Source organism: Tachyglossus aculeatus, chromosome 17 (assembly GCF_015852505.1).
Source record: "Tachyglossus aculeatus isolate mTacAcu1 chromosome 17, mTacAcu1.pri, whole genome shotgun sequence".
Classification (NCBI taxonomy): Eukaryota; Metazoa; Chordata; class Mammalia; order Monotremata; family Tachyglossidae; genus Tachyglossus; species Tachyglossus aculeatus.
The window spans coordinates 49245464-49360242 of record NC_052082.1 but is presented as its reverse complement, the minus strand read 5'-3'; the positions used below and the strand labels follow the sequence as shown (position 1 = coordinate 49360242).

Genomic DNA, 114779 nt, shown 5'->3' with positions numbered 1-114779 from the left:
CTGTCTCCCCCTTTTAGACTGTGAGCCCACTGTTGGGTAGGGACTGTCTCTATATGTTGCCAACTTGTACTTCCCAAGCGCTTAGTCCAGTGCTCTGCACACAGTAAGCGCTCAATAAATACGATTGATGATGATGATGATGATTGGCCGGTCCCCACCCCCCTCGCCCATAGCCCTGGCCCGGGGCCCCGCCCCTCCTTCGCTGCCCGGGGCTAGTTGGCGAGCCCGCCTCTCCGAAGCAATTAGCACGAGGAGTCCAGCCGGCTCGACGCTAATGCGCTTTCATTAAGTGGGAGCGATCTTAATGATAATAAAATGGCACATTTAACATTCAAACATTGAGCGGGCTTCTGAGCGAGAGTGTCTCTCCCCGGGATAACAGCTCCATCTTCATAAGGACCTGACAATGCACCTTAATGAGGCCCGGACCCAGCCCTCGGCCTTTGGCATCAGGTAACGTGAGGTTGGGGGAGTGATGGGGAGACCAGAGGGAAGGAGTTGGAGGATCTGAGCTGAAAAGAACCAAAGCCAGAACACTTGACGGAAATTGAAGACATTGGCCGATTCCCCTTCAAAGAGGGAGACTCTGAGCCCACTGTTGAGTAGGGACTGTCTCTATATGTTGCCAACTTGTACTTCCCAAGCACTTAGTACAGTGCTCTGCACACAGTAAGCACTCAATAAATACGATTGATTGATGGATTGATTGATTGATTTGACTACAAAAAAATAGAACCCCAGAGGTTGTCAACCATCTCCCTGCCTCTAAGTTGGCTTCCTGGAACTGGGTCCAAGCACACTAAAGACTCTTTCCTTTCTTAAAGATACCCAAATGAGGAATTTTTGTATGGTATTTGTTAAGCACTTCCTATGTGCCAGGCACTGTACTAAGCCCTGAGGTAGATACAAGTTAATCAGGTTGGACACAGTCCCTATCCCTCATAGGGCTCACAGACTTACTCCCCATTTTACAGATGAGGTAACTGAGGCACAAAGAAGTTAAGTGACTTGCCCAAAGTCACACAGCAGACAAGTAGCAGAGTCGGGATTAGAACCTAGGTCCTTTTAACTCCCAGTTCCATGTTCTATCCACTAGGCCATGCTCCTTCTACTAGATCCCACAACTTCCCTCAGTTTCATTCCTAGGTTTCCCTCACCTGACATCTGGGAAGTTCTTTCTATAGTCTAACTTTTGGTCTGGGGTCCCCTGGGTCCTTTGATCTCTCTCTCTCAGAAGGGGGAAGAGAATTAGAACAGGGAAAAGTGGTGGTTTGGGGACTCTCCCAGGACAACAAACTGGGTGGCATGCCTTGAGGCAGGCAATGTTGAAACCACCTGCCAAGGAGAAGCTGCCCAGAGGGGTCCTGGGCCGGCTCTGCCCAGGGCAGTCACAGGCTGGCCTTGCCCAGGCCGCAGAAACGGGAGATCCGAAATGGTGCCAGATCGTGGGATGGATCCCTGCCCAGGCTGAGCTCACACAGGAACTTCCCGACCAGTGGGGACAGCTTGAAGCCATGCCCTAGTAAGAGGGAAAGCTGGCATCAGTCCCCAGCTCTACCCCATGCTGTCCCAGATGCCACCCGCCAACCTCACCATCCGCTGCTTCTTTTAATCCCCAGGCCCTTTGGGCTCCCTCTGAACTCTTTCAACACCAGCTTCAGGCCCACCCTCCCACCTGATTGTAGGGGATTGCCCTCCTCTACCCCTCTCGGCCCTCCATTCCCTCCTTGCTCCCACCTGACGACCCCTCTTGGCCTCCCGACCACCCGGCCTCTCTCTGCCCTCACCGGAGAATCCCGCTCCAATGATGATGTTGGGATGAGTTGGGTGGCGATCCAGGATGAAGTGTCCATCTGGAGTGTTCTGTGGGGGAGAAAATAAGTTATGGAGGAGGTTTGTGGGGACATGGAGGGAGAGTCTCAGGGGTGCTGGGTGGGGGGGGAACGATGCAAGGTGGGGATTGGGACGCAAGCTCTGCAAAGGGTTCAGGAGACTGGGTGACTGCCCAGAAAGGGGGCAAAATTAGGTCATGCTGGCAAACAGGTCATGCTGCCCCCAGGTGCCGCTATGTCAAGGGTCCCAATCGTAGTTCTGGGAAGTGGAGGCTCAAAGAGGCTAGTGACTTATGTGAGGTCACACAGCATTTAGGGGTCCAGAAAAAGAAGCTGGGTCCCCAGCCCTCAGTCGGAGGCTCAGGCACCCCCAGGCTTTGCCTCTGAAAGCCCAGGCCTGACTCTAGACTCGCCTGATCCCCGGCCCCCAGCCGAGGCCCCTCACCGTGTACATGCAGCGGTCTACCACCGCAGGCTCGGGCTGCAGGCCGGGCAAGTAGTCCCTCACAAAGTCACTGAGGATCTGGATGTCAGAGGTCACCGATGGACAGTCAGGCTCCTCGGGGTCCTCCTCATTGCCATGGTGATAGCAGACCTGGCACCCAGTCAAAGCAACGAGAGTCTGGTCCTTGCTCTTCTGTTGCCCACTACCCTCCTCACTCCCTGGGGCTGATGGTTGGGCAGGAAAGGATTAGGGGATGATATATCCCCTCCACATATGGATGCCTGAGGGCATGGGTCAGCAGGAACTAACTGCCACCCCCTTGGCCGCTGCCCCCTGCCCCTGGCCAGAGCACCAAACCCAGAGAGGGTGCTCATTGTCCATGCCCAGCCCAGGTTAGCGAGGGCAGAGCATGGCAAGGGCATCCAGAGAGCAGCTGGGGACCCTTGTGGTGTTCCCAACCCCTGGCCCCTCCCACTCACCTTCACCAGCCCCGGGTACTCCCCTGCGGGCAGCCCGTAGATGTGGTGGGGAGCTGGGCCCAGGTTCACCCCTATGAAGCAGGGAAAGCCACTGGCTGCCCCATAGGTGCCAGGTTCCTTCTCCCGCCAGTAGCACACATTGATGCGAAGAGTCTGTGGGCAGAGGAGGTGGATGGACCGGGAATGGGGAGGGAGGGAGGGATGCTTGAGGCCCCCCGCCCTCTGGGGAGCGGAGCGTCTGAGGGATTAGGCAGGGGAGAACTGGTCACCCAGATTGAAGTGGGACAATCCCCAGCTTTCAGGATCTGTTGTTCTAATAACGGCGTTGTGTGTTTTGTTGCTCGTGCAAAGCTGAGGATAGGTCGGCAGAGGGTGTCTGGCAGAGGGATTCCGTAGTGCTGTCAGCCGCCACCCTTCCTGGCCCTGCTGGGCATGATGACTGTTTGGATCCCACTGGGCTCTGCCCAGTCTCCACTGCCACTTAATCGCCTCATCCCTCGTTGCCCTTGTGGGCCATGAATGCAGACAGAATGGGGATTGAGGGTGGCAGGCCTGGGGTGATTTTTGCCCCAACACCAGTCTGCCCCCTGCTGGACCAAACTGGTTACCTGAAGAGGCAATTGGAGTCCCAGGGGAAGGAGAAGGCGATTGGTCCAGGGTCCTGCAGTAATCACCAGGTTCTTGGCGTGATATGTCCCGGAGCTTGTTGTCACGGTAACCGGGAACCCCGGCTCTATCTCCAGCACCTTCTCCCCGTCACGCACCACGCCTCCCAGCTGTCGGACGGCATCCTGGAAGGGGCAGGGGGAGGAGAGATGTGCCCACCGTCTGTGGGTCTGGAGATCCATGCCAGGTCCGTTGAATGGGCAGAAGAGAGTACCCCAAACCTGTCATTTGCTTCCCAGGCTCATTGGAGCAGGGGAATGGCGGGGAGGGGTTTGTCAGTCCAGGGCAGGAGCAGTCGGGGGTGGGGCGGTGTCAACATTGGCACCTGGTGGGTGGGAAGGCCAGGCAAGCTGGGGCTGGTGGGCCCCCTTGGCGGAGCCTGAAGGGAATAGTTTTCTCTTGCCAGGATTGCGGTGTCCAGGGACTTGATCAGGTCCCTGCTGCCCTTGCCCCTCCAGCTCAGAGCCTAGAGGGGCCCAGCCCTCCCCAGGCCACCGGGCATCACCTGCAGGGCCCTAAGGGCTTTGTCTGCAAACAGCACACCCCCGCTCTGCTCCAAAATCCCTTCTTCGCCCCCTGGCACCCTGATCCCAGGAAAGCGCCGCTGCAGCTCCTCAGGGGGCAGGGCCTGGTGGGTAATCCCGTGCTGGGCCAGGGAGTCCCGCAAGGCCTGGAACTCGGGGTTCTCCGCTCTTCCCAGCACCAGCAGCCCCGTCTGCCTGGGAGAAAAGAAGTTGGGAAAGGGCACTGGGGTCACAAGCTTAGGGAGACTTGACCTCTGACCCCGAGGCTCCCTGCAGGCTCCAGAGCATCGGGACCCAACTTTCAGGGCACTGGACACTCAGAGGAGGCCTGATTTGGATGTGGACATCCAAGCTCCCACAAACATTCCTAACCCGTTCGGGGATCTGACACCTTTCTCCCCCTAAAGTGTCCTCCTGCTCTCCTATCTCCCCCTCCCCTATATCTCTCTCTCCCTATTCTCTTTCCCTTTTCTCTATCCCTTTTTCTCTCTATCCCTTTTATCTCTGTCCCTTTCCTCTCTCTCCCTGTCTCTCTTTCTTTTCCTTTCTCCCTCTCTTCCTTTCTCTCTCCCTCTCCCCCTTTCCTTTCTTTCACTCCCTCTCTCTCTCTCCCTTTCTCTCCCCGCACTTCCCCTCTCTGACATCTGTTTAACAGTTGCTCTTTCTAGCTCTCTGCTTCAATCTCCATCTCTTTCTCCATAGGTCTCTTCCTCTACCTGTCTCTCTCTAGCTCTCCCCCTGCCTCCTCCACTCTGTTTCCTCTCCTCCCCCACCCTCGTATCTCATCCCCCTTCCCTCCTCCTCTCTCTTTCCCAGCCTGGTTTCAAACAGGCGCCGAGCCCAATGACACAGAAGCCAAACCCTGTTCTGGTCCCACCCCTTGGTGCCCAGTGACTGCCAAACACCCCCCGGGCACCACAAGTAACGTGGTAATAGCCTGTAATGGCATAGCACGGATATTACACGCTCCCGAATCCCACATTATCCGGTCGAGGGATTAAAGGGAAGAAGGGCGATGAGGGGGAGGGAGGGAGGGACACAGAGGGCCCAGGGGCTGGTGTCAGTACACAGAGCTGCGCAGCGAGCACAATCCATTAGCCATGGCCCCTGCCCACCCTTGCCCTCAGCGGGTAGCTCCCTCTGCGCCTTCCAAGCTCAGCAGGGGAAAGAGGCTGCGGAGATGGAACCAACAAACATCTCCAGGGTTGGCAGATGCCTTGTTTAAGTGGATGCCTGGATCAAGAGAAGTGCCCGGGCATTTCCTTGAGCAGAGGTCATGAGAGAGGGAGAACCGGCTGCACATGGATCCAATAGAGTGCCCACTCCGGCGGGCACTGCGTAGGGGCTCCTTGCCCTGTGGACAGGCAGGGTAGGGGCCCCCGGGGTGCTGGGAAGAGAATGAGCCCATTGCTGTATGCCCTTGGCACTGCCAGCCTATGCAGTGAAATTTAGGAGGAATTGAGGATTGGGAAGGAGCAGCAACATGGCCTAGTGGAAAGAGCACTAGCCCGGGAGACAGGGGGTTTGGTCTCTAATCCTGCCTCCACCCCTTGCCTACTCTGTGACCTTGGGCAAGTCACTTCATTTCTTTGTGCCTCAGTTTCTTCATCTGAAAATGGGGATTCAATATCCATTCTCCCACCTTCATAGACGATGGGTCCCTGTGGGTCAGGGACTACATCCAAGCTGCTTATCTCATACCTCGCACTTGGCATGTGCCAACGCTTCATGAATACCACAATTATTAGTTGATTAGAAAGGGATGAGCCTAAATTGAGATGGAGGTGATGGAGGGGGGCCCTCGCCACTGCTACAGAAATGGCTGATGCCCCAGGGACAGGAAGTGCTCATAGCCCAGCCTCCCCTCAGGAAGGGCTCTGGTTCCAGACAGATTTCCCTCCTGCATCTCCCCTTTCCTCTACCAGTTTCCCGCTCCAGACCTGCCCACACTAAAGCGGGTCAGGATGATCCAGCCCTTTCATCTGCTAAATTAATCCATGCCAACTGCAGGAGATTAAATCCTCCGGAGAGAGGGAGACTGCTTCCTGCTAGTTGGCACATGCCAGGCAGGTTGCCTTGCCAGTTCTATTGGCTTCGGCCCAGACCCCACCGGGATCAGGTAGCTTTCTCTGACCTCTCCCATCAACCCCACTTCAAGCCCTGATACTCTCTAGGGATCCCTAATCAATCAATCAATCAATCAATCAGTCGTATTTATTGAGCACTTACTGTGTGCAGAGCACTATACTAAGCGCTTGGGAAGTACAAGTTGGCAACATATAGAGACAGCCCCTACCCAACAGTGGGTTCACAGTCTAATCCTGCTCTCCACTCCTGGGTGACAGCTAGCGAGGCAGGAAGTAAAGTGACAGGGTGTCCGTGGAGTGGGTAGTTGTCAGTCATATTTACTGAGCACTTACTGTGTGCAGAGCACTGTACTTAGCACTTGGGAGAGTACAATATAACAATAGACACATTCCCTGACCACAACAAGCTGCTGGGCAGTGCAGAGGGTGGGAGGAGCAGGATTTTTGGTTTTTTAAAAATAGTATTTGAGCGATTCCTATGTGCCAGGCACTGGGGTCTTGTCTTATGCCATCGAGTCATCTATGACCCATAACGATGCCAAGGACACATCTCTCCCAGAATGCCCCACTTTCATCTGCAATTGTTCTGGTAAACACTGGGGTAGATACAAGATAATCAGGTTGGAACCAGTCCATACCCCACATGGGGCTCATGCTTTTAATCCCCATTTTACAGATGAGGGAACTGAGGCCCAGAGAAGTGAAGTGACTTGCTCAAGGTTACACAGAGGGCAAATGGCGGAGCCGGATTAGAACTCCGGTCCTTCTGACTCCCAGACCGATGGTCTATCCACTAGACCATCCTGTTAGGGTTATGGGCCCATGAGCTACCTGCCCTAGATAAGCCCGGGACAACTGGGGAAGGGTTGAGGGTGGTCCAAAAGGGCCTGGCTGGGCTCCTGCAAGGTTTTCTATCCCTGACCTCTCTTCATTCTTCACCCCAAAATCTTGGCAGCCCAGTACTCCAGAGGCCTGGAACTTCCATGGAGGGAGGCAGCGTGGCCTGGTGGAAAGAGAATGGGCCTGAGAGTTGGGAGATCCAGATTCTAATCCCACCTGTGCCTCTGGCCTGCTCTCAGACCTTGAGCGAGTCTCTTCCTCAGTTTCTTCATCTGTAAAATGGACATCGAATATCTGTAATTATCATTATTGTATTTGTTACTATGTGTCAAGCACTGTTCTTAGCACTGGAGTAGATATCCATTAATCATTCATTCACTTATTTGTATTTATTGAACACTTACTGTGTGTGAAGCACTGTACTAAGTGCTTGGAAAGTACAATTCAGAAATGAAGAGAGAAAATCCCTGCCCACACTGGGCTTACAGTCTAGAAGTGGGGCGTAGTCCCTGTCCCACACGGGGCTCACAGTCTAAGTAAGAGGGCGACTGATATAGAATCCCCATTTTACAGCTGAGGTAACTGAGGCACAGAGAAGTTAAGTGATTTACCCAGGGTCACCCAGCAGGCAATTGCCAGAGTCAAGATTAGCATGCAGGTCCTCTAACTCCCAGACCTCATGATTTTTCCTCTAGGCCACTCTGCTTCTCCCACCCTTTTAAATGGGAAGTCCCACTTGGGACCTGGCCTCTGCTATATAATAATAATAATAATAATAATAATAATAATGGCATTTATTAAGTGCTTACTATGTGCAAAGCACTGTTCTAAGCGCTGATTATATCTGATTAGTGCTGAGCCCAGAATAAATGCCTAATGAAACACTGTTACTATCTGTGCTGGAACAGAACCACCCAGACCCAGCAGGGAGAGGGGTAGCCCACCCAGGCCTACCGGCGGAATTGGAGATCAATCACTGGCCCAGCTTCCCCTCAGCAGGATGGAGATGGAAGTATTGACAATTACTTAAATGCTCATTTCCTTAATGGTTCTCCCTCTCTCCCAGTCTACAGGCCACCCATTCTGCTTCCATGGCCCGCTTGGCTGGACTGAGGAAGGAGAGGTGAGAAGGGGTGGGGGCCGGGGCCCAGGCTCTGTTCTGGGGGAGAAGGGAGCGACTGACTCATGTGAGTGGGGGAGCAGGGAGGAGGCTGGCCTCCCTCAATCAATCAATCAATCAATCAATCGTATTTATTGAGCACTTACTGTGTGCAGAACACTGTACTAAGCACTTGGGAAGTACAAGTTGGCAACATATAGAGACAGTCCCTACCAAACAGTGGGCTCACAGTCTAAAAGGGGGAGACAGAGAACAAAACCAAACAAACTAACAAAATAAAATAAATCGAATGGAGGTAGGCCCCATGTCACTCCCACAGGTGCAGGAGGGACCGGGGAGGGATGGGAAGTAGCGGGCAGGGGAGCTGCGGCCTGGAAGAGGTTCAGGAGCTTCGTCATTTGGGGCCCCGGGTGAACAGGAGCCACCCTGGACATTGGGAGTGGGCCGGGCAAGCACCCGTGAAGTCCCCTTCTGCCTCTGAGACCTTTACTTGTGTCCGGGTGGAGATTAAACCCAAATGATTCATTCATTCATTCAATAGTATTTATTGAGCGCTTACTGTGTGCAGAGCACTGTACTTAGCGCTTGGGAAGTACAAGTTGGCAACATATAGAGACGGTCCCTACCCAACAGCGGGCTCACAGTCTAGAAGGGGGAGACAGACAACAAAACAAAGCATATACAACAAAACAAAACATTGCCTCAAAAGCCCTCTACCCAAGTCTCAGCACCCTATAGAATAATGGGAATTTTCTGCCCCATCCTGCACCCTACAAATAATTTATTATTATTATTATTAATGGTATTTGTTAAGCACTTACTGTGAGTCAACCACTGTATTAAGCGCTGGAGCAGATACAAGATAATCAGGTTAAACATAGTCCCTGTCCATATGGGGCTCATCATCAAAGGGGAAGAAGAAGAAGAAATATTGAATCCTCGTTTTACGGTTGAGGTAATTGAGATCCAGAGAAGTTAAGCGATTTGCCCAGGGTCACCCAGCAGAGGAGTGGAGGAATTGGTATTAGAAGCCAGGTCTCCTTATTCATTCAATTGTATTTATTGAGTGCTTACTGTGTGCAGAGCACTGTACTAAGCGCTTAGGAAGTACAAGTCGGCAACATATAGAGGCGGTCCCTACCCTACAACGGGCTCACAGCGTAGAAGGGGGAGACAGACAACAAAACAAAACATGTAGACAGGTGCCAAAATCGTCGGAACAAATAGAATTAAAGCCATATGCACATCATTAACAAACTAAATAGAATAGTAAATATATACTCTTTCCGCTAGGCTGTGCTGCTTCATTTATTTATTTAGAGAAGCAGCGTGGCTCAGTGGAAAGAGCCCGGGCTTTGGAGTCAGAGGTCATGGGTTCAAATCCCTGCTCCGCCACTTGTCAGCTGTGTGACTTTGGGCAAGTCACTTAGCTTCTCTGGGCCTCAGTTCCCTCATCTGTAAAATGGGGATGAAGACTGTGAGCCCCACGTGGGACAACCTGATCACCTTGTAACCTCCCCAGCGCTTAGAACAGTGCTTTGCTCATAGTAAGCGCTTAATAAATGCCATCATTATTATTATTATTCGAATGGCAGATGTTTCTCCGCCCGCGGCCCCTTTTCTTCTTCCTTCCCTGAGCTCCAAGCCCTCGCTTCCTCTCTTTTCCTTTATCAACGCTTCATCCCCCTCCCTCCAAATCCCCTCCTATTTCTTCCCCCCTCTCCCTCCACCCGACTAGGTGCTTCTGACCCACTGCCAAATCCAAGCCCTGTCCTCCTTGTCTCCCACCCGGCCCCAAAGCAGCAAAGAGAGAGAGACAGAGAGAGAGAGAGAGAGTGAGAGTGAGTTTCGACCACTGTCCATCCTAACAAGCTGTGCTTATTTACTTTAGCGTAGGGCGAGCTGGCTGCCTTGGGTTGGGATAAATCTGCAATTAGCTGCCCCGGTTGTATTTGCATAATGGCTTTCGCATTGTTCTTAAGCTAATGGTGTTTCTGCAACACAACGGCAACCTCTGGGCTTCCCGGCCATTAAAGTTACTGCCGCCGCCCCGTGGGGCCACGGAATCAATTTGCGGAGCTCGGAGAGGGCCCAGGGGAGGGATACGGGATGCGGTGATGGGGGGCTCGCCTTGCACTGAGGAATTTGCGTTTAGATTCCCCCTCTCGGCCCTCCTTTCTCAAGAAAGCAGGCTTGAGAAAATGCAATTTAGGGCTTCGGCTCCTTGGGAAGCCGGCCTTGGGCTGGTAAAGTGTTTGCAAGGGTGTCTGCAGGGGGAAGGGGCGAGTGGAGATCCCCTGGGGACCTGTGGTTTCCACTGAGGTCAACGCCTATGGACAAAATCCTAACTAATAATAATAATGGCATTAATTAAGCGTTTACTATGTACAAAGCACTGTTCTTATCCCTGGGGAGGATACAAGGTGATCAGGTTGTCCCACGAGGGGTTTACAGTTTTAATCCCCATTTTACAGATGAGGTAACTGAGGCACAGAGTGCCAGCGCTTAGAACAGTGCTTTGCACATAGTAAGCGCTTAATAAATACCATCATTATTATTATTAAGTGACCTGCCCAGAGTCACACAGCTGACAAGTGGCGGAGCAGGGATTTGAACCCATGACCTCTGACTCCCAAGCCCGTGCTCTTTCCAGTTGGTATTTGTTAAGCGCTTACTATGTGCCAAGCACTGTTCTAAGCACTGGGATGGATACAAGGTTATTAGGTTGTCCCACTTGGGGCTCGCAGTCATGATCCCCATTTTACAGACAAGGGAACTGAGGCACAGAGAAGTTGCCCAACACAGCTGACAAGTGGCAAGTGACAAGCTGACAACTAATAACACCTGGAGTTTGGCAAGTGACAAGCTAAGTGATAAGCTGACAACTAATAACACCTGGAGTTTGCACCCTGTTTTTCTCTTTCCAAAGGTCCACTCCCCATCCTGGGAGCAGATGACCAGCTGGGAAGAGGCGTTGGAGGACTGGACAGAGGTGGGAAGGATGTTTCCATTCCAGTCCCAAGAGCTAACACTATGGCTCTTTTTTATTTTAAAAAATGGTATTAAGCACTTATTAGATGCCAGTCACTGTACTAAGTACTGGGTTAGATATAAGATATTTAGGTTGGACACAGACCAAGCCCCAAGTGGGGTTCGCAGTCTTAATCCTCATTTTACAAATGAGGTAACTGAGGCACAGAGAGGTTAGGTGACTTGCCCAAGGTCACACAGCAGACCCAGGGCAGAGCTGGGATTAAAACACGGGGCCTTCTAATTCCCAGGCCTGTGCTCTATCCATCAGGCTATACCGCTCTTGCTCATAACTCCTCTAGACTGTAAACTCATGGTGGGCAGGGAACGTGTCTACCACACTGTACTCTCCTAAGCACTTAGTACAGTGCTCTGCACATAGAAAATGCTCGGTAAATACAATTTATTGGTTAGTTTGGGGAGCAGCAGCCCAGGGTTGGCCCACTTGGTCTGGCTGGGCCTCCTAAAGCCTGGTGTCCCCCCACCCTAGGCCTCTGCACCCCACGTTAAGAGCCCCATTCAGCGAGACTCACCGTCCCACCTCCCAGTGGCTTACCTGCACAGCTGGATGCCCGCCTCACGTTCCAGCTGTGCCCATAGCTGGTAGCACTGGCCCATCATCCGTGTGTAGAAGTCCTCGGGATACACTTTCCGGATGATGCGGGTCTGCCCATGTGAGCTGCCTCGCGAGTGAGGGAGGGGGAACTGGGGGCAGAGAGGTGGACTGTTAGCCCTGCCACCCCACCTCCCTCCTGGCCTCCGTCCCACATGCTTCAGTGTGTGAGAAGCAGCGTGGCTCTGTGGAAAGAGCCCGGGCTTGGAAGTCAAAAGTCATGGGTTCAAATCCCAGCTCCACCAATTGTCATTCATTCATTCATTCAATCGTATTTATTGAGCACTTACTGTGTGCAGAGCACTGTACTAAGCGCTTGGGAAGTACAAGTTGGCAACATATAGAGACGGTCCCTACCCAACAGTGGGCTCGCAGTCTAGAAGGGGGAGAAAGCACTGTTCTAAGCGAAGGGGAGATTACAAGGTGATCAGGTTGTCCCACGGAGGGCCCACAGTCCTGATCCCCATTTTCCAGATGAGGGAACTGAGGCCCAGAGCAATGACTTGCCCAAAGTCACCCAGCTGACAATTGGCGGAGCCAGGATTTGAACCTCTGACTCCAAAGCCCGGGTTCTTTCCACTGAGCCACGCTGCTTCCCCATCTCCCCCCACTCCCCCTTGCCGCCTGCCCCCAATGTGACTTTGGGCAAGTCATTTAACTTCTCTGTGCCTCAGTTACCTCATCTGTAAAATGGAGATTAAAAAACTGTGAGCCCCACATGGGACAACCTGATCACCTTGTATCCTCCCCAGCGCTTAGAACAGTGCTTTGCACATAGTAAGCGCTTAGCAAATGCCATCATCATTATTATTATTATTATTATTCAGTGCCTCCTTTTACTCTGGGTGGCACCAGGCCAGGGCACAGGAGCTCTGGCCCTTTGGGAGGACCTCAGCGTAGGGGAGTCCCCTGGCCCAGTGCTGTCACTCCTTCTTCTCCCTTCCCATGAGCTGGTCGTCCGCCCGAGCCCTGGTGGTGGCCCTTTCCAGCCACCGAACATCATCATCATCAATCGTATTTATTGAGCGCTTACTGTGTGCAGAGCACTGGACTAAGCGCTTGGGAAGTACAAGTTGGCAACATATAGAGACAGTCCCTACCCAACAGAGGGCTCACAGTCTAAAAGGGGGAGACAGAGAACAAAACCAAACATACTAACAAAATAAAATAAATAGAATAGATATGCACAAGTAAAATAAATAGAGTAATAAATATGTACAAACATATATACATATATACAGGTGCTGTATACAGGTGTTATATACATATAACATGGTGCTGGGCGGGTCCGGCCGGATGGATCCAGACTCCGGCCTTCACGGCGGGAGAAGCTAAGCAAAAACCCAGGCAACCACAGTTGAGGCTGATGGTTCTATTTCTCGTATCCTCCTCATGCCATCAGTCTGAGGGGCCCAGGGGGCTTGGAGCCAGGAATGTCTGGGGGGAACCAAAGGATGGGGTGATCCAGCCCCAGTGTGGGAGGAACTAAAGGCCAGGAAGGGTCGGGCCTTGTTTGCCCCTAATCCTGTAGGATGGGGGTGGGGAGGGCTTGTCTCCTTTGTCAGAAAACTCATCTTTGTGTCTAACCTAATTCCTTCCTGTTGCGATTTAAATCCATCCTTCTTGGCTAATTACCTAAATTCAGGAAGTTCCTCCTGTAATCCACCCTCCAGGTAATCTGCTGGAGATTCAGCCCCAGGGGAGGCAGCCTGGAAGAGTACCCAGAGTGGGCACGGGTAAAAGAATAAGCCCACCGGGTGCCCAACCCGGCTTAAAAGACTTCAAAGTAGAAAGCGTATTTTTCTTGCAGCTCCATGGGGGCACTGGGCAGCATGGACTAGTGAATAGAGCATGGGCCCGGGAGTCAGAAGGACCTGTGTTCTAATCCTGACTCTGCCGTTTGTCTGCTGTGAGACCTTGGACAAGTCACTTCACCGTGCCTCAGTTACCTCATCTGTAAAATGGGGATTAAGATAGTGAGCCCCATTAGGAACAGGGACTGTGTCCAACCAAATTTACTTGTTTCCACCCCAGTGCTTAGTACAGCGCATGACACATAGCAAGTGCTTAAAAAAAAAACCACCACTGGGATCACAGGTGCACGGTGCCCAGGAATGGACATGGCCCACAGGTGCCAGTGCACCCCACCCCACCATGCCAGGACCAACCAGTTTTTACTTCAGCTCTTCTCAGCCTTCCAATTCAAGACCAATTGCAGGGCCAGGTTGGGGAGTGGTTAGTGCATGGGTGAAGCCCAGGAGTGGGGGCTCTGGGAATCTGCACGCACAAGGGAACAGCTCTGGAGTCAGACAAGCTGCAGGAAGGGGCCACGGATGCCCCGCGAAATGTCCACTTTCAAAATCAAAATCTCCCTTTGAAGACCCTGTCAAATCCAGGCCCTTGCACCCCCTCAAAAACACACACACACACACGCACGCACACACACATACACTCCCCCCTTCCAGCATACCTGCCCCCTGCCCTTCCCAGACCTCCTCTACCCAAGTACCCTGGCTTTCCTCTGAACCCGGCAGAGGCACCATGCCAGGGCCCAGAGTGGCAGAACGCCCCCTCACCGCCCCTCCCCTCCCCTGTGCTCAGCAAAGCCCCCTGGGCTGGAGAAGACTGCTGGGTAATGGAAAAGGTTTTTCTAATCACTAAAGCTCATTACCAAGGAGAGTAAATCACTAACGAGTGCAGAAGTGTTGGAAACAGAACGGAAAGGGACAGTGGGGACACGGTGTCAGGAGGCTGCGGGCTCTCCTTGGGGGTGGTGGCATATGTGTGTGTGTCCACCCGGCAGCCCCCGTCCCTGATCTCTGACCCTGAGAAGGGGGCTAAACTTTGGAGCGCTCCGGCTAAGAGCTCCTTTCCATTCCCCAAGTAACGGGAATGAGGGGAGAGTCACGAACTCTGCACTGTGAGCTCCTTGTGGTCAGGGAATGACACTGTTTATTGTTGCATTGCACTTTCCCAAGCGCTTAGTACAGTGCTCTGCACACAGTAAGCACTTAATAAATACAATTGAATGAATGAATGGTGTTGGTGCACTGAAGGGATGGGGGAGTGGGTTTTGGGAACCGTGGGGTAGAGGGGCAGGAGTGGGGGGCCGTCAGGGTCACCCCAGACAAATGAACAGCATGACCTCGTGGATAGAGCACAGGCCTGGCACTCAGAGGTCCTGGGTTCTAATTCCAACTCCATCACCTGTCTGTTTTGTGACCTTGGGCAAGTCGCTTCACGTCTCTGTGCCTCAATTCCCTCATCTGTACCACGGTGCTTTAAGACTGTGAGCCCCCACGTGGGACACGGATTGCGCGCAACCTGATTAGTTTGTATCTACCTCAGTGGATAGAACAGAGCCCCGGCACATAATAAGCACTTAAGGAAACCCATTTAAAAACAACAAAAGAAAAACCTCCAGTTACCAGCAGCTCAGACTCGTCCTAGGTCTAGGCTGCAGCTTGTGCTGTGGCTTTGTCCTCTGTCTCTGAGCTGTGGGTGGAGATTGAATAAATGAATCTAGGCTAAGGGGGGAGGGGAAGGAAAAGGCCGGGGTAGGGGGGGGCGAGTTCCTAGGCCTGTTGGAGAGGTGGGGAGAAAAAGAGGAGGCCTTACCTGTTCCAACAAGAGAACTTCTTTCTCCCGCTTGGCTAGGTGGTAAGCAGTGAAGGAACCCTGGATCCCCGCCCCTACCACGATGGCATCGTAGAGAGCCCTGCCAGGGGCACTGGACACTGCCATGGTCTTGTTCTTCCAGCACTGCAGTGGAGGATCGCAGTCAAAGTCCAGTTTTCACCCTGGCCAAAGTCTGTTGTTCTCAAAATGCCCTGGGGCCGCACATCCCCCATCACCCGCCTGCAGCTCCCTGCCCGCGTTCCCCAGCAAAGCAGGTCACGGGGTCGGATTCCGGACCCGGGGACACGGAGACGGGGCCTGGCTCGGTTCCCAGCCTCACCCCTGCCTCCCTCCCTCTTTCTATTCTCAGCTCCATCATTGTCATGCAAATGATCCCTTCTTGTGCCACCTTCCTGCCTCATTATGATCTTTGTCTCGGACCGCCGGCCTTGGAATTTCAATACCTTCTAGGCTCAGGGCCTTCTGGCTCAGCCCTTGGTCCTTCTCAGTCTAATTTCGGAGGAACTGGGACAGCTAACACCCGCCGCACCCCCTGCATCTCCCCTCTGGTTCTTCGGTCCCCTCGGTTCATCAGCGTTCACTCTGCCCCGGGCCCTGGGGGAGCTGGCTGGCCTGGCAGCACTGTGAGGGGGATGAGGAGGAAATCAGGTGGGTCACTGTGGAGGAAGGGAGGAGTGGAAGGGAAAATCTATCTTCATCTGCAGCCCCAGGGAGAGAGATGGCTGGTCAGTCAAGCAACTGCTTTTGTCTACTGTGCCCACCTGCTCTGCCACCTGCTCAAAAGTTCCTCTGCTGGAAAGGTGCAGGAAACCAAAATTCCTCTGCTCTAAGGGTTCAGAGGTCAGGGCACTCTTCTGACCTCCCTCATTTTCCCCGCACCTTCCCAGAGCCCTCAGATGGGCACGGTGAGCAGCCAGATCTAGGCGGATGAGCCCGGGCTGGGAGTCAGAGGACTCGGGTCCTAATCCAACTCCACCACTTATCTGCTGTGTGACTTTGGGAAAGTCACTTAACTTCTCTGGAACTCAGTTTCCTCATCAGTAAAGATGGGAATAAGATACTTTTCTTCCCTTTAGATTGCGAGCCCCCTCTGGGACAGGGACGGTGTCTGATCTGATTGGATTGTGTCTGCCCCAGCACTTAGCACGGTGCTTGGCACATAGAAGGGCTTAACAAATATTATTACTATTATTATTACAGATGGGCCTCTCAGCTCTGTCTGTGTTGATCTGCCCAGCTTCAGCCTGTCAACCCCTTTTCTGAACTATTGCCTGGACAAATGGATGGTGCTACTGGTCTCACTCACCCAGATCTCCCCTGGTCTAGTTGCAAGCCCTCCTACTGCAGGGAAATTCTCATTTAATAATAATAATAATAATAGCATCATAATAATAATGCATCATCGCCTCAGTCCCCTCTCCACTCACACCCCGGAACACGGGATGAAATGGAGATGTCAGAGGATCTGAGGAGGGGGGATGGGGGAAGGAGGGCTTTAGCGGATTTAGAATTCCTCAGAAGCTGTCTGACCCATGGCAAATGACAAACTAAATTAGGGAGAGTGCGGGGAGATTAACTCCGGAAAATCCTCCTCCTTGGATTTCTTTACATTTCGAATGGACAGAGAAATTTATCTCTCCCCTTACTGGGGGCCTTGGGGATAAAATATTGACAATTTAATTGGTTTGAGTCAAAGAGAATGCGGGTCTCGGGGTGGCCCTTCGCCTTCCCCTTCTCACGTCTCCTCTCTTCCTTTCCCCCATTCCCTCCCTCCCCCCTTTTCCCCTGCTTCCAACTTGTCCCCCTTTTCTCTCCCCCCTCCACCCCCCAGCTCCCTCCTCTCTCTCCACCTCTCCCCTCCCCATTTGCGGGAGGAGGATTCAGCACCTAGCCACCCCCCAGCCTTCCTCCTCAGGACCCCCGGGGATTATACAAATCTGTCTTTACTTTTCAGCTCTGGCACCCAGCCGGTCAGGACAGGGGCTCCGGCCCCATCCCTTCCCTCCACATTAGGACAGCTTGGGGAGGGGGCTGAGGCGACCCCAGGGGAGGGGCTTCTTCGTCCTCAGGGGACCGGGCCGGTCAACTTGGAGGGAGGCTCTATAGCAGCTGGGAGGTGGGAAAGAGGAGAGAGAATGAGGACAGGGAGAAGGGGAGGGAAAGAAGACAAGAAGGAGGAGAGGAGGGAAGAAAAAGGAGCAGGGAAGGTGCTGGAGGAGAAGGGGAGGAGAGAGAGAAAAGGGAAATCTAGGATGGGGCTAGGTGGAAAATGCCATATAAGCTTGAATATTACACCTTGTGAGTACCGTATATACCGTATATATGCCACAAAGATAGTTTGCGTGTGAGGTACTGAGTGCCTGTATCTGCGGTAGGCCTCAATCAATCTATCAATCATATTAATTGAATGCTTACTGTTTGCAGAGCATTGTACCAAGCGCGTGGGAGAGTACAATATAACAGACTTGGTAGACACATTTCCTCTTTTAGTACAGATATTCAAGATGAGCCTTAGACCACCAGGTCTCCCAGCCCTTTCAGGGATCGCTATAACACCCAAAAGGCATTGCAGGACCATGAGAAGATGGAAGCAGGAAGACTGAAGGTTAGACATAAGGAGGAATTTATTGACTCTGGAGGGTCCCAGACTGAGCCCCCTTTTTCCTCTCCTCCTCCCCATCCCCCCCGCCCTACCTCCTTCCCCTCCCCACAGCACCTGTATATGTGTTTGTACAGATTTATTACTCTATTTTACTTGTACGTATTTACTATTCTATTTATTTTGTTAATGATGTGCATCTTGCTTTACTTCTATTTATTCTGATGACTTGACGCCTGTCCACATGTTTCGTTTTGTTGTCTGTCTCCCCCTTCTAGACTGTGAGCCCATTGTTGGGTAGGGACCATCTCTATATGTTGTCAACTTGTACTTCCCAAGCGCTCAGTACAGTGCTGTGCACACAGTAAGCGCTCAATAAATACGATTGAATGAATGAATGAATGGCAGATCTTGGAATGGGAGAAGGAGGAAGAAAAAAAGGTCCTGGATCCTCCTCCCTTAGAGTTGCTTAAGTATGGTGGCATATATTAAAACTTCACTCTGTTTTAAGTGTTGGGGTAGAACATGACCTAGTGGAAAGAGTATGGCCTTGGGAATCCGAAGACCAGGGTTCTAATATCAGCTCCACTGCTTACCTGCCATGTGGCTTTGGGCAAGTCACTTAACTTCTCTGTGCCTCAGTTCCCTCTTCTACAAAATCCAGACTAAGCACCCCTTTTCCTCAGCTCCTCCTCCCCGCCGTGTCACCACGACTCTCTTCCTTTGCTCTACCCCTCTCCCCACCCCCCAGCACTTTTGTATATATCTTTAATTCTATTTATATTGATGCCTGTTAACTTGATGAGTATATATCTATAATTCTATTTATATTAATACCTGTTTACTTATTTTGATGTCTGTCTCCCCCCCTTTTACACCGTAAGCCTGGTATGGGCAGGGATCGTCTCTCTTTATTGTTGAATCGTATTTCCTAAGTGCTTAGTACAGTGTTCTGCACATAAATACGATTGAATGAATGAATTGAATGAATGAATGAGGGGATTTAGAGAAGCAGCGTGGCTCAGCGGAAAGAGCCCGGGCTTGGGAGTCAGAGGTCATGGGTTCTAATCCTGGCTCCACCATCTGTCAGCTGTGTGACTTTGGGCGAGTCACTTCACTTTTCTGTGCCTCAGTTACCTCATCTGTAAAATGGGGATTAAGGCTGTGAGCCCCACGTGGGACAATCTGATAACCTTGTATCTATCCCAGCACTTAGAACAGTGATTTGCACAAAGTAAGCGCTTAACAAATGCCATCATTATTATTATTATTATTCAATATCTGTTCTCTCTCCTAAGCAGACTGTGATCCCATGTGGGAGCTGATTATCTTGCAACTACCCTAGAACTTAGATCAGTGCTTGGAACATAAAAAGTGCTTGAAAAACATCATTAACATGATTATTAGTAGTAGTAGTAGTGCTAGTAACAGCAGTGATAATAATAACTGTGGTATTTGTTAAAGCACTTACTATGTGCTAGGACACAGGCCCTGTCCCCTTTGGGGCTCACAGTCTTAATCCCCATTTTACAGATGAGGGAATTGAGGCACAGAGAAGTGAAGTGGCAGAAGTAGTAGTAGTAACAGTAATAATAATAATAATAATAATGATAAACCAGCTGGGACCCAGTCCCTGTCCCACATGGGGCATACAGTCTAAGAGGGGTTAAGAGATTTTCCTGAAGCCACACAGCAGGCAGGCAGGTGATGGAGCTGGGACTAGAACCCAAGTCTCCTGGCTCCCAGTCCTGTACATTTTCCATTAGGCCATTCTGCTTCCAAGTACACGCAGATTCTCCATCTGGGGAAAGTGGGAGGCAGCCTGCCTGGAGGCCAGGGTTTGGCCAAGATGACCTCTTGAGAGCCTTCTTAAATGAAGAGTCCAGGCTAGCCTCCAAGCGACCCCGCAAATCCTGTCTTTCCTCTTGTCTTCAGGGTGGATTTCTGAAGTCTATGCACTTGGACTATCTTTGAACACTTGTTATTCATCCCACTCTCAGCCTTGAAGCCCTTATATGCATATCCATAATTTATTACTTATTACATTAATGTCTGACTCCCCCCTCTAGAATGTAAGCTTACTGTGGGCAGGGAATGTGTCTACCAACTCTGATGCATTGTAGTCTCCCAAACGTTTAGTACAGTGCTGTGCACACACTAAGCTCTCAATAAATACCATTGATTGATTGATTCATTCATTCAGTCGTATTTATTGAGCACTTACTGTATGCAGAGCACTGTACTAAGCACTTGGGAAGTACAAGTTGGCAACATATAGAGACGGTCCCTACCCAACAATGGGCTCACAGTCTAGAAAGGGGAGAATGACTGATGCCCCCAGATCAACTGCAGTGCATCCTCAGTTTCCAGTTCCCAAATTTAGGCTTAAGCTCCGCGGTGGGAGGTCCTTCCAATTGATCCATCAATCAATGGCATTGACTGAGCGCCCCCAGAATGCTAAGCCCTGCTAGACTGTCCACAGTCTACCCTCCATCCGTTTTGCTCTGCCTCTTCACCTCAATGGTCAGAACACTCTGGCATAGAGATGGGGAACTTATGCTTGTCTGGGCTTGAGTCAGCAAGCTTTCCCATCGCCAGGCCTAAAGTCGAGGATGGAGATGAATGGAGGCTCCGCTCAGAGGGTCTGGGCTCGGGTCAGCAGGTGCTCCCACCCCAGGGCCTGAGGTCAAGGACAGAGACGGACAGAGGCTCTGCCCACCAGGACTGGGCCGGTGCAGTAGCTCTGCTTAATCCTCCTGGCCACGCAGGCTCAGTGATTTGCTTTTATTAGAAAATTTAATGAAAAAAAACTATACGAAGCCCTTGCCAGAAAAAAAAAGCAGCTAATAAGATTTCACACCAAGTGTGGCGAGAAAAGAAAGGGGGAAAAAAGCCCATTAGGAGTCAGATAATGAGATAAATGAAAGACCGCAGGGAAGATCATTTTTGCAGACTTGCTGGGTGGTTGTAAAAATTTTAATTTGCTGAATTCTCTCTTTTCTCTCAGTCTCTCTAACCGTCTCTTCCCCTTCATCTCTCTCCAACTCTATCTCTGCCTATCTGTTTCTGTCTCACTTTATCTCTTTCTGTCTCTGTGTCTTCTTCCTGCCTCTCTAAATGCCATTCTGTTTCTGTCTTTCTCTTCCTCCCTCTCTTTCCCTCTCCCTCTCTCTTTCTCCTTTCTTCCCGAGTCTGGGTTCAGGTCCTCCTTCTCTGAATGCCTTTCTGACTCTCTAGCTCTGTCTCTGTCTATCTGTCTTTCTCTCTCTCTCCTTCCTTCCCCCATTTCTCTTCCTTTCCTCCCATGTCTGAGTTCGGATCCAGCCTCTCTCTGACTTGGCTTTGAGGGTGAGAACGCAGGGACGCAGGGTCCGAATAAAAGCGTGAAAGAAGAGCTAAAGAGCTGCCAGCCAGCCAGCCGGGACTGAGGAGAGGGAAGGGGCAGGGAGCCGGGAATATCCAAAATGAGAGGTGAGGAGGGGCCAGAAGGGGGAAAACCCCAAATGAAGAAGAATGAGGGATCCCCCCGGTGCTCCCACAAACAAATTATCTGAGGCTCCTGCCAAGCCAGGTCCATGTCTCCGCTGCAAAGCCGAGTGCCACTTCTGTGGGAGGTCAGACTGGAACAGAAGGGCTGAGGGCACGTGGAAGGTACACGGCACCTGTGCCATCCTGCCTGCAGGAGAAGCCAGCTGGCTATCATCCCAGAACGGGGTCAAAGTTCAGGAATCTCCACCTAACTTTTCCTGTGCCTTTCATTGAGAAGCAGCGTGGCTCAGTGGCAAGAGCCCGGCCTTTGGAGTCGGAGGTCATGGGTTCAAATTCCGGCTCCGCCAATGATCAGCTGTGTGACTTTGGGCAAGTCACTTCTCTGTGCCTCAGTTACCTCATCTGGAAAATTGGGATGAAGACTGGGAGCCCCCCATGGGACAACCAGACCACCTTGTAACCTCCCCAGTGCTTAGAACAGTGCTTTGCATATAGTAAGTGCTTAATAAATGTCATTATTATTATTATTATTATTGGGCAGGATATGCTAACCCCTCTCATCCCTGCCCCAAATGCCCTGACCTCTCCTCTTCTAGGGGGAAGGATTCACCCTATCATCTAGCTCCCCTCCCTCCCTGGAAAGTTTGTTTGAAAGTCTAACCACCATCCCCCCCACTGTGGTGGCAACCCCATTCCTCTGGTTTAGTCACAAAGGGAGATGGCCTCTCAAAAGCTGAAGCAGGCAGGAGGATTGCAGCATGGCCTAGTGGATAGAGACCAGGCTTGGGTGTCAGAAGGATCTGGGTTCTAATACTGGCTCTGTCACTTGTCTGCTGTGTGACCTTGGGCAAGTCACTTCATTTCCCTCCCTCTGGGCCATCCCTCTCCCTCCCTTTGCTGCTTCTTTTGCCTCAGTTACCTCATCTTTAAAGTGGGGATTAAGTCTGTGAGCCCCATGTGAGCCTGGACTATGTCCAATCTGATTAGCTTGTATCTACCCCAGCGTTTAATATAGTGCCTGGCACATAGTAAGCACTTAAGTGCCATGAAAAAGGGGGATTGGACAGGCCTATGACAAAAGAACTGAGGACAAGTTGCAGCCAGAGCTGGGAGGGCAGGATGCCTGGCTCTGCCTCAGTTCTCCCTGGGACTCCTAAAGGGCAAACATAAGGAGATGAGATTCTAAGGGGTCTGTGGAGGAAGGGACTTTCACCCTCTCACTGAGCATGGGGCTGGGAGTCAGAGGGCCTGGGTTCTAATTCTGGCTTTGCCATTTGTTTGCTATGCAACCTTGGGCAAATCACTTCACTTCTCCGTGTCTCAGTTTCCTCAACTATAAGATGGGGATTCAATAACTGTTCTCCTTCCTACTTAAACTGTGGCATAGGGACTCTCTCTAATCTATCTTGAATCTACCCCAGCACTTAGAACAGGACTTGACCCATAACAAGCACTTATCGAATACTACTATTATTATATGAGAAGCAAAATATGGACTTTGGATTTAACTCCGCAGACTGTCAAGATGGGAGGGGCTATGTTCAGGCATGCCTGAAGGCAGAGGGATAGATGAAATGACCTGAAATGGATAACCTTCCATGACTAGGAATTTGTCTTTTTTTTCCTGTTTTCTCTGATTCCCCAAAGGCTCATATTTCTTCAGGTTCTCTCACTGCTCACCCAACTCTCAGCCACGCCCCACCCCCTACACACACTGGGATTACATGTTTTCTGGCTCTCACTGATGTTCTCCCTCTCTGCTTCTCTCTCTCTCTCTCCCTCCTCCTCCTTCCCTCCAGGGTGCCGCTGTCTCCCCAAAGGGATGAACGTGCAGGAACGAAGCTGACAAGACTCACCTTGCCAGTCTCCCCCTCAACAGCCCTTGGGGTGTAGGATCCTGAGGGGGGGACCCTGAGGGTCTTCAGGTCTATCACAGGGACTTGGGGATACCCCTCCCCTTGACCCCACCCAGCCAGAGACCTTTGGGATCCGGGTGGAGGTGGTCTGGTTAATGCCCAACACTTGGGAGCCCCTTCTAGTCCCCTTTCACCCCAGAGCAGGAGCCTCTGCTCAGTTCACAGGGCTTAACCCGCAGCAGGACGGATGGAGTGATGGAGGAGCGGCACCAGGCTGGCACCGGCCTGGTACAGAGCTGGCACTGGGTAAGACACCAGCTTGGGCCTGAGGTGATTACCATTACTGTGGGAGCCAGGGGAGACAAGACTCTAACCTGGCGGGCTTTCAGAGCCCGAGCATCCTTCAGCCACCCCAGCCGGAGTGGCCAATTAGAGTGAGTGACTGTGATCAATGCTCTGGCAAACCATTCTCAGCCTCTCCTCCCCTCCCTTTCTCCCTTCCTGTTTCCCTCCCTCCCTCCCTGCTTCTCACTGTCTCTTCTGCTGGCTCCTGCCTGGACTTGTGACCAGGCTCCTGTCCTGGCTCCTATCCTGGTTCCTGCCTGGCTCTTGTCCAAAGCTCAAGCCCTGGTTCCTGCCTTCATCCTATCCAGACATCAGCAGCGTGGCTTAGTGGAAAGAGCCCGGGCTTGGGAGTCCGAGGACGTGGGTACTAATCCCGGCTCTGCCACGTGTCTGCTGTGTGACTTTGGGCAAGTCACTTCACTTCTCTATGCCTCAGTTACCTCATCTGCAAAGTGCGGATTAAGACTGTGAGCCCCATGTGGAACAGGGACTGTGTCCAACCTGATTAGCTTGTATCTACCCCAGTGCTTAGAACAGTGTTTGACACATTGTAAATGCTTACATATACCATCATCCTGCTTTGGCTTCTGCCCAGGTTTCTGCCCAGGTTCTGGTTTGAGCTTCTGCCCAGGCTTCTGCTCCGGCATCTGCCCTGGTGAAGAGCTGCCCATTGCCCAGGGTGGTGCACTGGGCTGCCAGCAGGTGTGGCGGTTGGTATGGAGAGAAGCAAAGGTGTCCTGGGGCAATTCATTCTGCCGGGCATGAGATGGCCCAGGTGCCCAGGGCCTAATGGAAATCAGGCAGCGGGCCCAGTGGAAAGAGGGAGGGGACTAAATCAGACCCAGGCAATGGGCCAAATTGAAACCGGGCAGACGACCTGATGGAAACCAGGCAACCAACCAAATTGATATTAGGCAGAGGGCCTAAAGGAAATCGGGCGGTGGGTCAATTCTTTGTTCAGTTGCTCCTTTCTACTCCCTTTGGACTTCATTCCCATGGACCTCTGAGCCTCAGGAGAGCGTTGGCTTTCTCTGAACCTCCGGGCTGAGTGGGGATGGCGAGGGGAGAGGAGAAGAAGCTACAGACATGCAGGGAGAGTGCTGGGTTGGTTTACTGATTTTGTTCTACAAGGCACCTGCCAAATGTGGTCCCACAGACCATCTTCTCGGGGCAGGCTAAAAGGGCCCAAAGGACATTCAGGGGCCCCCTCCCTCCTACTGGGCTGACCCCTGTGCTAGGCTGCCCCCTTCCTCTGGGCCATCCCCCTCCCTCCCACTGGGCTGCCCCTTATACTGGTTTGCCACCATCCCTCCCACTAGCCTATCTCCCTCCTCTTCTGCTGGACTGCCTCTGGCCTGGAATACCCTCCCTCCTCAAATCCTACTACCAGTTGCTCTCCCCATTCTTCAAAGCCTTATTGAAGGCACATCTCCCCCAGGAGGCCTCCCCTTCCCTCTTCTCCCACGCCCTGTGTTGCCCTGACTGGCTCCTGTCGTTCTTCCCCTGTCTCAGCCCCACAGCACTTATGTACATATCTGTAATTAATTTTTTTATATTAATGCTGTCTCCCCCTCACTAGGCTGTAAGTTTGTTGTGGGCAGGGAATGTGTCGGTTTATTGTTGTACTGTACTTTTGCAAGTGATTAATACAGTGCTCTGCACACAGTTGATTGCCCCCCTTCTTTCCTGCTGAGCTGCCACCCCCATTGGGTTGTCCTTCTCTCCCACTGGTCTGTCCCCCTTCCCACCCTCCCCCCAGGCTGCCCCACCGTCCCATCAGGCTGCCTCCTTCCCCTCCTTCTGAGCTGTGGGGGTCTCTGGGGACTGGGAACCAGGGGCAGAGGTTGAAAAAGGGGGGGGGCAGCCCTCAGAGGACCTGCAGAGTCCTGAGGCTGGGAGGGGTCTACAGAAGGGAGGATCTGGTTCAGAGAGAGAGGAAAGGGAGCCATTATATTAAACTCTGTCTCCTCCTCTAGACAGTAAATTCACTGTAGAAAGAGAACATGCCTGCCAACTCCTAGGTAGTGTACTCTCCCAAGCGCTTAGTACAGTTCTGTGCACATAGTAAACACTTATTACTAATGATGATGATGATGATGATGCTGTGATGTGCTCTGGGAGAACACAAACGCCCTCCCAGCTCACACACACGAACAGACAAAGGCACACACACAAAGAGATCCGTGCGTACAAAAAGATTTGCACATGCACACAAACACACACACTCACACACAAAGGGATACACAGACACACACACACAAAAGCAGTACATGACCAGGCCCACACCACATATACAAACACGCTGCGATCCCCCTGCCCACCAGAGAAGGCTCTAAATTAGGCAGAAAGAAAAATGTTGACAGTTCTCCGTCTCCCTCGCTGGGGATGAAAAGAGCTTGGGATCTGCGGGAGCTTTATCCGGATCAAACACAGTTTGTGAAATGCCTCAAATGTATTATTCATCTCACCAATGAGCTGAATCTTGCCGGCACCCTCCTCTTCCCACCAAGAGGAGACCTGCAAAATTCCTTCCCTCCCCGGTTCCAGTTCCTTCTCCCTTTTCCGCCTCCAGCCCCTCCACTGCCCTACCCCCAGGCCCCGCAGGCCCAGGCAGGAATGGTGACTAGCAAGACTAAACAGAGATTGGATTGTGTATCTTGGGTTCGTCCTTGAGAGTCAGATTTTTTTACAGCATTCGTTAAGAGCATACTATGTACCAGGCACTGTACTATGCCCTGGGGGAGATACAAGATAGTCAAGTTGGACACAGTCCATGTCCCGCACGGGGCTCACAGTTTGCATCCCCATTTGACAGATGAGGGAAGTGAGGCACAGAGAAGCCAAGTGACTTGCCCAAGGTCACACAGCAGACAAGTAGCGGAGCCAGGATTAGAACCCAGGTACTTCTAGCTCCCAGGACTGTGTTCTATCCATTAGACCACACTGTTTATCACTAGACCAAGCTCTTTCTCCCAGGATTCCCCCAAGCTTAATTTGGTATTCCTTCAGGAGTTCCGCCCGATTGACTGGGATAGGGGAAGATCTGCTGAGAAGTAGGAGACTGGATAAATAGACCCTTGGGTTAGGCTTTGAATGCTCCCAAAGTTGAGAGGGATTTTGAGAGTTCTTCCCATCCATTCTACTGCCTCAGAGCCCCACAGACTTAGCAAAACCAGGGACTGAGACCTCCTCTTGACTTTGTTAAAGGACCCCAAGTAGACATCTTTTTGTTTTTGTTCTGGCACCTCCCAGCCATTCTGGGTGGAAGATTCTTCTTCATGTCTAACTCAATCCCTCCCACTGCAGCGGCAGGACAGGGCTCTGAGGACATTCGGTGGGACATCCGAACACGCGGGAGAATTTCAACCAAAGGAACCAGGGCCCAACGGCCCAAGAGAAAAGAGCCAGGACCTGAAAGAAATCTTTGTTCAGGAAACCCGTTTTAGGGGTGGAGCCAGGCTCTGGGTTACGATCAATCAATCGTATTTATTGAGTACTTACTGTGTGCAGTGCACTGCATGAAGCACACGGGAGAGTTCATTATAACAGAGTTGGTAGACACATTCTCTGCCCACATTTCATTCATTTGATCATATTTATTGAGCGCTTACTGTGTGCAGAGCAACAACTAAGAGCTTGGGAGGGTACAACATTGAACAGTCACATTCCTTGCGTACAATGGGCTTACAGTTTAGTTTAGAGGGGGGTAGTTGGGCTGATAGTTGGCAGGAACTAATTGGCAAGGCTACCGTCCCAAGAGTCTGGGAATGGGGAGACGAAGGTCTTGGATCCATACCAGGCTCCGTGGAAGCAGGGAACCGGCTGAGCCTGTCCTCCGAGTGGACCCACCTACCAGCTGAACCCTCCCACTAAGATGCAGCTTTCCCCCTTCCCCAGGCCTCCTCCTCTTCCTCCTCAATTCATCAGGCCCCTTCAGAGCCAGGAAAATAAATAATGATATTTAACATTTCGTAATAACAACAATTAACCAGTAAATAATGTCCTTTAAACTGCAAACGCCAGAGTAAATTAATTCTTCTAATGAGCTGTCAGGCGCGAGGGGGGGGAAAAAAAACAATCCCCGTTTCCTTTTGGAGCCGAGCGATGGCTGGCGTATGAGCAGTCTCACCTCCGGGCCCCGCAATCTCATTAAAGGGAGAGCTGCTAGGAACGTGTTTCATGTTTAATCGGCCCCTCGGGGCTGGGCTCCCCGGCTGTGGCATACCATGTACATGCATGTACACACGTGAGTCCCCTCTGATGAGTCGCGTCCCCTCCCCCCTCACATTTCTTAGATCACTGGAACGTTATTCATTCATTCAATCATATTTATGGAGCGCTTACTGTGTGCAAAGCACAACACTAAGTGCTTGGAACTCCCCTCCAGGTGCAGTTGGCCAGCTAGTATGGTGGTGCATCAGGAGCTGGGGTGGGGGGTGGGGGTCTCACTCTCCCCTAGCCCCACCTACCCAGTGCATTCCATTTTTGGAGGGGCAGCTGGGAATGGGGGCAGAGGGATAGCAGAATGTGGAAGTTTGAGCCCTTGCTGGGTGACATTTTGGGGTTAGCTCACCCTCTCTGGGCTGCTGTGGCTCAAAGAACCATTGGTTTCCAGTCCAGGTGTTGGGAGAGATGGCAGAGGAAGAGATAACCTGCAGAAAAGACTGGCAGAGACCAGGCTGTCTGCTCTGCCCCCTCCCAGGGGCTCTGAGCCTCTATCAGATAGAGAAAGATGAAATCACCTTGTCACCTAGTCCCATCCTTCCCCCTACCCCAGCCTCTGCCCAGGCCCGTGCTTTATCCACTGTGCCCTTCTGGCTCTGGAGCTTAATGGGTCAAAGCATCTGGCCCCACAGTGAAATGACCTCCCTTCTCTTCCATCTCCTCTCCCCACTCTCCCCCAGGCAAGTGTAGGCACCCTGTGGTCTGACAGGCGGGTGGATGGAGGGGACCGCCTGGGAGAGAGCAGAGCGGGAAAAGCCCAGCCGGGTGGTTTTTGCGGAGAACAGCGGAAAATCTGAGCTGAAGCCAGCAAAACCAAGATCCCTGAGTCAGCTCCCTGGGAAGCACAACAGGGACCCTGGGGGCTAAATTATGGACCCCTGCCTCACCTAGCTTCTGCCCTTCACCTAGTCCCCCCCGCCACCCCACCCCGGGTTGTGAGGATCCTCGCCCCCTCCTCCCGGCTGGTCAGCATGCCGCTCAGCTATGGGGCGACAACTCGGGCTCCGAGGAAGCCGGGCTGCCGGCCTCTCGGAAATTAAACCAGCTCGCTGGGTCCGGAGTCCCTGCCATCTCTCTGAATCAGATTGATTCCGCGGGCTTGTTGTGACGGCAGTGGGGAAATTGATTCGTCTGGATGGCGAGAGGGTTATCTACCGGGCTTGTCTGTCATTGATCCAGAAAACCTTGAAAGTCAGCCCTAAATCCAACAGGGCCAGAGCCCACCTCAGCCCAATCCCATCCACCCGTGGGACAACTTGATCACCTTGTATCCCCCCCAGCGCCTAGAACAGTGCTCTGCACATAGTAAGCGCTTAACAAATACCATTATTATTATTATTATTATATCCACCCCTGCCCACCTCAGCCCAGCCCCATCCAGCCCTGCCCAGCCCCATCCAGCCCAGCCCAGCCCTATCCACCCCTTCCCAGTCCTGCCCGGCCCAGCCCACCACAGCCCGGCTGAGGGAGGATGGGATTTCAAGGGTTTGCAGTGGTAAGCAGTGGGGTTAGACTTCTGAAATTCCTACCCTCCAAATTAGATTAGGCAGTGGTGGAACTTAGTCATCAATCGTTTTTATTGAGTGCGTACTGTGAACAGAGTACTGAAACTTGAAGATAAGGGAGCCGGGGGAGGGTCCTTGTCTGGAGACTTGTAAGCTTAGGGAGGCAGTGAGATCCTTGACCCCACTGAGCAGCTGGGGTCAAGGGGGAGGCCCAAGATGGCCTTTACAGGCCCCCTTATAGCTGAAAACCTGCAGGGCTGTGAGACAATCTCAGACAACAGAGGCACAAGTTTGTGTCCCAATCAATCTATCCATCAATACTATTTACTGAGCATTTACTGTGTGCAGAGCACTGTACTGAGCCCTTGAGAGAAGCCAATAGAATAAGTAGATATAGTTCCTGCCCTCAAGGATACTTACAATCTAAAGGAAAAATATTCGTGGGATTTGTTAGCACTTATTACGTGTCAGGTGCTAGGGTGGATACAATACAAACACAGTTCCCGACACACAGGGGGCTCATGGACTAAGGGGGAGCACAGGAAAGAGGAAGAAGTACAAGAGAGAGAGCATACTTAGATGTTGGTAGGTCACATAAAACCTAAGAGAAAGCAGGGAAGTTTGAGGGCATTTAAGACCGGAGAATCTAATCCTGGCTCAGTCACTTGTCTGCCGTATGACTTTGAGCAAGTCACTTAACTTCTCTGCGCCTCAGTTGCCGCACCTGTAAAATGGAGATTTAGACTTTGAGCCCCATGTGGGACAGGGACTGCGTCCAACCCTATTGGCTCGTATCTACCCCAGTGCTTAGCTCAGTGCGTGCTGCATGATTAATATTTAACAATTACAATCAAAAAAATAAGAGAGAAGTCTGTGGGATGTCACAATAATCAACCCGCTGTTCATCCGTGTGCTCGATTGTCAGTGAAGAAACAGGCCACTCTGCAAGCAAGATTGACTGAGGTGAGACCCAAGGAGGGACTTTCCTGGAGGCATTGGGGTAGCATGGGGATCTGGAATCTGCAGATTCCAGGTGTTTCAGAGCTATTGGAGTTATGGGAGAAGCAGCGTGGCTCAGTGGAAAGAGCAGGACTTTGGAGTGAGAGGTCATTGGTTTGAATCCCAGCTCTGCCATATGTCTGCTGTGTGACCTTGGGCAAGACACTTAACTTCTCTGAGCCTCAGTTCCCTCATCTGTAAAATGGGGATTACGACTGTGAGCCCCACGTGGGACAACCTGATCACCTTGTTATCCCCCCCAGCACTTAGAATAGTGCTTTGCACATAGTAAGCGCTTAACAAATGCCATTATTATTATTATTATTATTATTATTATTATTATTATTATTAGACAGACAGCACCCAGCCACCTGAGCTGAAGAGGTGTTGTGTGGCTTTCTGCCAGACCCCCACTGTCTCCCTGCCCAAGTTCCCTGTCTGGCCCCCCTCCCCCCTGCCCCCAGAGATACATCCGAGGATGTTATTAATGAGACATGGGGTGAAGCTAATTGATTTCTTTCTTCCGCCCGTTCCCTCCTGGGCACAGCATCGTCCTCGCCACTTTTCCGAGCTGGAGATTATGTCATAAATAAAGAGATTTGCTCCCTCTTTCCGTGTGCTTATCTTTAATAAGTTAAGAACTCAATGAGCTTTAGGAGGACTTGAAATAAGCAAAGGAGGGAACATCAGCAGCAGCAGCAGCTGCTGCCAGAGCTGGGGTAGTATCATCTCTTTGAAGAGCCGACAGTGGATCCGGGGAGGACCTGAAGGCTTGGGATTAACCAATCTATCAATCGCTTGGATTTATTGAGTGCTTACCGTGTGCAGAGCACTGTACTAAGCATGTGGAAGAGTTGGGAGGCATGTTCCCTGCCCACAAGAAGCTTACAGTCCAGAGGAGGTGAGAGGCATTCATATAACTCAATTAGCTATGGATAGAGACATCAGGGCTGAAGGTGAGGTTCATTCATTCATTCAATCGTATTTATTGAGCGCTTACTGAGTGCAGAGTACTGTACTAAGCGCTTGGGAAGTACAAGATGGCAACATATAGAGATGGTCCCTACCCAACAACAGGCTCACAGTCTAGAAGGGGGAGTGAGGTGAATAATGGGTGTAAATATAAGCGTAAGGGTGATGCAGAAAAGAGTGCGAGAAGAGGAAATGAGGGCTTTGTCAGCTCAGGGGTGCTGCTCTAGAGGGGATAATAATAATAATAATTGTGGTATTTCTTAAGCACTTACTATGTGCCAGACACTTTACTAAGCACTGGATTAGGTACAAGCAGATAGGGCTGGACACAGTCTCTGTTCCACGTAACACTCCCAGTTTCAATCCCCATTTTACAGAGGAGAGAACTGAGGCCCAGAGAAGTGAAATAACTTGCCCCGAGTCACATAGCGGACAAGCGGCAGAGCTAGGATTAGAACCCATGAGCTTCAGATTCCCAGGCCCATGCTGTAGCCACTACGCCATGCAGGGGCTCCCCATTGGCTCCCCCAGTCCTCCCAAAAGTGTCAGTCCAGACCACTACTGGTAAGACCACTGTTTGATCCAACCCAGTCCTAGGTCTCCGGCAGAGGCAGGAGGTTGTTGAGAAGAAGCCTGTAAGCTTCCCCCTCTAGTCTGTAAATTCCTCTGAGAGCAGGGATCATGTCTACTTACTCTAGCTATTGCACTCTACCAAGTGCTTAGTATAGTGCTCTGCATACAGTAAGTGCTCAAAAAATACCACTGATTGATTCAGACGCCTCTGAACCCTGGTCCACATCCTACCTCTGGCCTGGAATGCCCTCCCTCCTCAAATCCGCCAAACAGTTACTCTCCTCCCCGTTCAAAGCCTTACTGAAGGCACATCTTCTCCAAGAGGCCTTGCCAGACTAAGCCCCACTTTTCCTCTCTTCCACTCCCTTCTGCATTGCCCTGATTTGCTCCCTTTGCTCTCCCCCCCCCGCCCCCCCAACCCGGCTCCATGGCACTTATATATATATCTGTAATTTTATTTATTTATATTGATGTCTGTCTCCCCCCTAAACCATGAGCTCGTTGTGGGCAGGGACTGTCTGTCTTTATTGATGTATTGTACTTTCCCAAGCGCTTAGAACAGTGCTCTGCATACCATAAGTGCTCAATACATACGATTGAATGAGCGAACGAACGGTCCTTTGCCAGGTGCTATGGGAATCCACTCTGTCACACTCAGTCAGTCGTATTTATTGAGCGCTTACTCTGTCAGAGAACTGTACTAAGCGCTTGGGGGAGTAAATATAACAATATTGTGACTGGTGAGTGGTATAATATCCACTGTGGACTGCCAGGGACAGAGAGTCTGGGTGCTGATGGTACCTAAGGCAGTGCTAGGGAGTCAAGCTTAAACACCCTGTCCCCATCCCTCTCTCGCCCCCACCCACTCCCTGATCAGGTGGTTCTAAGACCAAGCTTTCCTTGCCATTTCTCTCCCTCTCTGCATCCGGGCTGCTGTTCCTTTAAGGGCTCGTGACCTCACAGTCAGTTGCCAAGGAGACCATTGTGATGTCACAAGCAGAGGACAAAGAGTTCAAGGAGGAGTTGTTGGGAGGGAGAGAGGGGGAATGGAAAAGAGAGACTGGCCTATTTTCATGCAAATGGAGCCCAGGCCGGGGACTGGAGGAGGAAGAGGAAGCAAAGATGAGACCCTGGTAGAACAGATGAAAGGGGCAGAGGGTTACCTTTCCTGGGGAGTGGGAGGAAGAGGGAAAGAGAATAGCCGAGAGGGAGAGCACGTGGATCCGTTTCCAGGCTTGTCATCCGTTTAGGAAACATCAGGGCTCAGTCAAAGGTCAAATTGAGCAAGCCCGGCAGAAACAACGCAGTCACAGCCACACCAGAGGAAATGGATGGTGCTTGCAGTGGGAAAGATTGAGGTTAGACTTCAGAAAAGCTTCCAGACTGGCAGAGTAGGAGGGACTGGGAGAATTTCCTCTCCCTTTCCCCTCCTCGCTCTCCTCCTCCACTCTTGCTTCAAAGCAAGGCCCTGGGATCTGGGGAAGAGCGGCGCACCCTCCTCCCCTGCCCCCAGAGCCATTGGGCACCTGTAGTCCCGCAGGCTCGCCTAGGCATGGGAAGGGATGGGGTGGGTGGCTGAAATGCCCACATCAACCAGGCAGCTGATCCCCTTGGGGTAGCACCTCGCATGTGGGTCTCAGGCCACGGTGGGGCTGGAGGTGACCAGGTGCAGCCCAACCTGTCAAAGTCCAATCTGGGCCCCGAGGAGGGGAAGCCCTGTTGGAAAGAGAGACTTATCGGGGACTGTGGGAAGAGACGGGATTGCTGGGAGGGACAGAATGAGGGCCATCCATTGGGAAAATGGAACGGAGGTTTATAGGATGTAGTACATAGCATGCGAGCCTGGCTGTCAGAAGGTCATGGGTTCAATCCCAGCTCCTCTACTTGTCGGCTGTGTGACCTTGGGTAAGTCACTTCACTTCTCTGAGCCTCAGTTACCTCATTTGTAAAATGGGGATTGAGATGAGAGCCCCACATGGAACAGGGACTGTGTCCAGTCCGATTTGCTTGTATCCATCCCAGAGCTTAGTACAGTGCCTGCACACAGTAAAGCGCTTAATAAGTACAATTTAACAATTATTATTAGGTATCTGCTTAAACGAAACGTAAATCCACCTGGTCATCCTGCTTGAAGGATGGGGCATGGGTGAGATGAGCCCTTGAGGGTCTTTCCCCACAAAGTTAAGGATTCTTAGTACAGTGCTTAGTACACTGCTTAGTACAGTGCTCTGCACACAGTAAGCACTCAATAAATACGAATGAATGAATGATTCTTGGAATTGCAGCTGATTCCTGGTTTTCAGACAAGAGATTCTCAGTCAACCGGGTTCCTGCAGCTGCCCACATTCCCAGATCCACCCCTTTCCTCCCCCAACGCCTGTCAATCCATCCATGGTGCTTATTGAGCACTTACTGAATGTGGATCGCTGTACTAACCGCTTGGGAGGGACAAGAAATTTGCTTAGGTAGAAACAATCCCTGCCCACAAGGATCTACCAGATTAGAGAAGCAGCGTGGCTCAGTGGAAGGAGTGAAGGCTTGGGAGTCAGAGGTCATGGGTTCGTATCCCAGCTCCGCCGCTTGTCAGCTGTGTGACCTTGGGCAAGCCACTTAACTTCTCTGTGCCTCAGTGACCTCATCTCTAAAATGGGGATTAAGACTATGAGCCCCCCGTGGGACAACCTGATCCCCTTGTAACCTCTCCAGCGCTTAGAACAGTGCTTGGCACATAGTAAGTGCTTAATAAATCCATTATTATTATTATTATTATCCAGTACCACCCGCCTGATGTCAGTGTGAGCTCGTGGTGGGCAGGAATGTATCCGTTTGTTGTTATATTGTACTCTTTCAAGTGCTTAGAACAGTGCACACAGTAAGCGCTCAATAAATACAACTGAATGAATCAACTTGTACTTCCCAAGCGCTTAGTACAGTGCTCTGCACACAGTAAGCGCTCAATAAATACGATTGATGATGATGATGATGATGATTGAACCATTCCTGGGGCAGCCCCTTCCCCTCCCAGGCCACCGTTCCCAGTCTATTCAGGAAGCCACCAGCAGGGGGCACCCACTGTCACACACCAACTCATAAAGACACGGAGTAGCTCTTGCAGCAGGAGGGATTTAGGTTAGGCTGAAAGACCCAATTGACTGAAGGAAGCCAAGGAAACCCCACCCCAGAGATCTCTAAGCGACCCTAGCCCCTCCCCTGACCACCCTCTTCCCCCACCACGTCTGTGCTTCCTCCTGTCGCAGCCCAGAGGCTCCCGGAGAAGGTTACTTGCTGTCATGTTTGTTGAGCTGTATTTCCATTTGTCTGTCATTTCTCCTCGTTTGTCTTCAATCAAGCTGGGAAGAGCACTGCCAATGGAGTGTTTGTTTTATTTTAAACCCCTCCGTCTGTTGTTAAAAGAGTCTTCTTCATTAGGAGTCGGAGCCCGTGCCCAGGGACCCACCAGCCCCCAAGAAAGTAATTAGAATATCATCTTCAACCCAAGTTCCAGTCTTGTCTTCCCATCCCAGCACCTCCCCTGTTCGGGCCCAGCTCCACGGCATTAAACATTTATGGAGCTGCGGAGGATCTAAGTCCCGTTCTTACCTCACCACGGTGGGCGGGTGGGTAGGCGGGTGGAGGAGTAGCCCAGAAAGCTGGAGTTTGGACTTGGAAGGCAACGCAGACCCAATCCATGCCGACGACCACGTGGCTTGGCAAGAAGACCTGTTCTGTCTTCTGCTCCTTCCCCAGAGGTGACAGGTCTCTGTCCCCCATCGTCACCTCAGATCATCCTAGTCTCCTCCGCTCCTGCACCCCCTGAATGCCCCGGGCCCTCTGACACTCCCCCACCCCTGCCCCAGCGAGTATTGAACATTAGTGCTGCGGCTAGACCTGTGGTTATTTGTTTTAAGATGATTTAGAGCACAGGCCTGAGAGTCAGAAGGACCTGGGTTCTGCTTGTCTGCTGTGTGACCTTGGGCAAGTCACTTCATGTAGCATGGCTCATTGGAAAGAGCCCGAGCTTTGGAGTCAGAGGTCATGGGTTCAAATCCCGGCTCCGCCAGTCGTCAGCCGTGTGACTTTGGGCAAGTCACTTCACTTCTCTGGGCCTCAGTTCCCTTCATCTGTCAAATGGGGATGAAGACTGTGAACCCCCGTGGGACAACCTGATCACCTTGTAACTTCCCCAGCGCTTAGAAGAGTGCTTTGCACATAGTAAATACTTAATAAATACTATTATTATTATTATTATCTCTTTGCCTCAGTTACCTCACTTGCAAAATAAGGATTAAAACTGTTAGTCCCATGTGCTACGTGGACTGTGTCCAACCTGATTAGATTACCCCGGTACTTAGAACAGTGTTTGACACAGAGTAAGTGCTTCAAAAATACCATTGTTATTATTACTATTATTATTGAGGCCTTGGTCTTTGCTGGGTATTTCTGCCCTTCACACTTATTGTCCGCCTTTCTTCCCTCCTCCCCTCCTTCCCTGGTCTGCCCTCTGTAACTGTACTTCCCAAGCGCTTAGTACAGTGCTCTGCATGCAGTAAGCACTCAATAAATACAATTGAATGAATGAATGGGTGAGAAGGCCAGCCCTACTACTGGCTTGCTGGTGACCTTGGGCAAGCACTTAACCTCTCTGAGCCTCAGTTTGCACATCAGTAAAATGTGGCTAAGAAAGCCTGAGAGCCCCCATGTGGAACAGGAATTGGGTCTGATCCCATAAGCTTTCTTCTTCTTCAACCCTTAGCACATAATAATAATAATAATAATAATGACATTTATTAAGCGCTTACTATGTGCAAAGCACTGTTCTAAGCACTGGGGAGGTTACAAGGTGATCAGGTTGTCCCACGGGGGGCTCACAGTCTTAATCCCCATTTTACAAATGAGTTCACTGAGGCCCAGAGAAGTGACTTGCCCAAAGTCACACAGCTGACAAGCGACAGAGCTGGGATTTGAACCCATGACTGTTTAACAGAACAGCTCTCTCCCTCTCTCCATGGAATCCTCCAGGAAGCCCAACCCCAGGCTTTTCTCCGCCGCTCCCTTCTTCAAACGCATCCATTTACAGACTCGCTTGGTGACCGATTTTAAAATCCCAGTTCAAAATTAGACACGGTTTCCGAATGTGAGGAGAGGAGAGTGATTGTTTATCAGAAGGAATCCTCCGTGACCTCTGACTCCAAAGCCCGGGCTCTTTCCACTGAGCCACGCTGCTTCTCTGTAAGCGCTTCCCAATAGCATAATTATTATGGAATGCTTAGCAACCAATCAATCACCACTGATTGTGCAGAGCACTGCAGTAAGCTCTTGAGAGTACAATATAACAGAGTTGGTAGACAAGGTCCCTGCCCACCACTAGCTTACAGTCTAGAGGGAAGCCTACAGTCTATTTACCAACCTGAGTGGGGAAAGTGCTTTATCATTCTACTTAAAACCATCTTTTTATTCAAGAAATCTCAGGGCCGAAGTGTACCGGTGCCCTGGGGCTGCTGCACGTGCTCAAAATTGAGGGTCAGGACAGAGTGGGGTGGAGGTTATGCTTGGAGAAGTGGAGGTCAAGAAGCCCACAACTGCACACTGAGCTGGTGTGTCCTGTGGGTGTGGAGGGGTACAGCTCAGCTCCTGACCAGTCCTAGCTTACAAGAGCAGAGAGATGGTGCTCTCTCGCCTCCATCACCCTCCATTGCCTGTACCCTCCAACCTTGTGAAGCTGTGATTCCGTGGAGAGAGGGAGAGAGCTGTTCTGATAAACCGTCACTCTCCCCTCCTCACGTTTGGAAACCGTGTCTCATTTTGAACTGGGATTTTAAAATCGGTCGCCAAGCGTATCTGTAAATGGACGTGTTCGAAGAAGGGAGCGGCGAGGAGAAAAGCCTGGCGTTGGGCTTCCTGGGGAGTTGGAGGGGGGTGACGGGGGGTGGTCCCAGATGCTGTCTAAGACCCCCAACCCATCTGTTAAGTGCTTAATACAGGGCTGCACACATAATAAGCTCTCAATAAATACCATTGATTGATCTATTTGTTCTAAGACTCGGTCCCATCGGATCCTTTCCTTTCAAAAAACTGTGGTATTTGTTATACACTTACTCTGTCCTCAGCCCTGGGGGGCACTTATCAGCACAAGATAATCAGGTCAAGTATAGTCCCTGTCTAACATGGGGCTCACCACCTAAAGGGGAGGGTGAACAGGTTTTGAATCTCCATTTTGCAGATGAGGAAACCGAGACACAGAGAAGCGACTTGTCCGAGGTCACACAGCAGACGTGTGGAAGAGCCTGGATTAGAACCCAGGTCCTCTGACCTCCAAGCTCATGCTCTTTCCACTAGGCCACGCTGCTTCTGGAGACTCCTCCCTTTGTCTCCCAGACGTCCTCTAGGCATTCCTCTTGTCTTCTTGGCTTCGGGGGGTAGAAGCTGGAACTGGGGTGGTCAACTTCCCCAGGACAGAATTGCACTTGGACGGACGGACTACAAGCCCCATCATGCAGTGCAACGTGGGTCATTCAGCCCAAGATGGAGTGTCGCACGCTGGAGCTTGCGGCCTCCTCCTCCAGTATTCCCTCGATGCCCTGAATGAGAGGGACTGGGGGAGGGTTGGGTAGCAGGATGCAGGGGACTCTCTGATACACCTGGCTCTCACCTACCAGGCATGACCATTGGTGTGCAACACCCCCCCCCTCCCCCCCACACGTCCTGCTCCCCCAGACAACAGTCCCCCAGACAAACCTGCTCTGGCCGAGCCGCTGGAGGAGAAAAAAAACTTAAGAATCTCATCCTATAGTCTTCCAAACTTACTCCGCTCCTGCAATCTTTTTCAGTCTCTGCCTCTCGCCCTCTCTATTTCTGTTTTCCTGCATCTTTACTTCCTCTCTCCCTTGTGCTCTGTCTCACTAATCTCAATTTGTCGCTTCTCTCTCTCACTTTCCCCTTTTCTAAGTGACTGTCCAGAAAATCTGTTCCCAGTGTCTCCCTTGGCTAATTCCACACGCCACCTGCCTGCTGCTTGGAATTCTTTATGGCTGCTGAACCAGCTCCCCTGAGCCCCAACGGGAGGGGATGAGGGTATGGAGAGAGGAATGAAGCTGTGTGGGGTGGGGACACGCACTGGTTCCCAGTTTCTCAAGGGCATTCAGAGCCATGTGTGTATAGTATCTCCTAAGCTCTTACTTATGTTCCAGGCACTGTACCAAGTGCTGGAGTAGATACAAACTAATCAGGTTGGACACAGTCCACTCCTCATGTGGGGTTCGCAGTCTTGATGCCCATTTTACAGATGAGGTAACTGAGGCACAGAGAAGTGAAGTGACTTGTCCAAGGTCACGCAGCAAAGGAGGGGTGGAACTGGAATTAGAACCCAGGGGTTTCCTATTTGGGCGTGTGTGTGTGTTGCGGTGGGGGTGAGGGGTGGCTGGGCTCAGAGCTGCCTATTCCCAGGACAGAATCAGCTAGAAATGCCCTTTCTGCTTCTGCTTCCTCTATGCCGGTCCTCAACCTTCTAACAAATGGGACTTGAATCCAGCCATGGAGAAAGGGGAGGACCAGAGCCTCACGACCTTTCAGAGATGACCCAACTGCCCTGCCCTGGCACTTCTTTCATTCCCCATTGGATGAGGTGATGCTGACACTAATGGCTTTGTGGCCTGTGGCCTATTTGTAGCTGGGCAGGCTGATAATAATAATAAAAATGATGGTATTTGTTAAGTGCTTGCTATGTGCCAGGCACCGTACAAAACAAGCTAGTCAGGTTGGACGCCATCCCTGTCCCGTGCAGGGCTCACAGTCTCAATCCCCATTTTCCAGATGAGGTAACTGAGGCACAGAGAAGCAAAGTGACTTGCCCAAGGTCACACAGCAGACATGTGGCAGTCTGACTCCCAGGCGCGTGTTCTATCCACGATGCCATGATAAGCTGTTGGGTGCCCCGTCCAGCGGGAATCTGATATGCCTGTCCTTGGGACCGGTGTTCTGCCCACCCTGCTATCTGTTGGCCTCCATCTCCTCACCTTTCCGGTGGTGGTCAATAGCTCAGTTGTCTAGTTGTCGGGGAATCTTTTTTCACTTGCCTTGTGTTGTCCGTCCCTGCGTCTGCCGCCCAACCCAGGGCCTCTGTAAGGGCCCTGTATGGGATGGGGAGAATGCTCTTGGACTCTCTCATCCCGGGCAGGGTAGGGTCTCGGGAGCCAGGGGTGCCAAGGAGAGGGGCACCGAAGGCCCAAGCAGGCGAAGGAATGGATTCCCACCCGCTCCGGCAGAGGGATGGAAGAGGCCTTCCGGACGCACCCGGAGCCGGGCTGGGAATCCGGGGTCCCTCCCTCCCAGCCCCCCAGAAACCTTGGCCTCAGCCAGGTCGCCGCCTGCCAAGGGCTGAGTGAAGAATGGGTCTCCGTGGTGCCGGCGCCACTGGCTTTTAACTATAATATAAGGATAATTAAGCTTTTCTGTGAGCACAGTTTGCCGCTGATGCTGCTGCCTGGAGCCTTGGCATTTATTGAGCAAAGTAATAATTTATCGTCCTTTGTACGCTCAAAAGCCATCTTCATTACCACACTGGCACCGGGGGGCCTTCACCACCTGTTTCTGCCCATCGCGCCCAGGGTGGGGCCCATCCGCGTGGCCCCTCCTCTCTCCCAAATCCCTCGGACGAGGAGGGTCCGGGTGGGAGCTCGGGAAGGGGCAATCAATCAATCAATCAATCAATCGTATTTATTGAGCGCTTACTATGTGCAGAGCACTGTACTAAGCGCTTGGGAAGTACAAATTGGCATCACATAGAGACAGTCCCTACCCAACAGTGGGCTCACAGTCTAAAAGGGGGAGACAGAGAACAGAACCAAACATACCAACAAAATAAAATAAGTAGGATAGAAATGTACAAGTAAAATAAATAAATAAATAGAGTAATAAATATGTACAACCATAATAAATATGTACAACCATAAGGGGCAGCGAAAGAGCTGAGCTGCCGCGGCCTGGGGGACCTCAGCAGATTACGGCCTCGTCGTCGTCCTCCCCAACTGGACGCCCCCCGGCTGTTGGGGGGTGGGGGCGTGGCGAAGGGGGGAGGGAAGGGGAGGGGGATTTGTCTTCCCCGGACTGAGGGGGTGGGGAGAGGGTCTGCTGCGCCGCTCCTGGAGATATTACGGTGGGGTTTGGCTGGGCTCCCCCCGCCCATCTTCGCCTGCCTCCCTCGCTGCCGGCGGGCGCTCCTTGGCACCGACGCCAAGCGCTGGCCGCGGTGCTGGATCCTCCGGGCTGCCCGTGCCCCCGACCGGCCCCCCCCCTCGCCCCCCGAGAGCCGCCCTCGCCCCGGCCACCGATCCCCCGCCCGCCCTGGGGGCCCGGGGCAAGCGGGCGGCCGCGGTTGGCACCATGCGCTGCCCGGGCATCCTCCTCCTGCTCCCGTTCCTGGCACTCCCGGCTCACGGTAAGGGACCCAAGCGTCCGGGAGCACCGGGGGATGCTCGGGAAAGCGGGAATATGGAGGGAGGGGCTGCCCTTTTCGTCCCACCCGGCCCTATAGATCGCCACCTTTGAGCCACTGGGCACGATGAGGAGGATGGGCCGGCGGGTGTGTGCGCGTTTGGGGAGGGGGCGGTGGGAGATGGTTGCCAACTTGTACTTGCCAAGCGCTTAGTCCAGCGCTCTGCACACAGTAAGCGCTCAATCAATACGATTGGATGAATGAACGAATCTAAAATGGGGGAAGGGACATGGGGGGAGCCAGAGCGTCCTGTTGGGTAGGGACTGGCCCTAGATGTTGCCAACTTGTACTTCCCAAGCGCTTAGTCCAGTGCTCTGCACACAGTAAGCGCTCAATCAATACGATTGGATGAATGAACGAATCTAAAATGGGGGAAGGGAGATGGGGGAGCAAGAGCGTCCTGTTGGGTAGGGACCGGCTCTGTATGTTGCCAACTTGTACTTCCCAAGCGCTTAGTCCAGTGCTCTGCGCACAGTAAGCGCTCAATAAATACGATTGATTGGTTGGTTGATTCTGCGATCTGATGCGATTGTCCGGGTGCAATATGGACTTTCCCCTCCAGAAATGCGCTCAAGAAATACGATTGAATGAATGCATTTATGTCGACCCCTTCCCCCTCCCCGCCTCCGCTGCTTTCTCAGGGGCAGGTGGAAGTGGAGGGGTGTTGGGGGGTGCGGGGGGCGTCCCGGGTGGCGATGTACATATTTATTACTCTATTTATTTATTTATTTATTTATCTTACTTGTACATTTCTATCCTATTTATTTTATTTTGTTGGTATGTTTGGTTCTGTTCTCTGTCTCCCCCTTTTAGACTGTGAGCCCACTGTTGGGTAGGGACTGTCTCTATGTGTTGCCAATTTGTACTTCCCAAGCGCTTAGTACAGTGCTCTGCACATAGTAAGCGCTCAATAAATACTATTGATTGATTGATTGATTGATGTGGGGGCGCGGGTCTCTGGCAGCACCAGGCGTCCCCGGCCCCCCCCCCGACCCCCCGCCAAACTTCGGCTCCCACTTTTCCCATCCCACTCCGGGTCCGCTCCCGTCTATACCGCGGGCGCAGGTTGCCATGAGGGAGGAGGAAGGGGCTCCAGGGGAGTCCTCTGGCTGCCGGGGTCGCCTCCTGGACCCTCGATTTAGCCGGGGGGGGCGAACCTCGGGACCCCTCCTCCCCTGCCGCATTCAGATTAGGAGCTGTGCCCCCTCCCCTCCCTCTCCGGAGCTGGCATGCTGGCATGCGGGGGGCAGGAAGGCCCTGCACCTCTGGGCAGCCCGCCTTCGGCTCTTGCCAACAATCAATCAATCGTATTTATTGAGCGCTTACTATGTGCAGAGCACTGTACTAAGCGCTTGCACTGTTGGCTTGTACTAAGCCAACAGTGCCCTCTTCCTCAGCTCCACCCTATAATGCCCGCCTTCGCCGGAGACCCTGGGGGCGTTGGGGGAGTGGGTTTGCTCCGGGCGCATAGAGGGGAAGGGAAGGGCCTGACTCCGTTTCCCAATAAACGGGGAAGGGTCTTGTCCCCAGTTACTCGCCCCCTCCGACCCCCGAGACCCCCCGGAGCAGGGCAGAGGAGGACCCGGGAGTGCGGTGGCCGGTGGCTCGGGGGACAATGGTTGTCAGCGCTTGGCAGGGTCGTGGCACCCTTCTCGGGGGGCAGAGGGGTTTCACCTCGAGGACAAAGGCCGCCCAGACCCCCTTCCCCCGTGGGAAGGCGGAGGCGGAGAGAGCGCGCGCAGGATAATAATAATTATTATTAAGCGCTTACTACGTGCCGAGCACTGTTCTAAGCGCTGGGAAGATACAAGGTCATCAGGTTGTCCCACGTGGGGCTCACAGTCTTCATCCCCATTTTCCAGGTGAGGGAACTGCGGCTCAGAGGCGTGAAGTGACTTGCCCAAGGTCACCCAGCAGACATGTGGATTAGAACCCACGACCTCTGACTCCCAAGCCCGGGTTCTTTCCACCGAGCCACGCTGCTTCCCACGCCTTCCCGCGCCCCCACCTCCCCCCGCCTAACCAGGCTGGCTGGCCCGGTCCCGGGGGTCGCGGGGGGTCCCTGCTCTTCGAGGGCGGCCGGGGGAAGTTCCGCCTTCGCTTTCCCTGCAGGAGTAGAAGGCAGCCGGGGCTGAGAGGTCGGACTCCTGGGTTCTGGCTCCGGTCCTGGACTGTGACCTTGGGGATTACTGTTTTTACTCCCTCTCTGGGCCTCCTCTTCTGGCTAACGGGAAAAATGGCCCTCCTCCTCCCCCCCAAGCACTCCCCCACCTCGCCAGCCCCTTCCCCTCCCGATCCCTGTGGGACTTGGAGATAACAATAATAATGATGGTATTTGTTAAGCGCTTACTATGTGCAAAGCACTGTTTTAAGCACTGGGAAGATTACAAGGTGATCAGGTTGTCCCACGGGGGACTCACCGTTTGAATCCCCATTTTACAGATGAGGTAACTGAGACACAGAGAAGTTAAGTGACTTGCCCAAAGTCACGCAGCTGACAGTTGGCAGAGCCGGGATTTGAACCCAGGACCTCTGACTCCAAAGCCCGGGCTCTTTCCACTGAGCCACGCTGCTTGGGGCGACTCATTGAGCTTTCTCTTTTCGTCCCTGGAAAGCGCCTGGGCCTCATTCATTCATTCCATCCTATTTATTGAGCGCTTACTGTGTGCAGAGCACTCTACTAAGCGCTTGGGAAATACAAATCGGCAACATATATCGACGGTCCCTACCCAACAACGGGCTCCCAATCTAGAAGGGGGGGGGGAGCAGACAACAAAACAAAACATGTAGAGGTCGTGGGTTCCAATCCTGACTCCGCCACTTGTCAGCTGTGGAACTCTGGGCAAGTCACTTCACTTCTCTGTGCCTCAGTTACCTCATCTGTAAAATGGGGGTGAAGACTGTGAGCCCCACATGGGACAACCTGCTGACCTTGTTTCTACTTCAGCTCTTAGAACAGTGCTTGGCACATAGTAAGCGCTTAACAAATACCATCATTGTTATTATTATTATTATTAATACCATCAGAATAAATAGAATTATAACGGTATAACGCCGGTCGACGCCGGACTCGGGGTGACCAAGGTGGTCGAGGACCCTCTCCCCGCCCCCGGCCTCTCCCTCGGAGCCTCCTCTCTCCCACCCTAACCTGTTCCAGCCCCTCTTCTCTACGGTTTCGCTTCTTCCCCTTCCCCATTCCTGGGTACTCCCAGCTCCCCGAGGCTCCCAAACGTTACCTAAAGAATCATCTCTCTTCGCGCCTCGCTAGACCGAGAGCACTTTCGTGTCTGTGGATGAGCATGAGTGTGTACATGTATGTGTGTGTATATGAGTGTTTGAGATTGTGCGGTGTGGGTTGCGTGTGTCCCTGAGTGTGTAAATGCGCCGGGTCTGTATATGAGCGTGCATTGGCCCTGCCAGTGTGGAGACCTTACCTGCGTCCGACTATATGTGTTGGTGAGTCGGTGCCTCAGGGTGTAGTGCAGTGTGAATCGCCGTTTGAGTGCGTCCAGTGTGGCTGTGAATCCGTGGAGCTTTGTATGATCATAGGTGTGATCGCGTTTGTGTGTGTGTGCAGGTGTGCTGGGCACAAGGCGTGTCCGTGGGTGTCCCCTCTGCGTGCACTGCATATCTCCATTTGTCTGCCGTGTATTCGTGTAAACTGCGTGTGTACGCGTGGTCAGCGCGCTCTGTGTGGGCCTGACGTCTGTGTTTTATGGTGGGAATGTGTTTGTGGACACGGGGCTGGGCCAAGCACTGAACCCCCCGACCTGGCCGCCGTGGCCGGTCCTTCTCTGGGCCCACCTGGCTTCTCGGCCTTCTCGCCCGCCTTTTCTCTGGCCTCTTCCCTCCTCCCTCGGCCGGGGGGCACTGCCAGCCTAGGGTTGAGCCTGCCCGGGCTCCCAAGGAGAGTGGGCACGGGGAACACCGTCAGATCTTCCAGCTCCGCCATGCCCACTCCGGAGGGCAGAGGTTGGGGGACCCGTTGGGTCTGGGAACCCACGGTTGGCTTTGCCCGAGGCGCGCTTTATCCGCGGAGACAGCCGAGAAAGAGCAGGGTGGGTCCTGCGCCTCGCCCCTCACCGCCCCCGACCCATCTCTATTTAGCCCTTTAAAGACCCATCTCTATTTAGCCCTTTAAATAGCAGAGCGGGTTTTGGGTCGCGCTGACTGTTCATTTTTTTAGTTATTTTTGGTTCCTTTTTGACTGTTGGTTTTTGACTTCGGGGGCCTTTGAAGGGCCTTGGGCGCCCCGCTCCCCGACTAGGCTCCTCCTCCCTCCGATGTTCCACCGCCCCGAGGTTACGACGGCCGGGGAGCAGCGGCAGGAGGACGCGGGCGAGGAGGACTCAAGCGCTTAGTACAGTGCTCTGCACACAGTAAGCGCTCGATAAATACGAGAGGAGGAGGAGGAACAGGAGGAGGAAGAGGAGGAGGTGGAGGAGGAGGAGAAGGAGGAGGAAAAGGAGGGGGAGAAGGAGAAGGAGGGAAAGGGAGAAGGAGGAGAAAGAGGAGGAGGAGAGGAGGAAAAGGGGGGAGGAGGAGGAGGAGAAGGAGGAAAAGGGGGAAGGAGGAAAAGGAAGGGTAGGAGGAAGAGGAGGAGAAGGAGGAGAAAAAGGAGGGGGAGGAGGAGAAAGAGGAGGAGGAGGAGGAGGAGGAGGAAAAGGGGGAAGGAGGAAAAGGAAGGGTAGGAGGAAGAGGAGGAGAAGGAGGAGGAAAAGGAGGGGGAGGAGAAGGAGGAAATTGGGGGAGGAGGAGGAAGAGGAGGAGGAGAAAAAGGAGGAAGGAGGAAAAAGAAGGGTAGGAGGAAGAGGAGGAGAAGGAAGAGGAAAAGGAGAGAGAGTAGGAGGAAGAGGTGGAGGTAGAGGAAGAGGAGGAGGAGGAAAAGAGGCGGAGGAGGAAAAGGGGGAGGAGGAGAAGGAGGAAAAGGGGGAAGGAGGAAAAGGAAGAGTAGGAGGAAAAGGAGGGGGAGGAGAAGGAGGAAAAGGGGGGAGGAGGAGAAGGAGGAGGAGGAGAAAGAGGAAAAGGGGGAAGGCGGAAAAGGAAGGGTAGGAGGAAAAGAAGGAGAAGGAGGAGGAAAAGGAGAGAGAGGAGGAGGAGGAGGAAAAGGAGAGGAAGAGGAAGAGGAGGAGGAGGAAAAGAAGGGGGAGGAAGAGAAGGAGGAGGAAAAGGAGGAGGAAAAAGAGGAGGAAAAGGAGGAGGAGGGAGTTCGGGGCGATTGGGTTTCCCGTCGTCATTTCGGAGAGGCCCGACCGCGAAAGGACCAAAGCCCGGGCCGAGGAGACTCTCCCGAAGGAGACCCTTGCGCTCCGAGAGGCCGGAGGGACCCAGGCCTCCTTTCTCCCCGCAGGCCGGCTGGGGCCCGGGGGCGGCCCGCCTCGGAACCCCCATCCGCGCCCGGGCACAATCCATCCTCCATCCGCGACCCACACGCCAGCTCCCGCCGGGAGAGGCAACGGCGCGGCCGGTGCGCACTCGGTGCCCGCTCCAACGGGCCCCCGCAATCGGCCGCTCCGTGCCCACCCCCGGGCCTCTACCCACTAGCCGGGCACAGTTCGCTGCCCAGGCGGAACCGGTGTCCTCTACGCCCTCGCCCTTCGGTGCTCAACTGCTTTCTGGAGCTGTACCGGGGGCGGGGGCGGAGGGATGGGGGAGAGGGAGCGCAGCGCTTCGCGCCCCGGGCTCAATCTCCAACCGCCGGGCCCGGCCCCGGCCCCGGCCCCGGCCCGGGGAGAGCAACGGTGACGCCGCCTGCTGTGTCAGTTTAATGATTTTTAATGAGCAATTACCTTTAGTCATTCTCCTAATTTCTGAAAATCAATAAAGTTAATTAAACTCTGCGTGTGTGTATGAGTCGCTTTGTGAGCGCAAGAGGAAGAGGCAGTGGGGAGCCCGCTCGGGGAGCGGGCGCCTGGGTTGCCGGCCCTCCCTCCTCCCCGGGGACTCGTTCGCCTCCTGGGCCTCAGTTTCCCATTCCCCCAACTCAGATCGGGTGCCAGGGGTGCGTGGCACTGGGGGTAAACGGGCAGCCTGGACTTGGCTTCCCATCAAAGGGAAAGAGGGCAGGGGAGGGGGCGGTGCCACGGGGCGGCTCCAGCTGACCCTCTGTGTCCCCCTCTCCTCGAACTGGCACAGCGGGGGTTAACTGTTCTCCCCCAGGTTGTCACCACACAGAACGGTAATTGCAGGTTCTTGTTAATTAGCGTGGCTCAGTGGAAAGAGCCCGGGCTTTGGAGTCACAGGTCATCCGTTCAAATCCCGGCTCCGCCACTTGTCAGCTGTGTGACTTTGGGCAAGTCACTTCACTTCTCTGTGCCTCAGTTACCTCATCTGTCAAATGGGGATGAAGACTGTGAGCTCCCCCGTGGGACAACCTGATCACCTTGTAACCTCCACAGTGCTTAGAACAGTGCTTTGCACATAGTAAGCGCTTAATAAATGCCCCACTGTTGGGTAGGGACTGTCTCTATATGTTGCCAATTTGTACTTCCCAAGCGCTTAGTACAGTGCTCTGCACATAGTAAGCGCTCAATAAATACGATTGATGATGATGGTTATTGTTGTTATTATTATTATTATTAATTCCTTGGTAACCGCACACGCCGCCGTTTCCAGAGCGATCCGTCTGCCTGGGCTGGGCACCCTCGCCCTGTGCCCGGGCACGGCAAGCTCAGACATGGGGCATCGCATCCACAAGCCTGGTTAGACCGGTCTGGCCTCATGACGCACCGACCTGTGCCCACCTTCCAACTTGGCCCTGCCGAATGGTTAGTGTCTCCGCGCCAGAGACATGCCACCTAGAAGGGGGCTGGTAACGAGAGGAGTTGGCAGAGGGCTCGGCCTGGTTTCTCCTCGAGATTGGGCAGGAGAGGCTGGTCGGCAGAGTGGCGCAGCCTGAGGCCTCGGGGGGCTGAGGAAGGATCTGAACTCAGAGCCTGGTGGAAATGCAGAGGAGGACCCGCGGAGCTCTTTCCTTCCCGCCACTATGCGTGCAGAGCACTGTAATGATAATAATAACGGTATTTGTCAAGCGCTTACTATGTGTCAAGCACTGTTCTAAGCGCTGGGGAGGTTACAAGGTGATCAGGTTGTCCCACGGTGGGGCTCACAGTTTTAATCCCCATTTTGCAGATGACGGAACTGAGGCCCAGAGAAGTTAAATGACTTGCCCAAAGTCACACAGCTGACGGCAGTTGGCGGAGCGGAATTTGAACCCATGACCTCTGACTCCAAAACCCGGGCTCTTTCCACTGAGCCACGCTGCTTCCTGGGAGAGTACGATATAACAATAAATGGGCACATTCCCTGCCCACGACGAGTTTACAGTCCAGAGGCGAGGGAGCCCGGGAAGCATCATGGCCTAGTGGTAAGTGCACGGGCTTTGTGCTGTGTGACCTTGAGCAAGCCATTGAACTTCTCTGTGCCTCAGTTACCTCATCTGTAAAATTAAGAGTGTGAGCCTCTTGTGGGACAGGGACTGTGTCCGACCTGATTACCTTGTATCAACTCCGGCGCTTAGAACGGTGCTTGGCACATAGTAACCAATACCATCGTTAATATTATTGTTATGTGGGACATAAACTGTGTCCAACCTTTTCATCTCGTATCTACCTCAGCGTTTGAGGGAACTGAGACTCAAAGAAGTGAAGTAACTTGCCTAAAGTCACACAGCTGGTAAGTGGCGGAACTGAGATTAGAACCCATGACCTCTGATTTCCAAGCCCGTGCTCTTTCCACTGAACCACGCTGATTGGGTCAGCGTAATAGCAGTTTGGACGAAGGGCAAATTTTAGAGATGTTGTGCAGGTAGAACCAACAGGGTTTGGTGACAGACTGAATATGTGGCTTGATTTATTACTCTGTTTTACTTGTACATATTTACTATTCTGTTTATTTTGTTAATGATGTGCATCTAGCTTTATTTCTATTTATTCTGATGACTTGACACCTGTCCACATGTTTTGTTTTGTTGTCTGTCTTCCCCCTTCTAGACTGTGAGCCCCTTGTTGGGTAGGAACCGTCTCTATATGTTGCCGACTTGTACTTCCCAAGCGCTTAGTACAGTGCGTAAGCGTTAAACAAGTACCCTACAAAACCACAAAAAATAGTGTGCCAGTGAGACAAAAATGAGCACGCTGTTTGGGGTGTTTCCCGACGGGGCTGAAGCGGGGCGGCTGTGTCGTCCTGGGCCTTGCCTTCTCGGAGGGCAGGAGGGGTGAGGGGGTTCCAGCTGCCCTCTCTCTCAGCTCCAGCGGCTCACCTGCTCTGTGCCCTCTCTGAGGGGACTCTGCCACCTGATGACGCTCAGCACCGGCGCCTCCGTCATCTGTGCTTAATGGGGAGAAAGGAGTCGTGTTGGTGGTAATCGACTTAATTAGAGGCCGGGGGCTTCTCCCGCTCTCCCGGAGCCAGGCCTGTGTAATGGTGGGCGAGAGCAGCAGCGGGAAACCCAGCTTTCCTCCCCGCTTCCTTCCGCAGCCCCTCCCAGGGCCTCCCACGACCCCCGGGCCTGGCATCCAGCCCAGATGAAGTGGCTTGTAACCCTGGGGGTGGCAACCAGCGCTGGGTGACCTTGGAGGGGAAGGTCTCCTGCATCAAAAGGGGCCAGCCGGTGCCAACACCTCTCCGGTTCGGCGAGGCCCAGGCTGCCCATCTCCCCCCCGGGTCCCTCGCGGACTCTAGTCTCTCCCATCCCCAACCCCAAGACTGCCTCTCCTCCAGTGCCCGCCCATCCATCCTTCTGCGGGTTCCTTAGGACATTGGCTTCTCGGGCCAGGAGGGGAGCGAAGGGGCCGAGTTGGGGTGGCAGAGGTGCCCGGAGAGCGGACATCCCGCTGCTGGCACGCCGGTTGAGCTGCTCTCTCCTCTAGAGCCCAGAGACGTTCAATCCCTCGACCAAAGACATACAGGCAAGAAGCTCGTTGGGGCGGGGAATGCGTCTGTTGTATTGTTATGGTGCACTTTCCCAAGCGCCTAGTACGGTGCTTCGCTCAAAGTTAGCGCTCAATAAATAGGAATAATGATTGACTGGCTGACTGATAGAGAAGCAGCATGGCTCAGTGGAAAGAGCCCGGGCTTTGGAGTCAGAAGTCATGGGTTTAAATCCCAGCTCCGCCAACTCTCAGTTGTGTGACTTTGGGCAAGTCACTTAACATCTCTGTCTTCTAGACTGTGAGCCCACTGTTGGGTAGGGACTGTCTCTATGTGTCGCCAACTTGTACTTCCCAAGCGCTTAGTACAGTGCTTTGCACACAGTAAGCGCTCAATAAATACGATTGATTGATCTCTGTGCCTGTTACCTCATCTGTAAAATGGGAATGAAAAACTGTGATTCCTCCCCCCCCCCCCGTGGGACAACCTGATCACCTTGTAACCTCCCCAGCGCTTAGAGCAGTGCTTTGCACATAGCGCTTAACAAATACCATCATTATTATTCAGCGCTTAGAACAGTGCTTTGCACATAGTAAGCGCTTAATAAGTGCCATCATTATTATTATTATAGACAGAAAACAGGCTGGAAAAAAGTCTAGGGTGGGTGGGCTGCGGGGCTGCACCTGCCCCTCTCCGGCTCAGCTCGGGCCCGACTCGGCCAACCTGCGGGAAGGAGGAAGGGGCATCTCTCTCCATGCCCACCGAGGAAGGTAGCGGTGCCCAATGGAGGAGGATCGGTCTGCAAATTCAGCCCCCTCCTCCCTCATCTCGGAGATGGTTCTGTCTCTCTTGTCTCCGTTCTCCTTGTTTGATTCTGTGCCTGCGGGGTCTCCCCCGGGCTCTGAGGAAGCAGCTTGTAACCCTGGGGGTGGCAACCAGCGCTGGGTGACCTTGGAGGGAAAGGTCTCCTGCATCAAAGGGGGCCTGCCGGTGCCAACACCTCTCCGGTTCGGCGAGGCCCAGGCTGGCTGCCCCCTGCCCATCTCCCCCCGGGTCCCTCACGGACTCTAGTCTCCCCCATCCCCAACCCCAAGACTGCCTCTCCTCCACTGCCCATCCGTCCTTCCGCGGGTTCCTTAGGACATTGGCTTCTCGGGTCAGGAGGCCCTCCCACGCTCTCCCCGCAGAGTGGGGCAGATCCATCCCTGTGGTATCTGAGAAGCTCTTACCGCGGGCCAAGCACTGTGCTAAGCGTCGGAAGCAGCGTGGCTTAGTGGAAAGAACACGGGTTTGGGAGGCAGACTGTCTGCTGTGTGACCTTGGGCCAGTCACTTCACTTCTCTGTGCCTGTTACCTCATCTGTAAAATGGGGATTAAAAGTGTGAGCCCCACGTGGGACAACCTGACTACCCAGCGCTTAGAACAGTGCTTGACACATAGTAAGCGCTTAACAAATACCAGCATTATAATATTATTATTATTATTATTATTATTACGGGACACAGCGGCTGTCCCGCAGTGGGCTGACGGTGTAAGGGTCGGCAAATAAGCTGGTGGGTGGATGGAGTGGGGTGTCTGAGCCACATCTGGGCCCGTCCCTGGGTGCCGAGGCGCGGGAGGAGTCATTAAAGGGGCTCGGACCCCTCCTCTCTCCGCTCCTCCGCCCCTCCCTCACTCGATCCCTCAATCAACCGTATTTATTGAGCACTTACTGGTGCAGAGCACTGAACTAAGCGCTTGGGAGAGTGCGCTCTGGCAATCAAACGGATTCCTTGCCCACAGCTCCCTCCCTCCCTGGGTCCCTTGTCCCTCGGTCCGTCCCTTCCTCAGTCGGTCCGTCCGTCCGGCGGCGGCGGCCCCGGGTAGGAGAACTGAGCTGGAACCGGCCTTGGCTCAAGCCTCCCCCGTGACGCCGGGACAAGGGACGGGGATGACCACCTTGCCGCCCCCAGACCCAGCCACGGGAGACTCTTCGGGGCTGAGACACTCGGGACGGGACTCTGCAGCATCTGTCCCCTGGGGCCCAACCAGAGAACCCAGCCAGGGGACACGCTTCCTTCTCTTTCTCTTCCTCCTTCTCCTCTTTTTCTTCCTCCTCCTCCTCTTTCTCTTCGTCCTCCTCCTCTTTCTCCTCCTCTTTCTCTTCCTCCTCCTCCTCCTCTTCCTTCTCCTCCTCTCCCTTCTCCTCCTCTTCCTTCTCTTCTTCCTCCTCCTCCTCTTCCTTCTCTTCTTCCTCCTCCTCCTCTTCCTTCTCTTCTTCCTCCTCCTTCTCTTCCTTCTCTTCTTCCTCCTCCTCCTCTTCCTTCTCTTCTTCCTCCTTCTCCTCTTCCTTCTCTTCTTCCTCCTCCTTTTCTTCCTCCTTCTCCTTCTCCCCTCCCTCCTCCTCCCCCTCTTTCTCTCCCGTCTCCCCCTCCTCTTTCTCTCCCTTCTCCCCCTCCTCTTTCTCTCCCTTCTCCCCCTCCTCTTTCTCTTCCTCCCCCTCCTCCTCTTTCTCTTCCTCCCCCTCCTCCTCTTTCTCTTCCCCCTTCTCTCCTCCTCCTTCTCTTCCTCCTCTTTTTTTCCTTCCTCCCCCTCCTTCTCTTCTCCTCCTCCTCCTCTTCCTCCCCCTCCTCCTCTTCCTCCTCTTTTTTTCTCTACCTCCCCCTCCTTCTCTTCCTCCTCCTCCCCCTCCTCCTTCTCTTTTCTTCCTCTTCCTCCTTCTCCTCCTCCTCCTCCTCCCCCTCGCCTCTCCTCTCCCTCCCCGGCACCGCAGCAGACTTAGCCCCCCTCGTCGCGCTTTCCTGAGCCCAGAACAGTCCTGCAGAGAGAGGAGACGAGTCTGGCTTCCCGGCCCCCATCGCCCCCTGCCCCAGCCTGGTCCCGGACCCCTGGGTCCCTGGAGCCCAAGGCCGCAGGCCCCGAGAGGCTCCCGCGGTCAGGTTTTCCGGCCCGGTGCTGACTTTCCTGCCGAGAGCTTGGAATCGATCCATCGGCCGCCGGCGGTTTGTTGTCGGGCATTGATTGTTGGGATTTCTCCCTGGGTCCCAAGAAAACAACCTGGTAGTTCACAAACAGAAATGACACTGCACAGCTTGGTCCCGCGCCCCCCCCGGAGACTGCCTGACAAACGGGTTGCCTGGAGGGGCCGAGGACTGGGGGCCCGGTTCCACGTGGAACAGGGACTTTGTCCAACCGATTTGCTTGTATCCACCCCAACGCTTAGTACAGTGCCTGGCACATAGTAAGCGCTCAACAAATACCATCATCATCCCTTCACTTCTCTGGGCCTCGGTTCCCTCATCTGGAAAATGGGGAGTGAGGCTGTGAGCCCCATGTGGGACAGGGACTGTGTCCAACCCGATTTGCTTGTATCCACCCAGCGCTTAGTACAGTGCCTGGCACATAGTAAGCGCTCAACAAATGCCATCATCATCACTTCACTTCTCTGGGCCTCAGTTCCTTCATCTGGAAAATGGGGAGTGAGGCTGTGAGCCCCACGTGGGACAGGGACTGTGTCCAACCCGATTTGCTTGTATCCTCCCAGCACTTAGTACAGTGCCTGGCACAAAGTAAACCCTCAACAAATACCGTTATTATTATTATTATTATTATCTGGTTCCCGGGCTGGTCATCTCCAGTGGGCCCATGGGGAAGAGGAGGAGGAGGTGGCCGGGGTGGGAAGGGCTGTGGGGAGCGGAGCCCGATCTGGGGGTTCTCAGAACCTCAGTGAACCGAATGAAAATGAAATGCAAATAAAGAGCTGATGTTGGGGTCCCACTAGTTTAGATGTCGTGCTGATCTCTTTTCTCCCCCTCCAGAAAGGCCACCCGACTCCAGGACAAGGCAGGGGTGGCTACAGCACCGGGCTACTGGGTGGGCTTCAGCCTGAGGCCTCTGGGTGCCAGGGACCAGAGTGCCAGGGCCGCAGCCTCTGCAGTTGAGACAGAAGTCGGGAGAGAAGGTGGGGAGGGAGGGATCCCGGTTCAGTCCAGTGGGGCAAGCAACAGACCCTACCAGGAGAGCACAGGAACAAGCCGAAAAGCCCCAATTCTGAGGGTGGCCAGAGCTGGCCAAGGAGCATGGCCAAGGGGCAGGGGGCCAGGGGTGACCGGCACGGCTTGAGGAAGGGCGAGGTGGAGCAAAGTGAGCAGGGCCCCCCTGGCGTGTGAGTTGTCCTGTGCCACCCTGAGTTCTCACCCTCCTTCTCTTCTGTGTCTCCTTTGCATATTGCATGTTGCTTATTTAGTGGGGCTTAGTGGATAGAGGATGGGCCTGGGAATCAGAAGGACCTTTATTCTAATCCCAGCTCTGCTATTTGTCTGCTGTGTGGCCTTGGGCAAGTCACTTCATTTCTCTGGGCCTTGGTTACCTCATCTGTAAAATCGGGATTAAGACTGTGAGCCCCATGTGGAACAGGGGCTATGTCTGACCTCATGAACTTGTATCTACCCCCATGCTTAGAACAGTGGTTGGCACATAATAAGTGCTTAAGTACCATAATTATTATTATTATTATAATGGTCAGCAGAGAGACCCCACTCCCCTCTCCTCAAGACCCCCTCCCCCTAATCCCTCTCTTTCAGTGTGCCCTCCACTTTTCTTTTCCTTCCCTCCCCCCCCATCCCTGGGCCAATGTCCACTCCCACACGCTGGCCAGAGCTGACACCCAGGATCACAGGAGCCGCCAGGCTTCTTGGTGTCCAGTGGGCATCCTGCATGTGCCCTGGTTTTACCCATGACCGGAGCTGAGGCCGGGGGTCTGCGGGCCTGGTTCCACGGTTGGATTTTAGGGGGTCTTCCGGGGAAGACTCCCAGTGGCCAACGTGACATATAGAATTCAAACCCAGTAACGAGATGAGCTGGCGGTTTGCAATATTAATCAGTAACAAGCGTGTTCCGTGACCCCAATAGAAAGGAACCAGGCAGCAGAAATTCAGATGCCGCTGGAACAGCCAACTGCTCGCTCCCCCTGCAGCTGGTAGCCGCCCCTTCTAGGGATTCTGTTGTGCGGGCAGGGCCAGGGCACAGAGGGCAGAGTGGCACTTGGTGGTGAAGGGGCCTCCGTGTCTGATCAGCAGGTACTAGATTTGCTGGGCAAGGGCGAGTTGGACTATTCAGTGATGGGTTTGGATCTGCCTCAGGGGGCTCTCCGGGTCCAAGGCTCACTCACACCTGAGATCAGCTCCTTGAAGGCAGCGATTGTGTCTACTTACTCCAGCTATTGTAAGCGGTTAGTACAATAACCAACTTTGTAAGTTGTAATTTTGTAATAACCAATATTGTAAGTGGTTAGTACCCGTGTTCTGCACATTGTAAGAGCTCTATACCACTGATGTTGATTTCAGAGTTGGAGTTGGGAAGGAGCACATAGGCCCAGAACCCAGGTGTCCACCCCGAGCATACATGCAGAGAAGCAGCGTGGCTCACTGTCTCCCCTCTTTTTGACTGTGAGCTCGTTGTTGAGGAGGGACCATCTCTATATGTTGCCAACTTGTACTTCCCGAGCACTTAGTACAGTGCTCTGCACACAGTAAGCGCTCAATAAATACGATTGAATGAATGAAAGAGCATGGGCTTTGGAGTCAGAGGTCATGGGTTCAAATCCCGCCTCCACCACTTAGCTGTGTGACTTTGGGCAAGTCACTTAACTTCTCTGTAACTGAGGCACAGTTACCTCGTCTGGAAAATGGGGATGAAGACTGTGAGCCCCACTTGGGACAAACTGCTCACCTTGTAACCTCCCCAGCACTTAGAACAGTGCTTTGCACATAGTAAGCACTTAAGAAATGCCATTATTATTATTATTGTTATTATTATTATTATTATTATTATGATGATGATGCAGGTCAGATGGGCACACCTGGGCACACAGGGTATCCTTCTTGATGCCCCCATTTGGGGGCCAGCATAGCAGGGGGGCCAGGACCCTGGGGCATATCCCAGCTGGTAGGGGTAAGGGCAGGGGCAGAGACATCTGGCAAGGGGAACAGAAGGAGGAGGTGAAGTGGCAGCAGACAGTTTCATTAATCTCCTTCTCCTGGCCTGGTCTTGGTCGTGGCAAGGCGATATTAGATTTTAAATTGGAAAACCATTGCGGGGGACTCAGGCGTGGGTGCCTGCCCTGGCCTGAGCTTTTAGAGCCTCCAGGGTAGGGGGACAAGCTGGGGTGGATTAGAGGAGACATCTCAGCTCCTCTTTCTGGCCCTTCTGCTAAGGGCCACTCTATTAAATTGTTCTCTCCCAAGCAATTAGTACAGTGTTCTGCACACAGTAGGTGCCCAATCACTGATTGATTGATTGATTGATTGATTGGGGGAAGGACAGCAGTGAGTCTAGGCCCTAGTCCCTGTCCGCAGCCCCTCTCTCTGGTGGATGGGCCAGTTGTTGATCAAGGGACATTGCCAGAAACCTGAGCCCCTAGGCCTCCTGGTTTCTGCAGGAGTCTGGCCAGAGACAGCGCTGTGGTAATAATAATAATAATAATAATAATAGCATTTATTAAGCACTTACTATGTGCAAAGCACTGTTCTAAGTGCTGGGGAGGTTACAAGGTGATCAGGTTGTCCCACGGGGGGCTCACAGTCTACATCCCCATTTTACAGATGAGGTAACTGAGGCACAGAGAAGTGAAGTGGCTTGCCCAAAGTCACAGCTGACAATTGGCCCAGTCGGGATTTGAACCCATGACCTCTGACTCCAAAGCCCGCACTCTTTCCACTGAGCCACGTTGCTTCTCTTGGTAGAGGGAATGGGAGGGAAGGGATTGAGGGGGCGGGGTGGTTCGTGAGGGCATGTTTGGGTGTGTGTGTGGGGATCTGCTGACCGCTTGTGGGTCTGCTGTGGGTGTGTGTGTGGGTCTGCTGACTTAGGTCTATGGGCTCCAAATGTATTCCCCTGTGGCCACGATGGTGCAGTCTGTGAGTGCCCTGGATCACTGGTGTGTCCAAGTGTGCAATGACTGTGTGTTGGCATTCATTCATTCATTCAATCGTATTTATTGTGCGCTTACTGTGTGCAGAGCCCTGTACTAAGCGCTTGGGAAGTAGAAGCTGGCAACATATGTCTGGGTGTCCACTGTCAAGTATATGTTTCTTGCTCCTGGACAGATGGGAATTTGCTTTTAGGGCAGCACTAGGTAGCTGTCTTCCAGTGGCACCCTGCTCCGCCCCACTCCTCACCTCCTCAGGGGCAGGGATTCTGGAACTTTCCTGGCCAGACTCCTAGACCTCCTGGTGAATAATCAGAGACTGGCACTATCCTGGGTCCTTCCTCTCTGGGGCCCAGGACAAAGCCTGGACATCTTTATCTGCCTGCTGGACACCTGGGCTGCTGATGCAGATGGCCCCTGTCCCCGGGCCTCTGACCCCATCCCCTTCCCCCAGACATTCATTCAGTCATATTTATTGAATGTTTACTGTGTGCAGAGCACTGCACTAAGCACTTGGTACAATACAACAATAAACAGATACATTCCCTGCCCACAAGGAGCTTACAGTCTAGAGATCTAGTAAGTACACTAGTTTACAGTTTAGTGTGCCTGAAGCAGCGTGGCTCAGTGGAAAGAGCCCGGGCTTTGGAGTCAGAGGTTATGGGTTCAAACTCCGGCTCCGCCACCTGCCAGCTGTGTGACTTTGGGTAAATCACTTAACTCCTCTGGGCCTCAGTTACCTCATCTGTCAAATGGAGATTAAGACTGTGAGCCCCACTTGGGACAACCTGATCACTTTGTAAACTCCCCAGTGCTTAGAACAGTGCTTTGCACATAGTAAGCACTTAATAAATGCCATCAGTATTATTATTATTACCTGGGCCTCCCAGGGCAGGGGGCCCTGGGCAGCTGTGCCCACATGCCACGTCAAAAACACTTCTCTGCCAAGTCTGCAGCAGAGAGGTAAACTTTCCCCCTCCCAAAAGTTCAGTGTCCCTGTCCCATGCCAAACTTGCCAGACCTTCAGGATGCTAGGCTGAGTGAGATGTGGTAAGTCAGCAATGAAGCCAGTCTACTTTTATGGTATTTCTTAATTGGCACAGCGCTAAGCGCTGATGTAGATACAATTTATTCAGGTTGGTCCCAGTCTATGTGCCTTATGGGGGTCACAGTCTTAATCCCCATTTTACAGATGAGGGACTTAAGGCACAGAGAAGTGAAGTGACTTGCCCAAGGTCACACAGAAGACAAGTGGCAGAGCTGGGATTAGAACCCAGGTCCTTCTGACTCCCATGCCTGGGCTCTATCCACTAAGCCATGCTGCTCTGGGAGTGGGTTACCAACTGCCTATCTGTACCCATTCTCAGTACAGTGACCCTAGATCCTGGATTGCTAGAGAAGCAGCATAGCTCAGTGGAAAGAGCCCGGGCTTTGGAGTCAGAGTTCATGGGCTCGAATCCCGGCTCTGCCAATTGTCAGCTGTGTGACTTTGGGCAAGTCACTTCACTTCTCTGGGCCTCAGTTACCTCATCTGTAAAATGGGGATTAAGACTGTGAGCCCCCCATGGGACAACCTGATCACCTTGTAACCTCCCCAGCGCTTAGAACAGTGCTTTGCACATAGTAAGCGCTTAAGAAATGTCATCATTATTATTATTATTTGGAGTCAGAGGTCATGGGTTCAAATTCCAGCTCCACCAATTGTCAGCTGTGTGACTTTGGGCAAGTCACTTCACTTCTCTGTGCCTCAGTTCCCACATCTGTAAAATAGGGATTAAGACTGTGAGCCCCCCATGGGACAACCTGATCACCTTGTAACCTCCCCAACGCTTAGAACAGTGCTTTGCACATAGTAAATGCTTAATAAATGCCATCATTATTATTATTATTATTATCCATAGTGTATAGATGCTCTCTACCTCTCTCTCCCTCCCTCTCACCTCTGTAGTTAGGGAGAGTTCCCCTGGGACCAGAGTCCCTGCCTTCCACAGAAGTGATCAGGGGAGAGCCTTGGGCATGAGGCAGGGGTATCCTCAGTCCCTAGAGGTCATTCTGGGTGGATTCCCAATACTGGGTTGCAATCAATCCATCAATGGCATTTATTGAGCGCTGTCTGCCTGCCGAACACTGTACTAAATGCTTGAGAGAGTACGATACAACAGAGTCGATATGGATCCGTCTGTTTCAGAGCCAGAATGTCAGGATGGATCTGGGAAGCTTGGCAAAAGTGATGCACTCTCCAATGAGAAGGCCCAGAGGTGGAGGTAGCAGTGGGTGGGATTAGCAGCAGACAGAGACTGCAGAGCCCGAAGGCCGGGGGTGGTGGAGAGGGAGATGCTTGGCCGGAGAGATTGTTCATTTGAGGTTTCCCATGTTTCCCTGTCGCTGTTTCCAACCCAAACTTCACCCCTCCTCTCTGCCCTTTCCAGGAGTGAGATTTCCCAGCTGGGTTCTCATCCCTGTTACCCAACCATGCACTGAGCTCTGCCCACTCCACCTCCTCCCCCAGCCCCGCCATCAGCCGACTCCGACTCCTTCTCTACCTTCTTCTTCACCACTTCCTCCTCCTCTACATCCTCCTTCTACCTCCTCCTCCTTCCTCCTCCTCTTTCTCTTCTACCTCCTTCACCAGCTCCTCCACATCTTCCTCCTTCTCTTCCTCCAACTCCTTTACCTCTTTCTTCCAAATCCTCCTCCTCTACCTTCTCTCTCCTCCTCTACCTTTTCCTTCTCCTCCTCCTCCTCCCTTTTCCTCCTTCCAAATCCTCCTCCTCCCTTTTCCTCCTTCCAAATCCTCCTCCTCCCTTTTCCTCCTTCCAAATCCTCCTCCTCCCTTTTCCTTCTCCTCTTCCTCCTCCTCTACTTCCTTTTCCTCCTCCTTCTCCCCCTCCTCTCCCAGGGGTTGCAGAACTGGTTTGGCCCGGGCCTGGGCTCCTGACGAGGCAAGGGGCCTGACTGAGGACGGGATGACTCTGAAAGGGACAGAATTGGCGTGCTCAGGTATCCCCCAACTTGGCCTGAGCCCAAAACTGCCCCAACACAGTAAGGCCTGTCTGTCGGCCCGCCTGCCCGCCAGCCAGGAACCCGGGGAGCCCGGGAAATGAAAGAGTTGGAGAGGAAGGAAAGCAGAGGCTCTCCAGGGAGCCGGCTCTGCCAACTGCCTGGAAATTTGGAATTTTGCCCTGGAATAGGGGCTGCCAAATGGGGCCAAACCAGGCCAGGTGGGGGCCCACACTCAGGACCGGTGCCCGGGCTCTCGATGCCAGCTGGGCCGGCTGGGTCTCCCTGACCTTGGGGCCGGGTGAGGGGGGCTGGGGACTGGGCACCCCTGGCACTTGGATCCAGAACCCAGGTGGAATTCTCCAAGGGGCGACGGGGTCATGGGGGTGGAGAGCAAAGGGCCTGCTTCACTGGGAATGGGTTGTCCCTTTCCCAGGGATGCCCCCCGCCCTGGGGGCCCTCCTCCAGTCCGTGGCAGCGGGGGGCACGTGGGGTGAATGTGGGTCGGGGGCCAGCTGCAGCACTAATCCCCTATTAAAACTTGAAAGGGAGCGGGGTGCCCTCCCGGATAAACTCATTAATTTTTATGGGATAATAAATGGATCCCATTAAAATCTCATTCTCACCACACTGGGCTGACTTAACCTCTCATCACCCAGGCATACAGAGGAGGGGTGAAGGAAGGTTAGGTGCCAGCTCTGCCAGGCTCCCTGCTGCCAGCCACCCCCTTGTTCTTCCCCCAAACTCCGCTTCTTAGAGCGGGTTGGCTGGCATCATCCTACCCCCCCCACCACCTCCTCCTTATCAGCCTAGTTCCATTTTCCATCTGAGCTGGTGCCAGGAAAGGCAAGCATCTTTGTGCCTTTCTTCCTCCCTCCCTTCCTTCCCCTCCTTCGCTCTCCCCCTTCCTCTCCCCCTCCCTTCTCGAGGTGATCCGGGCCCCCCAAGAACAAGGATGGCATGGGCAGCTCAGCTGGTGCCAGTCACTCGATCAATGATATTTATTGAGTGCTTACTATGTGCAGAGTACTGTACCAAGCGCTTGGGAGAGTACAACAGAATAGGTAGACACGATCCCTGCCCACAACATGCTCATAGTCTAACGGGTCATGCCCATCCACATAGAGAAAGGGGAAAAGTGGCCGGCAGGGCAAAGAGGGGACCGAAGCAGTCAGACAATACTCTTGCAAACCCCTCTGGAGAAGCAGCATGGCCTAGCGGACAGATCACGAGCCTGGAATAATAATAATGATGGCATTTATTAAGCGCTTACTATGTGCAAAGCACTGTTCTAAGCGCTGGGGACGTTACAAGGTGATCAGGTTGTCCCACGGGAGGCTCACAGTCTTCATCCCCATTTTCCAGATGAGGTAACTGAGGCACAGAGAGGTGAAATCACTTGCCCAAAGTCACACAGCTGACAATTGGTGGAGCCTGGATTTGAACCCATGACCTCTGACTCCAAGGCCCGTGCTCTTTCCACTGAGCCACGCTGCTTCTCATGGAAGTCAGAAGGACCTGAGTTTTAATCCTGCTCTGCCACTTTTCTGCTGTATGACCCTGGGCAAGTCGCTTAACTTCTCTGGGCCTCAATTACCTCATTTGTAAATACGATTGATGACTAACTGACTGACGTGGAATAAGTGCTTATTAAGGCTATGAGTCCCATGAGGGACATGGACTGTGTCCAACTCGATTAGCTTGTACCTATTAGAGAAGCAGCATGGCTCAGTGGCAAGAGCATGGGCTTTGGAGTCAGAGGTCATGGGTTCAAATCCTGGCTCTGCCAATTGTCAGTTGTGTGACTTTGGGCAAGTCACTTCACTTCTCTGTGCCTCAGTGACCTCATCTGTCAAATGGGGATTAAAACTGTGAGTCCACTATGGGACAGCCTGATCACCTTGTAACCTCCTCAGCACTTAGAACAGTGCTTTGCACATAGTAAGCCCTTAATAAATGCTATTATTATTATTATTATTCCAGAGCTTCATGCAGTGCCTGGCACATAGTAAGCTCCTAATAAATACCATAGAAAAAACCTGGGCTGTGGAGCAAGCGCCACGGATGCTGACCACCCCTTTTTCACCCCAGGCTTGTCCAAGCCATGTGACTCAGTGGAAAGAGACCAGGTTTTGGAGTCAGAGGTCATGGCTTCTAATCCCTGCTCCGCCACTTGTCAGCTGTGTGACTTTGGGCCAGTCACTTCACTTCTCTGGGCCTCAGTTCCCTCATCTGTAAAAGGGGGATTAAGACAGTGAGCCCCCCGTGGGACAACCAGACCACCTTGTAACCTCCCCAGCGCTTAGAACGGTGCTTTGCACATAGTAAGCACTTAATAAATGCCATTATTATTATTATTATTATTATTATTATTATTATTATTATTACCACTTGCTTGTCCAGTCATCTGCCTTGGTCTAAACTCCTTCCCTGCCCAAAATGGCTTTGGGACAGGCCAAGAAGCTAGTCATCCCCCTCCTGCTTGCCACTGGCCCTGCACCCCTTTGGTGTGTTTTGGGGGGGGTTGAGCAGAGGCAGATGGGGGCACCTAATGGGGGGGGTCTCTATGGTCAGCTGTCCCTGAGCCAGGCCGGGGGTCCGGCAGAACATCAGACCCCTGCAAAGGCCTAGGCTTGGGAGCGAGGGGGATAGGGGAACAGGAGGTGCTGAGGATGGTGAGGAGAGGGAAGAGAATGAATCCACTAGGGAGGGATCGGGAATGGCTCATTACCACTGATGAAAGCCTTTTTTTCATTTACTCTAAATACTTTAAACGGGCTCCTTGGTTAGTTATTTGCATAGCTTAAGTACTAATGTGAAGGGAGGGATGGGGCCCAGGGCTTCGGGGCGAGAGGAGATGAGCCAGGGCTGGGACCGAGGGAGGGCACTTTTTTAAAAATTGGAATCTGTAAGTGCTTACTATGTGCCAGGCACTGCCCTAAGCGCTGGGGTAGTTGCAAGCTAATCAGGTTGGACACAGTCCATGTCCTACATGAAGCTCATATTCTTAATCCTCATTTCACAGATGAGGTAACTGAGGCCCAGAGAAGTTAAGTGGCTTGCCCAAGGTCACACAGCAGACTAATGTCTCTCCGCCCACCCCTCTTTCCACCTCCCTTTCCTGGCAAGTGCTGGGGGTGGGCAAGGGGCAGTCTGGGGGCTTGGCAGGGTGGTCTAGCGGGAAGAGCAAAGAGTGTGAGTCAGAAGACCTGGGTTCTAATCCCTGCTTCATCATTTGTATGACCTTGGGCAAGTCACTTAACTTCTCTGGGTCTCAGTTACCTCATCTGTAAAATGGGAATTTAGACTGTGAGCCCTCTGTGGGACAGGGACTGTGTCCAACCTGATTATCTTGTATCTACTCCAGCGCTTAGTACAGTGCCTGGCATTCATTCATTCAGTTGTATTTATTGAGTGCTTACTGTATGCAGAGCACTGTACTAAGTGCTTGGAAAGTTCCATTCGGCTACAGATAGGGACGCAGCATGGCTCAGTGGAAAGAGCCCGGGCTTTGGAGTCAGGGGTCGTGGGTTCAAATCCTAGCTCCGCAAGTTGTCAGCTGTGTGACTTTGGGCAAGTCACCTAACTTCTCTGGGTCTCAGTTTCCTCTTCTGTAAAATGGGGATTAATATGAGCCCCCCGTGGGACAACCTGATCATCTTGTAACCTCCCCAGCGTTTAGAACAGTGCTTGGCACATAGTAAGCGCTTAATAAATGCCATTATTATTATTATTATTAATCCCTACCCAACAACGGGCTTACAGTCAGGAAGGGGGGCATATAATAAGCACTTAACAAATACCACAATTATTATCTGATCTCATAATCTGATATCTCCTTCAGGGTTTGGGACATAGTAAGGGTTTAACATATGCCACAGTTATAATTATAATTGGATGCCTGAAGCTGTAGGTTAGGTGGGGAAATTTAGGGGTGAAGCCAGGCACTCTATCTTGTACCCTCAGTGAGTCAGTGTGCCCTGCTTTCCCTCCTTTAGCCCAGCAATACCCACAGTTCCTCCTCCCAGAGAGAGCAGGATGCCGGGCATAGATGAGACCTAAGTCTTCCTCTCCTCTGCCTTCTTCCTCCCAACTTCTCACCATCCTGCCCAAGACCAACGCCCTACCAAATCCCACAGCTTGGAAAAGAGAAAGCCCAAACTCTCAGCCCCAGCCAGAGCTGGACCGGCCCCCAAGCCCAGGCCAATGGCCACAGAGCCACGGGTGCGCTTAGAATAGTGCTTGGTGCATAGTAAGTGCTTAACAAATACCATCATTATTATTATCGGGAAGCTGGACCAACCCTGGCATTGCAAACGGGCTTTCCCCTCTCCCGAGGAGTCATTTGTGTCACATAATCGTGGGTGGTGATGGCACAGGGACCACAAGGCGGCCGATTGCAGAATCAATTTGCTTGTTTGATCAGTCGTCTCCACCCCATTTCCCAGGACTCACCTCCCCAATAGAGCAATCAGCGCGGTGGGCAGGAAGCAGAGTCACCAGGCCGGCCACGTTCACGGGCCCCTTCCATCCCACGGGAAGTCTCCCAGCCCCCGAGGCCGACAGGAAGGAAGAAGGAGGGTCCCCTGACCCCACAGCCCGGGGTTGGGGAGCAGCGAGTCCAGACCAGGCTGAGGCAGAGTGACCTGAGCTGCCGGGCGTAGAGAGGCACCAGAGCAGGAATGCCAACTGGCGTGGATGGAACATGTTGACAAAGGCCCAGGTTCAAATCCTAAATTTGCCACTACCCTACTGTATGATCTTGGGCATTTTTCTCTGTGACTGTTTCTTCATCTGTAAAATGGAGACTCAATACCTGTTCTCTTTGACTGGGGACAGGACTAGTGCTTTGCACACAGTAAGCCGCCAATAAATACAATTGAATGAATGAATGACTGACCTGATGACTTTGTATCTTCCTCAGAGCTTAGTACAGTGCTTGCTCCCCTCTAGACTGTAAACCCCTTGTATGCAGGGAATGTATCTGTTTTATTGTTATATTGTACTCTCCCAAGTGCTTAGTATAGTGCTCTGCTCACAGTAAGCGCTCAATAAATAAGATTGACTGACACAGAATAAGTGCTTAACAAATGCCACCATTCTTATTATTAAAGACAGTAGGTGCCTTCTGTGGGGGATGTTTCCAGAGGCAGGTCTTTGCTACCACCTTTCAGTGCCAAACTGCTCCTCCCTGAGGCTTCTGTCCCCTCCTTGCCCGTTCTGGTGGTGTTGGCCTATGCAAGATGAGGACGGAAGACTGGGTGGGGGTGGCTCCGGGCCCAATCCTGGCACTCCCACTGTGCCTAGGCCTCAGCCCGTATACGCTGAAGCCGAAGTCTGGCTCCTCAGGATCCAGACCTGGCTATCCTTCCCTGTTAAAAAGCGGTGGCCTCTACCTCAGGAGACCCGGAGAGAGTCTCCTTGAGTCTCCTGTGTGACCTTGGGCAAGTCACTTCACTTCTCTGTGCCTCTTCCCTCATCTTTAAAAAGGGGATTAAGACTTTGAGCCCCAGGTGGCCAACCTGCTTAGCCTGTATATACCCCAGCACTTACAACAGTGCTTGTCACGTAGTAAGTGCTTCACAAATACCATCATCATCACCACACGACTGGGGAAACCGGACGACTGCTCATCCACCCGCTTCCCCCTCCCCTCCTCCAGCATCCCCAGGCCCTCCCCTCCTCCCACTCCCCAGAGCTCCTATTTGCCTGGCATGTCAGAGCCAAGCTCTCTCCTGAACAGACTGTGGGCCATCTGCCGCTTCCTTGTGCCCACCAATCCGCGGGGCGGGTGTGAGCCTGCCGGGGGGGAGGGAGGCCCCACTGCCAGACGGGCTGTGGAATCCATGTCTCCTTGCAAATCCTCCCCCACCCCCACCCCCCCTGCCCCTCCTCAGTGTCTGCTTCTCCCCCACCCCCTACTCCGTCCTTGTCAACCCTTGGGCGACTGCTCTGAAATGCTCCAGGACATTGAGTAGAGCTGAGGGTCTCCTGGCCCCGGGGCACTCAGACCAGGAGTCCCTGGAGCTTGGGGGCTACCTCCCAGGCTACAGGAGAGTCTGCAAGGGGAAGTCCACTGATGCTGGGAATTTAGCTCTTCCTGGACTCAGCTCCCAGTCCAGTTCTAGACTGTGAGCACACTGTTGGGTTGGGACCGTCTCTATATGTTGCCAACTTGTACTTCCCAAGTGCTTAGTACAGTGCTCTGACACAGTAAGCGCTCAATAAATACGACTGAATGAATGAATGAATGGACTCTTTTTCCAGCCAGTATAGTGGTAGTAGAAGTAGCAGTAGTATTAGTAATGGGAGCAGTAGCACTAGCCTTAGTAGTAGCAGAAGTAATAGCAGTAGTAGTAATAGTGGTAGTAGTAGTAATAGTAGCAGTAGTAATACTACTAGTAGTAATATCGATTTATTTTCTCTTAGAGAAGCGGCGTGGCTCAGTGGAAAGAACCTGAGCTTGGGAGTGAGAGGTCACAGGTTCTAATTCCAGCTCCACCGCTTGTCAGCTCTGTGACTCTGGGCAAGTCACTTAACTTCTCTGGGCCTCAGTTACCCATCTGTAAAATGAGTATTAAGACTGTGAGCCCCACGTGGAACAACCTGATCACCTTCTATCTACCCCAGTGCTTAGAACAGTGCTTTGCACATAGTAAGGGCTTAATAAATACCATCATTATTACTATTATTGTTATTATTGTTCTCTGTCTCCCCCTTTTAGACTGTGAGCCCACTGTTGGGTAGGGACTGTCTCTATATGTTGCCAACTTGTACTTCCCAAGCGCTTAGTACAGTGCTCTGCACACAGTAAGCGCTCAATAAATACGATTGATGATGATGATGATGATTAATACAGAGAAGTGGTGTGGCTCAATGGAAAAAGCACGGGCTTGGGCGTCAGAGGTCATGGGTTCAAATCCCGGCTCCACCAATTGTCAGCTGTGTGACTTTGGGCAAGTCACTTAACTTCTCTGTGCCTCAGGTACCTCACCTGTAAAATAGGGATGAAGACTGTGAGCCCCACATGGGACAACCCGATCACCTTGTATCCTCCCCAGCGCTTAGAACAGTACTTTGCAGATAGTAAGCGCTTAACAAATGCTGTCCTTAGTAGTAGCCCTAGTAGTTGCAGAAGTAACAATAGCAATAGTAGAAATAATAATAGTTTTACTAGTAGCAGTAATAGTAGCATGGCTTCGTGGAAAGAGCATGGACCTAGGAGTTAGAAGACCTGGGATCTAATTCTGGTTCTGACATTTGTACGCTGTGTGACCTTGGGCAACTCACTTCACTTTTCTATGCCTCAGTTCCTTCATCTTAAAATGCGGAAACTTAGACTGTGAGCCTCATGTGGGACAGGGACTGTTTCCAACCTGACTGACTAGTACTTAGTACGGTGCTTAGCTCAAAGTGGGTGCTTAACAAATGGTATTATTATCATTACTACTAGTATAGTAGTAGTAATAGTAGTAGCAGAAGGAGGAGGAAGAAGAGGAGGAGTATTTATTTCTTGTCCACTGGGCGTATTGAACTGTACTAAGCTCTTGGGAAGTATAAAAGTGACACATTCCGTGCCCACAGGAGCTAATACTCCAATGGGGAAGAGAGACATGAAGACATTCACAGAATAATCAAAATTAAATTGAAAGTACAATTAAATAAATCTGTGTTTATAAAGCTATATAAGCCCTGAGGATGGGCTTAAGTAGCACGTGGCTCCGTCATTTTCCTGGAATGTGATCTTGGACAAATCACTTCACTTCTCTGAGACTCAGTTTCCTCAAATGCAAAATGGGGATTCAATACCTGTTCTCCCTCTTAGACTGTGAGTCCCTTGTGGGACAGTGACTTTGTCTAGTTTGATTTTTGGGTATCTACCCCAGCGCTTGGCACTAATAAGCACTTACCAAATACCTCAGTTCTTTTTCTTCTTCTCGTTATCTAATCTGCAGGTCTGTCTTTGGAGGCCCCCAACCCCCAAGGTGGTCCAACTTCAGGAGCCTCCAAGCCTGAGGGGGTGCCGACAGCACTGCCCACTGCACTGCCCACCCCAGAGGAGCCGGCGGGACCCGTCCGCTTTGCCACCACGGCCCCCACTCTGAAGCTGCTGAACCACCACCCCCTGCTAGAGGAGTTGCTCCCGGAGACTCCGGCCCAGCTGGAGGAACTGAGGCCCGCTCCCTCTTTACATCAGGGCCCAGTGCCCCTGCCGCCCGGCATCCCTGGCCCATTCGTCCCGAGCCCACTCACTAGCCTGCCCCACCATGGCGGCCACTCTGTCATCTCTGACCTCACTCCGACGCCCCCGGGCCCAGCCTCGGGCCCCAGGCCCTCCCCACCCACGGCAATGGAGGTGGCAGCCTGGACCCCCAGATCGATCTGGTCTGGGCCTACCGTCACCGCATCCCCTGAGCCAGGGCCCGGGGTGGCAGCGCCCGACTCCATCAGAGTGGTCACCGCCACCCCCGAAGACCTGTTGCCAGAGGCCCAGCTGGGTGTTTCCAGAGCTCCAGGGGCAACGGCCGCCCAAGCCCGGGAGCCCGGGGTGGAGAGCACAGGCTCGGCGACGGCATCTGGCGATGACGAGGACACCACCACCACCACCATCATCACCACCACGGTCATTACCACCGGCCAGCCCCCGGGTAGGCCCCTGCCTGGCCAGCCCATTCTGGGGAGTGGCCAAGTGGGGGGAGGTGGGCCTAGGGCAGAGGCAGCCGTTGTAGAGAGTGGGAGGATGCCCCTCCCCTAGGAGGGGGGAGGGAGGGTTCAGCTGATCATCCCCTCTACCAGGATCAGGTTGTCATCTTTGGGGCCCCGGTGCCTATGGCCCCCATCATGAAGCCCCAGGGAAGACTGGGAACTGGCATAGTGTCCCAAGACCAGCATGCTCTGCCTCTATCCCAGGGCCAGTGGCTCAGCGCCTGGCATCTCCAAAGGGACCGACAGAACCTCCCACTCCCCTCCTCTACCTTTCTTGGAGTAGTCACCATGCGAAGAGCGTGGGCTAGACTGACCAACTGACTCTGGTCTCCCTTTGGGTCTCTCCCCACCCCCAGCTCCTTGTAGCTGGAATTTCACAGGTCCAGAAGGCCAACTGGACTCCCCAGAGGCATCCACTTTTGACAGCGGCCTCGACTGCTCCTACTACATCTCCGTTTACCCCGGCTATGGGGTGGAGATCAAGGTGAGTTCCCCAGGCCCAAGGGGATGGGAGATGAGGGAGGTGAAGAAGGAGAGGGAGGGAGGTCAGAATCAGGAGAGGGGCCAGCACAATGCCAACCCACTCCCCTCTGCCTCTGCTGACTGAAAGAGTCAAAATTACAGCAGGAGGAATTGAGGTTAGGCAGCAGGAGGGACTTCCTGACACGGCGGATGAGACAGAGAAATGGGGGTCAATCAGTAGTCTTTATTGAACACTTACTCTGTGCAGAGCACTGTGCCGGGAGCTTCAGTAGACATGATCTCTGCGCTCCAGGAGTTTACAATCTAGTGGGGAAGATGGACGCTAAAATAAATTGTAGGTAGGAGGAAGCAGGATATTTCCATGAGTGCTGTGCTGTGGATCTGGAGGGTTGCAGTGCTTAGGTACCCATGAGATAGCTTTCCTGGAGAAACCCTGGGCATCGCTCAGGGTTCCTTGCATTCCTGCCCAGCCATGACTGCCTGTAGTAGTAGTTGTAGCAGTAGCATTTGGGAGAGTACAATGCAACATGAGTTGGTAGACATGTTCTCAGCCCATGCTGGTATTTGCCAAGCTCTTACTATGAGCCAGACACGGTACTAAGAGATGGAGTAGATATAAGATCATCAGGTTGGACACAGTCCATGCGTCACGTGGGGCTCACAGTCTTATACCCCATTTTACCATGAGGTATCTGAGGTGCAGAGAAATTAAGTGACTCGCCCAAGGTCACACAGCCGGACCCGGGATTAGAATTGACTAATCCTGGTGACGATGCAGTGGACTAGGCCCTTGGGAAGTTCGGAATAAGTAGGGACATGATCCCCATCCTCAAGGAGCTTGAGCTGGGGAGACAGACATAAGCGTGACACCTCTGTGCAGAGAAGCTCTGTGTACTCATGGTGGGGTAGATGAGGAAGCCGTCCACCCCTCCTTCTGGTTGTCCTCTTCCCAGCATGCACCCCCTGCCCCCCATCCCCTCCCGGGACCACCCCACCCACCCCTCCCCAATGGTGGGACTCTGACTGTGCCCCCTGGAGCAGATATCCGGCCTCACTAGACTGGCAGGGGAGAGAGGGCTCCGGCGGGGTACTGAGTATGCCGGGGAGGTCAGAGTAGGGGGGCACCCGCAGAGTGGCTTGGGGGCAAAGTAGGGGTGGCCACAAACAGGCAGGAGTGCCACCCCTCCCCACCCCTAGTCCTGGCACCAGGATCTCACCCCTTCTGGGCCCAGAGCCCTTCACTGTGAAAGTAATTAGTACCGAGGTGGCTTGCCCCACCCCTTCGCCTTGTGAGTGCTCAGTGCCGCTTAATTCATGTAATTAACGTAATTAACGTCAAATTTTTGCCTAATGAGCAGGCCCTGGCTGGTTCCCTCAGAGGAACAGACTTGCTGCAGGTATGGGGGAAAGGGCAAAGAGCCGGGGGTAGGGAAGAGCCCTTCCTTTCCTATGCCCAGGTCCTAATCACCTCCCCTCAGTCCTGGAAATAATCCACTGGAGCCGGAGGAGGGAGGCCAGAGGACCTTGCTGGCCTAAGGAACAGACGGAGCCAGATTTGCCCTGCGCCCCCTTTGAACCCGGCCCCGGCTCTGGGCCACAAACAACCCTTCCTAAAAGACTCACATACTGCTCTATATTTTTGAAACTCATTTTTTTGAAACTCGTGCTATTCATCGAAATGCAAGAGCCGTTACCAGGCAACTCCACGATTAAAACCTTCCACGTCCTCCAGATTACCATCAATAATGCCAAATGGAGAACCCCGCCCCGCCCTCCCTGCCGACCCCCCTCTTGCTGCCACCCCCGGCAGGGAGGGGAGAAGAAGGGAAAAGGAAGAGTGATAGAAGGGAGAGATGCAAGCGGGAGGAAGGTAGCCAGAGGTCGGGGGCAGCGGAAATTAGAGATGAGAGATCCGCTCAGAGGGAATTAGGTCAGTTGATGGGGGAGGGAGAAAGTGAGGACTGGACTCTGTGGAAGCAGAGGGGGAGGGAGGGGAGAGGTTCCCTCAGCCTTGGCTGGATGTGACCGCTGACCCTGCAGTGGCTAAGCTCAAAAGTCATCTAGGGTTGGTTGTCCAGTTGTTCCCAACAGTGCTAATCTGAGTGGGGGGGACGCACTCAGAGTTGAAGTTCTGGGGGGAGTCGGAGGGACCAAGCCGAGATGGGCAAGAGCGAGGAGCTGCAGGTCCTGGGATGCTCCCGGGGCTGTCCCGGCTTGCCAAGGAAGCGGGGAGGAGCTCTGGAAAGCAGGAGCTCTGGTTAGGAAAACAGGTCAGGCAACGATCAAGCAGAGCCCATCTGACTGGTGTGAAAACCTGGGTCCTAGCACCGGGTAGGGGGGCACTGGGAAGGAGCGTGGCCCTAGTGACTGGGAGTTAGAGGACCTGAGTTCTAATTCCAGCTGTGCCACTTGTCTGCTGTGTGACCACAGGCAAATCACCTAACTTCTCTTGACCTCAGTTACCTCATCTTCTTCTTTAATCCTATTTATAAGCACTTAACGGTGTGCAGATGAACTGTACTAAGTGCTTGGGAAAGTACAATACAACAATGAAAAGATGCATTCCCTGCTCACAATGAGCTTACAGCTATGTACTTAAGTATACTGTGGGGCCGAGAGGGGGAATAGTGAGGACACTGTCCAACCTGATTAAACTTGTAACTACTCCGGTGCTTATTATGGTGCCTGGCACATAGAAAACACGGAACAAATACCATAAAATATTTAAAAAAAAACTAGCTGAGAGGGCAGGTCTGGAAGCACTGAGAGAGAGAGAGGAAGGAGCATGGTGGGGTGGAGGGCACTGAGGGAGAGAGGACTGGAGCTGGGGACCTTGGAGGAAAAGAAGCAGGAGTCAAGGAGAGAGAGGAGGGGAGGACCAGGAGTGTGGTAGTAGAGGAGCCTGGGTGCTGGGCCCTGTGGGAACTGGGGCAGCGGGAGGTGGTGCAAAGGTGTGAGGAGCACTAGAGTAATGTAAAGACTGACTTGCCACAACAGCTGGTTCCTCTTCCAGCTGTCCGGGCAACCAACTCCAGCTGTTCTCAGCACTCATGCCAACCACACTCCCAGGGCCCTGGCCCCAACTTGGGGAGGGAGCCCACAGTGCTGCCCATCTCCAGCCTGTCCAGGATGTTGAAGCCAGGCTCCAGGAAGGCCTGGGTTCTTGAAGGGCTAGCGTGCCCCCACCCTTGTGAGCACTTGGGGTTGAGGCTGCTATTGGTGCCCAGCTGTTAAGTGGCATTGGAGCATAAATGAAGCTCCTCAGCTTGAAGTGGCAGAGCAAATTTACCCACACAGTGTTTTGGAAAGTGACTTTCCGGTAGGCTCAGCCCAGACCCACTCGTTCTCCAAGGGAGAGCCTAGGATCTGGGCCCTCCGCTTCCTCCTCTTTCTCCTCCTCCTCCGCAGCTCCTTCCCTTCTCCGTTCCCCCACCCGGGAGCCCCAGTCATAGAGGAGCATCCACCGTCACCCAGCCTGGCTGAACCTCGGGCTCTGGGCCCCCGGCGTTTCCATGGCAATGGAGAGGCAGCGCCTGTTCCCCGGCTACGGTGAACGATTTGGTGCTGCGAGGAGTTCAGGCCTGAGACTCAGAGCAGGCAGTGGTGCCCATGGGCCACAAGAACAGATGATTAGTGCTGCCCACAGACCTGACTCTGTCTTCCCTGTCACCCCTGAGGAGAGCACGCTGCCACCCCAACCTTTCCTGTCAGTGTCACCTGCCTCTTTCCGGGAAACTGGCGGACTTGCCCACCCAAAGAAAATGCCCCAAACCGAGCATCTTTTGGTGAACAATGTGCCCATAACCCACTGCCGGAAGATGGCCAAGCCCATCTGTCCTGAGACCTTCCCTGTTGCCATGGAAACCCGAGGCTCTCTCTTAAGGCCCGGTGGCTCCCCTGTCCCTTCTTGTCCTGGTTCAGCGCTGTGGCTAAGACAAAAGGCCACCCCAGCCTCTCCCCTTCTCCACTCGGTCACGCCCCGCTCCGCAGACCTGCCCCTCAGCCCCCGCCAACGGCCCCCGCTGACATTTCAATCTTTCTGCAAAGCCGGGCACAGGAACATTTCTGATGCCTGCAAATTACCTCCAGACTCCATCACACAATCCCTGACAGGCCCGCCTCGCAGACGAGTGGCAAATTAAACACCAGCGCCTGTGACAGGTCCAGGCGGGGGTGGTGGCAGACGAGGGCGGACCAGAGCGTAAATGGCTTCTGACTCTGAAATCAGGCTAGGAAGCACAGGAGGGGAGTCGAGTCATGGAGATCCCCAATGCCGGCCGGTTCTAGGCAACGACCCCTTGGGTTTAGCTTGGGGTCTGTCCAACTCGGGGTCGGGGGAGAATCCCCTGGGAGATCCCCGACTCCCCAACACACCTCGGGAACAAGATTGCAGCTGCTGAGACCCTTGGGATATCCCCAGTACAGCGACTCCAGCTGATGTAGGGCTGCCTCAGTTGCTAGGCCTGAAAAATTCCCAGATGTGTCTCCTGAGCTTCAGAGATGAGGCTTCTAAGTCTAATAATAACTGTGGGGTTTGTTAAGCACTTGCTTTGAGCCAAGCACTGTGCTAATTGCTAGGGTGGATACAGGGCAATCATATCAGACACAGCTACTGTCCCACTTTGGGCTCACAGTCTAAGGCAGAGGGAGAGCAGGTATTGAATCCCCATTTGACAGGTGAAGAAACTGAGGCTCAGAGAAGTGAAGTGACTTGCAGGCTAGTGGTAGGGCCGGAATGCGAATACAGGTCTCCTGTCTGCCAGTCCTGTGCTCTTTGGGGAGTTGTTGTATAGCATTAGAGAAGCAGTGTGGCTTAGTGGAAGCCCACTGGGCTTGGGAGTCAGAGGTTATGGGTTCTAATCCTGCCTCTGCCACTTGTCAGCTCTGTGACTTTGGGCAAGTCAGTTAACTTCTCTGTGACTCAGTTCCCTCATCTGTAAAATGGGGATTAAAACTGTGAGCCGCCCTTGGGACAACCTGATTACCTTGTATCTACCCCAGTGCTTAGAACAGTGCTTGGCACATAGTATGTGCTTAACAAAAACCACCATTATTATTATTATTATTAGAGAGTGCCTTCTCTCTGCCACTCCCCACTCCTCCAAATATGTGACTTGCCTCCCGGCCACCAGGCCAATTCCTGAATGACTTCTGGGTAGCCTGACCCAACCCAAATCAATCAATCAATGGTATTTATTGAGCACTTACTGTGTGCAGAACATTGTACTAAGTGCTTGGGAAAGTACAATGCAACAGTGCTGGGAGACATGATCCCTGACCACAGCTGCTTACAGTCTACCAGGGGAGACAGATATTAAAATAGATTATGGATAGGGGAAAATAGTGGAGTGTAAGAGTATGTACATAACTGCTCTGGGACTGGGGTTAATAATATTATTATTATGGTACTTGTCGAGGGCTTACTACATGCTAAGCACTCTACTAAGCACTGGGGTAGATACGAAGCAATCAGATCCCACGTGGGGCTCGCAGTCTAAGTTGGAGGGAGAACAAGTATTGAATCCCCATTTTGCAGGTGAGGGAAATGAGGCACAGAGAAGTTGAGTGACTAGCCCAAGGTCACACAGCAGGTAAGAGATCAGGATTAGAACCCAGGTCCTGTGCTCTTTCCACTAAGCCATGCTGGGTTATTCAGTCAAGTGCGTAGCTGGTCAGATAGGGTGGACAGATAGATACCCCTCCACCACCCCCTTCCAGGGCTTCCTCAGGTACTTCCTGCTTCCCTGCTGTTTTCTCCAGGTGGCCCCGTGTCGGGTTGTCTGTCCTTAAATTGGAGGGAGTGAAAGCAAGGCTGGGCTGCTGCTCTTAGCCTTGGGTGCCCAGGTAACAACACGCAAACCTCTCCAGCTGGTCCAGGGCTGGGGGCGAGCAGAAGCCTCCCCACACCTGGGACTGGAGCGGGCCAGGCAGGGGCAGAGAGTGGGGAAAAGGCGGGTTGAGGAGTGGAGCCAGGCACGCTCCCAGAGGGCAGCTGAGCCCCGCTCTGCTGATTATGTATTCATGGTGGCGGCGGTGGCGAGAGGAAGGACACTCAGGACGTTGCTGGTAGGGAAATGTGGGCGGCCAAGGGGTGTGCCTGACGAGGCTTCAGCTGGGAGGACAGGCCCACTGTCTGGGCAATCCCTCACCCCTTGGAGAGGAGTTTCAGGGCTGGGGGGTGCTCCCAGCCTCTCCCCACTCCCTCAACCCTCCTGTCAAGAAGCCAGAGGCTGGACTAGAGCTAGCAGGGAGAAAGGGAGGTCTGGCCTCCTCTGGCCTGAGTGGTTGGGGGGGGGGCCCGGGCACGGGAGCGCAGCCCTGAAGGCATATGAGATCCCCCGAGCTGAAAGAGGGCAGGGAGAGAACCATCTGGGCTGTTCAGTCAGGCTAGGAGACAACCATGACTACCACGTCACCGGATGACATTTAGCAAACACGATTCACTAAGAATTCCCTCATCCCTGCCCATCTCAGCCCCGGGCTGAGGCTTTGTGAGGAGAGAGTTCGGATTCTCTCCAGGCCCAGGGATCTCAGGGGAAGGGAGGCCGAGGGGGTTCAGAGATCTGGTGGGAGTGAGTAAAGGGGAGATGGGGAACTGGGGGAGGGATCTCAAAAGTTGAGATGGGAGATGGAGTCCCCGAGAGGGCTGGGAGAGAAACAAAGGGTAGGTGGATATGAAAGATCCAAGGAAGGAGAGAAGCGGGTGGTCTGAAGTCAGGAAGAGGAAAGCCAGAAGAAAGGGAAGAAATAGAGAGGGAGGGAGGGGCAGAAGGGCTGAGAGAGAAAGAAAGAAGGAAAGAGAAATGAAGGAAGGGAGAGGGAGAAAGGAAGACCTGAGACAGGAAGAAGAAAGGAGAGAAAGGAAAGGGAGAGAGCCAGAAGAATGGAGGAAGGAAGGGAGAAGGGGGAGAGAGAATCTTCAGGAAGCAGCAGGACCTAGTGGAAAGAGCCCAGGATTGGGAGATAGGAAACCTGGGTTCTCATGCTGGCTCTGACGCTTGCCTGCTGGGTGACCTTGGGCAAGTCAGTTAATTTCTCTGAACCTCATGATCCTCACCTGTAAAATGGGTATTCAGTTTTTTTTTCCCCTCCCACTTGGATTCTGAGCCCCACCAAGGACCAGGATTTAATCTGCATCTGATCTGATTATCTTGTGTCTACCCTGGTGCTTAGCACAGCGCTCTTGATTCACAGTAAGTGCTTAATAAACACCACTACAGGACCCTAGAGAATGGCTTATCCTCAAATGATATTTATTAAATCCAAATGCAGGCACTGTATAGTTCTAGAAAAGCACCCTGAGTCGGGGTGAGGGCGAGCGGCCAAGGGAGAAGCATCGTGGTTTAGTGGGTAGAGCCTGGTAGTCAGAAGGAACTGGGTTCTAATCCCGCTCCGCCACTTGTTTCATTCATTCATTCAATTGTATTTATTGAGCGCTTACTGTGTACAGAGCACTGTACTAAGCGCTTGGGAAGTACAAGTTGGCAACATATAGAGACAGTCCCTACCCAACAGTGGGCTCACAGTCTAGAAACTGTGTAACCTTGGACAATTCACTTCACTGCGCCTCAGTTATGGTGTTGGTGATTAATGGTGATTAAGACTGTGGGACAGTTCCTATTTGGGAGAGGGACTGTGTCCAACTCAATTATCTTGTATCTACCCCAGTGCTTAGAACAGTCCCTGGCACTTAAATACAATTATTATTATTAGGAGAGAGAGATCTTGTATCCACCCTAGCACTTAAAACAGTGCCTGGCACATAGTAAGCACTTAATACAATTATTATTATTATTAGGAGGGAGAGAGTGTTCTGAAGTGGAGAGGGGGGCGGTTATGTGTTGAAGGGGTCTTTGGATGGAAGGCAACCAGGTTTCAGGGCTGCTTGGCCTGGAGACATCTCACCACCCAACTTCATGCCCACAGGTCCAGAATGTGAGTCTGCAGGCAGGGGAGATGGTAACGGTGGAGGCGCCTGGGGGTCCCGAGCCCCTGCCCTTGGCCAACGAGACTCTGCTGCTGCGGGGCCAGGTGATCCGCAGCCCCACCAACCAGGTGATCGTGCGGTTCCAGGGTCTCCCGCCTCCCGTCGGCCCTGGATCCTTCCACTTCCGCTACAGAGGTAGGCCCCGGAGAATGGGTCCTGGGCAGGGGGAGGCTGGGGGGCGATTGAGGAGGGGCCCGGGCCAGGAAATACTGGTCAGCAGATAGAACCAGGCAAGCCAGCCCACTGTTGGGTAGGGACTGTCTCTATATGTTGCCAATTTGTACTTCCCAAGCGCTTAGTACAGTGCTCTGCACATAGTAAGCGCTCAATAAATACGATTGATGATGATCTGCGGAGGGGATGTCATCTTGGTGGGGAGAGAGGCAGCCCCAGCTAAGACTGGTCAGCTTTTCCAGTCCTTCTGCTTAGCCTGAAGCTGGCGTGGGCACAGTGCCTTCCCTATGCCCTCCATCCCTGCTTCTGCATTCGTTCTCTGGGCTGCCCAGGTTGGCCGGGCACACTCCCCTGAGGCCTCCCTGTGGCCTGTTGTGATGATGCCAACTGTCCCTCACCTATCGGCTCTTGGCAAACCACCAAGTCTCAGGGATGCATACAGGGGAGCCTTACTCGTCTGGCCACCCTTTTAGCTCCTGTGCCCCCTCAATGCCAACCTAGGAGGCAAAGGTACCATTTCCTGGCCCATCCAAGCCAGCCGTCACGGGGTTAAATGAGCATGGAGCACAGAGTAGCACTAATGGGGAGATAATTGGTGCGAGCAATTACCAGCTCATTTAACATCCTTCCCTGCCACCTCTGCAGCCCTGCCACCCCTGTAAGACATTAAATCTCCGGGAAGGGGAGGGGAGGGGCAGCCACACTCTATCAAAGACTCCACCCCCTTGGGACCCTCCTTGGCACACAAAAGCCCATCCCCCAGGATACGTACTTCTCCCAAATGGGCCTCTTTTCCACTCGTGACCGGCGGGGGAGAGAGGTTAAGGCCCGGAGGCCCGGAAATCTGAGAGTTGAGCCCACTCTAATAGCCCGTCAATTCTCAGCTTCGGCTTGGCAGGGCTCATTTCACGGAGCGCTGACCTTGGTTGTTACCGCCACTGGCCCTGCTCCCACCCCCAAACTTCCTCCTCTTCCCAAAGCATCCGGGGAGGGGAAGGAATGGTGGAGGTCGGGCCCCTCCCGTGTCAATGACCGCCCCCGCTGGAGCCATCGGCTCCTTCCATAATGATGGTAATTCCCCTAATTGCAGCCCGTAATTAGCCCAAATCCTGGTGATGGCCGGCTGGGGAGCCTCCATTCGACCTGCTGATGTCTCCCCATTTTCTGGCCTGCTGCCTGGGTCCGGGGGGGTCTGGGTGCCAGCCTGGATGGGGAGGAGGAAAAGGAGCCCCCGGGAGGAGACAGGGGTGGTCAGGCACAAGGGGAGAGAGGATATCTTTGTCCTGGAGTGCCAGGGAGTCTGATGCCCAAGGAAGAACCACTACCATTCATCCATTCATTCAATTGTATTTATTGAGCACTTACTGTGTGCAGAACACTGTACTAAGCGCTTGGGAAGTACAAATCGGCAACATACAGAGACGGACGGTCCCTAACAACGGGCTCACAGGCTAGAAGGGGGAGACAGACAACAAAACAAAACAAGTAGACAGGTGTCAATAACATCAGAATACCAGAGGAGCTGGGCAGGGTCCCAACCCCCGGGGAGTTGCCACCTGTTGGCCCAGGAGCGGACCACCTTACCAGGGACATGGGGACAAATTTCCCCCCCAAACCTTCAGACCCATTGCAGCACCGCACCCCACAGCCCATGGTGCTCTCCACCAGAACCCCTCAATCAATCAATCCTCCTCTTCCCCCTCCACCTTTTGGGGCTGCTTCAGAAAGGGAAGAGGCCCTCTCTGGGCACTATCCTGATGGGAACTGGCCACGGCTCTAGCCACACAAAAAGAAAAATAACAACAGATTGCATGGAGAGGCTCCCCAGCGTGCCGTTACCACGGTAACAGGAAGCAAATTAAACGGGGGCCATGGCTTTACCCATAGCAGAGGCCAGGGGTTGTTTGGGTCAGATCCAATGGGCCTCTTCCTTCCACCCATCCCTATCTTCCCCAGCCCCCCAACCACAGTCAGGCCTTTCCTCCCTCCGCCCTCCTCAGAACAGTTGGGGGGCACCAGGGGTGACCTGGAAATTTTTTTGTGTGGCTCATTTTTCCCATCATTCATTCATTCAATCATATTTATTGAGCGCTTACTGTGTGCAGAGCACTGTACTATGCACTTGGGAAGTACAAGTTGGCAACATATAGAGACGGTCCCTACCCAACAACGGGCTCACAGTCTAGAAGGGGGAGACAGACAACAAAACAAAACATGTGGACAGGTGTCAAGTCGTCAGAACAAATAGAAATAAAGCTAGATGCACATCATTAACAAAATAAATAGAATAGTAAATGCGTACAAGTAAAATAGAGTAATAAATTCAATCATATTTATTGAGCGCTTACTGTGTGCAGAGCACTGTACTAAGCGCTTGGGAAGTACAAGTTGGCAACATATAGAGACGGTCCTTACCCAACAGTGGGCTCACAGTCTAGAAGACTGTACAAACATAAAACATACAACATACAATGGGATTCAATACCTGTTTTTCCTCCCATTTAAACTGTCACCCCCATGCGGGACAGGAACACCAATTCCAGTGGGTCTTGATGCCCTTGGTCCCCTTGCCCAGAGTGCGGGTGGTGTGTCCTGGCAGTTGGCCAAGAAGCAACTTGGCCTAGTGGATAGAGCATGGGCGTGGGCCTCAGAAGGTCCTGAGTTCTAATCCCAGCTCCGCCACTTGTCACTTTTCTGTGACTCTCACCTCAACTGCAAAATGGGGATTAAGACTGTGACACCCATGCGAGGTAGAAACAAGCTAATCAGGTTGGACACAGTCCCTGCACGGGACTCACAGTCTTAGTCCCTATTTTACAGATGAGGTAGCTGAGGCCCAGAGAAGTAGAGTGACTTGCCCAAGATCACACAGCAGACAAGCAGTAGAATCATGAGTAGAACCCAGTTCCTCTGACTCTTAGGCCTGTGCTGTGTCCACTAGGCCATATTTTTTTTTGATGGCATTTATTAAGCGCTTGCTATGTGCAAAGCACTGTTCTTGCTTCTTTTCTGGGTTTGCAGTCATGCTGCCTCATTATGGCCCCCGACCACATCTCTGGGAGGGAGAATGTTGGACGGGCTGAAAATCCAGGGCCAGTGCTAGTCCAGCCAAACAGGAAATGGCAGTGTGACAAAGGCCTGGGAATCAAAGTACCTGGATCCTAATCCCTGCTCTGCCATTCGTCAGCTGTGTGACTTCAGGCAAATCATTTCACTTACCTGCACCTCAGTTTCCTCATCTGTAAAACGGGGGTTCAGACCGTGAGCCCCATGAGGGACAGGCATTGTGTCCAACCGGATTATCTTGTATCTACCCCAGTGCTTAGTACAATGACTGCCACAGAGTAAGTATTCAACAAATGCCGTGGCTCAGTAGAAAGAGCCCGGGCTTTGGAGTCAGAGGTCATGGGTTTGAATCCCGGCTCTGCCAATTGTCAGCTGTGTGACTTTGGGCAAGTCACTTCACTTCTCTGGGCCTCAGTTACCTCATCTGTAAAATGGGGATTAAGACTGTGAGCCCCACGTGGGACAACCTCATCACCTTGTAACCTCCCCAGTGCTTAGAACAGTGTTTGGCACATAGTAAGCACTTAATAAATGCTATTATTATTAATTATTTTTATTATTATTATTATTAACTCACTTCCAGTAGCAACATTGCATTGCCTTCCCCTGCCCTCCCTCTTCTCCTGAAAATGAGTTTAAGGCCACTTTTTTTTTCTTCTGCTCACTGTCTGCGCCGTTGACCTGAATTGGGAGCCACGGTGGGGCAGAGGTCACTCTGTACCTATCTCAGAGCTTAGTATAGTGCTAGAGAGAGGGAGAGAAAGGGGGATCAGAGGAAAAGCCCTCCACCGCCCCTCACTCCTACCCCAGACTCACACCCCAATAGAGGAGCAGCGTGGCTTAGCGGAAAGAGCCCGGGCTTGGGAGTCAGAGGTCGTGGGTTCTAATCTCGCCTCCGCCACTTGTCTGCTGTGTGACCTTGGGCAAGTCACTTCGCTTCTCTGTGCCTCAGTTCCCTCATCTGGAAGATGGGGACGAAGACTGTGAGCCCCACGTGGGGCGACCTGATGGTCTGGTATCTCCCCCAGCGCTTTGAACAGTGCTTGGCACATAGTAAGCGCTTAATAAATTAGCAAATACCATTATTAATTAATTAATTAATACCATCATTAATATAAACCCGCTTCCAAGGGTGGACTGAGGATCGGGCGCCACCTGCTGGCCAGGCTTGATATACCGGCTTCATTCTGTGTATTCAGTCATTCAATCGTACTTATTCATTCATTCATTCATTCAATCCTATTTATTGAGCGCTTACTGTGTGCAGAGCACTGTACTAAGCGCTTGGGGAGTACAAGTTGGCCATTGAATTCATTCATTCAATCGTATTTATTATAATAATAATAATAATGATGATGGTATTTGTTAAGCGCTTACTATGTGCAATGCACTGTTCTAAGCGCCCGGAGGAGGTTACAAGGTGATCAGGTTGGCCCAAGGGGGGGCTCACAGTTTTTCATCCCCATTTTACAGACGAGGTAACTGAGGCACAGAGAAGTTAAGTGACTTGCCCCAAGTCACACAGCTGACAGTTGGCGGAGCCGGGATTTGAACCCATGACCTCTGACTCCAAAGCCCATGCTCTTTCCACTGAGCCACGCTGCTTCTCTAATCGTACTTATTCATTCATTCATTCAATCGTATTTATAATAATAATAATAATAATAGTATTTGTTAAGTGCTTACTGTGTGCAAAGCACTGTCCTAAGCGCTGGGGAGGTTACAAGGTGATCAGGTTGCCCCAAGGGGGGCTCACAGTTTTTCATCCCCATTTTACAGATGAGGTAACTGAGGCACAGAGAAGTTAAGTGACTTGCCCAAAGTCACACAGCTGACAGTTGGCGAAGCCGAGATTTTAACCAATGACCTCTGACTCCAAAGCCCGGGCTCTTTCCACTGAGCCATGCTGCTTCTTCAACTTAATGTGTGCAGAGCACTGTACTAAGCACTTGGGAAGTACAAGTTGGCAACATATAGAGACGGTTCCTACCCAACAACGGGGAACACTTACTATGTGCACAGCACTGTACTAAGCCCTTGGGCTTAGTCGTCATCATATAGAGTACATATAGAGATGTACAAGTCGTCATCATATAGAGACGGTCCCTACCCAACAACGGGTGTAGCACAAGCTTCCATCCCTCAGTCTCCCCCATTATCAATCCATGGTATTTATTAATGATAATGATAATTATGGTATCTAAGCACTTACTATGTTCCAGGCACTGTACTAAGCGCCAGATTTATTGCATGCTTACTGTGTGCAGACCACTGTACTAAGCCTATAGCTCAGTGACCCCATTGGCCTAAGGGAATCTCGGCCTGCACAGACCCTTTCTCTCCCAGACAGAGGTGGTGGTCTCTAGTCTGCTCTTAAAGACTACTAATACAGGTCACCCATTCCAGCGGCCCACAATAGGAAGTTCATCCTGACATCTAAGAGCAATCCCTCTTGCTCCCTGGCCACTCATTCCTCTGGAGGAGGAGGGCAGCTGCTGTTTGCTGCCACATTTATTGCTACAGCGTGCAAGGCCTTGAACTAAGTACTGGGAAAACTTAGAACGGAATACGCTCCAACATGTACCTGGTCCAGTAGGGGCTTACAATCCGGTGGGGGGTGGAGGCAGAGGGGAGGGGGAGATGGACACCCAGAGAGGGATTGACCCCAGCCCATATGCTGCTCCTCCCTTTCTGCCCCCTCCAGCCTACCTCCTAAGGTGCAGCTTTCCCCAGCGACCACCCTATGGGGACATGACCGTGACCAGCCTCCACCCCGGGGGCAGTGCCCGCTTCCATTGCTCCACTGGCTACCAGCTGCAGGGCGCCAAGATCCTCACCTGCCTCAATGCCACCCGGCCCTTCTGGGATGCCCAGGAGCCAGTCTGTGTGGGTGAGTGTCGCTCCAGAGGTGGAGGTGGGAGGAAGGGGGAGGGGAAGCATGGTCACCAGCTCTGGCAACCCTCCTGCCTTGCCTGGGTCTGATGCCCCCCGGGCACCTGGGTCCCTGTTCTTTGAGGCAGGGTTGGCCGCCCTCTGCCCGACCAAAGGATCAGTCACCAAGAAGGGCCGAGCAGAGCCTCGTTGGGGGTTCAGTTTGGAGGTTGACTAGAGGGGTGGCTCTATTCAGGTAATCAGTTAAGCCCAGCGGGAAGTCAGGGACCAAACAGGCCTGAAAGGATCTGAAGGAGCTTGCAAGGATGTTCTAATCCTGGCTCCACCACTTGTCTGCTGTGAGACCTTGGGCAAGTCGCTTCACTTCTCCATGCCTCAGTTACCTCATCTGTAAAGTGAGGATTCAGTCTGTAAGCCCCATGTGGGACATGGATTGTGTCCAACCTGATTCATTTGTCTCTACCCCAGTGCTTGGTACAGTGCCTGGCACTTAGCAAATATCATTAAAAAAAAGTCAATAGTTAGACCCCCATCCTCGGACCCATCCTAGACCCTCAGAGCGACTCGAACTGGAGCAGCACAATGGGACAGGAGTTGGACAGACCCTCTGTTCCACCAGTCCTGAGTGACTCAGTGAACTCAGAGAACCCACCATGTGCCAGCTCTCAGGGAGAGTCCACTACAACTACTACTAATAATGATGGTGTTCATTAATTAAGTGCTTACTATAATAATAATAATGATAGCATTTATTAAGCACTTACTATGTGCAAAGCACTGTTCTAAGCTCAGGGGAGGTTACAAGGTGATCAGGTTGTCCCACAGGGGGCTCACAGTCTTAATCCCCATTTTACAGATGAGGTAACTGAGGCCCAGAGAAGTTAAGTGACTTGCCCAAAGTCACACAGCTGGCTATTGGCGGAGCCGGGATTTGAACCCATGACCTCTGACTCCAAAGCCCGGGCTCTTTCCACTGAGCCACGCTGCTTCTCTAGTGCTTACTATGTGCAAAGCACTATTCTAAGCACTTGGGGAGGTAACAAGGTGATCAGGTTGTCCCAAGGGGGGCTCACGGTCTTAATCCCAATTTTACAGATGAGGTAACTGAGGCACAGAGAAGTTAGGTGACTTGCCCAAAGTCACACGGCTGATAATTGGCAGAGCTGGGATTTGAACCCACGACCTCTGACTCCAGAGCCCGGGCTCTTCTAGATCCAGTCATGACAGAAGTGAGCTGAGGACAAGGAGTAGGATGTTGGTGGTGGGGAGGAGAAACCAACTAACCAATCAAACTATCAATCAATAGTATTGATTGAGTGCTGTTTGCAGAGCACTGCACGGGTAGAGTGCAGAACAACAGAGTTGGCAGACACAACGATCTTACAGTCTACCTTACAGTCTGGTCTCTAGCTCCTGCTGTACTACGGGCTTGAGATCACGTACCAAAGTAGAAGACTCAGTACTTAGACTGAGCACTTATTCTCAAGTAGCTTACGATCTACTGAGGGATAAGAGCGGATGAAGTTAGAATACCAGATATAATTAGTAACAAAATAGTGGAATAAAAAAACCAGGTTTCACGGAAGTGCTAAGGATGACTGCTAAAGTGGCCTGATAATAATACTACTAATAATAATGGCATTTAGTAAGCGCTTACTATGTGCAAAGCACTGTTCTAAGCGCCGGGGAGGTTACAAGGTGATCAGGTTGTCCCACGGGGGGCTCACAGTCTTTATCCCCATTTTACAGATGAGGGAACTGAGGCCCAGAGAAGTCAAGTGACTTGCCTGAAGTCACACAGCTGACAAGTGGCGGAGCCGGGATTTGAATCCGTGACCTCTGACTCCAAAGCCCGGGCTCTTTCCACTGAGCCACGCTGCTTCTCAGAGGCGACACTAGCCTCTGATGAGGCTAGTAGTAAGATAGTGGTGGTATTTATTGAGCACCTACTGAATACAGTGCACAGTGTAATACACGCTTAGGGAGGTCAACTTTGAGAAGAGGAGCAGGGGCCAGGGAGCTGGGAGACCTGGATTCTGATCCCGGCTCTGCCCCTTGCCCGCTGTATAAACTTGAGCAGGCCACTGAACTTTGTGACTCAGTTTTCTTAACTGTAAAATGAGGATTCGATACCTATTCTCTCTCCCCCTTAGACTGTGAGCCCTGCGTGGAACAGGGACTGTATCTGATCTGATTATCGTGTATCTACCTCACTGCTTGGCTCGCAATAAGCACGTAACAAAAACCACGGTTATTATTTTTACCACAGACAAGGTGGAGAGGATTTGTCAGGGAATGCCTCTTGCAGGGAAACAGGGAGAATAACTGATGAAGAGTTGTGGCGACCACAGTTGGGGAACGGCCAGTCAGTCGATCGTATTTATTGAGCGCTTACTGTGTGCAGGGCACTGTACTAAGTGCTTGGGAGAGTACAATAGAACAATATAACAGACACCTTCCCTGCCCACAGTGAGTTTACGGTCTAGAGGTGGGGAGCGGGGGGATGTCCGGCCGGGGAATCCAAGCCTGCGCCCGTCCCTGCCTCCCAGCTGCCTGTGGGGGGGTGATTCGCAACGCAACCATCGGCCGCATCGTCTCCCCCGGCTATCCGGGCAACTACAGCAACAACCTGACTTGCCACTGGCTGCTGGAGGCCCCCCCCGGGCCAGCGGCTCCACCTGCACTTCGAGAAGGTCTCGTTGGCCGAGGACGATGACAGGTGACAGGGCCGGGCCAGTCGGTCTGATGGGTTCTCCCAGGGGAGAGAGGCCTGCGGGGTCCCTCCCTGGGTCTGCAGCCCTTCCGGGAGTCCCCGAGGGGTGACCGGAGGGAGGCCGGGCAGGCGGGTGGGCCCCCAGACCCCCAGGCTCTGCCCCCCCGACCTCCACCCCCCGACAGGCTCATCATCCGCAACGGGGCCACGGTGGAGGCGCCGCCCGTGTACGACTCCTACGAGGTGGAGTACCTGCCCATCGAGGGTCTGCTCAGTGGCACGCGCCATTTCTTCGTGGAGCTGAGCACGGACGGAGGCGGGGCAGCCGCCGGAGTGGCCCTGCGCTATGAGGGTGAGCCGGGCCCCCAGCCCCGGCCCGCACCCTTCTCGGCCTCTCTCCGAACCCTTTCCTTTGGTCTCCCCGTCTCGGGCTCTTCCCCGTGCCTTTATCTCGGCATCTCGTCTCCATTACTGTATCTCTTGGCCTCCCTGGCTCTCTCTCCATCACACCGTTTCTCTATCTCAATCTCCCTCTTGGGATCACGCTACCTCTCCACCTCAGCTTCTCCCCCTCCCTCCCTCCCTCTCTTTTTATCTTCCCATCTCTCTGGTTCTCTCAGCCTGTCTCTCTCTTTCTCACTCCCTCCGTTTTTTCCCCAGCAACAGCCCCTCAGGCTGTGGAGGCAAAGGTGGCCGAGGGTTTAAAGCCCAGTGCTTGCCCCTGGGCCCCAGTGGATTTAGAGGGTGGCACTGCCCGCCTCAGCCCCTGCCAGTATTTCTGGGCCTAAAAATCCAGGATCTGTGGAGCAGGAGGGGGGTAGGGCTTGATGGGCAGCCCAGAGGCAGGGTCCCAGAGGGCGGGGCATAATAATAATAATAATGGCATTTATTAAGCGCTTACTATGTGCAAAGCACTGTTCTAAGTGCTGGGGCGGTTACAAAGGGATCAGGTTGTCCCACGGGGGGGCTCACAGTCTTAATCCCCTATTTTACAGAGGAGGGAACTGAAGCATAGAGAAGTGAAGTGCCTTGCCCAAAGTCACACAGCTGACAGTTGGCGGAGCCAGGATTTGAACCCATGACCTCTGACTCCAAAGCCCGGGCTCTTTCCGCTGAGCCACGCTGCTTCTCTAGATCCAGGGTCTTGATGGGTAGGGACGGAGGATAGCTGGGCTATCCTAGGAGCCTGGAGGGAGAGCAGGATTAAGACACAGAGTGAGAGGCGGGAGAACTCTCGGGAACCCAGGGGCGGCGCGGGGGAGAGTGCAGGCTGAGCCGGCCCCCGTGGCTTGCAGCCTTCGAGCAGGGCCACTGCTATGAGCCCTTCGTCAAATACGGCAACTTCAGCAGCAGCGCGGCCTCCTACCCCGTGGGCACCACCGTGGAGTTCAGCTGCGATCCCGGCTACACGCTGGAGCAGGGCTCCATCATCATCGAGTGCGTCGATCCCCAGGAGCCCCAGTGGAACGAGACGGAGCCGGCCTGCCGAGGTCAGTCTGTCAGTCAATCGTATTTCTTGAGCACTGTACTAAGCGCTTGGGAAAGTACAGTAGAATCAATCAATCAATCGTATTTATTGAGCACTTACTGTGTGCAGAGCACTGTACTAAGCACTTGGGAAGTACAAGTTGGCAACATATAGAGACAGTCCCTACCCAACAGTGGGCTCACAGTCTTGAAGGGGGAGACAGAGAACAAAACCAAACATATTAACAAAATAAAATAAATAGAATAGATATGTACAAGTAAAATAAATAGAATAATCAATATGTACAAACATATATACATATATACAGGTGCTGTGGGGAAGGGAAGGAGGTAAGACAGGGAACAGTAGAACAATAAATAGACACCTTCCCTGCCCGCCACGAGATTGAACAAGCAGCAGGGTTTAGTAGATAGAGCACGGGCCTGGGAATCAGAAGGTCGTGGGTTCTAAACTTGGCTCTGCCACTCCTCTGCTGAGTGAGCTTGGGCAAGTCACTTTACTTCTCTGTGCCTCAGTTACCTTATCTGTAAAATGATAGCTTTTATTAAGCGCTTACTATGTGCAAAGCACTGTTCTAAACGCTGGGGAGGTTACAAGGTGATCAGGTTGTCCCGCGGGGGGGGCTCACAGTCTTCATCCCCATTTTACAGATGTGGGAACTGAGGCCCAGAGAAGTGAAGTGACTTGCCCAAAGTCACCCAGCTGACAGTCGGCGGAGCCGGAATTTGAACCCATGACCTCTGACTCCAAAGCCCGGGCTCTTTTCCACTGAGCCATGCTGCTTCAGTGAGGACTGGGACTGTGAGCCCCAAGTGGGACAGGGACTATGTCCAACCCAATTTGCTGATATTCATCCCTGCGCTTAGTAGAGCCTGGCACTTAGTGAGCGCTTAATACCAAAATTATTATGATTATTATTATTACAGTCTAGAGGCCACCAGGGACTGCCACGGGTGAGCCCCACTGTGCGGGTGGTTTCTGCAGGAGGGTCGTGGCCGTGGGCAGGGAGGAAGGTCCTCTCGGGTGGGCTCTGCCAGCAGGCGTGATCCCAGGCAGGGCAAGCTTTGCCAAAGCACAGAGCCAAGGGGGGGAGAGGATACTATTCCCAGGTCCGAACCTGGGGCATGAGTGTTGCTAGGGAATGGCTAGCTGGGCATAGGGGAGGCCTCATTTGTGTGCATGGCCCGCGAGCTGGGGCTTGGCCAGCAGAGCGAGGCCCGGGGCAAGTGCGGTGGTCAGCCACGCCTCATCCGCCCCCTCCAGCCGTGTGCAGCGGCGAGATCACGGACTCAGCCGGCGTGGTGCTCTCCCCAAACTGGCCCGAGCCGTACGGGAAGGGGCAGGACTGCATCTGGGGCCTACACGTGGAGGAGGACAAGCGCATCATGCTGGACGTCCGTGTGTGAGTGAGAGGGGGGCCCGCGGGGAGGGGGCGGCCTGGGCCTGGAGCAGGAGAAGGGTCCGGGGATGTGGGTTGGGGCTTGGCTCCTGTCCAATATTCTCCAACAGAGCAGCCGGTCAACCCCCTGTTGCCCACCAGGGCCTCATCGGCCCACCTCTTAGCCGCTCCATGCTTGGCCCGTTGAGATCTGCACTTGGACCTTAGCCTGTTCCTAGACTTCCCTGAGCCCCTTTCCTTGGTGACTTTGCCCCTAGGTGGGCACAATCCTGGGCTGGCCACACTCCTTGGGTGACCCAAACTCTGGGTTCCCTTCATTCATTCATTCATTCAATCGTATTTATTCATTCAATCGTATTTATTGAGCACTTACTGCGTGCAGAGCACTGTACGTAGTGCTTGGGAAGTACAAGATGGCAACATATAGAGACGGTCTCTACCCAACAGTGGGCTCAGCACTTACTGTGTGCAGAGCACTGTATGTGGCCAGTCCTGCTCCTTGGGGGCCCTGCCTGTTGACTGGCCCTGCTCCTCGTTGCCCCTTTATTGTTAAAAAAAAGTCCTCACCCAAGCGCTTAGTACAGTGCTCTGCACGCAGTAAGCGCTCAATAAATACGATTGAATCAATCAATCAATCAATCGTATTTATTGAACGCTTACTGCATGCAGAGCACTGTACTAAGCGCTTGGGAAGTACAAGTTGGCAACATATAGAGACGGTCCCTACCCAACAGTGGGCTCACAGTCTAGAATGAATGAGCGCTTAATAAATACGATGGAGTGAATGAATGAATGAATGAATGAATGAATGAATGAATGAATGAGCTTCCCTGCTCTGTGGTAGCCCCCCACTCCCTGGTAGCCCCGCCCCTGATCTGACCACGCCCTCTTTATTGGTCCCGCCCCTTCGCGGCTCCTCCCTCTGATTGGCTCCGCCTCCTGGATTGGCCCCGCCCCCTGGATTGGCCCGTCCCTGATTGGCTCCGCCTCCTGGGTTGGCCCCGCCCCTTAGTGGCTCGGCCCCCGGATTGGCCCGCCCTCTTTATTGCCCCCCCCCCGGGGCTCCTGATTGGCTCCGCCTCCTGGATTGGCCCGGCCCCTTAGTGGCTCCGCCCCCGGATTGGCCCGTCTTCTTTATTGGCCCCCGCCTCTGGCTCCCCCTTCTGGATTGGCCCCGCCCCTGATTGGCTCAGCCACCGGATTGACCCGCCCTCTTTATTGCCCCCGCCCCTGATTGGCTCCCCCTTCTGAATTTGGCTCCGCCCCTGCTTGGCTCCGCCCCTGCTTGGCTCCCTCTCCTGAATTTGGCCCCGCCCCTGATTGGCTCCGCCCCCGGATTGGCCCGTCCTCTTTATTGGCCCCGCCCCTCATTGGCTCCCCCTTCTGGATTGGCCCAGCCCCTGATTGGCCCCGCCCTCTGGATTTGCCCCGCCCCCGGATTGGCCCGTCCTCTTTATCGGCCCCGCCCTTTAGTGGCCCCCGCCCCCTGGGTTTGTGCCCTCCCCCTGGCAGCCCCGCCCCCCTCGTTAGCCCCGCCCCCTCCGGCTCGCTGGCCGCTCCCCTCAGGCTGCGGATCGGCTCCGGGGACGTGCTGACGTTCTACGACGGCGACGACCTGACGGCGCGCGTGCTGGGCCAGTTCTCGGCCGCCCGCAGCCGCTTCAAGCTGTTCACCTCCATGGCTGACGTCACCATCCAGTTCCAGTCCGACCCCGGCGCCTCCGGCCTGGCCTATCAGCAGGGCTTCGTCATCCACTTCGCCGGTGACGTCACGCCCCCGGTTGTCACGCCCCCTAGTGGCCACACCCCTGGTGTCCACGCCCTCGTGGCCACGCCCCCTGGTGGTCGCGCCCCCGTTATTGCGCCCCCTGGTGGCCACGCCCCCTAGTGGCCACGCCCGGGAGCCTTCCCTGCTGTCGGGGTCAGCGGGGGTGGGAATAATAATAATAATAATAATAATAATAATAATAATAATAACATTTGTTAAGCGCTTACTATGTGCGAAGCACTGTTCTAAGCGCTTGTGGGGGATACAAGGTGATCAGGTGGTCCCACGGGGGGGCTCACAGTCTTCATCCCCATTTTACAGATGAGGTAACTGAGGCTCAGAATAATAATAATAATAATAATAACGGCATTTGTTAAGCGCTTAGTATGTGCGAAGCACTGTTCTAAGTGCTTGTGGGGGATACAAGGTGATCAGGTGGTCCCACGGGGGGCTCACAGTCTTCATCCCCATTTTACAGATGAGGTGACTGAGGCTCAGCGAATAATAATAATAATAATAATGGCATTTATTAAGCGCTTACTATGTGCAAAGCACTGTTCTAAGCGCTTGTGGGGGATACAAGGTGATCAGGTTGTCCCACGGGGGGCTCACAGTCTTCATCCCCCTTTTACAGATGAGGTGACTGAGGCTCAGAGAATAATAATAATAATAATAATGGCATTTATTAAGCACTTACTATGTGCAAAGCACTGTTCTAAGCGCTGGGGAGGTTACAAGGTGATCAGGTGGTCCCACGGGGGGCTCACAGTCTTCATCCCCATTTTACAGATGAGGTAACTGAGGCTCAGAGAATAATAATAATAATAATGATGGCATTTATTAAGCGCTTACTATGTGCAAAGCACTGTTCTAAGCGCTGGGGAGGTTACAAGGTGATCAGGTGGTCCCACAGGGGGCTCACAGTCTTCATCCCCATTTTACAGATGAGGTAACTGAGGCTCAGAGAATAATAATAATAATAATGATGACATTTATTAAGCGCTTACTATGTGCAAAGCATTGTTGTAAGTGCTGAGGGGATACAAGGTGATCAGGTTGTCCCACGGGGGGCTCACAGTCAACCCCCATTTTCCAGATGAGGTAACTGAGGCCCAGAGAAGTGCAGTGCCTTGCCCAAGGCCACACAGCACACAAGTGGCAGAGCTGGGATTAGAACCCATGATTTTATAATAATAATAATAATAATGGCATTTATTAAGCGCTTACTATGTGCAAAGCATTGTTCTAAGCGCTGAGGGGATACAAGGTGATCAGGTGGTCCCACGGGGGGCTCACAGTCAACCCCCATTTTCCAGATGAGGTAACTGAGGCCCAGAGAAATGAAGTGACCTGCCCAAGGTCACACAGCTGACAACTGGCGGAGCCGGGATTTGAACCCACGACCACCTACTCCAATCTTATGACTCCCATGCCCGTGGACTAGCCATTATGCCGTGCGGGTCACTGCGGGCATTAAGCGTTGGGATAGATATTTTGTCTTTACTGCGTGCCCAGTGTTGAACTCAGTACCGCGACAGAATACGCAGTGGGAATTCCGGGAATTAGATCCTCATGGGGGGGGGGCTTATTCATTCATTCGGTCGTATTTATTGAGCGCTCACTATGTGCAGAGCACTGGACTAAGCGCTTGGGAAGTACAGGTTGGCAACACATAGAGACAGTCCCTACCCAACAGCGGGCTCACAGTCTAGAAGGGGGAGACAGAGAACAAAACATATTAACAAAATAAAATAGAATAAATCTGTACAAATAAAATAGCGTAAGAAATACATGCATATATGCAGTGGAAGGATGGAGGGAGGGGGTGCTACGTCCTTTCCTGGAATTTCTGAGACTGAAGAGACCCTCCCATCCGTTGGGGCTGGATTCTGTCGTTTGCCCGGAGATGGGATTGATGATGATGATGATGATGATGGGAGGATAGTTGAAGGGGCCTCACCTGCTCCAGAGAAGGTGGGAATGGGTGGGAATGGGAGCCTGGGCACTGGGGCTGAGGAACTGAGACTCGATGTGGAGAGTTGGGGGGGACCCCGGGAAGGCCAAAAGGGGCGGCTGACACTGGCAGAGCAGTGGCAACTTGTACTTCCCAGGCGCTCTGCACACAGTCAGCGCTCAATAAATACGATTGATTGAATGAATGAATGAAAAGTGGCAGCGGTGGAATAGCAAGGGGAAAAAAATCTGGCAACAGAGTCACGGGCATCCGTCGGTCCAGATCAATCAATCAATCAATCGTGTTTATTGAGCACTTACCGTGTGCAGAGCACTGGACTGAGCGCTTGGGAAGTCCAAGTTGGCAACATAGAGAGACAGTCAATCAATCAATCGTATAAAGACGATTGAATGAATAAATGAATGAGAGCCCATTTTGGGTAGGGACCATCTCTCTCTGTTGCCGATTTGTACTTCCCAAGCGCTTAGTCCAGTGCTCCGCACACAGTAAGCGCTCAATAAATATGATTGAATGAATGAATGAATGGATTTATTGAGCGCTTACTGTGTGCGGAGCACTGGACTGAGCTCTTGGGAAGTCCAAGTTGGCAACATAGAGAGACAGTCAATCAATCAATCGTATAAAGACGATTGAATGAATAAATGAATGAGAGCCCATTTTGGGTAGGGACCATCTCTCTCTGTTGCCGATTTGTACTTCCCAAGCGCTTAGTCCAGTGCTCTGCACACAGTAAGCGCTCAATAAATACGATTGAATGAATGAAGGAATGAATGAATTTATTGAGCGCTTACTGTGTGCGGAGCACTGGACTAAGCGCTTGGGAAGTCCAAGTTGGCAACATAGAGAGACAGTCAATCAATCAATCGATTGACTGAATAAATGAATGAGAGCCCATTTTGGGTAGGGACCATCTCTCTGTGTTGCCGATTTGTACTTCCCAAGCGCTTAGTCCAGTGCTCTGCACACAGTAAGCGCTCAATAAATACGATTGAATGAATGAATGAATGAATTTATTGAGCGCTTACTGTGTGCGGAGCACTGGACTAAGCGCTTGGGAAGTCCAAGTTGGCAACATAGACAGTCAATCAATCAATCGATTGAATAAATGAATGAGAGCCCATTTTGGGTAGGGACCATCTCTCTGTGTTGCCGATTTGTACTTCCCAAGCGCTTAGTCCAGTGCTCTGCACACAGTAAGCGCTCAATAAATACGATTGAATGAATGAATGAATGAATTTATTGAGCGCTTACTGTGTGCAGAGCACTGGACTAAGCGCTTGGGAAGTCCAAGTCGGCAACATAGAGAGACGGTCCCTACCCAACAGTGGGCTCACAGTCTAGAAGGGGGAGACAGAGAACAAAACCAAACATACTAACCAAATAAAATAAATAGAATAGATATGTACAAGTAAAATAAATAAATAGAGTAATAAATATGTACAAACGTATATGCAGGTGCTGTGGGGAAGGGAAGGAGGTAAGATGGGGGGGGATGGAGAGGGGGACGAGGGGGAGAGGAAGGCCAATACAGGGAGAGGCCAATACAGTACTAAGAGAAACAGCGTGGCTCAGTGGAAAGAGCCCGGGCTTGGGAGTCAGAGGTCCTGGGTTCAAATCCCGGCTCTGCCACTTGTCAGCTGTGTGACCGTGGGCGAGCCACTTCCCTTCTCTGGGCCTCAGTTCCCTCCTCTGTCAAACAGGGATGAAGACTGTGAGCCCCCCGGGGGACAACCTGCTCACCTTGTAACCTCCCCAGCGCTTAGAACAGTGCTTTGCACACAGTAAGCGCTTAATAAATGTCATTATTAGAAGCAGCGTGGCTCAGTGGAAAGAGCCCGGGCTTTGGAGTCAGAGGTCATGGGTTCAAATCCCGGCTCCGCCACTTGTCAGCTGGGTGACTTTGGGCAAGTTACATGACTTCTCTGTGCCTCAGTTCCCTCATCTGTAAAATGGGGATTAAGTCTGTGAGCCCCACGTGGGACAACCTAATCCCTTTGTATCCTCCCCAGCGCTTAGAACAGTGCTTTGCACGTAGTAAGCGCTTAATAAATGCCATCATTATTATCACCTGTATAAATGTATACATGTTTGTACATATTTATTACTCATTTATTTATTTTACTTGTACATATCTATTCTATTTATTTTATTTTGTTAGTATGTTTGGTTTTGTTCTCCGTCTCCCCGTTTTAGACTGTGAGCCCGCTGTTGGGTAGGGACTGTCTCTAGATGTTGCCAGCTTGTACTTCCCAAGCGCTTGGTACAGTGCTCTGCACACAGTAAGCGCTCAATAAGTAGGATTGATGATGATGATGATGAAGGAAGGGGCTGAGTGTGGGAAGGCCTCCTGGAGGAGGTGAGCTCTCAGTAGGGCCTTGAAGGGAGGAAGAGAGCGAGCTTCTCCAGATGGCTCCTGCCACCCAAGCTGACCCTTTTCCTCCCTTCCCTGGGCTTCGACCGGCCTGCGGTCCCAGAGGTGCCCAGGAACGACACCTGCCCGGAGCTGCCGGAGATCGCCAACGGCTGGAAGAACCCGTCCCAGCCCGAGCTGGTGCACGGCACCGTCGTCACTTTCCAGTGCTACCCTGGGTTCGAGGTGGCCGGGGCCGGCACCTTGATGTGCCAGTGGGATCTCACCTGGAGTGAGGACCTGCCCGCCTGTCAGAGGGGTGAGTGCTGCCCGCCCGCTTGCCCCCTCGCCTCTGATCCGTCCGGGAATCCCGTCCCAAAACGGAGTTTTAAACCCCGAGGAACCGGGAGGGGAACGCGGAGAGGAAGAGGATGGGAAGTATGGGGGACATTAGACCCGAGGAGAAGAGGGCCCTGCTTCCCTTCAAGGCCCTGCTTCCCTTCAAGGCCCTGCTGAGAGCTCACCTCCTCCAGGAGGCCTTCCCAGACTGAGCCCCTTCCTTCCTCTCCCCCTCGTCCCCCTCTCCATCCCCCCATCTTACCTCCTTCCCTTCCCCACAGCACCTGTATATATGTATGTATGGTTGTACATATTTATTACTCTGTTTATTTATTTATTTATTTTGCTTGTACATTTCTATCCTATTTATTTAATTTTGTTGGTATGTTTGGTTCTGTTCTCTGTCTCCCCCCTTTAGACTGTGAGCCCACTGTTGGGTAGGGACTGTCTCTATGTGTTGCCAATTTGTACTTCCCAAGCGCTTAGTACAGTGCTCTGCACATAGTAAGCGCTCAATAAATACGATTGATTGATTGATTGATTGATTGATTGGTCCGTCCGGGAATCCCGTCCCGAAACGGAGTTTTAAACCCCGAGGAACCGGGAGGGGAACGCGGAGAGGAAGAGGATGGGAAGTATGGGGGACATTAGACCCGAGGAGAAGAGGGCCCTGCTTCCCTTCAAGGCCCTGCTTCCCTTCAAGGCCCTGCTGAGAGCTCACCTCCTCCAGGAGGCCTTCCCAGACTGAGCCCCTTCCTTCCTCTCCCCCTCGTCCCCCTCTCCATCCCCCCCATCTTACCTCCTTCCCTTCCCCACAGCACCTGTATATATGTTTGTACATATTTTTTACTCTATTTATTTATTTATTTATTTATTTTATTTGTACGTATCTATTCTATTTATTTTATTTTGTTAGTATGTTTGTTTTTGTTCTCTGTCTCCCCCTTTTAGACTGTGAGTCCACTGTTGGGTAGGGACTGTCTCTAGATGTTGCCAATTTGTACTTCCCAAGCGCTTAGTACAGTGCTCTGCGCATAGTAAGCGCTCAATAAATACGATTGATGATGATGATGAAGAGGGGACACTGGAAGGGAAAGGAGGGGCCGGTTGGGAAGGAGAGGGGACATAGGAAGGGCGCGTGGAGCGGTGAAAAGCAACCGCAGCGGGCAGAGGGAGTGGGTTACTTGTACGTATATCATCATCATCAATCGTATTTATTGAGCGCTTACGATGTGCAGAGCACTGGACTAAGCGCTTGGGAAGTACAAATTGGCAACATATAGAGACAGTCCCTACCCAACAGTGGGCTCACAGTCTAAAAGGGGGAGAATATATATATATTATATTATAGTATATATATATATATATATACTGTTCTATTTATTTTATTCTGTTAATATGTTTTGTTTTGTTGTCTGTCTCCCCCTCCTAGAGTGTGAGCCCGCTGTTGCGTCGCTATATGTTGCCAGCTTGTACTTCCCAAGCGCTTAGTATGGTGCTCTGCACCCAGTAAGTGCTCAATAAATACGATCGAATGAATGAATGAATGTGTTGCCAACTTGTACTTCCCAAGCCTTAGTACGGTGCTCTGCACCTAGTAAGCGCTCACTAAATACGATTGAATGAATGAATATGTTGCCAACTTGTACTTCCCAAGCGCTTAGTACGGCGCTCTGCACCCAGTAAGCGCTCAATAAATACGATTGAATGAATGAATGAATGTGTTGCCAACTTGTACTTCCCAAGCACTTAGTACGGTGCTCTGCACCCAGTAAGCGCTCAATAAATACGATTGAATGAATGAATGAATGTGTTGCCAACTTGTACTTCCCAAGCGCTTAGTACGGCGCTCTACACCCAGTAAGCGCTCAATAAATACGATTGAATGAATGAATGAATGAATGTGTTGCCAACTTGTGCTTCCCAAGCGCTTAGCACGGCGCTCTGCACCCAATAAGCGCTCAATAAATACGATTGAATGAATGAATGAATATGTTGCCAACTTGTACTTCCCAAGCGCTTAGTACGGCGCTCTGCACCCAGTAAGCGCTCAATAAATACGGTTGAATGGATGAATGAATATGTTGCCAACTTGTACTTCCCAAGTGCTTAGTACGGTGCTCTGCACCCAGTAAGTGCTCAATAAATACGATTGAATGAATGAATGAATATGTTGCCAACTTGTACTTCCCAAGCGCTTAGTACGGTGCTCTGCACCCAGTAAGCGCTCAGTAAATACGATTGAATGAATGAATGAATATGTTGCCAACTTGTACTTCCCAAGCGCCTAGTACGGCGCTCTGCACCCAGTAAGCGCTCAATAAATATGATTGAATGAATGAATGGTAGGTTCAGGTGCAGAGTGGATTGACTTGTAACCTCCCCAGTGCTCAGAACAGTGCTTTGCACATAGTAAGCGCTTAATAAAAAAAACGCCATCACTGAGCGAGAGGGCCAGAGGTACTTTCAGTTCATGATGTGTTCGCCCAGCATCCTCTCTGACACCTTCTTGGCTGGGTAGACTGAGTCAGTCGTCAGTTCAGCTTATTTCTTGAGAGCTTACTGGGCGCAGAGCACCTGGGAGAGTACGCTATTACAGACACATTCCCTGCCCACAGCGAGCTTACAGACTAGAGGGGGAGACAGACATACATGTAAATAAATTACAGGTATTTCCTAGCAGGGGCAGCTGAGGGGGGTTTGGCCCGGGACAAGGGGACGCCGCCGTGTCCAGGCGGTGCCCTCCCACTCTGCCCCTGCCCTCCTCAGTGACATCCTGCCGTGACCCCGGGGACGCGGAACACAGCCGGCGCCTCGTCTCCAGCAGCAAGTTCTCCGTCGGAGCCACCGTCCAGTACGTCTGCGACAAGGGCTACGTGCTGACGGGCAACGCCCTCCTCAGCTGCCACGACCGCCAAGCGGGCGGCCCCAAGTGGAGTGACCGGCCCCCCAGATGCCTCCGTAAGTGGCAGGCGCCCAGCGGGTGGGGGGCGGAGGCGGGGAGAGCTGGGGGGGTTCTTCCCGGAGTGATGGCCGGACGGGATGGAGGCGGTCACCCCCAGGGCGGGTTGCTCATGGGCCTGGGGCCTGGCATTGCAGCGGAGCCCTTTGCGCCCTGCCACGGCCCCGGAGCCCCCGAGAATGGCGCCCGCAACCCGGAGAAGCGGCTGTACCCAGCGGGTGCCACGCTCCGCTTCTCCTGCGCCCCTGGCTACGTGCTGCGGGGGGAGGCCAGCATCCGCTGCGTGCCCGGGCGCCCTTCCCAGTGGAGCGGCCCCCCGCCCAGCTGCAAACCCAGTGAGTCTCCCCCCACACTGTCCTTCCTCTCCCCCGTCCTCTCTCTTCCCTACAAAACCCAGGCGTTCTGGTCCTTCCCGTCACCCAACCCCCGCTCCTCTCTCTCCCCCAGGCCCGGCCTCTCTCCCAACGTCTCTGGCCCGCTCGGGACAAATGACCAGTTGGGCTCTGCTTGTCAGTCAGCCGGTCGTATTTGTTGAGCGCCTACTGTGTGCAGAGCATTGTACTGTGCGCTTCGGAGAGTAAACTATAACAATAAACAGCCACATTCCCTACCCGTAGCCGCAATTTTGGGCCAGAATCTCTCCAGTCTCACCCCTTCGCTTCCTCCCTAAGACCCCATCTCCCCCACCATGCCCTTCCCCACAACGTCCCCCCGGGCCGCAACCCCGCCACGCCGACCCTGGGCCCTTCCTCCCGCCTCTCGTTCCAGCCTCCCTGGATCAGTTCTCCAGCAGCCGCAGTCTGGATGGTGAGCACATGCCCGCCCCTTCCCTTTGCCGACCAAATGGCCCCCTTGGAGCTCAGGGGGCACGTGGGGTGATGGGCTGGGTGTGTCTGGTCCCTGGCAGACCATCCGACTCTGGCCGGGCAGCTGAGATGCCCTCCCTTACCCCCAGGAATGTCCTGCGGCTGGACTGGACCGGGCCTCCCAGGCTTAAGGTGGGAGAGGAAGGTTGGCAGAAGGAATGCCAGGGCAGGAATGGTCAACAAAAGACACAACCCATCAATGAGCGAGTGCTTACCGTGTGCAGAGCATTGGACTAAGCGCTCGGGGGAGTGCAGTAGAATTGCTGGACGCGATTCTGGCCCTCAAGGAACGTACAATCCAGGGGACCCTTTGTGCCCTCTGCTTCCTTACCCCTGCCCCCTGTGCCCTCAGTTGCCAAGGCTCCCGCTGCTGAGAACCCGCTGGATGCCACCCATTTGGCCGCTGCCATCTTCCTGCCCCTGGTGGCCATGGTGCTGCTCGTGGGTGTCGTTTACCTTTACTTCTCCCGGTAAGTGTGCCCGTCCACCGCCCCCCCGGCACCACCCTCTCCCAGCCTCCCTCCCCCCGGGCTCACTTGCCTCTCCCCCCGCCCCCCCCACAGGCTCCACGGCAAAAGTGCCCTGCGGATGCCCCCGTCCCGTGCCCGCCCCTGCGATCACGTCTCAGTGGAGTCGGCGTTTGACAATCCTACCTATGAGACTGGAGTAAGTTCCGAGCCTGCCCTGGCGTTCCCCTCCGAGCGTCCTTCCTTAGCTCCAACCCCTGCCCATTATCCTCCTTCTCCCCCCCAGGCTGGTGCGGTCTCCCCTAGCGCACCCGCCGCATCCCAGGGTACCCCTTTCAGGCGGGAGGCGGGGTCGGGCCCGGCTGGCACGCGACGAGGTTCCAACTCCCAGCAGTCTCTTTCCTTTGCAGGAAACGAGGGAATATGAGGTTTCCATTTAGGGCGAGGGAGTCGCCCACTCATCATGGCCGCACGGCTGCCACCGTCACCACCACCTCCACCACCACTCGATCTCTGCCTGCTCCCCCCACCCCGCCTAGTACGTCCTGCCCTGGCAGAGACTCTGCCCGAGCCCTTTCAGGGCAGGCCCCCTGCCCAGCCCCTGCTTGCGCTGCCCACCGTACCGCGCCCTCCCTGCTGGCACCGCTGCTGCCCCTGTGCCCTTCTCCAAGCCCGAGGGGGCGAGGAGACCTCTTCCCCCGGGCCACGGGACTCAAGCATTTTGGGCATAGGGGAGGGACTCGAGCTGTGGGGTCTCTGGCACCCCTTCCACCTGCCCATCCCACCAGCCTTGGGCTCTGTGCCCCCTGGAGCCAGGGCTAAGGATGTGGCAGTGGCAGGGAGGGAAGAGGCGGGCATGCTGCGCTCCTAAGATAGAAAGGGGCCCTAGCAGGAAATCCCAGACTATTTCCTGCCAACCCCCGGTCCCTGGCAGGGGTCCGAGGCCGCCCGAGAGAGGGAAGCCAAGAGGCCCCGTGTAATGAGACGGGTGCCAACCCGGGCAGGGCCAGCAGAGCGTGAGGTTCGCCCTCCCTACCCCTCTCTAAAGATGTTGCCCTCTCCTAATTCCTGTCTCCCACCCTAGCACCACAACCTCCGTTCTAGGGGTCAAGAGCCAACCGCAAAGGCTTCCGGGCATCTCCTCTCCCCGGCCCATCCTTCAGGGTGCCCACTCACCCCTGGACCCCTGGAGAAAGCGGTAGCCCAGCTCCCCACGGAGGGGTGGTCGAGGCTGGGAGTTAGCACGGGGGGGAATTCCAGCCCGTTCCCCAGCTTTTCTTCCCAGGGAGGACCCTTCCCCATTCCAACCGGCCAGGAGTGAGCCGCCCCCCTGCCCCCCTTCCTCCAAGGACTGATCCAGTGTGGGGTCTCCCCAGGGGAGGGAGGACCGCTCCATTCCGGTCACTCCAGGCCGGGCCTGGAGGACTGGTCCAGTTCCCTCCTGCCTCTCCTCTCCCTTGGGGGGTTCAGTCTGGGAGCTACTTTTTTCACTCACCGTGTCCGCTGACCAGTGAGTACCCCCCCCTCGACTCAGCAGATAGCAGAACCGATGTAGAAACCCCCACCCCACCCCCTCCACCCCCCTGCCCCAACCTCACCTCTCGGGGGGCCGGAAGGAGGTTCTCAGACAAGCTCCCAGTCCGTGGGCCTAACGGGACGGAGGTGGGCGGGCGGGGGCGAGTCCTGGGAGCTGGCTACAGGCGACTTTGTAAATGTAAAGTGTAAAATAGAGGGCCCACGCTCCAGTCAGAAACAATCTTTTATTTCCATTGTTTCCTTATTAAAACCGTGTTTTTGACAAAACCGATCACCGCGTGGGTAGTGTTCGTTTGGGAGGAGGGGTGTGGCAGAAGCGGGGCCTCCCTCCGACGGGGGACTTTGGGGTCCGCGGGAAGTGGGAAGGTTGGGGTGGTGGAACCAGGTGGACTCGGGTCATTCTGTCACGGCCTCCTTTTCTGCTCCAGGGAGCGCGGGCAGTGCCCACCGAACCCGGGGCAGCGGGAGGTCAACCTCCGGGGCCCAGAGGTCACAACCCATCCTCGCCCTTGCCTCCACGGGAAAAGGGCAGGAGCTGACTGGACTTCTCTTCCTCGGACGGCACTGGGCAGATGCCCTGCATTGCCCGCTGGGTGAGGGGGTGAGCCCCGGGGGGCTCCGACCGGGGACAGAGCAGGCCCCGAAGGAGAGGAATTCGGGGGACCCCCACCCTGAGGGGACCGAAGAGACCCTAAGGCCTTTCATCCCCACTTGGAGTTCCCTTCGGGACTCCAGCTTCTAATCCCGGTTCCGCCACTCGTCTCCTGTGTGATCTCGGGCAACTGGACGTATTTATTCTATTTATTTCGTTAATATGTTTTGTTGTCTGTCTCCCCCTTCTAGACTGCGAGCCCGCTGTTGGGTAGGGACCGTCTCTCTCTGTTGCCAACTTGGACTTCCCAAGCGCTTAGCACAGTGCTCTGCCCACAGTAAGCGCTCAATAAATAGGGACCGTCTCTATATGTTGCCAACTTGGACTTCCCCAGCGCTTAGTACAGTGTTCTGCACACAGTAAGCGCTCAATAAATACAATTGAATGAATGAATGAATAAATATGAATGAATGAACTGGAACTCGGCTCCCTCATCTGTAAAATGGGGATTAGGACTGGAGCTAACCTGATGAGCTTGTATCCACTCCAGCCCACGGTAAGCGCTTGATATCATTTTTTTAAAAAATCTGTTTTCTCAGAAAGGGGATATCAATCATATTTATTGAGTGCTTATTGGATGCAGAGCACTGTACTAAGCGCTTGGGAGAGTACAACAGAACAGAGCTGGCAGACGTATTCTCTGCCCACAAGGAGTTTACAGTCTAGAGGACCTCACCCTATGCAGGTGGGCATCGGCTCCCACCAGTGCAGGCTTTGCACCGCCCGCCTCCCAATCCCACCCTGCCTTTCCCTGCCTTGTATATATGTATATATGTTTGTACATATTTATTACTCTATTTATTTATTTTACTTGTACATATCTGTTCTATTTATTTTATTTTGTTAATATGTTTGGTTTTGTTCTCTGTAATAATAATAATAATAATGGCATTTATTAAGTGCTTACTATGTGCAAAGCACTGTTCTAAGCACTGGGGAGCTTACAAGGTGATGAGGTTGTCCCACTGGGGGGCTCACAGTCTTCATCCCCATTTTACAGATGAGGTAACTGAGGCACGGAGAAGGGAAGTGACTTGCCCAAAGTCACCCAGCCGACAGTTGGCGGAGCCGGGATTTGAACCCCTGACCTCTGACTCCAAAGCCCGGGCTCTTTCCACTGAGCCACGCTGCTCTGTCTCCCCCTTCTAGACTGTGAGCCCACCGGGGGGTAGGGACCGTCTCTAGATGTTGCCAACTTGGACTTCCCAAGCGCTTAGTCCAGTGCTCCGCACACAGTAAGCGCTCAATAAGTACGATTGATTGATTGATTGAGTTCCCCAGCCCTGCTGGCAGGGCTGCAGGCTAGCTTGTTTCCCTGCCACCTGCCAGGGGAACAGCAACTGAGTCCTCTCATTAGTCCGCCTCCTGTTCCCGCTTGCGGCAGCAACTGATGGTGTCGATCACAACAAAGCAATGATCGCTGGGCACGGTGCCAAGGGCTTCTCTTCTCCCTGGCATACGTCACAGGGCCGGCACAGGACGGGGTGATCGGGCGATCGCGATCACGAAGCATCCCCACCTATCACCCAGACTGACCAATCATCAATCAATCATATTTATTGAGCGCTTACTGTGTGCAGAGCGCTGTACTAAGCGCTTGGGAAGTACAAGTTGGCAACATATAGAGACAGTCCCTACCCAACAGTGGGACCAGGCGGGGGGCATCTGAGCGGTGGCCTTGTGAAGAGGCCGGGGGAGTGGTCAAGCATGGAGATTGTGCTTGTTGAACTGCTCGTGTGGGATCCTGTTGGATTATGTATGAATATTATGAATCCTGTGCGGGATTATGTTGCCAACTTGTACTCCCCAAGCGCTTAGTCCAGTGCTCTGCACACAGTAAGCGCTCAATAAATACGATTGACGGATTGATTGATCCTGCTGCCAGAGGGGCTACGGCGGAGAGTCAAGGAACGGAGACGGGGTGGTTGGAGGGTGGGCCGGAGTGAAGCTTCTAGTCTTCCAGACTGTAAGCCCAGTGTGGGCAGGGATTGTTCTCTTTGTCGCTGGATGGGACTTTCCAAGCGCTTAGTACAGTGCTCTGCCCACAGTAAGCGCTCAATAAATACGATTGAATGCATGAAGCGGGGCAGGGCCGAGACAGACCTGTTCGCTCGACCCGTTTGGCACCACGGTTCAGGCGGACGCCACGGTGAGGTAAGGGGCAGGAGGGCTCTGTCTTCTCATGCCACGGGAGGCTGATCATCAGCATCAGTGGTATTTATTAATAATAATAATAATAATAATAATAGCACTTATTAAGCGCTTCTCCCCCTCCTCCCCCCTCCATCCCCCCGCCTTACCTCCTTCCCTTCCCCACAGCACCTGTATATATGTATATATGTTTGTACGTATTTATTACTCTATTTATTTATTTTACTTGTACATATCTATTCTATTTATTTTATTTTGTTAATATGTTTGGTTTTGTTCTCTGTCTCCCCCTTCTAGGCTGTGAGCCCACTGTTGGGTAGGGACCGTCTCTAGATGTTGCCAACTTGTACTTCCCAAGTGCTTAGCCCAGTGCTCTGCACACAGTAAGTGCTCAATAAATACGATTGATTGATTGATTGATTGATTGCAAAGCACTGGGAGGTTACAAGGTGATCAGGTTGTCCCACGGGGCGCTCACAGTCTTAATCCCCATTTTACAGATGAGGTAACTGAGGCCCAGAGAAGTTAAGTGACATGCCCAAAGTCACCCAGCCGACAATTGGCAGAGCCGGGATTTGAACCCATGACCTCTGACTCCAAAGCCCAGGCTCTTTCCACTGAGCCATGCTGCTTCCCTGAGTGCTTACCGTGTGCAGAGCACTGAACCAAGCATTTGGGAGAGTACAACAGAGCTAAGATCCAAGTTTCCATCTAACCCGATTTTCTCAGACAGCGGCACCAAAGAGTGCTGGGAGAAAGGTTGATAGTTGTCTTTCTTTTCCCTCCAAAACAGCATCAGGGATCTCGCAACTGGAATTATCCCTGTTCTTTTATACCCCAGTGAGACAGGATGATGATGATGGCATTTATTAAGCGCTTACTATGTGCAAAGCACTGTGGGGAATACAAAGTGATGAGGTTGTCCCACGTGGAGATCACAGTCTTCATCCCCATTTTACAGATGAGGAGCTGAGGCCCAGAGAAGTGAAGTGACTTGCCTAAAGTCACCCAGCTGACAAGTGGCAGAGCCGGAATTTGAACCCATGACCTCTGACTCCAAAGCCCGGGCTCTTTCCCACTGAGCCACGCTGACAGGAGGAAAGCAACCCCAACTTTCTTGAATCCCCAAACACCCACCAGGTACCCCATCATCTGCTCAAAGAGATGAGCGGAAGCGAAATGTGGAATCACCGGCCCCTCCTCTGCTCTCCTCTGCTGCTCCCAGCAGAGATTCCCCTTTGTTGACTCGCTTTTTTTCCCGCGAATCAACAAAAACGGGAATTATTTCTGGGACTCGCTGGCCAGATGTCACCGAGGCCCGAGTTAGTCGGGAAAAGTCATTCCAAACACTTGGAGCGACAAGGTCGAGGCCTCTCACCTCTTCTGCCTTTACCTTGCCCTCGCCGTGATAATAATTGTGGTATGGGCGCTTACTATGTGGCAAATACACATAGGGCAAATCCCCTTTTAGACTGTGAGCCCACTGGTGGGTAGGGACTGTCTCTATATGTTGCCAATTTGTACTTCCCAAGCGCTTAGTACAGTGCTCTGCACATAGTAAGCGCTCAATAAATACGATTGATGATGATGAAATACTGTACTAAGTCTTGGGGTAGATACAAAATAATCAGGCCTCACGCGGGGCTCACAGCCTAAACATTCATTCAATTGTATTTATTGAGCGTTCACTGGGTGCAGAGCACTGTAAATAGGAATAATAATAATAATTCTGGTAGTTAAGCGCTTACTACATGCCAAGCACTGTTCTAAGCACCGGGATAGATACGAGGTATTCAGCTTGTCCCACGTGGGGCTCACAGGCTTCATCCCCATTTTACAGAGGAGGTAACTGAGGCCCAGAGAAGTGAAGTGACAATATTAATAACGGTATTTATTAAGCGCTTACTATGTGCAAAGCACTGTTCTAAGCGCTGAGAAGGTTACAAGGTGATCAGGTTGTCCCACGGGGGGCTCACAGTCTTCATTCTCTGTTCCTCAGTGACCTCATCTGGAAAATGGGGATGAAGACTGCGAGCCCCACGTGGGACAACCTGATCACCTGGTATCCCCCCCAGCGCTTAGAACAGTGCTTTGCACATAGGAAGCATCGTGGCTCAGTGGAAAGAGCCCGGGCTTTGGAGTCAGAGGTCATGGGTTCAAATCCCGGCTCCGCCACTTATCAGCTGTGTGACTTTGGGCAAGTCACTTCACTTCTCTGGGCCTCAGTTCCCTCATCTGTCAAATGGGAATGAAGACCGTGAGCCCCCCGTGGGACAACCTGATCACCTTGTAACCTCCCCAGCGCTTAGTACAGTGCATTGCACATAGTAAGCGCTTAATAAATGCCATTATTATTATTATTATTATTATCCCCATTTTACAGAGGAGGTAACTGAGGCCCAGAGAAGTGAAGTGACTTGCCCAAGGTCCCGCAGCAGGCAAGTGGCGGAGCCGGGATTAGAACCCGCGACCTTCTGATTCCCAGTCCCGTGCTCTATCCACCGACACCGTGCTGCTTCTCGTGGCTTAGTGGAAAGAGCACGGGCTTTGAGCCCCATGTGGGACAACCTGATAACCTTGTATCTATCCCAGCGCTTAGAACAGTGCTTGGCACATATTAAGCGCTTAATTACTATAAGCACTTACTATAGCAAGCTGCTTGGGAGAAGCAGCGTGGCTCAGTGGAAAGAGCCTGGGCTTTGGAGGCAGAGGTCAAGGGTTCAAATCCCAGCTCCGCCAATTTTTAGCTGGGTGACTTTGGGCAAGTCACTCCTCTGTGCCTCAGTTCCCTCATCTGTAAAATGGGGATGAAGACTGTGAGCCCCCCCGTGGGACAACCTGATCACTTAGTATCCTCTCCAGCGCTTAGAACGGTGCTTGGCACATAGTAAGTGCTTAACAAATGCCATCATTATTATTATTAATAAATACCATCATTATTATTAGTAAAATGGGGATGAAGCCCGTGAGCCCCACTTGGGACAACCTGATGACCTTGTATCTACCCCAGCGCTTAGAACAGTGCTTGGCACATAGTAAGCGCTTAACAAATACCATCATTATTATTATTACAATGGGGATGAAGCCCGTGGGAAGCAGCGTGGCTCAGTGGAAAGAGCACGGACTTTGGAGTCAGAGGTCATGGGTTCAAATCCCGCTGTGTCACTTTGGGCAGGCCACTTCACTTCTCTGGGCCTCAGTTCCCTCATCTGTCAAATGGGGGTGAAGACTGTGAGCCCCCCGTGGGACAACCTGATCACCTTGTATCTTCCCCAGCGCTTAGAACAGTGCTTGGCACATAGTAAGCGCTTAACAAATATTATTATTATTAAAATGGGGATGAAGAGTGAGCCCCCCCGTGGGACCACCTGATCACCTTGTAACCTCTCCAGCGCTTAGAACAGTGCTTGGCACATAGTAAGCGCTTAATAAATGCCATTAATAAATGCCATCATTATTATTATGACCTTGTATCTCCCCCAGTGTTTAGAACAGTGCTTGGCACATAGTAAGCAATTAATAAATATTATTCTTATTAAAATGGGGACGAAGCCTGTGAGCACCCCCCGTAGGACCACCTGATCACCTTGTAACCTCCCCAGCGCTTAGAACAGTGCTTTGCACATAGTAAGCGCTTAATAAATGCCATCATTATTATTATGACCTTGTATCTCCCCCAGTGCTTAGAACAGTGCTTGGCACATAGTAAACAATTAATAAATATTATTCTTATTAAAATGGGGACGAAGCCTGTGAGCCCCCCCGTGGGGCCACCTGATCAGCTTGTAACCTCCCCAGCGCTTAGAACAGTGCTTGGCACATAGTAAGCGCTTAATAAATGCCATCATTATTATTATCATCATCAATCGTATTTATTGAGCGCTTACTATATGCAGAGCACTGTACTAAGCGCTTGGGAAGTACAAATTGGCAACATATAGAGACAGTCCCTACCCAACAGTGGGCTCACAGTCTAGAAATTATTATGACCTTGTATCTCCCCCAGCACTTAGAACAGTGCTTGGCACATAGTAAGCGCTTAACAAATACCATTATCATTATTATTATTATTATTGAAATGGGGGTGAAGCCTGTGAGCCCCACTTGGGACAACCTGATGACCTTGAATCTACCCCAGCGCTTAGAACAGTGCTTGGCACATAGTAAGCGCTTAACAAATACCGTCATTATTATTAGTGTGAGCCCTTCTTGACTGTTGCCAACTTGTACTTCCCGAGCGCTTAGTCCAGTGCTCTGCACGCAGGATGCGCTCAATAAATCCGATTGAATGAATGAATTAATGGATGAATGAATGAAGAGGACGTCCGTCGGAGGGCGCTGAGGCCCTGCCAGCCAATGGGCTGCGGTGCTCAATAAATCCGATTGAATGAATGAATGAATGAATGAATGAATGAATGAATGAAGAGAACGTCCGTCGGAGGGCGCTGTGGTGCTCAATAAATCCGATTAATGAATGAATGAATAGAACGTCCGTCGGAGGACGCTGCATCCACGCCAGCCAATGGGCTGCGGTGCTCAATAAATCCGATTGAATGAATGAATGAATGAATGAATGAAGAGAACGTCCGTCGGAGGGCGCGGCATCCCCGACAGCCAATGGGCTGCGGCGCTCAATAAATCCGATTGAATGAATGAATGAATGAATGAATGAAGAGAACGTCCGTCGGAGGGTGCGGAGTCCCCACCAGCCAATGGGCTGTGGCGCTCAATAAACAATAATAATAATAATAATTGGCATTTGTTAAGCGCTTGCTATGTGCAAAGCACTGTTCTAAGCGCTGGGGAGGGTACAGGGTGATCAGGTTGTCCCCCGTGGGGCTCACAGCCTTAATCCCCATTTTACAGATGAGGTAACTGAGGCCCAGAGAAGTGAAGTGACTTGCCCAAGATCACACAGCAGACATGTGGCGGAGTCGGGATTCGAACCCATGACCTCTGACTCCAAAGCCTGTGCTCTTTCCACTGAGCCACGCTGCTTCTCTAATCCGATTGAATGAATGAATGAATGAATGAATGAAGAGAACGTCGACGGAGGGCGCTGCGGTGCTCAATAAATCCGATTGAATGAATGAATGAATGAATGAATGAAAGAACGTCCATCGGAGGGCGTTGCGTCCCCGCCAGCCAATGGGCTGCGGCGCTCAATAAATCCGATTCAATGAATGAATGAATGGATGAATGAATGAAGAGAACGTCCGTCGGAGGGCGCTGCGGCCCCGCCAGCCAATGGGCTGCGGCGCTCAATAAATCCGATTGAATGAATGAATGAATGAATGAATGAATGAATGAATGAATGAATGAATGAATGAGTGAATGAATGAATGAGTGAATGAATGAATGTATGAATGAATGAATGTATGAATGAATAAATGAATGAATGAATGAAGAGAACGTCCGTCGGAGGGCGCTGCGTCGCCGCCAGCCAATGGGCTGCGGCGGCTGCGGGGCGCGTGGCAGGCTGGGAGTTGAAGTCCCCGCGGGGGCCGACGGGAAGGGCCCCGGCCGGAGCGGGGCGTCGACGTGGCCCCGGAGGCCGCCGCCCCCCACCGGCGCGCCAGGAGGGGGCGCTCCGACCTCCCCGCCTCAAATCCCATTCATTCCATCGCATTTATTGAGCGCTCACTGGGTGCGGAGCACTGTACTAAGCGCTCGGGAAGTCCAAGTTGGCAACATCTAGAGACGGTCCCGACCCAACAGCGGGCTCACAGGCTAGAAGGGGGAGACAGACAACAAAACCAAACATATTAACCAAATAAAATAAATAGAATAGATATGTACAAGTAAAATAAATAACTAGAGTAATAAATAACTAGAGTAATAAATCCGTACAAACATATATCCATATATACAGGTGCTGTGGGGAGGGGAAGGAGGTAAGACCGGGGGGATGGAGAGGGGGAAGGAGGGGGCTCAGTCTGGGAAGGCCTCCCATGGGGGAGTCGAGTCGGCGGGCTGTCTGGAGTGTGCATTTTGATGTTTTGAAATTCAGCCGAGAATAATTAGCTGACCTACAAGAACTACGAAATCCTCGAATAATTGTGGCATTTGTTAACTGCTCACTTAGGCCTTCCCCTCCTTCCTCTCCTCCGCCCTACCTCCTTCCCCTCCCCGCAGCACCTGTATAGATGTTTGTACAGATTTATGACTCTATTTTACTTGTACGTATTTACTTTTCTATTTATTTTAATATGTTAATATGTTTTGTTTTGTTGTCTGTCTCCCCCGTTCTAGACTGTGAGCCCGCTGTTGGGTAGGGACTGTCTCTATGGGTTGCCAACTTGGACTTCCCAAGCGCTTAGTACAGTGCTGTGCACACAGTAAGCGCTCAATAAATGTGATTGAATGAATGAATTAATGTACAGATTTATTACTCTATTTTACTTGTACCTATTTACTATTCTATTTACTTTATTTTGTTAGTACGTTTTGTTTTATTGTCCGTCTCCCCCTTCCAGCCTGTGAGCCCGCTGTTGGGTAGGGACCGTCTCTAGATGTTGCCAACTTGGACTTCCCAAGCGCTTAGTCCAGTGCTCTGCACACAGTCAGCGCTCAATAAATATGATTGAATGAATGAATGAATGTACAGATTTATTACTCTATTTTACTTGTACGTATTTACTATTCTATTTATTTTATTTTGTTAATCTGTTTTGTTTTGTGGTCTGTTTCCCCGTTCTGGACTGTGAGCCCGCTTTTGGGTAGGGACCGTCTCTATATGTTGCCAATTTGTACTTCCCAAGTGCTTAGTACAGTGCTCTGCACACAGTAAGCGCTCAATAAATACGATTGACTGAATGAATTAATGTACAGATTTCTTTTACTTGTACATATTTACTATTCTATTTATTTTATTTTGTTAATATGTTTTGTTTTGTTGTCCGTCTCCCCCTTCTCGACTGTGAGCCCACTGTTGGGTAGGGACCGTCTCTAGATGTTGCCAACTTGGACTTCCCAAGCGCTTAGTACAGTGCTGCGCACACAGTAAGCGCTCAATAAATACAATTGAATGAATGAATGAATGAACTAATTCCGACAAGCCAAGGAAGTTCAAGAATAAAATGCCAAAGTCGGTCAATAAATCAGTGGTATTTATTGAGCGCTTACAGTGTGTGGAGCACTACTAAGCATTTGGGAGAGTACAATATAACAGTATAACAGAGTTGGTAGGCACATTCCTTGCCCACAGTGAGCTAGGATTTCACCTACCCTTTTTCAAGCACTGATTTACCATGCTGACTGCCCCTCGGTTTCCATCCATAAAGGAGAGAAAATGGTTGATCCGGATATGTGCCCCCTCCTCCCCCTCCCCATAACCCCCACCTTACCTCCTTCCCCTCCCCACAGCATCTGTATATATATTTGTACGGATTTATTACTCTATTTTATTTGTACATATTTATTCTATTGATTTTATTTTGTTAATATGTTTTGTTTTGTTCTCCGTCTCCCCCTTCTAGACTGTGAGCCCACTGGTGGGTAGGGACCGTCTCTCTATGTTGCCAACTTGGACTTCCCAAGCGCTTAGTACAGTGCCCTGCACACAGTGAGTGCTCAATAAATACGACTGAATGAATGAATGAATGAAAGTATCCTCAGCCGCTCATTGCTCCTGTCATCCAAGAGAAGCAGTGTGGCTCAGTGTGGAAAGAGCCCGGGCTTTGGAGTCAGAGGTCACGGGTTCAAATCCCTTCTCCGCCAATTGCCAGCTGTGTGGGTTTAGGCAAGTCACTTCTCTGGGCCTCAGTTCCCTCATCTGTCAAATGGGGATGAAGACGGTGAACCCCCCATGAGACAACCTGATCACCTTGTAACTTCCCCAGTGCTTAGAACGGTGCTTTGCACACAGTAAACGCTTAACAAATGCCATTATTATTATTATTATTATTACTGTGTGCTCAGTACTGAAGGAGATATAAGGTAATCAGTTTGTCCCATATGGGACTCAATCAATCCCCATTTTACAGATGAGATGACTTGCCCAAAGTCACACAGCTGACAAGTGGCAGAGCCGGGATTAGAACCCACAATCTCTGACTCCCAAACCCGGGCTCTTAGAGCTGAGCCAGGCTGCTGCTTCTGCTTCTCATTTGTAACTTCCCCAGTGCTTAGAACAGTGCTTTGCACATAGTAAGCGCTTAATAATGCCATTATATTATATATTGGAGAAGCAGCGTGGCTCAGTGGAAAGAGCCTGGGCTTTGGAGTCAGAGTTCATGGGTTCAAATCCCTGCTCTGTCAATTGTCAGCTGTGTAACTTTGGGCAAGTCACTTCACTTCTCTTGGCCTCAGTTACCTCATCTGTAAAATGGGGATTAAGACTGTGAGCCCCCCATCGGACAACCTCATCACTTTGTAACCTCCCCAGTGCTTAGAACAGTGCTTTGCACATAGTAAGTGCTTAATAAATGCCATTATTATTATTACTTCACTTTTCTGTGCCTCAGTTCCCTCATCTGTCAAATGGGGATTAAGACTGTGAGCCCCCCGTGGGACAACCTGATCACCTTGTAACCTCCCCAGCGCTTAGAACACTGCTTTGCACAAAGTAAGCGCTTAATAATGCCATTATATTATATAGAGAGAGACGCATAAATATGAGAAGCAGCGTGGCTCAGTAGAAAGAGCACAGGCTTTGGAGTCAGAGGTCATGGGTTCAAATCCCTGCTCCGCCAACTCTCAGCTGTGTGACTTTGGGTAAGTCACTTAACTTCTCTGGGCCTCAGTTACCTCATCTGTAAAATAGGAATTAAAACTGTGAGCCCCCCGTGGGACAACCTGATCACCTTGTAACCTCCCCAGTGCTTAGAACAGTGCTTTGCACCTAGTAAGTGCTTAATAAATGCCATTATTATTATTATTAGTACAGTGCCTGGCACATGCTTAACAAATGCCACTATTATTATTATTAATAATATTAACAGTATTCATTGCTTTGCACATAGTAAGCGCTTAATGATGCCATTACATTATATTGAGCCCACTGCTGGGTAGGGACCGTCTCTATATAATAATAATAATAATAATAATGGTATTTGTTAAGTGCTTACTATATGCAAAGCACTGTTCTAAGCGCTGGGGAGGTTACAAGGTGATCAGGTTGTCCCACGGGGGGCTCACAGTTTTAATCCTCATTTTACAGATGAGGTAACTGAGGCCCAGAGAAGTTAAGTGACTTGCCCAAAGTCACAGAGCTGACAATTGGGGGAGCCGGAATTTGAACCCATGACGTCTGACTCCAAAGCCCGGGTTCTTTCCACTGAGCCACGCGTGTTGCCAACTTGTACTTCCCAAACGCTTAGTACAGAAGCTGCGTGGCACAGTGGAAAGAGCCCGGGCTTGGGAGTCAGAGATCATGGGTTCGAATCCCAGCTCTGCCACATGTCTGCTGTGTGACCTTGGGCAAGTCACTTAACTTCTCTGAGCCTCAGTCACCTCACCTCACAAACATATATGTATATATGTTTGTACATATTTATTACTGTATTTATTTATTTTACTTGTACATATCTATTCTATTTATTTTATTTTGTTAATATGTTTGGTTTTGTTCTCTGTCTCCCCCTTCTAGACTGTGAGCCCACTGTTGGGTAGGGACTGTCTCTAGATGTTTCCAACTTGGACTTCCCAAGCGCTTAGTCCAGTGCTCTGCACACAGTAAGCGCTCAATTAATACGATTGATTGATTGATTGTCTCCCCCTTCTAGACTGTGAGCCCACTGCTGGGTAGGGACTGTCTCTATATGTTGCCAACTTGTACTTCCCAAGCGCTTAGTACAGTGCTCTGCACATAGTAAGCGCTCAATAAATATGATTGATTGATTGATCTGTAAAATGGGAAAAGTGTGTGCCCCACATGGGACAACCTGATCACCTTGTATCCCCCCCCCCAGTGCTTAGAACAGTGCTTTGCACACAGTAAGCGCTTAACAAATGCCATTATTATTATTATTATCATCATTATACACCCTAGACTGTAAGCCCATTTTGGGCAGAGGACATGACTATCACCTTTATTGTTATATTGTACTCTCCCAAGCGCTTAGTATGGTGCTCTGCACACAATAAGCGTTCAATTGATTGATTCAATCGCATTTATGGAGCGCTTACTGTGTGCGGAGCACTGTACTAAGCGCTTGGGAAGTCCAAGTTGGCAACATCTAGAGACAGTCCCTACCCAACAGTGGGCTCACAGTCTAAAAAGGGGGAGACAGAGAACAAAACCAAACATACTAACAAAATAAAATAAATAGAATAGATATGTACAAGTAAAATAAATAAATAAATAGAGTAATAAATATGTACAAACATATATACAGGTGCTGTGGGGAACGGAACGGATAGCCAAGGGCATCCTTTACCAATATGGCGGACGGAGGAGGGGGCGAGCTTTTGTGAGGGGTGGAGGCTGCCCAGTGCGCCTGCGCTGGGCGGCTGCCTACGCGCACACAGTAAGCGCACCATAAATACGATTGAATGAATGAATAGCCAAGGGCATCCTTTACCAATATGGCGGACGGAGGAGGGGGCCCAGTGCGCCTGCGCCGGGCGGCTGCCAACGCGCACACAGTAAGCGCTCCATAAATAGAATTGAATGAATGAATAGCCAAGGGCATCCTTTACCAATATGGCGGACGGAGGAGGGGGCGCGCTTTTGTGAGGGGTGGAGGGTGCCCAACGC

At 52.5% G+C, this 114779-nt stretch overlaps 2 protein-coding genes and 1 long non-coding RNA gene across 5 annotated transcripts; 2 read left to right on the top strand and 1 right to left on the bottom strand.

The window, feature by feature from the left end:
* Positions 1-1025: 1025 nt before the first annotated feature.
* On the bottom strand, positions 1026-15457 carry PIPOX (pipecolic acid and sarcosine oxidase). 3 transcript variants are annotated; one of them, XM_038759803.1, is made up of 8 exons: positions 15255-15380; positions 11580-11728; positions 3928-4141; positions 3365-3547; positions 2757-2909; positions 2278-2427; positions 1788-1863; positions 1027-1519 (listed from the first exon to the last, which is right to left on the bottom strand). In XM_038759803.1, exons 1-8 carry the CDS (start codon positions 15378-15380, stop codon positions 1389-1391), a joined length of 1182 nt encoding a protein of 393 aa, XP_038615731.1. In that variant the 3' UTR covers positions 1027-1388. The 3 variants fall into 3 exon arrangements, with proteins under 3 accessions (XP_038615732.1, XP_038615731.1, XP_038615733.1); XM_038759805.1 differs by lacking the exon at positions 15255-15380 and adding an exon at positions 15065-15132; XM_038759804.1 differs by lacking the exon at positions 2757-2909 and having other exon boundaries at positions 1026-1519; positions 15255-15457.
* On the top strand, positions 7964-15350 carry LOC119939651. Its single transcript, XR_005454685.1, has 3 exons — positions 7964-7996; positions 10923-10985; positions 15294-15350. It is a non-coding gene; the product is annotated as an uncharacterized LOC119939651 (long non-coding RNA).
* A 25548-nt stretch (positions 15458-41005) lies between the features above and the next one.
* SEZ6 (seizure related 6 homolog) lies at positions 41006-101526 on the top strand. The gene is given in 18 exon segments (XM_038759471.1): positions 41006-41270; positions 68061-68753; positions 69168-69295; positions 77221-77416; positions 83226-83411; positions 85963-86069; positions 86071-86132; positions 86312-86478; positions 87422-87616; positions 88879-89017; positions 90581-90777; positions 95232-95426; positions 98216-98407; positions 98546-98743; positions 99177-99215; positions 99627-99744; positions 99838-99940; positions 100152-101526. Coding segments are annotated over 18 exon segments (3000 nt in total). The 5' UTR covers positions 41006-41215; the 3' UTR covers positions 100182-101526.
* Positions 101527-114779: the final 13253 nt, after the last annotated feature.

Bases quoted from the DNA above. Each gene is read 5' to 3' on its own strand.
- PIPOX (XM_038759803.1), bottom strand. From the start codon at position 15,380: ATGGCAGTGTCCAGTGCCCCTGGCAGGGCTCTCTACGATGCCATCGTG. The intron at 2,910-3,364 runs GTAACCAGTTTG...CTCTGCCCACAG, and splicing joins GACTCCAATTGCCTCTTCAG to ACTCTTCGCATCAATGTGTG. The intron at 1,864-2,277 runs GTGAGGGGCCTC...TCTCCCCCACAG, and splicing joins TAGACCGCTGCATGTACACG to AACACTCCAGATGGACACTT.